The following is a 144,179-nucleotide window of genomic DNA, read 5'->3' as shown; positions in this document are numbered from 1 at the left end:
ACGTATTTTTGCAGAATCTGGAATTACAGTTAACTTGGAAAAGTCTGAATTCGGTAGGACAAAGGTGAAGTTTTTGGGACATATTATTTCTTCTGAAGGGATTCAGCCGGATCCTGAAAAGTTAGAAGCAATCAGAGCCATTCCAGTTCCATCCACAAAAAGACAAGTCCGCAGTTTTCTAGGTCTCGTAAACTTTTACCGTCGTTTTCTGAATATGCAAATTCTTGTTACACCAAAACTTTGTTCTCTCACTGGAAAAAATACTATTTGGAACTGGGACGAACAAGCACAGTTGGAATTCAATTCTTTGAAAGAAGTGTTACTTCACGCGCCAATCTTAGCTCATCCAGATCTGTCACAAGATTTCTGCCTTAGCACGGATTCTTCTAAAGTCGGTCTTGGTGCCCATTTATTTCAAGAAGCCATAGAAAATGGCACTACCATTCAGAAAACCATTGCTTTTGCTAGCCGAGTGCTAACAAAATCTGAAAAAAATTATTCCGTTACTGAATTAGAAGCTTTAGCTATCGTTTGGGCATTTAACAAATTCCGTTTCTTTCTTTCTGGTAAGCACGTAAAAGTATACAGTGATCATCGTGCATTACAATTTCTTATGTCTTCAAAATTAAATCCTGACAGGTTAAAACGTTGGGCATTGTTTCTGCAAGAATTCCGCTTCACAATAGTCTACATTCCCGGCAAGGAGAACATTGTTGCGGACGCACTGTCACGCGCACCGGCTGGGCTTGAGAAAAGTACCACAGAAGGCAACCTCGAGAAAAATTTCAGTATTCTTTACATTCAGGAAGTCGCCTTTGAAAAATTCATCACCACATCTTTAAAGGACATTGCTCATGAACAAGATAAAGATCCGATTTGGAAAGACATCAAGAGCAAATGGCATGAAAAGACACACACACAGATTCGGCATTATTATCTGGTTAGAAACAACATACTGTTCAAACGCTGCACTGTTGATGACAAGCTATGGGTACTTTGCATTCCTGACGATTTTGTTAATAAGCTCATTTGGTACATTCATTTCAGCTACGCACATTTTGGTCCACGAAAATGTTATCATATTCTTCGAACGACTTGTTATTTTAACAATATGGAAAAGAGAATTCGAAGAGTCTTGTCTATTTGTAAACTTTGTCAAAAGGCGAAACCATCTACTGTCTCACATCGTGCTCCGTTGTTTCCTATCATTCCTTCTAAATTAAAAGAATTTGCTGCTGTTGATCTCTTGGGACCGCTTGTCAGAACATCTAATGGATTTTCGTACATTCTAGTCGCTGTTGAACTTACTTCAAAATTTGTTTCTTTCACACCGTTACGTAAAGCCACTGGACGGTCTGTATCCAACGCCTTTGTTAAAAATTTCTTACGTGAAGTTGGCCACGTTGCTAAAGTCATTTCAGATAACGGACCGCAATTTAGATCTGCTGTTTGGTCATGCATGCTTCGCAACCATAAAATCAAACCTGTTTTTATTTCATTGTACTCACCACATTGTAACCCCTCCGAACGGATTATAAAAGAAATCAATAAGCTTTGCAGGCTTTATTGTCACAGAAAGCATCAGCATTGGGACAGATATTTACACTTATTTCAAAACGTGCTGAATGAAATGCCTCATGATTCCACTGCTTTACCATCTACTCTTGTACTGAAGAATGAAGAACCACCGAACAGAATCAGAGAGCTTGTACCTTTCCCGAATACACGTAAACTTCGACACAAAGACATAATTGATTTGGCTCTTAAAAATATAAAATCTGCAGCAGACAAAAGGAGAAAACTACACGGTAAAGCAAATGCAAAGAAATTGTATATTGGTCAGAAAGCTCATTCATTGTCACATAAGAAGAAACACTTGAGTCACAAATTCTTTCTAGTTTACAATGGACCTTACAGAATCCGACGTATACCACATGATAATTGCGTTGAAGTTGAGACTCTGCGTACTAGGAAGAGTAAAGGTTTACACCATATTTCACATGTAAAACCGTTTATTGAAAGATAATCTGCTTTTTAACTTTGTCTTTGCCATAAAACTTTTCACTTTACATTACTAGTATGCTGTGTCAGACTTAAGAAACTGTTAACATACAATAATGTTTGAAGTTAAATATCCAGTCTAGAACCTAGAGAACATTTTTAAACAGAAATTACGAATGCATTGTTATAGTGAACAGACGACACAGTGTTGTATTTGTACATTCTTGCTTGTTAGTTGCACGATTACGTAACGACTATAAGGCTCACATACTTAGAACATTTACCAGTACTGCTAATGAGATTTTAATGCAACATTTTGGTTTACTTGAAAATATATTCTGGATTTAAAGTACTTTCTGTGAGATACCAGATGACACAGTGGTTAGTTTATGTGACAGCTACACGATTTTATCACGACGCTACTAATGAGTGACAACATACAATGTTGCTTTTGTGGTGTTTGTTTTATATCTGCACAGTTTTTCTGTTTTGTTCTGGAAAGTAAAACATGTTTTAGTAGTAACTTTTGTGGTATAGCTACAATGAGATTGCCTTTTCCGTAGCACAACAATACGTTACAGCACAGTACTTTCTTCATCATGGCAATAAGCATAATAACTAACATATCTATACATAAAGCATTTCACTTTTGTTTATCATGAGGTAAGTACATTGGCTTCTGCAGAACTTAGCTTTCAGAGGACAATAACTACGACACTTCCACAGAGATTATCTTACAGCAAGACGCACATTAGCACTACAGGACACGTATTTTAGTGATTAATTTTGCACTTAAATCATTTATTTTTAAAGATATTTGAAGTACAATGATACAAAGGTTTTCAGTGATACATTTCATTTCATTGCTGTAATCTGTAACACCTGAGGGTATAATTACATTAATCCTCAGGGGGGTACACGCTTACTTTGTGTACCATGTGTGTGGCAACCACAAGGAACCCTAGCTAATATGGTATTTGCTTATACAACTTTACACATCGGTACCATATTTCTCTAACACACAAATTACACAGCTATCTGATCATTTAACTGAGAGATAAACATTTTTTTACTACATCAGTGACACATGTTTACGCAATACACAGTTGGGTAACTTCACACTTATGAAACTGTATTTTGTCTGTACTTTGTAAACTGTTCATATTTTTTTGGAATCATTGTGATACTATGAGAGCTTTGAATGATGTATTTGGTAAGGGAGCATGATTTTAAAGTACGTTTGAGGAAGATGACACTATTGAAATGAGCAGAGAATTTTTTTTAGGTTTTGAAATTATTGCAGAAAGCTACGACGTTTTTGAGATTTGACTGAGGTGTTATGATGTTATTATTACGACGACGATGTGTACTATGCTGTTGAGATATGTTTATGATCAATAAGATGATGCTACCGTATATGAGGAATAAGAAGTATGTTGGAAACCAAGAATCGTACTTTAAGAGTTATGAAATGTGCGTAAATTCGTGACTGTATCACAATGCTGACGAATATTTTATTTGGACACTTATATTTATAGGATTTTCTTTCTACAGATTTGCAACGCTAATTCTTGACCTGTGAAATATTTTTATGTGAGACTGTCACTGTAGCGGAAACTGCTGTCGTAAATATTTCCGTAAGAAAGTTAAGTGACCACCTGCACGTAATGCGTCGCGGGCACCCACCTGGGCGACGGCCGCCCGAAAAAAAAAAGCCATTAGCCTTTCAGAGGCGCAGGGGGAGAAATAAAAAAGGAGAGACCATCAACCTCGCTATTGACATTCCTTTGTGGAAAGCATCGCAAATAAGACACGCTCATTACTTGGAAACATATGATTATATTGTGGAGCGCTTACTTTCTGCTACTTACTGAAATGCTTATAAACTGATGGGAAATATTCTTACATCTGCAAACCTGATTATGACAAGTGTCTTTTTACGAGAGTTGAGAGCTACTGACTTACGAAATGCCACATGACTATTGAATGATATTTTTATGCTTTGGTTTGCGTAATTGCTTATTTCATTTGACATCTGTTTTCCAGCTGTGTTGCACCATTGGTTTCATAAAATAAAATTAAATGCATTTGCTAATGTGAACACTTTCTGTCAACAGATCTATTAAATAATAATTTTGTGATCCACCTTCTTCAAAAAAGGAGCACTCGGAAAGGAAAGAACAATAAGAAGGGACTAGTAACAGTAACTGCATACATAATATTCTTTTCAAGTACATGGTAATATTTCTTTTACAATAAGTTGTTGTGGTGCACCACTTTAATTACTTAGACATTAAGATGTGATTATACATTTCCCTTATCTGCATTGTTATCTTTAGTGTACTATTTTTTCTGCTTGAGCTATGTCATGTTTAGATATAAGCTGCTGTTTGCCAGGCATAGTGCTACTGAACTTTAATTTGTGTTACTCTGCTAAGCCAGATTTATTTTTTTGTTTGCTGCGCATTGCCTCATATTAGTTGTAATGTTGAATTGCTTGGTAATTTAGATTTACTGTAGCTTGCTTTGCGATTTTCCATTTTTTTTATTGCTGTTTATATTAATTGTTTTATGTGCTGCTGCATTGCCCCGTTCCTTAGTTTAGCATCTGAGCTCAGTAGATTTAAGTTAGCTTAAGAGGAGGTAGACTATATAAGAAACTGACTATGGACAATATGAAAAAGATTTGGGCCAAAATGGGTATTGTACACTGAGAAATAATTATATTGAAAGAAATATGAATAGAATACAGAAAGCAGGTATAGATAGGACTTTTTGGGAATAATGATGAATGAAGGGAGATCTCCAAGAAGTAAAGAAAGTTTTGTTTGCAAAATACTGCAGTATAACAAACCCTGTCCTTTCCTTTTGTGTTATCCCACTATATGTTTGTGTACCCTTGTGTATTTGTTTTCTTCCTGTCTCTGTGTAGTTTCATAGAATTTTTTCTTCTTTTAATATTAAGCTACATTCACTATGATGAGGAATACTGTTATCCTCAAATATAATTTGCATTAATAATATGTTATTTACCTTGTAAATATGCTTAGACATTATTTATTCTGGTTTGTTGCTCACATGTGAAGGTGATGTTTCAAAAGTTCTTGTGATCTTTATGTATTTACTTATGTCATAATTCCTGTAACACTGATGTATATGTCTATTTCTATTCTTTTGTAAAGCCTGTACTACAAATGTTATCTGTATTATTATGTTCTTTAATGATGTATTTTGTACCTTTGTAATTGTATTTTCATGTTGTAAATTTATAAAATTGTAATTGACACCAGTTCATCTTATTATTAACTTGTAAGTTACATTTCACTGCACACGTTTCTGTTGGTCATAGTATATGGACAATATGTGAGAAGTAGGGACTGTTAGTGTTTGCAAGTGTGTTAATAATTCAGCAAGGGACTGGATAACAGCATTGCTGGTTCTAAGGACAATTCCAAAAACTTTGTGAGTGCACAAGTGGTGGTTTATGGACTTGCTATATTCTCCACAAGACTCTTCGATGGTGATTGTGCACCTGCACAGTTGCAACGGATGGCTGCTGGCCATCTCTACAAGGACTGAAGTGGGTCTGCATCTATGATGACCCACCAACGCCATTATTTCTACAAGGACTGCAGTGGGTCTGCACCTCTGGTGGCCCACCAATACCGTAATCTCTACCAGGACTACAGTGGGTCTGCTCTGTGATGACCTACCTACCAATACTCTTCAAAATTTCGACTGACTCTGCTGTGGGTTTGCTCTGTTGTGGCCCATTACCTGTATGCATGTCAAGAGTCAGCACTGTCTTTCCGTTGGAAGGACAACACTACTTCTTCAAGACTGCATGGAAATCCACTACTTCTGTGTGCATTTTCTTTTACTGCTCGTGACTTTGAGAAAAACTCTGCATTTTTACTGTGATGAACTATCTGGACTGTCTTTATGGACTGTGAGAAATTTTTAGCTTTTGACCAACATTGTATCAATAAGTGTGTGCATTTGATTTCTTTGTTATTGTAATTATGAAAAAATTTTTCAAATCTGTATTGGCCACTGCCCAAACCAATTTGTAAAATTTTTTGTGGGGAGCATGGGGGCTATGTAAGTAGGCTGTTTCGGTTTTTTTATTGGTAACGCCACCTCTGTATGAAAATCACTGGCTGTGCTGTGTGCAGTCTGTGGCTGCTTTGCATTGTTGTAATACTCGCCATTGTAGTGTTGGGCAGCGGCAGCTGGATGTGAACAGCACGTAGCGTTGCGCAGTTGGAGGTGAGCCGCCAGCAGTGGTGGATGTGGGGAGAGAGATGGCGGAGATTTGTAATTTGTCATGAACTGCTATATTTATATATGATGATATCAAGGTAAATACATTGTTTGTTCTCTATTAATATCTTTCATTTGCTAACTATCCCTATCAGTAGTTAGTGCCTTCCATAGTTTGAATCTTTTACTTAGCTGGCAGTAGTGGCGCTCGCTGTATTGCAGTAGCTTGAGCAGCGAAGATTTTTGTAAGGTAAGTGATTTGTGAAAGGTATAGTTTAATGTTAGTCAGGGCCATTCTTTTGTAGGGATTTTTGAAAGTCAGATTGCGTTGCGCTAAAAAAAATATTGTGTATCAGTTTAAGCACAGTCATGTATAATTGTTCAAAGGGGACGTTTCAAAATAAGCGAAAAATATACCTATTCAAAAAAGGAGATAAAAATTCACTTGACGCCTTCCTGAGAGACAATCTCCACTCATTCCAAATTAATAATATAAGTGTAGACCAGATGTGGCTTAAATTCAAAGAAGTAGTATCGGCAGCAATTGAGAGATTTATACCAAATAAATTAACAAATGATGGATCTGATCCTCCTGAGTACACGAAACGGGTTAAAACACTGTTGCAGAAACAACGAAAAAACATGCCAAATTTAAACAGACGCAAAATACCCAAGATTGGCGATCTTTTACAGAAGCTCGAAATTGAGCGCAGACTTCAATGCGAGATGCCTATAATAGTTTCCACAACGAAACTTTGCCCCGAAACCTGGTAGAAAATCCAGAGATTCTAGTCGTATGTGCAGTATGTTAGCAGCAAGAAACAATCAATGCCTTCTGTGCGCAATAGCAATGGAGATAATATCGAAGAGAGTACTGCCAAAGCAGAGTTACTAAACACAGCCTTCCGAAATGCATTCACAAAAGAAGACGAAGTAAATATTCCAGAATTCGAATCGAGAACAGCTGCCAACATGAGTAACGTAGCAGTAAATATCCTCGGAGTAGTTAAGCAACTTAAATCACTTAATAAAAGCAAGTCTTCTGATCCAGACTGTATACCAATTAGGTTCCTTTCGGAGTATGGTGATGCATTAGCTCCATACTTAACAATCATATACAACCGTTCGCTCGACGACGAAAGATCCGTACCCAAAGACTGGAAAGTTGCACAGGTCACACCAATATTCAAGGAAGGTAGTAGAAGTAATCCACTAAATTACGGGCCCATATCGTTAACGTCGATATGCAGCAGGATTTTAGAACATTAATTGTGTTCGAACATTATGAATTACCTCGAAGAAAACGGTCTATTGACACACAGTCAACATGGGTTCAGAAAGCACCGTTCTTGTGAAACACAACTAGCTCTTTATCCACATGAAGTGCTGATTCCTATTGACAAGGGATTTCAGATCGATTCCGCATTTCTGGATTTCCGGAAGGCTTTTGACACTGTACCACACAATCGGCTCGCAGTGAAATTGCGTGCTTATGGAATACCGTCTCAGTTATGTGACTGGATTTGTGTTTTCCTGTTAGAGAGGTCACAGTTCATAGTAACTGACGGAAACTCATAGAGTTAAACAGAAGTGATTTCTGGCGTTCCCCAAGGTAGTGTTATAGGCCCTTTGCTGTTCCTTATCTATATAAAAGTTTGGGAGACAATCTGCGCAGCCGTCTTCGGTTGTTTGCAGATGACGCTGTCGTTTATCGACTAATAAAGTCATCAGAATATCAAAACAAATTGCAAAACGATTTAGAAAAGTTATCTGAATGATGCGAAAATTGGCATTTGACCCTAAATAACGAAAAGTGTGAGGTCATCCACTTGAGTGCTGAAAGGAACTCGTTAAACTTAGGCTAACGATAAATCTATCTAATATAAAAGCCGTAAATTCAACTAAATACCTAGGTATTACTATTACGAACAACTTAAATTGGAAGGAACACATAGAAAATGTTGTGGGGAAGGCTAACCAAAGACTGCGTTTTATTGGCGGGACACTTAGAAAATGTAACAGAACTACTGCCTACACTACACTTGCCCGTCCTCTTTTAGAATATTGCTGCGCGGTGTGGGATTCTTACCAGAGAGGACTCACTGGGTACATTGAAAAAGTTCAGAGAAAGGCAGCACGTTTTGTATTATCGCGAAATATGGGAGAGAGTGTCACAGAAATGATACAGGATTTGGGCTGGACATCATTAAAAGAAAGGCGTTTTTCGTTGCGATGGAATCTTCTCACGAAATTCCAGTCACCAATTTTCTTCTCCGAATGCGAAAGTACTCGTATTTTGTTGACACCGACCTACATAGGGAGGAACAATCACCACGATAAAATACGGGAAATCAGAGCTCGTAGGGAAAGATATAGGTCTTCATTCTTACCGTGCGCTATACGAGATTTTAATAATAGAGAATTGTGAAGGTGGTTCGATGAACCCTCTGCCAGGCACTTAAATGTAATTTGCGGAGTGTCCATGTAGATGTAGATGTAGATATGACTTGGAATCTTCACGGTCCAGACTGTTTCATATTCCGCCTTGTGCTTAGTTCTCAGGCATTTATATTAAGAAATTCCACCAATACCTACATTTTCACTTACTTCCGTTAAGAAACCTAATTACCGCCTGAGATAGAATGCTGCGAAATTCGTTATCTTCCTCGATGTCACGACGAAATCTGACGCGGAAACGCATACAACTAAACAGTTTGGTGATACTGCGTTGATTAAGTGCCAGTTCTCGCACCAGCTACATTCAGGAGACGGATCGGACAAACATGTTGTATTAATCGCTTCAAGCATAAACATAGTCTGACAGTGTTCTCCGCAAGACATTTAAGATATTGTCTTGAAGCAGAAAATTAATTTATGAAAGAGGGATTTGCTAAGTAACCAAACAAAACAGATTCTCCCACGGCGAAATCTACAGGCTTCAAATCAGATAACATTAATTAATTTCTTTTCGTATTTCTAATAAACCAATAAATATAATAAACTAAACTAACGAACATAGTATATGTTTATCTTACTGTTATGAGTATTACGATCAAAAGTATCCGATGACATACAAGTATTAACGCTTTAAAATACCTGTGGACACCAGTGAACAGCAGACGACACCTTCCTATCATGCTGAGACGGACAAGGTTACGACTCACAACATAAGTGGCATAGCATCTCAGCATCACAAGCAATTTGTTTCGTCTGGGAAACATAACTATTCTTTGACGAGTTCTGTATGGGTAACTCTCATTACCATGCTCATTTCACAAGACTTCCGGCACACATGACGTCATTTTGATGCCACACACGGTAACGAATATTTGTAAAAAGAAAACGTCGTTCTCGGTACAATTTATTACAATTATTATTATAATTAAACATCACATAATGGTTAATCAGCGGCTAAAGCTTTTATGAGGTCTAAGTTACAGCATAGAGTCTAAACCAACGTAATTTCATCGTGGTGCAGAATAAAGAGTGTGGAATTGTATAGTGGAAAGTTGCTGGTTCGCATCTCCCTGTCTCCAATTTTTTCCCCTTTCTAAATGATTCTGTGACTTCGTTATTAAATAAATGGAGGCAGGAGTTGTAATATTCGATCTTATAGCGAGGAGCGAGTTGTCATTGGCAGTAATTTACAAATTAAGCATGAAACAGATGCGAGTAAATTTTAAAAACACGTCTGTCATCTGATAAAACAAACTGCCACTCAGAACAAAAAGCATAGAAAAGTCTGACATTTTCGCAGAAGAATTAAAAGGTAATTTAGTTTCAACGAACGACAACATTTTAAAAGAAAATTTGCGAGCTAGTTCTTTTAGGTCGCTTCTCTGTCAAACGAGAATAAGAACCATCTTTAACCACCAATATGATGCTTTTCGTTATTTTATTATAATAAATTGTATCAAAACCGCCTCGTTTTCGAGAGATCCTCAACGTGCTGTTGTTTTGAAACAGCATTTATTCATAGAACGTAAGTTAAATGGGCTGCCGCTTTAATTCGTCTGCTAGAATGGGTACCAACCCTTTTTAATTACAGACCAACTTCTGAAACTAGTATTCTGAAATTTGGAAATTTGTGGTAAGCTCCTATGGGACCAAACTGCTGAGGTCATCGGTCCCTAAGCTTACACAATCAAAGTTAAACTAACTTACGCTAAGGACAATGGCCGGCCGGGGTGGTCGAGTGGTTCCAGGCGCTACAGTCTGGATCCGCGCTCCCGCTACGGTCGCAGGTTCGAATCCTGCCTCGGGCATGGATGTGTGAGATTGCCTTAGGTTAGTTAGGTTCCAGTAATTCTAAGTTCTAGACGACTGATGTTCTCAGACGTTAAGTCTCATAGTGCTCAGAGCCATTTCAGCTAAGGACAACACACACACACACACATGTCCGAGGGAGGACTCGAACGTCCGACGGGGCGATCCGTAGCTCGTGATCCCGCGGTCGCGTTCTCGTTTCCCGAGCACGGGTCCCGGGTTCGATTCCTGGCGGGGTCAGGGATTTTCATCTGCCTCGAGATGACTGGATGACTGGGTATTTGTGTTGTCCTCATCATTTCATCATCATTCATGAAAGTGGCGAGATTGGACTGAGCAAAGCTTGGGAATTTGTACGTGCGCTGATAACCACGCAGTTAGGCGCCCCACAAACCAAACATCATCATCATCATCCGACGGGGGAAGCCGTGGCAACCGTGACAAGACTCCCTAGACCGCGCGGCTACTCAGCACCAATAGTTTCCTGAGTTTCTACCAATACACTTATGTTATTGAGAAAATTTAAAAAACTGTGTTGAATATCTGTGTTGAATGTTTTCAGTACTGGATGGCTTCAGCTTGTTTTTTTGCTTCTAAATCAAATCGTCTCACATGGGAGATTCATGAAGACATGTTAAGGAAAATAGAACAACTTTTCAGTAAGTTTCGGAATTAATCCTTGCAAACACTTTAATTGCTCCCTTATGCACAGTTCAGTCCATATGAGTGCAGAACTTTACATATGTATCCGGTAAACACCTTAACTTGGAGATTAAAGTACCCTGCAGTAAAGAAAAAGCGTAATCTCGAGTTCTCTTTAACTGGGGCGAATATTATTGTTTTGAACGTCATGTCCACTTCACGTGTTGTGAAATGTACGACAACGAAAGTCGATAGACAGCTCTTTCCGTCTTCGATATTGCGTGTGACGTCAAAATGACGTCAAGTTTGCAGGAAGTCTTGTGAGATGAATGTTACCCAGTTCTGCGTCAGGGGATGAGAAGAGTCGTATCTTTATATTATGTTCATAGCATTTCGAGCACAAGGAAGTAAAAAAGGGTGAGAAGAGATATAGCAATCGTAATACTAAGCAACCATCGCAACTATGTGAAACTATGTAGGTGAAGAGGGGCAATAACGTAGCGACATCAGATTCAACAATCCTTCACTGCTGGAAAATTCACAGTTTAAGTTTACGAATACACGATCTCAAATAGGCATATGGTGGTTCTAGGTAAATTGTGCCATCTTTTGCAACTGGCACCCCAAACTCTCGCACTAGAAGATTACTGTAATTGCCTTTCCATATGGGTTTTCAACGGTTTACAATCAGCTTGTGACGCAAGTGTATCTAAACTCGAATAGAGGCTATCAGATTCTAGGCGCTACAGTCCGGAACCAAACGACCGCTACGGTCGCAGGTTCGAATCCTGCCTCGGGCATGGATGTGTGTGATGTCCTTAGGTTAGTTAGGTGTAAGTAGTTGTAAGTTCCAGGGGACTAATGACCTCAGAAGTTAAGTCCCATAGTGCTCAGAGCCAGAGGCTATCAGAAATGTCTGTCATCCCCCAGGGAGTATATTCGAAACCCGTTTCACTGGATGCTCCGGCGTGTTGTTGTGGCTGTATTTATGTTTTGGTTCTGTGTAGGTTTCAGTGTTTCGTTGTATTGTTTCATCCCAATAGATCGTACAGCAATTGAATTCCTTTTATTCTTGTGGCATCCTCACGATACCACAGTTTTAAGAGACAGCAGTTTATAATCATAGATACAACTACATGAGACGATGAATAAAATGTTCTCGGGTTTCCAACCGCGTCAATTGCTTATAATTACACGAGCTTTCGGCCAAGCACTCCTTGGCCAATGTCAAGTGGTATGACTGCCTGTGGGCTGTTGTTGCGCCCTTATATACGCTAGCTGCCGGCTGTGACGTCACTGGTGCCCGTGACAGTGACGTCACTGGTGCCCGTGACATTGCCATATATGGGCATGTTTTGAGTCGGCGTTCGATGTGCCCTCTTCAACTGCGCGATCGCTGGATCCCACGCAGCGCTGAGCTGCAAGCCACCGTCTCTATTCAAGGTGTTTACGGTAATTTTTATTTCAATAGCTTCCTTTATTAAACTGTCCCAGAAGCCGTTAGTGCGAGCCACGACAGAGGTATCGTCAAATTTTATGTGGTGACCGTTTCCTAATGCAGGCTCAGCTAACGCGGATTTCTCTGGATAGTGTAGGCGATAATACCTCTCATGTTCTTTCCTGTGTTGTTCCACAGTGCGCACAGTTTGTCCGATGTACTTCTGGCCACACTCACAAGGTATTTCGTAGACTCAAGGTGTTCTGAGACCTACTGCGTCTCTAACTGGTCTCAGTAATTGACGGATTTTCGTTGGAGGCCTGAAGATTGATTTGATCTTGTCTCTTTTCAACAGGCGGCTTATCTAGCCCGACACAGAGCCACAGAATGGCAGCAAAGCAAGTTTCTTTTCCTGCTCTTCGTCGGTGGCCTTAGTCTGATATTTCCCAGAAATCACTCCTTTCACTTGATGGGCGCTGTAGCCGTTATTCCTGAAAACATTGCTTAGGTGGCTCAGTTCATGGGGCAGGTTATCGTCGTCTGATATTACTCTTGCACGATGCACCGATGTTTGTAATACTGTGCGCTTCTGTGCTGGATGATGATGGCTGGTAGCGTGCAGGTACAGGTCTGTGTGGGTGGGCCGAAAGCTCGTGTAGTTTTAAGCAATTGACGCGGTTGGAAACCCGAGAACGTTTTATTCAATGTTATTGCCGCGAGACTCTGCATTCATACATTACATGAGACGATGTTTTCTGATAATAGTCGCTACTTTTCTGTCATATTCAGTCACATAACATTTGTTTATACATATACAGAATTTCTTTATACATAACTATATTCTATATCAAATAGCAAGCTTTTGCTCTATAGCACCACACTAAAATTGAAAATTCATTATCAACGATGTTCATATTACAGTAACGAGATACTGTAGTAATGGGCTTTAGAATGCATATATTAAGAGCTATGAGCACTTGTTCATCTTCGCTAACGTGAAGCACATCTCTTCTACTGAACAAGTGTTCATAGCTCTTAAGGTATGCATTTTAAAGCCCATGTTTAGAAGACAATTTTTTTTCTTCTTTTGTGCCGTACTACCTCCTCCTAAACTGTGAAAAGCAAAGAACTTGCTGTAGAATATATCTGTATCACATAATCGAAAATGAAGAAGTGCTCATTGCTCTTAAAGTACGCATTTTAGAGTCCACGATTACAAGACTGTCTTGATTCGAATGATCGTTCCTGTCATAGCCCTGAGTACTGACCGTTTCTCCTGGGCCATATTTTATATTATTATTTATATGGACGCTTCGCGACTTTGATTAAGTTTTTTTCTTCAGAAAAACACTACTATTAGCCAGTCTGTCAATGACTTTTTTATTGTAATGTATGTTAAATGATATAGGTTTTAGAAAGTAAGTACACAATGATGGAAATGGAAAGTTTTACACTATGAAGCACCAGTCCGATATTTATGAAACTATTGTGGAGATTTTCATCACCTAATGGATATTAAATAACTAAACTTTCATTCCATTCGGAAATGCTGTCTACCATCAACAGCAGTACGAGGTGGGGCCCCCACCACGAATACACTTTTGTATTCGTTGCGATACGGAAGCCTCTAAATGCTATCTTGAGGAATTTCTTCCAATGCCTGAAACACATGCTGAGGCCAATTAAGGATCCGGATATTCCTCAAGGCACCTGTGCAAACTGCAGCATGGAATATGGCATTATCCTGCTGGAATATTTCTTTTGTTACTCTGGTCATGAAAAGTATGTCAACATAGTTTACCATTCTTGCCACTTAACGGCGATCATTCCTCATTCTTTCAAAAATTAGCAGATCGGTCATGTTGCCAAGTCCAGTAGCTCCCTACAGCATAATTCCAGGAGTTGGACGGGTATGGTTCTTGACAACTGCTGCCTCCTGTAACTTTTCACGTATTCTACGGCCACGTTGGTGCCAATCTGACCGCCACAAATAGAAGCAAGGTTCATCGCTGAATATCACAGAATGCCATTTAATATTTTAGTTGACACTGGCACTAAAACATGCAAGTCACTGTTGTCTGTGCAGCAAATCACCATTTGTGGTTAATTTCATTGAGTACCAACGCAAATGAACGTGCGTTTTTGAGAATTTTCGGAAGCTACAATTGTCCTTGCATAATCTAACAGGAGAACCTCCCCATCGCACCCCCCTCAGATTTAGTTATAAGTTGGCACAGTGGATAGGCCTTGAAAAACTGAACACAGATCAATCGAGAAAACAGGAAGAAGTTGTGTGGAACTATGAAAAAATAAGCAAAATATACTAACTGAGTAGTCCATGTGCAAGATAAGCAACATCAAGGACAATGTGAGCTCAGGAGGGCAGTGGTCCCGTGGTTAGCGTGAGCAGCTGCGAAACGAGAGATCCTCGGTTCAAGTGTTCCCTCGAGTGAAAAGTTTTCTTTCTTTATTTTCGCAAAGTTATGATCTGTCCGTTCGTTTATTGACGTCTGTGTTCACTGTGATGAGTTTAGTGGCTGTGTTTTGCGACCTCACCGCAAAACCTTGCGATTAGTAGACGAAAGGACGTGCCTCTCCAATGGGAACCGAAAACATTTGATCGCAAGGTCATAGGTCAACCGATTCCTCCACAGGAAAACACGACTGATATATTCTATACGACACTGGTGATGGCATGCGCGTCACATGACAGGAATATGTTGTCGACCCATCTAACTTGTACACTTGGCGAATGGGTAAAAAGATTCTTCTACCTTGCCCGATTTAGGTTTTCTTGTAGATGTGATAATCACTCCCAAAAAAGTGATGAAAAGATAAGAGTTTGTCACATAAACTGAAAATAAAAAATTAAACTTTTCACACGAGGGAAGACTCGAACCAAGGACCTCTCGTTCCGCAGCTGCTCACGCTAACCACGGGACCACGGCGCTCCTGAGCTCACATTGTCCTTCATGTTGCCTGTCTTTCACGTGGACTACTCAGTTTGTATTTTCTGCTTATTTTTTCATGGTTCCACACAACTTCTTCCCGTTTTCTCGATTGATCTGTGTTCAGTTTTTCAAGGCCTATCCACTGTGCCAACTTATATCTAAATCTGAGGGGGGTGCGATGGGGAGGTTCCCTTGTAAGAGCAATTTGTAGTGAATTGGCGTTTGTGATTTAGTTACTGCAGCGGGTATTCTAACATATTGTGTTACCTCTAGTTTTCCACTACAGAGGAGCAACTCCATACTGCCTGCATTTATCGTAAATTAACGCAGTTGTTGAGTTTGCTAACAACTGTAATTAATCTCAAAACGTTTTGGGAAGCTAGTAGCCTAATTTTTACCGGAGGTTTTTGTGTTGCCTTGATAGATATCTCACGTCGTGCATTTGTTTTAATTCTTATAGGAAATTAACAGCTTTTTAACTCAATAGATTACAAGATAATCAGCAGGCCTAATTTAAAGTTGTTTTTGCACTGCCTTGCAATACATTGCACCAGCCAAAATGCAACCCCACTATGAATGCTGTTCTCGAACACGGGACGAGTTGGAGGAGGATATTAGTGTTTAACGTCCCGTCGACAACGAGGTCATTAGAGACGGAGCGCAAGCTCGGGTGAGGGAAGGATGGGGAAGGAAATCGGCCGTGCCCTTTCAAAGGAACCATCCCGGCATTTGCCTGAAGCGATTTAGGGAAATCACGGAAAACCTAAATCAGGATGGCCGGAGACGGGATTGAACCGTCGTCCTCCCGAATGCGAGTCCAGCGTGCTAACCACTGCGCCACCTCGCTCGGTGGGACGAGTTGGTTGACGTCCGTAAGTAGCTGGAAATCGTCGCGACTACTGTCCAGCGATTGGCAGCTGCTGCGAATCGGTGTGCTGGAAGAGCTTCTGAGAGTTGAGTGCCTGTGGTACCGGTGCCAGGGGTGCCTCAAGCACTATCCTCTCCTGTGGCTCCTGTCTCCTCTGCCTAAAGTACAGGATCTGTCATTACTCGCCCACTTGACTGCGAGTGGCATGCCGATGGTAGATCTGGGCGTTCTGTACGGGTCGAATGGGGATAGCGAGGACTCAGCCTGTTGTACCGATCCCCATAACCAACAAGTTTAAAGTTCTGTTATTCACTGAAACCCAAACTGCACCAGTGGGACCCATTTCTCCTGCTTCAAGTAAACCTGTTTTGTCCGGTATCAAGAGGAAGCAAACGCAAAAGGGTAGGGATCTATTAACTGCTGGTAGTTCAGACAGACGGCGAATGATGATACCCATTAGGGAGGTGAGAGGACGGGATAGGAAAGGTCGCCAGGTGCACTCGGTGTGTGTGCCTGGACCCTCATTCAACATGTTGAAGAGGCTGTTCCAGCAGCCTTTCAAGGAACAGGGTGCAACCAACTACAGATTGTGGCGCCCATTGGAAAAAATGATGCCCGTGGTCTGGTATCTGAGGACATTCTAGGGTCATCCCAGCAACTGGCAGAGAGGGTTGAGACCAGCCTAGCGCATAGACTTCCAACTAATCTCACAATTTGCAGCATTGTCCCTAGATGTGATCACGGCTCTTTTGTTCTGAGTTGAGTGGAAGGACTGAACCAGAGACTTTGAAGGTTCTGTGACAAACTAGGCTGCGACTTCCTGGACTCGCGCCATGAGGTTGAGAACTGTAGGGTCCCCCTAAATAGGTCAGGTGTGCACTACACATTAGAGGCTGCTACTCAGGTAGCTGACCATGTGTGCGGTTTTTTGGATTAGGCGAGTCTCCATCCAATCCATAAAACGATACCTGTAGGAAATCCGAAAGTATCAGTACGAGATCGAAAGAAAGGTCCCCACAAGCGAGAATATTAAAATCCTAAAAGTAAACTGCCGAAGCATTCGCAACAAAGCGCCATAGTTTGAAGCATTCATGAAAAGCAGTGAACATCACATAATACTAGGTACAGTAAGCTGGTTGAAATTGATAGCAATGAGATTTTTGGGGAAAATTTAAGTGTATATCGAAAGGGTATAGGAATGTGAAATGGAGATGGTTTATTTGTCGCAGTAGACAAAAACTGAATCCACCGGGACAGAAATTGAAGCTGCGTGTGAGACTGTTTGGGAAAGACTCAGCATCAGGAGTAGACGTAAAATAATAATGGATCCCTCTATCACTCTCCAGACTCCTCTCCTGACGTAACCGAAAACTTTAGAGAAAACCTCAGTTCACTTGTGCGTAAATTACCCAATCATACTGTAATCATCGGTGGAGAGTTTAATCATCAAACAGCTACTTGACAAAGTTATAGTTTTGTTAGTGGTGGGCGTGATAAGATATCCTGTGAAACATTACTAAATGCCTTCTCTGAAAACTTCTTAGAAGAACCTCACACAAGATGGAAATATATAGGATCTGATAGCAGAAAACAGAACTGACCTCTTTGAGGACATCAAAACTGGTATCAGTGACCATGACGCGTTTGTAGCAGTAATGATGTACAAAGGACAACCAGAACAAGCAGACAGATATATTTGTTCAGTAAACCAGATTAAAAAATTAGTAGTGTAATATCTCAATGAGGAACTTGAAACTTTCAGCACAGGGCAGGAGCATGTAGAGGAACTGTGGCTCAAGTTTTAAAGAATAGTTGACCATGTACTGGATAGATATGAAGGGCTTATTTCAATAGTGGTACAAGTCCATTTTTGTTCATTCTGAGATACAGAGTCCTAAAGTCAAAAGAGCGCAGTTGAGATACCAGAAATATTCAAGCATATATGCTTGAATATTTCTGGTATCTCAACTGCAGATTTTTCAGTGCTCTTTTGACTTTAGGACTCTGTATCTCAGAATGAACAAAAATTGACTTGTACCACTATTGAAATAAGCCCTTCATATCTTTTAACTTTAGGACTCTGTATCTCAGAATGGACAAAAATATACTCGAACTGACACCATAAATCCTGCAGGGCTGTCCATAAATCCGTAAGAATACGAGGAGGTGGAGCACAGCACGTTGCATGGCATCCCAAATACCCTCAGTAATGTTCATGCCTGGGAGTCTGATGATCAGCGGAAGTGTTAAAACTCAGAAGAGTGTTCCTGGAGCCACTCTGCAGCAATTCTGGGCGTGTGGGGTGTCGCATTGCCCTACTGGGATCACCCAAGTCCGTCGGAATGCAGAATGGACAGGAATGGGTGCAGGTGATCAGAGAGGATGCTTACGAACGCGTCACCTGTCAGAGTCGTACCTAGACGTAAAAGGGGTCCCATATCACTCCAACTACACACGCCTCACACCACTGCAGATCCTTCACCAGCTTGAACAGTCCTCTGCTGATATGCAGGGTCCATGGATCCAAGATGTTGTCTCCAGATCCGTACACGTCCATCTGCTCGACACAATTTGAAACGAGACTCGTCCGACCAGGCAACATGTTTCCTGTCATAAACAGTCCAATGCCGGTGTTGAGGAGCCCAGGTAAGGCGTAAAGCTTTGTATCGTGCAGTCATCAAAGGTACACAAGGGGCCTTCGGCTCATATCGATGATGTCTCGTTGAATGGTTGCACGATGACACTTGTTGATGGCCCAGCATTGAAGTATGCAGCAATTTTGGAAGGGTTCGACGCCTGTCAAGTTGAATGATTCTATTCAGTCGTCGTTGGTCTCGTTCTTGCAGGATCTTTTTCTACCGGATTCCTGATATTCACGGTACACTCGTGATATGATTGTACCGGAAAATCCCCACTTCGTCGCTACCTTTAAGATGCTGCGTCCCATAGCTCGTGCGCCGAGTATAACAGCACGTTCAAATACACTTAAATCTTGATAACCTGCCATTGTAACAGCTGCGCCAGACACTTGTTGTCTTATATAGGCGTTACCGACAGCAGTGCCGTATGCTTCCTGTTTGCATATCTCTGTATTTGAATACGTATGCCTATACGATTTTCTTCGGCGTTTTACTGAAGAAGAGAGTAGTGGTTTTAAGGGCAGAAAGGAAAACATGCCATGGCGAGCAGCCGTGGGAAAAAACCACTGCGCTAGTGTGGGTGGGCAATAAGAGCAGTAGCGTTTTTCTTTATGTCTGCAACAGATCACGCAAGGGTGTGGTTATGTTTGTAGCGAGTATCGTGCAATGCTCGATATCAGTGTCACAGTCAATGTTCGTCATATGATTGTCAATCCGGTCCATGAAATGTAGCGATGTAAGTGGGAACCGACGACTTCTTCTGGGCCAGCTTCAGTTTACCTGTGATAAGCTAAGTATCATCTGAATGGTCGATTTGGTCAAGAAAATTGGCCTCTCTGTTTAAACGTTGAGTGGGGTTTGTTCGCGTTTCATGGGTGTTCGGCTTCCCTTCTGTACCGGTTTGTCGGCTGTGTGTACTCAGCTGGCAGTGCCGTTTAGAATTGCTGTATTGCAGGAGCTCGCCGACATTGCGTTGTCTGTGTGTGTTTAAATTGAACTTAGCATAGGTGGTTAATTACCCCTAAGAAGAAATGTGTCTGGGCGATTATGCCTCCAGCTGTGGCTGTGATAGTACTTGCTCAGGATAAGGATGAAGGGATTGTTCGAGTATCTCTAGTTCCTCTACAGTCGTGTGGCGAGGTTTTTGAATACTACCGAGAGGGTTTCAAGGCGGTACTCATTGTGAAGGTCCGTGGTGCGTATTTGTCGTGGAGCATTGACGTAGCAATTTGTTCTGTATGGCTTGCAGGTGGCGCAGATGTTTTGGACCTGCGTATCCCCAGACAGGAGCAGTGTGTGTCATCAGTAGTCTAACCAGCGTAATGTACATGGACCTCGACACACTCCTGTTCAGTGTGCTTTGCCTGTTAAGCGGAGGGTATAGTTGTTTGAGCCTCGTGTATGCTTTGTTGGCGACGTGTTGTATATGGTCCCCCCATGTGAGTTTCCGATCCATCCAGACACCGAGGTATCTGACTTTTTCACTCAAACGTACTGTGCGTGTGTGGGGTGTTACTTGTCTGCAGAGATGGTGTTTATGCAGCTGTCTTTGTCTCGTAAACAAAACAGCTTTTCACTTGTTGGCGTTTACTTTCATACACCATTTCTCCAGCCAAGACTCAACTGTTCTTAGTGCTGTCTGCACACGCAAATTTATGTTCGATAGTTCCCGATCTTGTGCTGGGATGGCAATGTTGCGTAAAAGGCAACCATCGTGTTTCCTGTAGTTGGAATATCGTTAATATACAGATAAAACAAGAGGGGCCCCTTCATGATGCCTTGGGGTACTCCAGTTTGAATAACGTGTCGTGTTGTTTGCCAGTTCTAAAACATCTGTTGGTGATGACGAGTGTATGAGACGTACGAATCTCTCGGGGAAATCAAGGTCGCTAAGTTTGCGGAAGAGGCCTTAGTAGCATACCTGTAGTCAGTGGGGATCACATATCTACATCTGCATCTAGGTGGATACCTCAAATGATTCAAATGGCTCTGAGCACTATGGGGCTTAACATCTGAGGTCATCAGTCCCCTAGAATTTAGAACTACTTAAACCTAACTAACGTAAGGACATCACACACATCCATGCCCGAAGCAGGATTCGAACCTGCGACCGTAGCGGTCGCCCGGTTCCAGACTGAAGCACCTAGAACCGCTTGGCCACACCGGCCGGCAGACGGATACTCAGCAAATCACATTTAAGTGCCTGGCAGAGGGTTCATCGAACCACCTTCGCAATTCTCTATTATTCCAATCTCGTATAGCGCATGGAAAGAACGAACACCTATATCTTTCCGTTCGAGCTCTGATTTCCCTTATTTTATTATGATGAACGCTTTAACCAAAGTAGGTCGGCGTCAATCAAATATTTTCGCATTCGGTGGAGACAGTTGGTGATTGGAATTTCGTGAGAAGGTTCCGCCGCAACGAAAAACGCCTTTGTTTCTATGATGTCTACTCCAAATCCCGTATCATTTCAGTGACACTCTCTCCCCTATTTCGCGATAATACAGAAGGTGGTGCTCTTCTTTGAACTTCCTCGATGAACTCTGTTAATCCTATCTGGGGAGGAACCCAAACGGTGTAGCAGTACTCCAAAAGACGACGGACAAACCTAGTGTAGGCATTCTCTTCAGTAGATTTGTTGCATTTTCTAAGTGTTCTGCCAATAAAATGCAGTCTTTGGTTTGCCTTCCCCACAACATTTTGCTATGTGTTCTTTCGAATTTAAGTTGCTCGTAACTGTTATTCCGAGGTAGTTAGTTAAATTTACGGTCTTTAGATTTGATTGATTTATCATGCACCCGAAGTTTAACGGATTCCTTTTAGTACTCACTTGGTTGATCTCACACTTTTCATTATTTTGGGTCAATTGCCCATTTTCGGGCCATACAGATATCTTTTCTAAATCATTTTGCAATTTGTTTTGATCTTCTGATGGCTTTACTAGACGATAAACGACAGCATCATCCGCAAACAGACAAAGAAAGCTGCTCAGATTGTCTCCTAAATCGTTTATATAGATAAGGAACAGCCAACGGCCTATATCATTACGTTGACGAACGCCAGAAATTACGTTCGTTTTACTCTGTGACTTCCCGTCAGTTACCTCTGACAGAAAATCAAGAATCCAGTCACATAACTGAAACGATATTCCACAAGCACGCAATTTCACTACGAGCCGCTTGTGTAGTACAGTTCAAAATGGTTCAAATAGCTCTGAGCACTATGCGACTTAACTTCTGAGGTCATCAGTCGCCTAGAACTTAGAACTAATTAAACCTAACTAACCTAAGGACATCACACACATCCATGCCCGAGGCAGGATTCGAACCTGCGACCGCAGCGGTCACGCGGTTCCAGACTGAAGCGCCTTTAACCGCACGGCCACACCGGCCGGCTGTAGTACAGTGTCACAACCCTTCTAGACATCCAGAAATACGGAATCGATCTGAAATCCCTTGTCAATAGCACTCAACATTTCATGCGAATAAAGAGATATTTGTATTTCACAAGAACGATGTTTTCTAAACCCATATTGAGCGTGTGTCAATAGACCGTATTCCTCGAGGTAATTCATAATGTTCAAACACAATATATGTTCCAGAATCCTGCAGCATATCGACGTTAATGATATGGGCCTGTAATTAAGTTGGTTACCCCTACTATAATTGGTGTGACCTGTGCAACTTTCCAGTCTTTGGGAACGGATCTTTCGTCGAGCGAACGGTTGTATATGACTGTCAACTATGTAGCTCATGCATCAGCACACTCTGAAAGGAACCTAAATGGTATACAGTCTGGACCAGAAGACTTGCTTTTATTAAGTGATTTAAGTTGCTTCACTAGTTCGAGGATATTTACTTCAACGTTACTCATGTTGGCAGCTGTTCTTGATTCGAATTCTGGAATATTTACTTCGTCTTCTTTTGTGAAGGCATTTCGGAAGGCTGTGTTTAGTAACTCTGCTTTGGCAGCACTGTCTTCGATAGTATCTCCATTGTTATCGCGCAGAGATGGCATCGATTGTTTCTTGCCAGTAACATACTTCACATACGACCAGAATCTCTTTGGATTTTCTACCAGGTTTCGAGACAGTTTCGTTGTGGAAACTGTTATAAGCATCTCGCATTGAAGTCCGCCCTAAATTTCGAGCTTCTGTAAAAGATCGCCAATCTTGGGGAATCTGCTTCTTTTTAAATTCGGCATGTTTTTTCGTTGTTTCTGCAACATTGTTCTGACCCGTTTTGTGTACCAAGGAGGATCAGTTCCGTCATTTGTTTATTTATTTGGTATACATCTCTCAATTGCTGCCGATACTATTTCTCTGAATTCAAGCCACATCTGGACTATCCTTATATCATTAATATGGAAGAATGGGGAGATTGTCTCTCAGGAAGACATCAAGTGAATTTCTATCTGTTTTTTTGAATAGGTATACGTTCGTTCATTTTTGGATGATTTGGGGTTACAATATTCAGTCTCGCTGCGACAACCCTGTGTTCACTAATCCCTGCTCGTTATTATCTCAGGATTATTTGTTAAGTGTGTTTTCACAACCGTTTACTATTCACATGGGCTCATGAACTAACTGCTCGAAATAATTTTCAGAGAACGCGTTTAGCATAATTTCGGATGATGTTTTATACGTACCTCTGGAATATAACATGCATTTTCGCCAACATACCGAGGGTAAATTAAAGTCACCACTAACTATAATCGTATGAGTAGGGTATGTGTTTGAAATCAAACTCAAGTTTTCTTTGAACCTTTCAGCAACTGTATCATTTGAATTGGGAGGTCGGTAAACGGATCCAATTATTATTTTATTCCAGTTGCCAACAATGACCTCTGCCCATACAAACTCACAGGAACTGTCTACTTCAATTTCGTGACAAAATAAACTACTCTATCAGCAACAAACACGCCACCGCCAACCGTGTTCAGCCTATCCTTTCGCAACACCGTTAAGTTCTTCGCAAAAATTTCGGCTGAGCTTATCTCCGGCTTTAGCCAGCTTTCAGTGCGTATAACTATTTGAGCATCAGTGCTTTCTATTAGCACTTGGAGCTGTGGTTCTTTCCCAACACAGCTACGACAATTTACAACTGTTATACCGATGGTTCCTGTATGTATGTTCTTCCTGCGTTCGGCTTGCACCCCTTGTGGCTGAAGCATTTCTTGTGTTTTCTCGGGACACTCTAACCTAAAAAACCGCCAGTTCCACACCACACAGCCCCTGCTACCCGTGTAACCGCCTCCTGCGAATAGCGGACAACTGATCTATTCAGCGGAACCCGAAACCCAACCACCCTTTGGCGCAAGTCGAGGAATCTGCAGCCTACACGGTCGCAGAACCGTCTGAGCCTCTGATTCAGACCCTCCACTCGTCTCCGTACCAGAGGTCCGCAGTAGGTCCTGTCGACTGTGCTGCAATTGGTCAGCTCTGCTTTCATCTTGCAAGCAAGACTGGCAGCCTTTACCACTTCTGTTAGCCGCTCGAAACCAGAGAGAATCTCTTCTGATCCAAAGTGACACACATCATTGGTATCGACGTGAGCAACCACCTGCAGTTGGCTGCACTCTGTGCTCTTCATGGCATCCGGGAGAACCCGTTCCACATGTGGAATGACTCCACCTGGTATGCACACGGAGTGCACATTGGTTTTCTTTCCCTTCTTGGCAGCTATGTCCCTAAAGGGTCCCATAACGCGCCTAACGTTGGACCTCCCAACCATCAATGATCCCACCCTCTGATTGCCCGGATCTTGCAGGCTGAGAGATTTCCTCTGAAACGGGATAGGCGACAGCATCTGACTCAGCGAGAGCGTCAGCCACAGACAACGCCTGGAACCTGTTTGACCTTAAGGTGCGTCCACACTACTCGTGTGGCTCGTGTACTTGTGAGACTTGCGAGCCTTACGAGTGATGTGGACGGAGGTAGGCTCCGAGGGCTCGCCGCGAAACAGGCCTGTGAGCCGCCCGAGCTATGGCTTGTCTGGCTAAGGCTGTTGTCGGTACATCAAAGGGATGCGCGGCGAGCTGTGCGAGTGGTGTGGACGGCAACAAAGCACTAACCAGTTGGCTCGCTGCACTCGTACAGTTTGGTCTCGGTATTTTTCTTTTTCTGTGTTGTGGACATCGGTTTTTCTTTTGAAATGGAGTAGACCGACGATTTTGTCATTAAATTCACAAATACCCTGTGCTGCGAGATGCAACAAACTCCCAATATAAGATAAAATTAAAAAAAAGTGAAGCGTAGGATTCCATCGCGACAGAACTCGGCATGGATGTGGCCGAATTAAAAAAAAATGACCAGCTTATTAGCCACTTACAGGAAAGTCCGCCAGAAGAAGACTGAGCCTGGGAAGTCTGACGCTGGGGTTGAGGGAGTGAACGCTCCAAAGTGGTTCGCTTTCAAAGCGTTTGAATTTCTGAACTGCAAATATCAGCCGCGGGAGACAATCAACACAGATGTAAGTAAAATATATTTATTTTTGGAAATGTATAAACAGACTATTAAGAAACTTAATGGGGTTCAATCCCTTTTTGGTTCTGTCTCCACGGCTACCTAACTTTTTATCTTTCTTAGTTTACATGTCGGTCCTTGCTCATTTGTTGATTTTAAATTTTTTGGTGTTGTTCCCTTATATACCATTAATCATATCATTTCTTAAGATATTTCTTCATATTTATTTTAGCTTACTACAATTTCTATTAGGAATATACCTGGTAATTGCTTATAGTTTTCAAATTTAAAAATTAAATGAAGCTCTAATTATGATAAAATTATAAGGTTTATGGCAAAATGAGTTCTGAACGTCACAGAGGGGAAAGGAGGAAATGGAGTGACAGGATTGCAATACATACTGGGGCAACGCTGGGTACTCAGCTAGAAACAAATGAATAAATAATAATGAATAACATTTATTTTTCTAACACAGTATACTGAAGAACATGTACATTTATACGTATTTTATTTGTATATTATATTATTTGAGGAAATAAAAATAATAAAATAGGAATTAATAAAGGTAAAACTTCACATATATAGGTAGTTGAAATGTGTGCAGTCAGGCAGTCACTAGTACGTACGTAGCTAGCAGCTGCAAATTCTTTAATAAATTATTGGTAATCATCTTGCCATGGCAATATTCCCTCTTCGGAAATGAAATAAGCAGCGAATTCATCGCTAATGTCTTGGGCAGTCTGCGTTGAACGTCGTGGAATGTTCGCTAATCGTGTAAACGTTGTAGCAGGAGTGAGCTCATTTCTCCAAGTTCCTGGCTTTACATGCCCGTTCTCCTCATGATCCACTGCTCCTACGGGGCTACAAATTTGTCTGAAAGCATAACTTTTTCGCAAGAAATTATGAAGGTATATACAAGTCATAACACTTTGGGCTTTCTCAGGCTGTAGTAATATAGACTTTCTTAGCATCCGGAATACGGAAGAAAGTATTCCGAACGCATTTTCCACAATACCCCGTGCTCTTGAAAGTCTGTAGTTAAAAATTCTTTTCATTGACCTCTGTGGTTGTTGTCCACTACACAGCTTCATGATGTGATGAGGGGAAACGCGTCGTCTGCGACAATAACATAGGGTACTTTTTTTTGTCTACCTGGGAGGGTTCGATCGTCTGGAAAAACGATGGTACCATTACTCATATTCTTAAAAGAAAGATGTATTTTGAAAAACACAACCGTCTAAAATTCGACCTTGGCAGCAGACATCAGCATACAAAAAACAGTAGTCAGCATCCACTAGACCAAAAAGAACAATACGGAAAAAAGGCTTATAATTGAAAAAATCGCTTCCAGAATTAACTGGGCTTTGGATTGCGCAATGTTTGCCATTCATCGCACCGAGACAATGAGGAAAGTTCCATTTTCTCTCATATTCCTCTGCCACAAAGTAACCACTCTTCTTGTGTCTGTGGCATCTGCAAAAAAGTAAATAGAAACTAATATCTCCTAATAATATAAATAATTATTAAATGCATAGACAATAATGTACATTCTAATAATAATGAAAATTAAAATCCTTGCGTAATAATAGGTAGTAATCATCATAACAAATATTCTGAATTTCACTTATCAACTTGACATTGTTCCTAATTTTTTTACGATTATTATCGTGTATCTCCCTATTCCTACAACCATTCTTTTATTTTTTATTTTACTTGCTTTGCTATTGTTTGCACCATTCTTTTTCGTCGCTTTGTTTTAGGTGGAATTTAAGGAGGATTTGGAAGAACAGAGGGTTGCGGGCATGGATACAAAGGAAGGTACAGCGAGCACTTGCGAAGCAATTAGTAATCAAGGTGTAGATCATCAAACAAAGAGAGGCAAAAAACTACCACCCACGCCAAACAAACGCACGAAGGTATATGCTTCGCCTATAAAAATCAGAGAAAAGGGGCCGAAGATCCTCGTATAGGAGAGGCATATAATGCACTACAAACTGCTTTATCTAAAACCAGAGACGAGTTTGACGCCTATGGAGAGTACATAGCGAACGTTCTACGGTCCATGTTCAACACAACACGTGCTTTTGTTAAAAAAGAATTTTCCGACGCGATTTTCAGAGCAGAAAGCGGCTGTTTCGAACATTCTAGACCAAGTTCAACCAACAGCGACTACAGTTGCTCGTCACATTTACCGATTCCTTCAACTCAACAAGTTCATGCCCATGAGCAGATGCAATGCAACTTCCAGCAGACATCTACTTCTACTTCTGACAACATTGGACAAGGCTCTCCACATTTTCTGGATCTACTTGATTTATAATAATTAAAAGTAATAATCTTTGCGTTTAATTGTTTCTCATTCTTTAAATCTAAACGTTTTTATTTGTTTTGCTTATTACCTGACGAATAAAAATGCATTAACAACAAAATTTGTATAGTTTATTAACTTACCTTTACAAACTCCTTCAAGCTACCAGTAAGAGCTGCACGTACTTCAGGAACAATGTTAGATATCACTTGCTTGGAGACTTTAAATAAAAAACTAAAGCTGGTGTAGGGATCGCCAGTTGCTAGGTATCTGAACGTAAGTGCCAACTGCTGAGCAACTGGTATAGCTTTCCGAAATTTGCTGTCAGCCTTTGATATTTTCGGTCCTACCAAATTTATCAGATATTCAAAATCTGATGTGGGCATATGGCAAAATGTCTTGAAATGTATGTTTTCAACATCCAAGTCATCCATCAACTCACTCCCACATTATCTTTTTCTGCTTCTGAAAACTGTGGTCATCCACCACCTGCGTTTTCTTGGGACTTTGTAGCGTCTTCTTCTATCCTCTTCCCACTCGACCACAGGTGAGGGGTTACCCTCAGAGCGACCAGTAACTGGGCTGGCCACCGGTGAGGACCGATCGGAGGACTCTGACGTGCTGGACGTCCGTTGGATCCCCCATGGCCGGCCCACAAGAGTGGCGCCCATCCACTGCAGCCTGAAGCTGTGTAACCGATGCCATCACAGCCTGAAGCTGAGAGCGAAGTGTCACCAACTCGGCTCTCATCCGCACACAAAAGTCGCAGTCCCTGTCCATATTAAAGACCGCGGAAAACTAAACAATGCAGATAAACGGACTATAGGCACGTGCTGCGCAACTCTGCTGTAGACCCTGACGATAACGCAGGAACTGTGTCTAATAATACCTAACTACCGAAGCACTCAGGTGAAACTATATAATTCGCCCCTGATTAGGAACTTGTAATACGTCACAAAATCGATTTACTTACCGACGCAACCGAAAACGCGAGAACTGTGGCTGTTAGATGTTAAATAAACACGCAGAAACACAAGAAACTAAACTATTAATGCACACAGATGATGTTATAAAATTCGCTCCTCCTGGTTCGAAACTTGTAAAAGTCACTAAGTCGGTTACTTCCATGTTGCTGCTTGTGTCGCGGCCGGCTACTGATGCCCGACGCATTTTAGTCCAACGATGAAACGTATCATTGTCAGATAATTAGCAGAATTTGACAAAGAAACTTGTCTTGCTAGGCAGGACTGAGTATCGGATTTATTACTAGGCGTCTTATTCTGTCCATTTGCAGGATAGAAATTACTTTGGTACACGAACGATGGGATTCAGTAAGTAACATAAACAGTAATTTGGTGTTAGCACTGAAAATAACTGTATATTTCTAAAAATAGTGTGATCGTACCTAACGGTTACTGCTGCTGAGTACAGCTGCTCTTCCAAACAACAGTCCATACGAGCAAACCAGTTTGTTCTTTACCTATGGCTACATGTACCTTAGGTACTGGGGCTATGCAAGGCTCTGTTTAAAAAGAGTAACTCGATGTAGCCATAGCGTCGAGCCGCGCATTTCGACTTTCATGCCCCGCATCTAATTCGCTGCAAATAATAACTTCTAGCTGTGATCCTGCAGTCAAATAGACTATGCATTGACTATCCATTGGCTAGAATTGCGAATTAATATATTACACAGAAATATAAAGTAAAAGCTAATTGATTAATTTAATTATAAGGGTTTTATTCTAACACTGCAGTTAATTTAGAAGACAGAGAATTAGTTTGAATGATGTTTATTCAAGAAAGAACATCTCAAATAAACAGTAAGTGACCCTGCGATATTCAGTTAAAATGCAGAGAGAAAATACCCTTATCAAATGCAGTGAAATTACGCTGAGGACGATACGAGAATGATAGCAAAATCCCCAAACCAAACTGTCATCAAAGACTCTCGAAAACATCACAGTACACGAAATATTCACCAACTCGAAACAGTTCAGAGTTCAACATGATGGTTAGCTAAGTGACGCACGCGATACAAAGAATAGTAACTCATACTGTGTATCCTTAGTTCCGTAAATCAAGCGGCAAAAGTTAGTTCTACTCTGGAGCACATTCAGACCTCTTGAAATATAAAATCCCTTCAAAAGTTAAAGTATGGTAGCGACCGTTCACCGCCCAGAATCAATCACCTAGACGACCGAATTACGCACTTTACCTCAGGCAGGTCTGCCATATTCAATAGCTCGACATGAAGTCCTCCAGAATCTCCGCTGGACGCCAGTATTGTTCCGCCTCTGTCCAACTCTGAAGGCCATCCTCACCAAAAATACATCGTTCTAAAACTCGACAGACATGATTTGATTCGACGTGAATACTGCCCAGACTAAAGTAACATATTTCAACAACATTTAAATAAAGAAATGTCATAACCATTTTGTCGCACTCAGAGAGTTTAAGCACATATAAATAAAGGTTTGTTTATTGACAAATAAGCCAGCATCCTTGCGCAAGTGCGCTTACGTTAAATGACAACAGACTGTCGCTAAAATTGCTTAAACAGTTATTCATGCCTTCTTGACAGAAGTGTGTTCTTGCACTCTTTTCAGTTATTGTGTCCGCTAACACACACGATTGACCATGTTTAAATTAGCAAAGTTTTTTAATAGCTCTTGCAACCAACATTTAAATAAAGTTGCTGGCACAATAGAAAACTATTCATTAAATAAAAACACAAGTATGACAAAATGTGAAGTATTCATGGTTCAAATGGCTCTGAGCACTACGGGACTTAACATCTTAGGTCATCAGTCCCCTAGAACTTAGAACTACTTAAACCTAACTAACCTAAGGACATCACACACATCCATGCCCGAGGCAGGATTCGAACCTGCGACCGTAGCAGTCCCGCGGTTCCAGACTGCAGCGCCTAGAACCACACGGCCACCACGGTCGGCTGAAGTATTCATGCTGCATTCATTTGCTGTGTAACTGTGGGGAATACGAAGTTGTGACAAATATTTGAAAATAAACAGATATAAAAGACATCGCAATCATATAAGTAAAATACATACAGATCGTAGCATTCAGGCATGATAGCTATAGCGCAATGCTATCATCTGTGGTAACGTGTGTTGAAATCGCATAAAGCGCTTAAAATTTTTAAAGGTACTGAAATATTGTTGTATCATTAAATGTGTCTCATTTTTCTGAGATCATAGATTTATTCATGTTTGCATTAATATTTGATGTGAGTTATTGTCAAATCTCAAAGAGCTGTAACTTGGTCATCTTAAAGATTATCCGACGCTCCGCCATTTTCTGGAGCATATTCTGCATAAAGGCAAAGCGAGCATCAGCCGTCCCAATTTCCAGCTCTGGGTTTTACCTGTTTCCGGCGACGCGCTCATTGCCCCTGCACCAGGATGACCGGAAGGAGGAACTACCCAAGCCGCCCGCGGCGCGCGCTGTGCCCTGAACCCACCAGCATTAAGCCGTGCAACAGATTCATCTTCCGTCGTACCAATTCTAGGCCCCCGATTAGCTCGCCTATGTTCGCGTAAAGCTACAACGGCAGTAAAATATTATTGTGTTATTAACGATTACTTTAAGGATCCCATATTCCTTGTTTAAATTGTTGATAATCATCCTTTTTGAGTCCTAGTTGATAGCCCTAAGAATTTCAACGTTTATGCAATACTTTCACAAAAAATGCCTTGTTCCATTTTGCCTCCTGGGTAGGATGGCACAGGAATTAAGCAAGTATTTCTTTGAAAAATGTAAAAGATATACACTCCTGGAAATTGAAATAAGAACACCGTGAATTCATTGTCCCAGGAAGGGGAAACTTTATTGACACATTCCTGGGGTCAGATACATCACATGATCACACTGACAGAACCACAGGCACATAGACACAGGCAACAGAGCATGCACAATGTCGGCACTAGTACAGTGTATATCCACCTTTCGCAGCAATGCAGGCTGCTATTCTCCCATGGAGACGATCGTAGAGGTGCTGGATGTAGTCCTGTGGAACGGCTTGTCATGCCATTTCCACCTGGCGCCTCAGTTGGACCAGCGTTCGTGCTGGACGTGCAGACCGCGTGAGACGACGCTTCATCCAGTCCCAAACATGCTCAATGGGGGACAGATCCGGAGATCTTGCTGGCCAGGGTAGTTGACTTACACCTTCTAGAGCACGTTGGGTGGCACGGGATACATGCGGACGTGCATTGTCCTGTTGGAACAGCAAGTTCCCTTGCCGGTCTAGGAATGGTAGAACGATGGGTTCGATGACGGTTTGGATGTACCGTGCACTATTCAGTGTCCCCTCGACGATCACCAGTGGTGTACGGCCAGTGTAGGAGATCGCTCCCCACACCATGATGCCGGGTGTTGGCCCTGTGTGCCTCGGTCGTATGCAGTCCTGATTGTGGCGCTCACCTGCACGGCGCCAAACACGCATACGACCATCATTGGCACCAAGGCAGAAGCGACTCTCATCGCTGAAGACGACACGTCTCCATTCGTCCCTCCATTCACGCCTGTCGCGACACCACTGGAGGCGGGCTGCACGATGTTGGGGCGTGAGCGGAAGACGGCCTAACGGTGTGCGGGACCGTAGCCCAGCTTCATGGAGACGGTTGCGAATGGTCCTCGCCGATACCCCAGGAGCAACAGTGTCCCTAATTTGCTGGGAAGTGGCGGTGCGGTCCCCTACGGCACTGCGTAGGATCCTACGGTCTTGGCGTGCATCCGTGCGTCGCTGCGGTCCGGTCCCAGGTCGACGGGCACGTGCACCTTCCGCCGACCACTGGTGACAACATCGATGTACTGTGGAGACCTCACGCCCCACGTGTTGAGCAATTCGGCGGTACGTCCACCCGGCCTCCCGCATGCCCACTATACGCCCTCGCTCAAAGTCCGTCAACTGCACATACGGTTCACGTCCACGCTGTCGCGGCATGCTACCAGTGTTAAAGACTGCGATGGAGCTCCGTATGCCACGGCAAACTGGCTGACACTGACGGCGGCGGTGCACAAATGCTGCGCAGCTAGCGCCATTCGACGGCCAACACCGCGGTTCCTGGTGTGTCCGCTGTGCCGTGCGTGTGATCATTGCTTGTACAGCCCTCTCGCAGTGTCCGGAGCAAGTATGGTGGGTCTGACACACCGGTGTCAATGTGTTCTTTTTTCCATTTCCAGGAGTGTATAACATACGGTTTTGAGTTATTTTCAAGTAATGTATGTTAGCCTATACCACAAGGTGTTTCTTTATACATTTAAGTAGTGTTATCTTCTGCTCCTCTATTTCACATAAACTGTCAAAAAATAAATATCTTGTTACAGCCCGAGTTCCTCTACATCTTGAATAAAAGAAGGAGGCACTTTATTAAATGTAAACTGCTGATCATGTCATTAAGGAGCTCAATACTGACTCGTGTGAGCACATAATATAACTTTAGACATCTGGTTCCTCTGTCATCCACGTTAACCTGGATTCACCGGGCTTCGTTCTGATGTTGCAGTCGTCGGAAGCTAATGTGTAACATATCATTCTAGGGCCTGTTCATACGAGAGTTCAGAGGAATTTTTATGTGATTCGTATTTTAATTGGGGCAACTATTTTAGTCCTTTCGAGCCGGACCTGACAGATCACCGCGCCCTGGTGACATTCTCTTGGCTGTGAGGCATGTGAAATTTCACTCCGAAGTGTTACTGTGTATACTAAAAGCACGGTGCCAGAGACCGTCGTGGAGACATGGTCAAGCATCTGTTTGGATTTTCCAGAGACCTTCAGAAGTCCATGGAAGCTTGGATGCTCCCTATGTCGCAATGATCAGGGGTATTTTTTTCAAATGTGAGTGTAGTATGGCACTCGGGAAAGCTTTAATTTCATTAGTAATCCGAGGGTTTCAGGTCACGTCACGGAAACTTTTGTGGTCAAATACTTTTGGCAAGAGACCGATTCTCTCAGGCGGCAGCACCAACAAGAGCGTGGCTGTTAGCCAGAGACGGAACGAACTAATGAGCATGCTCGTTAGCGAGAAACATGCCAATCACTCAGCAGCCACGCCGCTTACTGGTTGAACAGCCACAATGCTTAACTGGTGTGAGGCTTTGTCTACATGATAATGATTTCGTAATTTTCTTGTTATTTTATATCCTTCTAGGCAAGCGCTCAGATTTGCAGCTACTTTCAAATGATTATGCAGTTAACATGCAGATTCAGCATTAGTACACTATTGCAACATTACGGTTTATCGCACATAGGAAACGTATCTTCTATCGAAACTATACAGGACAAGAACATCATATTCTCAGAAGGTAGTGCCCCACAGCCTGTAAATATCTGAGGAACGCCGTGAGTTACCGCCAAGAGCTGCATCAAACCAGTCTCAGGACTGAAGACCACAACAACAACAACATCAGTTTGTGCTGACCCGTCGGTCAGCAGTATGCACATCTACAGTCAAAGGCTGGTCTGACTATTCCTCTGTATAGCATGATAAGTGATACTCAGCAGACTCCTCGTTTCAACCCAGACGCGCCGCCAAGAATACTGATCACATTTTCATTGTTTTCCATGATATCTTTTAGAAGTCTGTTCCATTTAAATATAGCGTCTGTTGATTATTGCAGGAACTTCGCGTAGCTTTTAGTTTGTATTCACCCCGAATGTGGCTACATTCCCGTCTCCTCGCTAGTCTATCCTGTACCAGCGTCTCCATCTCTGCATAGCTATTCCGACCTATATCCTTTTGAATCTGCTTACGGCGTCAAACCGTGGTCTTAATGTACAACTTTTACTTCGCAGTCTTCCCTCTATTAGAGATTTGACCCTTACTTGTTGCTTCAGGATGTGTCCTGTCAACCAGTCACTTCTTTTACTCACCTTGTGCCGGTTTTTTTTTTTTTTTTTTTTTTTCAAATCGTTTCAGTAGCTTCTCGTTTGTTACTCGATCTACACAACTAATCTTCTATTGACTGTTCTACTCTTGTCTGAAGAGTTCCGGGCTACACACCAGCCAAATACGCTTAAATTCGTATTCTGTTAACAAACTTCTCTTTTCAGAAAGATTGTCCTTACTATTGCCAGCCTACATTTTATGTCTTCTCTACTTTGTCCACAGTACTTATTTTGCTGCCCAGACAGAAAGTCGTCTGCTACCGTTGTTGTTGTTGTTGTTGTGGTCTTCAGTCCGAGGACTGGTTCGATGCAGCTCTCGATGGTACTCTATCCTGTGCGAGTCACGTCATCTCTGAACAACTACTGGAACCGACAACCTTCTGAATCTGCTTACTGCATTCATCTCTTGGTCTCCCTGTACGATTTTTATCCCCCACACTTCCCTCCAGTACTAAATTAACGATCCCTTGATGTTTGCCGGCTGAAGTGGCCGTGCGGTTAAAGGCGCTGCAGTCTGGAACCGCAAGACCGCTACGGTCGCAGGTTCGAATCCTGCCTCGGGCATGGATGTTTGTGATGTCCTTAGGTTAGTTAGGTTTAACTAGTTCTAAGTTCTAGGGGACTAATGACCTCAGCAGTTGAGTCCCATAGTGCTCAGAGCCATTTGAACCTTGATGTTTCAGAATGTGCCCTATCAACTGATCCCTTCTTTCGGTCAAGTTGTGCCACAAATTTCTTGTGTCCCCATTCGGTGAGCCGACTATATCACATACAGGTACCACAAGGTCTTACACAGGTAGTGGTGGCCGCCGAACAATGGCCTCTGCCCTTTCCTGACCACAGTGGCCGCATACGAACGATACATGTGCACCCTCAGCAAATTTGGCATAGTAACAGCCTCTGGAAGATGAATGTAGCACACATCCAGGACGCCGTCGGCAAGTCGCCGCAATTTGGGCTAACTGTGAATGACGTCACTCCCGATACCACTCGACTTTGACACGGTGGCTCCACTGTGCCAAATAGACAATCTGCAAGACACTTACGCAGTTCAGCAAGAACACAGCTGCCAGGCACCGGCAGACCCTGGACCTCAACTATGCAGCGCTCAGAGACCTCGACGCTCCACCTCCATCGTTGGACAGAGTATGAGAACGACACTGAATCAAACTCACATATTATCGTTGATGGAGCGCCGCTTGGAAGGCGCCATAATCCACTTGCGACGACACGATCGAACAGCTGCAGAGGTCCCCACCATGTACCACAATTTGGCGGACATGCACCGACACCGCCGATAGTTTATTACATTCCTTACGACACAAGAAGGTCGCTCCCGTACGAACCAAGCAACTGTAGTGAAAGCCACGGAAGATCACTTTCGTCCTCTTTACCAAGAAAGAACCGTAGACGATAGGTGACACACACTATCGACAGGGTAACGTTGATGGCACTAATGAAGGAAGTCTTGTCTGAGGAGTTGGGGAACTCATTGGACAAGGATACTGACAATAAGTCTCCAGGGCCCGATGGACTACCAGTCGAGTTTTGTCGGATCTTCCGTGACATCATGGTGGCCCCTTGGGTTACGGTGCTCCGAGAACTCATGTCCCTAAACTGTACGATACTATCCTTCTTCGTCAAAGAACTTCTCATGAATGAAAATGAGACAGACGGAAAAAGTTAAGTAAATTGTTTATTATTTCAAAACATACCGTCGTAACTGTAATACACTACTCGTCATTAAAATTGCTACACCACGAAGATGAAGTGCTACAGACGCGAAATTTAACCGGCAGGAAGAAGATGCTGTGATATGCAAATGATTAGCTTTTCAGAGCATTCACACAAGGTTGGGGCCGGTGGTGACACCTACAACGTGCTGACATGAGGAAAGTTTCCAACCGAATTCTCATACAAAAACAACAGTTGACGGGCGTTGCCCGGTGAAACGTTGTTGTGATGCCGCGTGTAAGGAGGAGAAATGCGTACCATCACGTTTCCGACTTTGATAAAGGTCGGATTGTAGCCTATCGCGATTGCGGTTTATCGTATCGCGACATTGCTGCTCGCGTTGGCTCAAATGACTGTTAGCAGAATACGGAATCGGTGGGTTCAGGAGGGTAATACGGAACGCCGTGCTGGATCCCAACGGTCTAGTATCACTAGCAGTCGAGATGACAATCATCTTATCCGCATGGCTGTAACGGATCGTTCAGCCACGTCTTTCCTGAGTCAACAGATGGGGACGCGTGCAAGACCACAACCATCTGCACGAACAGTTCGACAACGTTTGCAACAGCGTGGACTATCAGCTCGGAGACCATGGCTGCGGTTACCCTTGACGCTGCATCACAGACAGGAGCGCCTGCGATGGTGTGCTCAACGACGAACCTGGGTGCACGGATAGCAACATGTCATTTTTTCGGATGAATCCAGGTTCTGTTTACAGCATCATGATGGTCGCATCCGTGTTTGGCGACATCGCGGTGAACGCACATTGGAAGCGTGTATTCGTCATCGCCATACTGGCGTATCACCTGGCGTGATGGTATGGGGTGCCATTGGTTACACGTCTCTGTCACCACTTGTTCGCATTGACGGCACTTTGAACAGTGGCAGTTACATTTCAGATGTGTTACGACCCGTGGCTCTACCCTTCATTCGATCTCTGCGAAACCCTACGTTTCAGCAGGATAATGCACGACCGCATGTTGCAGGTCCTGTACGGTCCTTTCTGGATACAGAAAATGTTCGACTGCTGCCCTGGCCAGCACATTCTCCAGATCTCTCACCAATTGAAAAATTCCGGTCAATGGTAGCCGAGCAACTGGCTCGTCACAAGACGCCAGTCACTAATCTTGATGAACTGTGGTATCGTGTTGAAGCTGCATGGGCAGCTGTACCTGTACACGCCACTCAAGTTCTGTTTGACTCAATGCCCAGGCGTATGAAGGCCGTTATTACGGCCAGAGGTGGTTGTTCTGGGTACTGATTTCTCAGGATCTATGCACCAAAATTGCGTGAAAATGTAATCACATGTCAGTTCTAGTATAATATATTTGTCCAATGAATACCCGTTTATCATCTGAATTTCTGCTTGATGTAGCAATTTTAATGGCCAGTAGTGTATATTTATTCCGCAGTGAGACAAGACGGTCAGTGCCTTCATGGAAAAAGTTTGCAGTTGCCTGAGGAATCATGATCTACCTACGTGTGCAACTCATCGTCCAAATCAAATCGACGTCCGCGAACGTTTTTCATCAGAGCTCCAAAAACATGGAAATCGAATGAGGAGACATCGGGACTGTAAGGAGGATGTGTAAGGGCTTCACAATGAACTTCCGCAGCGTAGTCGAAATAACTTTGGCAACGTGTGGCCACGTCCACATATGTCGACTACGCTGCACAAGTTCGCTGGGAAGCCCTTACACATCCTCCTTACAGTCACGATGTCTCCTCATGCGATTTCCATGTTTTTGGAGCTTTCATGAAAGACGTTCGCGGACGTCGATTTGATTCGCACGATGAGGTGCAAGCCTGGGTTCTATCATGATTCCTCAGGTAACCGCAATCATTTTTCCGTGAAGACATTGACCGCCTTGTCTCACAGTGGGATAAATGTATTAACAATTATGGCGATGCGTTTTGAAACAGATTAGTTACTTTTTTCCGTCTGTCCCTTTTTCAGTTGACTGTCCTTCATATCTTCGAGGATTAAGACATAGGGTCAGTGGCGCTGCTTCGCTGTATTCGCGTAATAATGAGTGTGCACTGGAAGTGAAGTCGCCCGGCAACAGCAGAGCTCGTTGGCAGCGGCGGGCGTGGGGCAGGCATGATGACGTCGAGGCGGTGCCCGGGGGCGACGAGCCTGACGGTGACGGAGGACCGGTTCGGCGTGCTGGAGGACGAGAGGACCGGCGAGCGGCACGCCGTGCGCCGCTTCGCGCTGGACAGCGGCCGCGGCCTCTCCTTCCAGGTGGTCACGCTCGGCGCCGCCGTGACCGCGCTCTCGCTGCCCGACCGCCGAGGCGCCGTCGAGGACATCGTGCTCGGCTTTGACAGCCTGCAAGGTCTCACCGCCACTGCTCTCCTCCGTTTTTACTCCACTGCCTCGGTAATTTCCAAGAATGATTGCCTATCGAAGTCGTGGAGTTCAAACGATATATATCGAAAGTGCGATTGTAAATCGATCCTGCGGCTCTTGTGGCGGGCGGTATGAGTATGTTTACGGTGGTCACTACAGCAACGACAAAAGAAGAACGTTACAAAAATACTTGTAATTACAAAGGAGACGACTTACCTTACTCGTCGTCGGTGTTGTCGTCATGTGGAAGTCCATGTGATGTGTACGCTACGGGAACAATTCCCCGTTTGCCATAGCCTGGGTAAAGTCTGCCAATATCATGCAAACGCAATTTGTGGAAATAGAGGTACTGAAACAAGTGTAGTCCGTCTCTTTGTCCTGAACGCCCTTCTCTTTTAATGGAAGACTTCACGGATTTCCATAGCCGCTCGATGTTCTGCGCGTGCACACTGGCGTCATCCGAAGACACGAACTCTACAGAGTGGTTGACGAACTCGTGGTCGAATCCTTCTGCTTTGTGTGTCTTGCAGGACTAAAACCCGTCTCTAATGACTTTACTACCAGGCAGTATGAAGTCCTTCACCAGACGCCCTAAAGTGATCTTGTCTCTGCACGATACTGTGACAACGAAACACTTCCGGCACTGTCGTTCTATTACACGGAATAGCGTAATATGTTCGAATTCACTCACTGAAGGTCGTCCTCTATGGTTCTTCCTTCTTGCTATGTGAGATTCGTCCACTTCAAGAACTTTACTCGGTCCACCAATAGGTACACTGTCGTTCGCCACTACCACATAACACACTTCTCTGCAAAACCCGGAATAGTCGCACACGGCAGTAGCAGGTAACTCAGTTTCCGATACTGTTCCTTGCAAGGTGTAATCTCGAATCCAGCAAGATAGAAGAATTACGCTGGTCTGCATCAATAATTTGGAAGATTCTAACCATGTATTCTTGCTGGTACTCAGTTTTCCGCACTGTCCGCAATGAAATTTTAACGGTATTTCAGCAACGAAACGCTTCTTAATGAAGTTTTACACACTTCGCACCACCACAGTCTTCACAGTACCTTCTTTCCTCGTCCAGTAGTACTCCATATTTCCGACAAAAAGTGAAACAATTTTCTACGCTGGATACGAATTGAATTAGATTTTTCCATGTGAGAGAATCCGCCGAAGAAACGTCAAGAACACCAGACATCCCACTCACTACCGACATAAATCGTCTGGGTTTCCCTAGCGACTCACAAATAATTCGCGGAGGTATGTAACTTAGAGCAACTAAGGGGACGACGGAAAAAAGATAACAATGACGATCATAAACGCCCGCCACCAGAGTCGCATGATCGTTTTACAATCGCACGTTCGACACGTATCGATTAGATTCCGCGACTTCGATGGGCAATCATTCTATTAAATTACCGCCGGTAATTTCTATCCTACACAATTACAACAGCGGTTTGTTATAGAGCAAACAACACTGTCTACCATATTACGATAAACAGCAAAATGCGATACTACCCGTCGGCATTGAACAAGTGACAGACTGAACGTGTGACAAACGAGGTAAACAACTTGGCTGCTATTAAGTCAAACCACTGCCGATATTCTGAAACGCAACAGAGAAAGTTTTCGTACGAGGATTTACTGCACTGGGAAAACAGATAGTTCGAATTACAGCTATTACGATCAGTCATTTATGAAAAAGAGAAATATTGCTTGGAAAGCTGGTGCATAAGTTCGTAGCGTTTTTCTGTAAGTTTAATAAACACCACAGGTACGCATAACACAGACTTTAGTCATCAATTATATATTCTCCTTCACTGTTTACAGCAGTCTGCCAACCCTTCGATAATTTTTATATTCCGCTACTGTAGAAATCACGTGGCTTTGAAGAGAAAAACACGTCGAGCCATGTTCGGAGAGCATTTTATTCCGAAAACGAAGTTATTTTAAGATTGTTCGATAGAGAGCGGGAAGGGTAAAAATCTGAGGGCGTAAAGTCAGGTGAATAAGGTCGATGTGGAACGACCTCCTAACCGAACTCCGCCATAGTGCTTTTTGTCAGTCTAGCAGAAGTGTGTGGAGTAGCTCAAATGGTTCAAATGGCTCTAAGCACTATGGGACTTAACATCTAAGGTCATCAGTGCCCTAGACTTAGAACTACTTAAACCTAACTAACTTAAGGACATCACACACAACCATGCCCGAGGCAGGATTCGAACCTGCGACCGCAGAAGCAGCGCGGTTCCGGACTGAAACGCCTAGAACCGCTCAGCCACAGCGGCCGGCCGTGGAGTAGCATCTCTTCACGCAGTCCTCCTGGTCATTGTGTTTGGACTGCGTCTGCAAGACGTCTCAGTTGTTGACAGTCAGTGACAGCAGTGATGGGTACAGTTCGGGCAAGCAGTCAGTACAACATCAAATGGCTCTGAGTACTATGGGACTTAACATCTGTGGTCATCAGTCCCCTAGAACTTAGAACTACTTAAACCTAACTAACCTAAGGACATCACACACATCCGTGCCCGAGGCAGGATTCGAACCTGCGACCGTAGCGGTCACGCAGTCCCAGACTGTGGCGCCTAGAACCGCTCGGCCACACCGGCCGGCAGTACAACATCACACCGTCGCTGTTCCACTCGGTGCATAACATGATCTTTTGTGCACGTGCGCACATCTTTGTATGGGAAATTTCTGCTTTGCTTAGGCTCAACCTGTTTCCCTTATGTCAGTATGAACACACCATTTCTTGTCATCAATAACAAAACAGGATAGGAATGGTCGGTGTTGTTCACAAGCCAACTGATGACTATAAAACAGAGATGTCCATATGGCCACTCGCTGATCTTCGTCATTTTGGCTTAGGGCGTGCGGCACCCGTATACCCAATTTTTGACCTTCCACATTGCATGCAAATGGCCCATGATAGTGGAATGATCACAGTTCGTCACTTTTCCCAGTTCTCAAATATACTGACATGGATCATTGTGGATTAAAGCATTTAAACCAGGGGCGAGTCAAAATTTCGGCTCACAGGCTGTGCCCGGGCACCAGTGCTATACGATCAGTCTCGCTTCACGTTTCCTCCACCACCACGCCACGCTGTCTCAGCGTGACGAGAGATAAGAGGGGAAAGCTGCGAACTCGGCGCATTTAAATTTCCTTGGAATTGCACTGTATAAGACCTTGTTTTATATTTCACATTTCTCAACAATATGGATCATGAAGGGAAAAAAATGGTTCAAATGGCTCTGAGCACTATGCGACTTAACTTCTGAGGTCATCAGTCGCCTAGAACTTAGAAATAATTAAACCTAACTAACCTAAGGACATCACACACATCCATGCCCGAGGCAGGATTCGAACCTGCGACCGTAGCGGTCGCGCGGTTCCAGACTGACGCACCTAGAACCGCACAGCCACTCCGTCCGGCTCATGAAGGAAACTTTCAGTGTTATTTAATTATTTTTGGCGCTATGCAAACATAATATAATTTTTATCTGCCACAGACTGTCGGAGTACTGACAGACGCAGACGATTTCACAGAGTTTCGCACTCAAGTTGCCATGTAATAGTGCCTTACTTAGTTTCATACTCGAAAAAAGGTCTTTCACATAAATATGTCCATCAAAATATAGTAGCTCTTTTGCAACCTCGTTATGGAGACTTGGAAACTCTACCTAAAGAAAGTAATGTAGACGTCCTGAACAGTTTGAACGCAAAAATATTTGTCATTAAAACTGGAATTACCTTGCAGGTCAGTCAGTTACATCTTCACATGCACAGGGGTGCTTTCAGCTGAAACGGCGAACTGTCTCGAAAACAGCTGGAAAATAGATGTAAGACTGACAGTGTCCTCAAAACCTTCATACGTACAACTACCCTTGTAATTCTATCAAGACCACAATTAATTCTTCAGACCTCGCGCTTTCTTTAGTGCCAGTAAGCTTAGGGAACACGACTGCCTTTGTCTAAATGTGTCCCTCCTACAATGCGATTTTCTTTTTAAATGCATTCCCATCAATTCAGAAAATACTTACTTTGCAATGTCATGCTGTGGGCAGTGTGCACTGAAGTCTGCAATCCATTCCGGATGTTCTAATTTTCTTTTCTGCACTCCTTTTTCCTTCATAAATTCAACAATAGCTACTTTTAAGTCTAAAAATCGTTCGAGGCATGCTCCCTGACTTAACCAACGTACTTTGCCGTACTATGCAGTGATATATAAAGTCTGCGTACCCTCACTCAGTTCCTTTGGAAACTGTTGCAAATGCAATGGGATAATGTGTGCGATTTCAGAAATTTTACTATTCGTAACACGAATTTCATCACGTGTTCAATGCCTCTGAATTTGGCACGTGGTGCTTCTTGATGTACAGAATAATGGAACCTGGCAATTTTTTGCTCTTTCATTGTCAACTAAATCTTTAATTTCTTTCTGCATGGTACTGTAAAGTTGTTTCGTAGAAAATATATAGTACCTGTCGCTTATGCTATTTTAGAATTCTCCTCCCTGTTCTGCCATTCCCATTCATTTCAATTGATTGTGAAGATAGATTTCCAGACTGTCTCTTTTTCTGCAAGCAGCTGCTGGACCTGTGGACGTCGTTCATATCACGAACAAATAGCGAACTGCAAACAGCGCTGAAACTACGATTCTCAGAGAGTTTTGGCGACCGAAAAATTCCGCTCTGCAATGCTAAATGAAATGTCGCACTGTTCCGAGTACTTCCGAGTGGCAGGCCGTGCCTTCGCCCCCACACGGTCAGCACACGCTGCACTCGTGAAGTTTGGTACGCCGTGGCTTGCTCTGGTTCCAACAATCTTCATCAAACTCCGAAGGTCTTCATGAACTTTGAGAGTCGCTAATGCCAAAACGATACTCCCTTTCATACCCCTCGACTCTTATAACTGCCATCTGGTTTCTGTACAAACTGTAAATAGCCTATCGCTCCCTGTATTTTACCCCTGCCACCTTCGGAATTTGGAAGAGAGTATTCCAGTCAACATTGTCAAAAGCTTTCTTCAAGTCTACTGATGCTATAAACGTACGTTTGCCATTCCTTAATCTATCTTCTAAGATAAGTCGTAGGGTCAGTATTGCCTCACGTGATCCAATCCAAACTGGTCTTCCCCGAGGTCGGCTTCTACCAGTTTTTCCATTCGTCTGTAAAGAATTCGCGTTAGTATTTTGCAGCCGTGACTTATTAAATTGATAGTTCGGTAATTTTCACATCTGTCAACACCTGCTTTCTTTGGGATTGGAATTATTATATTCTTCTTGAAGTCTGAGGTTATTCCGCCTGTCTCATACATCTTGCTCACCATATGGTAGAGTTTTGTCAGTGCTGGCTCTCCCAAGGCTGTCAGTAGTTCTGATGGAATGTGGTCTACTCCCGGGGCTCTGTCAAACTTTTCACGCAGTATCATATCTCCCATTTCATCTTCATCTACACCCTCTTCCACTTCCATAATATTGTCCTCAAGTACACCACCCTTGTACAGACCCTCTATACACTCCTTCCACCTTTCTGCTTTCCCTTCTTTGCTTAGAAATGGGTTTCCATCAGAGCTCTTGATATTTATACAAGTGGCTCTCTTTTCTCCAAAGGTCCTGTAGGCAGTATCTATCTTGCACCTGGTGATACATAGCTCTCCATCCTTACATTTGTCCTCTAGCCATCCCTGCTTAGCCATTTTGCACTTCCTGTCGATCTCATTTTTGAGACGTTTGTATTCCTTTTTGCCTGCTTCATTTACTGCATTTTTATATTTTCTCCTTTCATCAATTAAATTCAATATCCCTTCTGTTACTCAAGGATTTCTACTAGCTCTCGTCTTTTTACCTACTTGATCCTCTGCTGCCTTCACTACTTCATCCCTCAAAGCTACCAATTCTTCTTCTACTGTATTTCTTTCCCCCACTCCTGTCAATCGTTCCCTTATGTTCTCCCTGAAACTCTCTACAGCTCCTTGTTCTGTCAGTTTATCCAGCTCCCATGTCCCTAAATTCCTGCCTTTTTGCAGTTTCTTCAGTTTTAATCTACAGTTCATAACTAATATATTGTGGTCAGAGTCCACATCTGCCCCTGGAAATGTCTTACAATTTAAAACCTGGTTCCTAAATCTCTGTCTTACCATTATATAATCTATCTGAAACCTTCCAGTTCAAAAATGGTTCAAATGGCTCTGAGCACTATGCGACTTAACTTCTGAGGTCACCAGTCACCTAGAACTTAGAACTAATTAAACCTAACTAACCTAAGGACATCACACACATCCATGCCCGAGGCAGGATTCGAACCCGCGACCGTAGCGGTCGCTCGGTTCCAGATAGTAGCGCCTAGAACCGCACGGCCACTTCGGCCGGCAAACCTTCGAGTACCTCCAGGCCTCTTCCAGGTATACAACCTGCTTTCATGATTTTTGAACCAAGTGTTAGCTATGATTAAGTTATGCTCTTGGCAGAATTCTACCAGGCGGCTTCCTCTTTCATCCCTTACCCCCCCCCCCCCCCCATTCCATGTCCACCTACTACGTTTCCTTCTCTTCGTTTTCCTACTATCGAATTACAGTCACCCATGACTATTAAATTTTCGTCTCCCTTCACTACCTGAATACTTTCTTTTATCTCATCATACATTTCATCAAATTGTTCGTCATCTGCAGAGCTAGTTGGCATATAAACTTGAACTACTGTGGTAGGCGTGGGCTTCGCGTCTATCTTGGCCACAATAATGCATTCACTATGCTGTTTGTAGTAACTTACCCGCACTCCTATTTTTTATTAACTATTAAACCTACTCCAGCATTACGCGTATTTGATTTTGTATTTATAGTTCTATAACACCTGACCAAAAGTCTTGTTCCTCCTGCCACCGAACTTCACTAATTCCCACTATATCTAACTTTAACCTATCCATTTCCATTTTTAAATTTTCTGACGTACCAGCCCGATTAAGGGATCTGACATTCCACGCTCCGATCCGTAAACACCCGTTTTCTTTCTCCTGATAACGACGTCCTCCTGAGTAGTCCCCGCCCGGAAATCCGAATGGGGGACTATTTTACCTCCGGAATATTTTACCCAAGAGGACGCCATCATCATTTAATCATACATTAAAGCTGCATGCCCTCGGGAAAAATTACGGCTGTAGTTTCCCCTTGCTTTCAGCTGTTCGCAGTACCAGCACAGCAAGGCCGTTATGCTTAGTGTTACAAGGCCAGATTAGTCAATCATCCAGACTGTTACCCCTGCAACTACTGAAAAGGCCCCTCTTCAGGAACCACAAGTTTGTCTGGCCTCTCAACAGATACCCCTCCGTTGTGGTTGCACCTACGGTACGGCTATCTGTATCGATGAGGCACGCAAGACTCCCCACCAACGGCAGGGTCCATGGTTCATGGGGGGAGATATAAGTAAATAACAAAAATAAAATATAAGTGATTAAATAACAGGGAATTAAGGTAATAATCCCTCAGGATAATAACGTACGATGACAACATGCTTGAATTTTAGTGCCGATTTATTCACAAAAGACAAATTTTCTTTGAATGATGCCTCCGCACAGGGTAATACTATTCACAGTAGTATAGATGAAATCAGAAATAATTGTTCTAGTAGAGCGAGTAGAGCACTTGAAGGCAATGCCTACCATAAACCAAAAGCGTTGTTAAATTCAGTTAAAACCACAAATTTCCTAGCACTTTACCAATTCAATCAAAGCTCCTTGCAATAAACGATTCATCACTTGAATGTTGGTCATTTAACTTTCTTAACGTTCGCAGTTTCTAAGTCTCAAAATCACCAACCGATGTAAGGAAAATGACTAACTAAACGTTTATAGGATCATGCATGACTCAGACCACCATCGAACACGAGCTCCGCATTCGCTACTCAGTCGATCTTAACCCAGCAACTATCAACAGCAAAAGACCAATTGACGAAGATACCAGCCCTACACGCTGTCACACGACATACCACATTGCTCAAATGAATATCTATATGCCTGACCATCATTCGTTTACACAGTCATTTCGAGAGTTCTAAATATTTCATGTATATATAGCATATAATTTTGTACACATGTATTTAAATTTACACATTGTCATATGACTCATTTTCTAATTACACTTTTAACGTTGCAGAAATCAGAACCGCCATCACCAGTCAAAAGTGCTCCTTTATTCTTTCTCGCCGGTTCCGCTCTACGTTAATCAAATGCTTTCTTACAAATACTAACACGCAGATTTAGCATTAAATAAACACGGACAAATATTGGTATAAACCCTCCCTGCGGAGGCTGACTATTTGGTGTATATGTGGAGAACTTTGTTTTGGGCGCACAGCAGTAGTAATCGAAGAATTCTGTTTATAATAAACAGGTAGTTTAACTTACCCTTATGGCGAACATATTCATTTGTTAACGGGTTTCATGCACAGGCAACATATTGGTATCTATTGTTATAACTGAACGATTTACGTACAATTGTTAATAATTTATTTTGTAGAAGTGGTACAAAGACGGTAATAATTTTCAAGGAACTGTCCGTGTCTAGCAATTTTAAAACCGTTCTCAGATTTATTGTAGTTCCTGTGGACGCGATTTTAGTATTTTTGGTGGGTCTATATTTTACTCTCAAATAGAACCACAAACTCACTATTTTGGCGTACTTTGGCTGGCGGTTTCTCAGTTCCTCTCCTCTCCCCTCGTTGGGAATTACAGGCAGCATTCACTCTGTTCGCGCTTATCTGTGTGGCCCGACAATCACCTCGCAACTTACCTCCTATGTTTACGACTCAACAGCAGACGACATAGCGCCGTCACTGTCAAAACTGTCATATTAGGCGACATTGTGACCTGGTATCTTGCAAGCATCCGTACAGAAAGATACGAGAATGATTTTATTCCTGGGGAGTATGCGACGTGAGTGCAGCTCCAAGAATGTACTGCAGGTGGGTGTTAAATGACTGTGGGCAACGGAAAATAATAAACGCTAAAATGAAGATTTGACCCTGTCTGTCTACCCCCGGAAGCTGATCTTAGGATCTCTTAATGCTCTTTAACATATAAATTCCAACCTAAACAGAAATTAATGATTAAGGGAACTAATTATACTAAATGATAAACGTTGTTGCTGCTTATACACTTATTTTATATTAAAAACAATCTTTATTATAAATATTTATATTTCCTAACTAAAATTACTGATCCATTGAACAAATCTGCTCTTTTATTATGACTGCGCGATCTAATATAAATAACGCTAAATGACTGACATCATCTATGTACCAAACACAAGAAGACACTACTTTTAAAGATGATCTAAAATGGAGTGCAACGTTAGTGGAAATAAATCCTACGTGATCACAGCTGTTTAGCCATATAGCCCCTAATAAGCCAAAGCAATTAGCAATATCACCGTATGTACTGCGTCTGGTGCGTCGGAGTGATGGTTCTCGTACACGTCTGCGATGGTGGAAGAACTCTAGCGACAAAATAAACTCTTTCAAAGAGTAGGACGGCTGAAGGCGGTCCTCTGACTATTATACTCTAATACTGTCTTCTCCTCTTGTGTTCTACAGACGAGAAACGCGAACTCCCAGCCACAAGGACGGAGTTCGGATAACGTCTCAACGTAAGTATAGGCAGAAGACGTGCTCTCAATCGCTGAACGCTGCGTACTCAACGACGACTTCCAACCCGGAGGCGAAGTCCAGAATCGTGTAAGCTCACAGTACAGTGCCTAAAAGTTCTAACAAAATAATCTCGTGAGAACAGAGACATCAAGTTCCTCCGTACCAACAAGAAGCTGATACTGAGCGACCGTCACATCCGGGAGCTCAAAAATGGAAGACAACGTCTCTCCAGCGCTGGCTTCCCAGCAAGGCTTGGCTCCCCACCATCGTCATTCCGAAAACGAATCATATTTCCGAAATCACGGAATATTCTCCCTCTCTTCAGATTCTTCCGAACGCCGACCAACCAGACTCTAGTCTTTTGACATCCAGCACGGAAAGTTTGCGAGGAAAAACCTATACTCGTACAATGGTACGCTTCTGAGTAGAAATCCTTGGAAATAATCCAGCCTGCGTGGTTTCCGAGGTGCCGCTTCTTCGTTCCTCTCACCTGCGTCCAAGATTTCCGTAGTTTCCGAAGTATAATCCTTCTGGTTCGGCTACAAAACCGGCCGGTCGCGACTCTATTGTGCTCCAGCGCTTAGGTGCTACGACATCCGTCTTGCTGTTTCTTGTGTTTAAGCAGGACCAACACACCTGTGTGGGCCTTCCACCCAGGGCTTGAGTTCCGCCTGCCATTTCATTTCCAGGAGGAGGAGGGAGGAAATTAGTGTTTAACGTCCCGTCGACAACGAGGTCATTAGAGACGGAGCACAAGCTCGGATTAGGGAAGGATGGGGAAGGAAATCGGCCGTGCCCTTTCGAAGGAACCATCCCGGCATTTGCCTGAAGTGATCTAGGGAAATCACGGAAAACCTAAATCAGGATGGCCGGACGCGGGATTGAACCGTCGTCCTCCCGAATGCGAGTCCAGTGTGCTAACCACTGCGCCACCTCGCTCGGTATTTCATTTCCACTGGTGTTCCAACCTCTACTAGTATGGTAGTAAAGACACTCTGTCACCTTTCATGCAATAGGCGTTAACAGTTATTTACAAGGTGTACGTGACAATGTCAGTCTCCCTTAAATATTCATATATACGATGTACTACCTGTCAAATAATACCTAATGTTGTTGTAGATCGCGGCAGAGTATGTGGAAGAGTGCTTTTAAGGTGCGAAATTACAGCCACTTTACACAGTAACTATGATCGGAGATACAAATTTGACCAATCAGTTGTGTGGAGACACTGTTAAGTGGTGGTCGCGTGACCATAGTGTGTCAACGTTTTTGTATCACAAATCGCAGTGGGGAATCGTCTCTAAATTAAATTTACAAGACGTTCTCTAGAAACTTTTTAGGAGAAGAAAAGTGTGTGCCAAGTTTGTTCCACACACCTTGACTCCTGAACAAAAACACTGATATGTAGACGCCTAGCGCGACTTGATTGCAAAACGCGGAAGACACTTTTCCGATAAAAGATCATCGCTGGTGACGACACTTGTTGTCATCAAAACGAAACTACCACAGAACGGTAAAGTGCCGGAATTCACATGAAGGATCAATAGTTTGAAGTCACAACCGACGTTCAAGACAATGTGACACGTGAGCTGAACAAGATCCCAAAGAAAGTATCATCTGACATGGTTGTATGAACTTTCTGTATGTCGTATTCAAGTGGGGGGCGGGTGCAATATAGAACACTTGAAGCATTAAAACGACCATCTTAACTTTCATATATTTTTTATTAATCCATTCTCGAAACTTTTTGGACTAAAGGGACGGAGCGCGCACAAAAAAATATTTCCTCTACATAAATCGTGGCTAGTATCGGGAATTACTCTTCACTTATTTAAGGCAAATGGAGAATTCTATACGCAGGTCGAAGATACAGAATTTTCAGTAGCATGTCGAAAAGAGTTTGACGGGAAGAGCTTTAACTACGTATTTGTCGAAGTTAATACAGAAAAATAGACCTTAGCCATACATCTCAAGTGGCGATTGTGATACTCAGTTCCGAATATATGTACTCATGAGAAATAAACTACTTATCGAAAAAGAAATAAACAGAGTAGATATCTGAAAAAGTGACTACAGTTCTAGTAGGAAGGAGACCACGGTAAACAATATGAATTTGTAACATATCACAATGAAAGGAAGACTGATAAATCGACTAAATATTGCAATTCGCGCCGAAATACAAGAGACAGTTTTTGTTTCCCATGCACAGCAGACTTTAGAAATACAATTTCGCAACCAACTAAAATATAACAACAAACAATGATATATGAAGAAATCCAATTCAAAATGAGGACCAAGAAGTCGTGTCACAGCATCCGTGACCATTACATCACTGGTCAAAGCCGACAGCTAGAATCGCAAATTCTTCTTGACCCCTATATTACGTATATAATCGTGATGCTGCAGAGCCTACCATAGGTGGCCTCCAACAAGAGTGGAGTGTAGACAAGTGGAGGTGCGGTGGTGAGGTCCTGTGGAGCACCAGGGCGCCAATGAGACATCATTCACTTAACAGGCATATATTTTCCTGAGTTTTACAATAACTATGTCTTCTTCCCAGTACTGCCTAGCAGCAGCCCGTGTTGAGCCACTGGTCCACGAAGGCGCAAGGCAGCACATCAGCATCCGACAAGGAATTTGCAGGCATTGACTCTGGCATTGTCTGAGTCAGTACCACGCCTCGTCGTTGGAGATCCGGGAACAAGCGCGTTGTTACAGCCTGACGTGGCTGTAGACGTCTTCTGGGGCCTCAGTGCTGACGTTGAATGAGGGTGCACTTAAGCTCAGCCCCAAAAATCAGCAAATCATTGCGAGATGTCAAGATGGCGTGGCAACGGAAAACCTATCAGTCATATGAAGGACAGCCCGAGAGGCGGTTCTAGCATACAGCAGGTAAGGGGGTCCTTGTACTGCCGAAATATGGCAGCAAAGGCGCCCTGCTCCCAAGGTGAACAGCTCGCAGATGGACAGATCGGTTCTTCATTCACGGAAAATTGGTCAAATCCCACATCGTCATTTATATCCCGTTATGATCAGCAGGAGTGCAACTCATAGAGTTGAAGTTCCTTCCACAGTCAGACGGCTGAGGATTCATAGCAGTGGATTCCAAGACGGTGTTGGCTGTAGACTCTCGGTTGTATTCACCAGGGAAATCTGCAACTAATAGAGCTCACCTACCATCGGTATGAGTGATGCAGATGGAATGACCTAAATCTGAGTGTGAGTGTAAGGAAAGCGAGGGTTTTACAGCACTCAATGACGTGATTCCCCCTGTAATGGTGACCGAATGTGCCCCCGTTTTCTAAACCCATCAGCGTTCTTGGCTGACCTAATGTTGAACTTCAGGGCCAAGGTTTGCAGCCTGAAAGACATTCTTGTGTCAACCCTTGGTGAAGTTACTACATGCACCCTCATTACAGAAGAGCATTGTGTCCGCTCTGCACTGTCATCTAAGTGCTGAATCATGTGTTCCTGATCTTCTCTCGCGCAAACTACGAGATAATAAGCCTTCTGCCTGTTTGTACTTTAATTCTTGCTAGTGTTGACATTAGTTACGCCGCCGTTGCATACCCGGCGGACGTGTTCCACATATCGTCATTCCAGTCGGCTCTAACAAAATTAAATTTTATTACTATTCTGCTGTGCAATAAAGCACTGGAAAAGTAAAATTATGTAACTTCACAATTTGTCTAAAACGTAATGACTCCTGCTGTCTTCTGCTCCAGCTTTATGTGGCAAGAACTCAGGCAATGGAGGGGGAAGTCACTTTCAAAAAACACTTGGCATCATTCGCTTACAAGCTTCGACCTTCGGTGTGGTTCATATCGTCGTTTTAATTTATCCCTGTCGCTAGGCTCGCCGGCCGGGGTGGCCGCATGGTTCTAGGCGCTACAGTCTGGAACCGCGCGACCGCTACGGTCGCAGGTTCGAATCCTGCCTCGGGCATGGGTGTGTGTCATGTCCTTAGGTTAGTTAAGTTTAAGTAGTTCTAAGTTCTAGGGGACTGATGACCTCAGAAGTTAAGTCCCATAGTGCTCAGAGCCATTTGAACCATTTTTTGTCTGTATGCTCAGTCAAAGCTCCAGATGCATTGTCCCATCCAACAGTGATGCGCTATCATATTCTGTGTGAAATCTCCGATAATCGTCTATGGCGACACTGGCCATGATCCAGCATGTGCTTGAAAGTGAAAGCCCATAGAAAACTGCTGTTTTGAGAGGGCACAACTGCTTCAAATGCGGTTGAGAGCGTATGGAAGACGAACCCCGCACAGGGCAATGTGCAGTGTGTACGTGAAGTGTTGAACTCACACTGGCAGTTAAGCATTCACATGAAACTTCCTGGCAGATTAAAACTGTGTGCCAGACCGAGACTCGAACTCGGGACCTTTGCATTTCGCGGGCAAGTGCTCTACCATTGAGATACCAAAGCACGACTCACGATCCGTCCTCACAGCTTTACTTCCGCCAGTACCTCGTCTCCTACCTTCCAAACTTAACAGAAGCACTTGCCCGCGAAAGGCAAAAGTCCCGAGTTCGAGTCTCGGTCCGGCACACAGTTTTAATCTGCCAGGAAGTTTCATATTAGTGTACACTCCGCTACAGAGTGAAAATTTCATTCTGGAAGTATTCAAATGATAAAATAATTGAAGGGGACAATCAAGAGATTCACGCAGGGCGTTATGCCCAATTGGAAGTTGCATCATGGTGACGCACCGAGCTGGAGCAGCTTTCTCTGTCTCCCTACAGTACCTGTGTGGCGCAGCGTACGATTTCCCGTTGCCCGAGTGTAGAACTTCATGAGCCAGAAGCAGAGGTCAAAGCAGCATCCAAGATATGACGGAAGACATTCCGGAAAAGGACCTCCAGGGCGCCTTCCAAGTGTGTCGCCAACCAAGACTGATATTTTAATGAACTTTAATTGTTCCTTCCTAAATCTTCAATACGTTTTTCCCACATCTCGACTGTTTACGTTTCATACAAACGCAGTAATTTACTGCAGTACAGTGTCCGAGACAGTGAGTTGACACTCCAGCAGCATTCAGTTATGAACGAACTCGCAAACTGCGATTATGGTTCCGCAGCTGTAGAATATTTCAGAACCAATGACACTTTGTGCTGGAGTGAGACTCGAAAACGGATTTCCCACTTGTCGCGAGTGGTCGTCTTAACCCGCCGGCCGCGGTGGTCTAGCGGTTCTAGGCACTCAGTCCGGAACCGCGTGACTGCTACGGTCGCAGGTTCGAATCCTGCCTCGGGCATGGATGTGTGTGATGTCCTTAGGTTAGTTAGGTTTAAATAGGTCTAAGTTCTAGGGGACTGATGACCACAGATGTTAAGTCCCATAGTGCTCAGAGCCATTTTTTTTTCGTCTTAACCACTGTGATTACAGGTTGTTAGCGGAGTTGGTGAAGACGGAAAGCCTCGCTCGCGGGGTGGAATCTGAGTTAACTATCTGTAGTGTCGTTATGACAAAATGGTAGATATCGAAATAGATGACAGAGGGATAGAAAAACAATTAAAAGCACTCAAAAGAGGAAAGGCCGCTGGACCTGATGAGACACCACTTCGATTTTACACAGAGTACGCGAAGGAACTTGCCCCCTTCTTGCAGCGGTGTACCGTAAGTCTCTAGAAGAGCGTAGCGTTCCAAAAGATTGGAAAAGGGCACAGGTCATCCCCGTTTTCGAGAAGGGTCGTCGAACAGATGTGCAGAGTTATAGAACTATATCTCTAACGTCGACCAGTTGTAGAACTATGGAACACGTTTTATGTTCGAATATAATTACTTTTCTGGAGACTGAAATATACTCTGTAGGAATCAGTATGGGTTTCGAAAAAGAGGATCGTGTGAAACCCAGCTCGCGCTATTCGCCCACGACACGGGTTCCCAGGTAGATGCCGTGGTTCTTGAATTCCGCAAGGCGTTTGATACAGTTCCCCACAGTCGTTTAATGAGCAAAGTTAGAGCATCTGGACTATCAGACCAGTTGTGTGATTGGATTGAAGAGTTCTTAGATAACAGAACGCAGCATGTCATTCTCAATGGAGAGAAGGCTTCCGAAGTGAGAGTGTTTTCAGGTGTGCCGCAGGGGAGTATCGTAGGACCGTTGCTATTCACAATATACATAAATGACCTTGTGGATAACATCGGAAGTTCACTGAGGCTTCTTGCGGATGATGCTGTAGTATATAGAGAGGTTGTAACGATGGAAAATTGCACTGAAATGCAGGAGGATCTGCAACGAATTGACGCATGGTGCAGGGAATGACAATCGAATGTCAATGTAGACAAGTGTAATGTGCTGAGAATACGTAGAAAGAAAGATCCCTTATCATTTAGCTACAATATATCAGGTCAGCAACTGGAAGCATTTAATTCCATAAATTATATGGGAGTAGGTATTAGGAGTGATTAAAATGGGATAATCATATGAAGTTGATAATCGGTAAAGCAGATGCCCGACTGAGATTCACTGGAAGAATCCTAAGGAAATGCAGTCCGAAAACAAAGGAAGTAGGTTACGGTACACTTGTTCGCCCACTGCCTGAATTCTGCTCACCGGTGTGGGATCCGTACCAGATACGGTTGATAGAAGAGATAGAGAAGATCCATCGCTTCGGTACAGTATCATTTAGTAATCGCGAAAGCGTTATGGAGATGACAGATAAATTCCAGTGGAAGACTCTGCAGGAGAGACGCTCAGTAGCTCGGTACGGGCTTTTTTTGAAGTTTCGAGAACATACCTTCACCGAAGAGTCAAGCAGTATATTGCTCCCTCCTACGTATATCTCGCGAAGAGACCATGAGGATAAAATCAGAGGGATTAGAGCCCACACAGAGGCATACCGACAATCTTTCTTTCCACGAACAATACGAGACTGGAATAGAAGGGAGAACCGATAGAGGTACTCAGGGTACCCTCCACCACACACCGTCAGGTGGCTTGCAGAGTATGGATGTAGATGTAGATGTAGAATTGGGAAATCCGGTTTCGAATCCCACTCCAGCACATATTGTCATTTGTTCTGAAACATTCTACAGCTGAAGTGACCACGGTTCGTGGTGGTACCCTGGACATTACGAGAGGTGGGAAATTGTTCGTAAAAGGAAGCGTGATCACTGCCGACAGTCGTGCTGGACAATGTTCCAGGGTGCATTGCATGTTTCGGCCTCCCGTCATGTGGGAGCACGCCCAGTACTGTCGAACGTGATCGTTTTAGTGGTCCTCCTCTTTGAACACTCATCAAAATGGTTCAAGCGGCTCTAAGCACTATGGGACCTAACATCTGAGGTCATCAGTCCCCTAGAACTTAGAACTACTTAAACCTAACTAACCTAAGGACATCACACACATCCACTACCGAGGCAGGATTCGAACCTGCGACCGTAGCGGTCGCGCGGTTCCAGACAGTAGCGCCTAGAACCGCTCGACCACACCGGCCGGCGAAACTTTTTGGGCGCCACTTACTATTATTGTCTTAGAATGAAAGTGGCATTTTCGTTCGTCTCGTTGTATATTTCAGTTACCTCCTGTATTATACTGTAGCTGCTCTTTCTGCGTATTACAGATTTCTACTTGGCCGTGACACGTCATGCGAAAGTTAGCTTCATACTTCAGTATTTGTCAATTGGCTCTGATGCATAATTTATGATGCCAAAGTTTTGGGAGATCCTTTAGGGCACGCTAAGAGGCATGACCACAGAGTTCTTGGCCATATAGCACATAATTTATTTATTCGTTTCTCTCTCAGAGCTGCAAGGATATGAAGTGGTAGCAGATTAACGCCAATGAACTTCCCAGTGATTTGCCTTGCAGTCCCAATCGCTATGAGACGCGGGTGGTGGAGGTGTTGTTGTGGTGACGCAGACTATGTGGAGCACTCGGCGCTGTCGCTGAGCGGCGTGATGGGCCGCGTGTCGGGGCGCGTGGGCTGCGCCAGCTTCCGCCTCGGGGAGAACATCCACTTCGTCACCGAGAACGACGGCCACCACCACCGCAACGGCGGGGTCGCCGCCTTCCACAAGGTGCCCCGTAACCGCTTCTTCTTAGGATGAACTCTTTAAGGATGCCTGTTAAAACTGGTACTTTCAATTTTTTTTTTATATCGGGGAGAAGTATTTGCAAATGCTTTCCAGATATTTTTCTATAGCCATCATCGACAACAGGCAATCATGATCTTAGTGGTGTGTCTCTTAGTGTTAGTAGGGGAACCGTTGGTCACGTGTTTTGGGGGGAGCCGACCAATCGGCACTCGGGCAATTGGAACGAACGCTGCCTAATTGCATTCAAATAATCTTGTTCCAGGAGCTTCCTGGATGATGGTGATGATGATGATGATAGTGGTGGTGATGATGGTGATGGTGGTTTTTGAAATAGGACGTTAAACAGTGAGGTCATCGACGCCCTAGTTTCGTAGAGACAGCTAGTTGGTGTTAATTGCAGTTGCCGCGAACTTGCAGTTTCTTCATGAGGTTGTTCGACTTATTACGGTTTATGAAGAGACTGTTCGTGTGCAAAGACGCACTGTTAAATTATTCGTGAGGTGCTTCATGCTACGGCTAGATTTACATTGGTTTCGTCCTGCTAAACTCGATACGAATCGCGAAGCGAATATGTATTCATCGCGCGATGCAGCTAACGATGTGTGACGTCACTAGATTCGAACCTGGTTACAGAAATGGACTTCTGTCACTAAATCCTAAAAATTGTACAAGAATTTCAAACGTTCTTTTCATCAGTTTAGTTCGCTGAATGATTTACTGTGAGTAGTCTATGGTATTGATTTCATGTGAAGGTGTCACGTTCGATGCAGCTGATCACGTGTCTTTGTGACGCCAAGGGGACATGTGTTTCAATATTATGATCGTTTTAGGTCAACAGTACAGTTTCAGTTTAACTACTATTTGTCGTTTCTACTTTCCCGCCTCATTTATTCAGTATTTAAGTGTGAATCGGGACAAACTTTTGACCTGCACCATTTCGTGATCGCGAGTTATGAGACGCAACCTTCCACACAAGTCACTATCGCATTAGATGAATCCCAGTAAATATTTCACTTCTCAAATGGTACCTCATACTTTCACCGATAAATATTCCGTTCTCATGCACGCAGTTTCAGATACAAATGTAGGTTCTGACGACGAATGCTGGTTGGAGTGAATCTGAGGCTGGTTCCACAAAAGTGTTTTTGTTCGTGTCTCACAAACTACTTCAAGTAGAGTACAGGGGTTGGACAAAAATATGAAAACATTGCGAGAAATGGCTCTTCGAAAATGCATGCAGAAGCTAGCCAAGTCTGCAGTTTGAACTGTTATACAGCGGAAGTGAAGAGCCAAAGAAACTGGTACACCTGCCTAATATCCTGCAGGGCCCCCGGGAGCATGCTGAAGTGCCGCAACACAATATGGCATGGACTCGACTAACGTCCGAAGTAGTGTTAGAGGGAACTGACACCATGAATCCTACAGGGCTGACCAGAAATCCCTACGAGTACGAGGGGTTGAACATCTCTTCTGAGCAGCACGTTGTAAGGCATCCAAAATATGCTCAATAATGTTCATATCTCGGGAATTTGGTGGCCAGCGGAAGTGTTTAAACTCGGAAGAGTGTTCCTGGAGCCACTGTGCAGCAATTCTGGACGTGTGAGGTGTTCCATTGTCCTGCTGGAATGTCAATCGGAATGCACAATTCACAATAGACATCAATGGACCCAGGTGATCAGACAGGATACTTATGTAAGTGTCACCTATCAGAGTCGTATCGAGACGTATAAGGAGTCCCATACCATTCCTACTGCACGCGCCCCACACCATTACAGAGCCTCCAACAGCATGAACTGTCCCCTGCTGTCACGCACGTTCCATGGATTAGTGAGGTTGTCTCCATACCCGTAGACGACCATCCCCTCGATAGAATTTGAAACGAGACTCGTGCGACCAGGCAACATGTTTCCATCCATCAACAGTCCAATGTCAATGTTGATGCGCCCAGGCGAAGCGTAAAGCTTTGTGTCGTGCAGTCATCAAGAGTGCACGTGAGGGCTTTCGGCTTCGGAAGCCCATATCGATGATGTTTCGTTGAATGGTTCGCACGCTGACACTTGTTGATGACCCAGCATTGAAATCTGCAGCAGTTCTGGGGAAGGGCTGCACTTCCGTCACGTTGAACGGTTGTCTTCAGTCGTCGTTGGTCCCGTTCTTGCAGGATCTTTTTCCGGCGGCAGCGATGTCCGAGATTTGTTTTTTTACTGGCTTCCTGATATTCACGGTACACTCGTGAAATGGTCGTACGGGAAAATCCCAACTATATCCTTACCTCGGAAAAGCTTTATTCCATCGCTCGTGCGCCGACTATAGCACCACGTTCAAACTCACTTAAATTTTGATAACCTGCCATTGTAGCAGCAGTAGCCGATCTAATAACTGCACCTGAGACATGTCTTATATAGGCGTTGCCGATCGCAGCGCCCTATTCTGTCTGTTACGCATCTCAGTATTTCAATACGCATGCCTATACCAGTTCCTTTGGCGCTTCAGTGTATTTGACAGCGAACGGCACCTCTGCAATGTCCTCAATATATCGCAAGTGTCAGTCTTGATCAGCACCATGTTACATATATTTGTGAGTCCATTAACTCAGAGCTATGTGAATTCGAACGTGGGTAAGTGGTTGGCACTTGTATGGTGAATGCTTCCGTAACCAAGTTAGCCGAGGTGTTTGCGTATCAAGCTGTAGCGTACCGAAGACTCATATCGCATAAAGTGAAAGCGGAAAACATCATCCGCTAACTCACAATGAGGACGAATATGTATTTTGAGTGATCGTGGGCGACGGCCATTGACGAGAATTGTGACTATAAATAAGAGGATGACAGATGCAAAAGTCACTGCAGAATTGAATATCGCCCTCGCGAGAGGTACTCAGCACCAAAATAACACCATGGGTGCCACATAAACAGAGAATTGCAGGGCCAGCTGAAGTTCCAAAACCATTCATCAGTGATACAACCGCCCGTAACAGGAAAACGCTGTGCAAAGCTAGAAAACCTGGACAATGGAGCAATGGAAGAAAGTCATTTGGTTGGTGAGCCTTGTTGCACACTGTTTCCAACTTATGGCCGAGCTTGCGTCCCAATAGTGAAACATGGCTGGGGTTCGGTGGTGCTTTGCGCAGCCATATCGCAGTGTTCCATGCACCCCATGGGTACCCAGCAAGGTCGCACTACTGCCAAAGGAATGTGGCCAATGTGGCTGATCAGGTCCATCTCATGGTACAATGTTAAATGGTGAGGCTGTGTTCCAGGAGGATGGGGTTCCTGTTCACACAGCTGGCATCGTACAGCTGTGGCTTTGTGAGTACGAGGCTAAATTGTCACGTCTCGCCTGACGATCACCGTCACAAGATCACAATATTATTGAGCCTTGGTGGTACACTTTGGAGAGATGGGTGTATGACCAATATCCACTTCAATCATCATTACACGAATTTACCCTTATTTTGCAGTAAGAATCGTATAAGATTCCCTTAAAAACAATACAGGACCTGCATGTATCCGTCCTAAGACGACTGGTAGCCGTTTTGAATGCCGACGATTTTTGCTACACAGTATTAGTCATGGTGATGTTCTGTGTTTTTGGTGTTTCCATATTTTTGTCCACCCTCTATATCTTGAGGTGTTTAGTACGACCCGACAAACAATGCTTATTCAAGTCTTTGGAGCTATGTCGTCTTTCAACGGATTTTAATTCATACTGCCAGTGTTATTCTGTGTTTCATATCTGACTGTTGTAACTATCGCATCTGATACCTTTCCATAACGAATTTAACTCTCATGTAAATATCTTTTCTCTTATCGAAATCAGACTGCATTAATAGGTGTGTTATTTGAGTTATTACTATGTTATAAGGCATAGTTTCTTTACACAGGGCAAGATAGTTTTATTTGGGTTAAGTTAAACTGTTTGCTTAAGACAGCACACCGCTTACAACCACACCAGAGCGTCTTGTACCTTCAGAAAGCCTTACATTAATTGCCGTTTGACAGCAGACGGACTGGGCTGCTTCTAGCGGCAATACGCCAGTGGGAACCCGGCAATGTCAGCACCCACTGCGTTGGCACTTCTGTTTCGCAAAGCACTGCACATGACAGTGCTGAGGTCGGAAATTTTACCGGACACAAAAGTTTCGCCTGTTTCAAGCAAAATCGTAACCCTATTAAAACTAAGAACAGGTTTTAGGCGTGATTAGAGACTATACAGATTGAAACGTTTCTTTCGTCCGTGGCTCGCAGCTTCCGTGCCCCCGTGCGAAGCCATACTGACTCCATGCCCTATCTGTGATGAGCGGCGTCAGAGGCAAATTACGAGACTTACGCCTCCGCAGATTTAATACGAAACGTTTATTGGCGGTCCCGGATTAATTCCCTGCTCTGTTACGCGTGTAAGTTAGTCTAATTAATGATCGCCAGTCTGAAAATGGCCTACGAGACACAAAAAACACCTCTCAACACTCCAAAGTCAATAAATAACAGCTATGTAGGTGCTTACTTTCTAGCAAGATTCCAAGAGCTAACCACTGGATTGGAATGTGTTCACTGTTAACAGTTCTATACACCGCTTCTAACTGGTTACTAGCATCTCTCGCCGATAATCACCACCACAACAAAACAGGAATACATGTTAAATCAATAGGGAAAAAGTCACACAAAAATTTCACTCTCAAAATTGCAAGGCAACAAATGAAATAAATTGGTGTTTACCCTTTCAGTTCCATTTCTTTTATTTAAAACCACCTCCAGCTAACTAAGGATTCGCATCTATTCTCTGGAGCCTCTTTTCACCGAACAATAGCTCCCTCACTAATCCGCAATACCCAATCAGAAAAACAGGGAAATGTCTTAGCAGAGTTCAACGCCCGCGCAAGAGATCGCACTTCCGAATGGTATGTAGGTTGTGCTTACCGGATAAGACACATGGTTAATCACGAAGGATCAGTAACTTCAGACTGCCGAAATGGTAACAGTTTTAAAACAGCACCTCCGTCCCACATGGCCACGACTTGGCTCCTCAACCCGACGAGGGCTGCCGACGGACTCCTAGATTTTGCGCGTTCCAAACCACTCCACTGTATTGTTTAACTCTAGCTGAGTACTCGACGTTGCTCGGGTAGGCATTTATTTTAGTCTTCTATCAGTGCATCTCCTCCTTACACCTCTCTCTGTCTACCTCGTCCTGTCCCCTCTCGCTTTCCATCTCTTCCTCCTCCCTGTCTCTATCCGTCTCCTCCTCTTCTCTTTCTGTCTCTATCTCCTCCTCTCCCCTCTCTGTCCATCTCTCTTTTCTCTGCCCATTTCTTCCTCCCCCTCTCCCTCTCCATCCGTTTCTCCACCTTCTCTCTAACCATGTACTCCTCTTTCCTGTCTCCTCTAATACCCTTTTCTTCCTTTTCTATCCATTTTCCTCTCCCCCTCTCTCTAAGCATCTCCTAGTCCTCCCTATCGGTATCCATCTCATCTTTCACCCACTCTGTCTGTCCATCTTAATCTGCTCCTTCTGTCTCAACGTTATCACATCCAACCGAATAAGAGTTAGCTGGTCCTTACCTCCACAATATTTCTTTCCAGATAGGAAGTGAAATGTGCACCAAGTTTGGTGGTTTAAGAGGAGCTTCTTATTCATGGGTTTGTCCACGTACGATAAATTTTGAATTTTTACAAAACATCACCAGTCTTGGAGATATTGTATTGTTTTAAATTTCACGTGGCTTTCTTTCGTTTCTTTTTCAACAGTGACCTGTTTTGTGCGCCATCGGATAGCAGTTCTGTGTGTTACTCATCTGTTGTTATGAATCGCTCGATTGCTGTCGATACTAATTTTTTTAATTGAATTGACATCTGGTCTAAGCTTACATAGTTTGGAAAGATTATGTATTATGAAGTCGTGAAGCGAACTGTTGTCTCCTTTTTTAAAACAGGCATTTTTTTCTATGATTCGCAGTGAATTTGGGTGTTAGGTTATTCAATCTCGCTACAAAAATCCTTGTAATCGTCATGATGCTCCCAATTTGCTCAGAATTAGTTGTCACAAATGGTCACTAAATGGTTTCGCAAGCGTTGGCTCCTGAACCAATTCCTTGAAATAAAATTCGGTAAAAGCATTTAGTGGAATTTCGGACGAAATTTTTTTTATCATCAGTCTTCCGATCTGCTTGATGCTACAAATCGCTCTTCTGTGCCAATATCTTCATCTCAGAATGGCACTTGCAACCTACGTCCTCAGTTGTTTGTTGGATGTATTCCAATATCTCTCTTCTTCAACAGTTTTTACCTCTACAGCCTCCTCTAATACTATCGAAGTTGTTCCGTGATGCCTTAACAGATGCCCTATCGACCTGTCCCTTCTTCTTGTCAATGTTTTCCACATATTGCTTCCCTCGCCGATTCTACGGAGAAATCCTCATTGCATACCGCATCAAACCACCAAATTTTCAACATTCGTCTGTAGCATCACATCTCAAATGCTCTGATTCTCTTCTGCTCCGGTTTTCCCACAGTCCATGCTTCACTACCATTGTATGTTAACCGGGGACCTAGAAACGACGGAGAGGCTCCGTCCCCGCCGCAGCCGCACTGGTCCACAACCCCATGACGACTACCGCAGTCCACTTCACCCCTCCGCCACCCCACACCGAACCCAGGGTTATTGTGCAATTCGGCCCCCGGTGGACCCCCCCCCCCCCCCCGCCCCCCCAGGGAACATCTCACACCAGACGAGTGTAACCCCTCTGTTTGTGTGGTAGAGTAATGGTGGTGTACGCGTACGTGGAGAACTTGTTTGTGCAGCAATCTCCGACATAGTGTAACTGAGGCGGAATAAGGGGAACCAGCCGGCATTCGCCGAGGCAGATGGGAAACCGCCTAAAACCATCCACAGACTGGTTGGTTCACCAGACCTCGACACTAATCCGCCGGGCGGATTCGTGCCGGGGACCAGGCGCTCCTTCCCGCCCGGAAAGCCGTGCGTTAGACCGCACGGCCAATCGGGCGGGCTTCACTACCATACAATGCTGTGCTCTAAACGAACATTCTCTGAAATATCTTCCTCAAGTCGAGGCCCATATTTGGCATCAGTAGATTTCTCTTGGCCAGGAATGCGCTTTTTGACAGTGCTAATCCGCTTTTTATGTGCTCCTCGCCCCGTCCGTCATGGGTTATTTTGCTGCCTAGGTAGCAGATTTCCTTAACTTCATCTACTTGACACATATTTAACATATTTCAGACATATTTGTATACATATTTCACATGATCTGTAGCGAATTTCGGCCTACTGTTTCGTTTTCACGCAGCCCGATGTTTATAACATCATATCACCTGAACTATGTGTCGTACAATGATATATTTCAGTAACTACATTCAATGGTATATGTAAATATTATCTGTTAAATGTGTTGCAAACAGAGTGGCAGTAAATAAGTAATAATTTAAAAGTCATGCCTGATTCGGCAGTTTCACCGCTTGAACAGCGAAAATATACTAAGCGATAACCTTTTCCCTTTCAAAATTTTGTGGGTGGGTGGGGGGGGGGGGGCGCTATTTGCGCATCGTGAGCTACGCTTCGTCTTCGCCCTCACCCCTTTCATAGATATGTGGTTCTTACCACCACAGTGGTTTCCTGCATACAGTAAGTGATATGTGTGTCAAGTTTCGTCGGAATCGAAAAAAAAAGGTTCAAATGGCTCTGAGCACTATGGTACTTAACATATGAGGTCATCACCCCCTAGAACTTACAACTACTTAAATCTAACTAACCTAAGGACATCACACACATCCATGCCCAAGGCAGGATTAGAACCTGCGACCGTAGCAGTCGCGCGGTTCCAGACTGAAGCGCCTAGAACCGCTCGGCCACCACGGCCGGCCGTTGAAATCGATCCGGAGGTTTAGGAAGAGATGTGGAACATACATACGCACGTAAATGTATCCAATTTGTAATATGTATGGATTCAGGCCTTTCTATTCTGATTCTTCTTGCTTACTTTCGGCTAGTTAAAGCCTGGAACATTTTAATCACTGTGTTCCAGTGACACATTCATGGATTCCGTCTGCACCCATATGATACACGATTATCCCCTCCAAAAATTCTAGCACAGAATATGCAATATCCTGTTTTATGGTTGGTTGGTTGGTTTTGGGGAAGGAGACCAGACAGCGTGGTCATCGGTCTCATCGGATTAGGGAAGGACGGGGAAGGAAGTCGGCCGTGCCCTTTCAGAGGAACCATCCCGGCATTTGCCTGGAGTGATTTAGGGAAATCACGGAAAACCTAAATCAGGATGGGCGGACGCGGGATTGAACCGTCGTCCTTCCGAATGCGAGTCCAGTGTTCCTGTTTTATGGAGACACAATTTACTATTGCACCGTCATTGTTGTTGTTACTATTTTTCTCGTGGCTAAGCAGTTCTCTGTCTGCTCGTAACTCGTTAGAGTGAAAGTTCTGCCTGCATTCTCGAAGTCGATCTGTCTATTTTACGTGAAATTTTTAAAACTGAAGTTATTAACTTTCACATTAATAAATTACATCCCGTTTACAAACAGTCGGAACGTGCTACTCTCCCACTTTATGCTTAAATACACTCTAAGATAAGAAACAAGCGACGCATCACGAAGGAATTATCCAAATTACACGGAAATCGGTAAATGTAATGCATATGTGCAGACAAACAAATCACTACAATTTCAGAAACATTGGATGACTTATTCAAGAGAAAGAGCTTCGCATGCTTATCAAGTCAATTAATCCTCCTCTGGCCCTTAGGCAAGCAGTTATTCGACTTCGCATTGATTGACAGAGTTGTTGGATGTCCTCCTGAGTGATATCGCATCAAATTCTGTCTAACTGGCGCGTTAGAATGTTAAAATCCCAAGCTGGTCGGAATGTCCTGCCAATGATACATAATACACCGAGCCTTCTCAATAGGGTGAAGATCCGGCGACCTGCTACGAAAAGAAACGGCACTCCAGGCCACCACTCCTCGTTATCTGGCCATATGGCGGGCGAAGGTCACGTTGGCATTCTACCACTGCCCACGGCGTCTCCAGACACGTTTTCGGCCTGGAATCTCATTGGGTGTGGTAGAACTGTCTTCAGTGATGAGTCCCGCTTCGAACTGAGCTCCGATGACCAGCTAAGATGTGTCTGGGGATACCCCAGACAGCAGTGGCATAACAACCTGTCTTGTGTCCCACCATACGACCTGACAGACAGGAATTATAGCCTGGGGTGTTATTTTTTTTCATAGCCGAAACCCTTTGGAGTCATCCGCGGCCCCTTAAATCACAGCGATACGTCGAGGATATTCTACGCTCCGCTTTGTTGCCCTTGATAGCATGTAATGTTGTTGCATTAATTTGAGGTGTAAGCGGTGCTGATATTCAAGACCATAAAAGTGGGTTAAAAGCTGTGAGCTATCTGAGGAAGTTAAGCTTGCATTACTGCGCAACTGTTTCACCAGGTATCCAGTCCAGCTTACCAAATTCCCAACCAGACTAACATTAATTATAATCTTTTAGTACTCATCTTACAATAACCGGTGATATATATATAAAGACAATTTAAATAAAACGAAATAAATCAGTTTATATTTGGACATTTATTTTAACATTGATCATTGTTCTGTTAAGATTTCAGCATATCAAACTTGATTCATAACTAAACTGGTGCCTTATTTAGGATTGTGGAAATGTGAGTTTGTAATCTTACGGAACACATCAAATAGGGAGCCAAGATTGGGAGACTACATACAACACTGCATTCATAAAATAACACATGAAGAACGTTGAAACATATGCAAGAGGAAATTAACAACAACCAACCGATTCAATTTTCACCCAAAGAAGTTACGTTCGTAGCGCAATCCTGTCCGTCATGAAATTACCACACACTGGTATACTAAATTCATATCAACTCTCTGTGAAATCTTCCCGAAAAGAATAGCTGAGGGCTACTTTGATGCTTACACCACAAGCTTCACTTGGTCAACTTGGTTTACACAAAGAGTGTAATTCCACAATAATTTTGATAATTAAAATAAATTACATCGAAACGCAATTTACAAAAGAAAAACCACGAACTGGTTACTATCGTCTTACTATTAACCTGATGGGTCAAACTATTGTATAAGCACGTGGTACTGGTCTCACAAAGTACACTGCACGTGGGTTGAACATAAAGAAAAGTTGCTATATTGAAAAATATTGTCAAGACGAGACGTTATAATCTCACGCACATTCGCATTTAAGATTGATGATCTTAGTTAGAGTTACTGATCAATACATGGTTCCATTTTACTCACAAAGTAGTGACAAAGCAACTAACGGAAGATACTCTGAACTTCACACTCGACTTACACTGCGTTGCTCAAATGGCTCTGAGCGCTATGGGACTTAACATCTATGGTCATCAGTCCCCTAGAACTTAGAACTACTTAAACCTAACTAACCTAAGGACAGCACACAACACCCAGCCATCACGAGGCAGAGAAAATCCCTGACCCCGCCGGGAATCGAACCCGGGAGCCCGGGCGTGGGAAGCGAGAACACTGCGTTGCAATTTTAAGATAACATTAGATATTTTAGAGCTGAACTTAAGAAATCCATTAGCAGACACGGGCTTAGCCGGAGATCTTACCACTTCAGACGCTCACCGCGGACAGACTGACCTGGGCTCCTACCAAGGGTGCTTCCCTACACAAAACGGAAGTGACCGGAGAGGCAGCTTCCCATACCAACATTACAAGGGATGGACAGGACCATACTAAGGATAGAAACCTCTCTGCTTTTAGAAAGCGTAGCTACCTGTTCCGACGTTGGTCCTACTGTTCTCTAGCAGACAGGCTTGTCTGCTACCCTCAAGCATGCAACTAGAAATACATTTGCTCATTCATCCTCTCACACAGAAGGGAAGGGGGATGACAGTATCTTATCAAATACAGTATATAAAAGAAAGCGGATGTAGGTTCCGTATGAGACTGTGTGACATGAATTACATATAAACTGTGTTTTGAAGTGTAGTAGTGTGACAGATCGTTCTTGTTTATGTGTAAAAGTAACACGTTCCACTACTCAGTCTCCTCAAAGATAGTCAGAAACGCCACAGTAAATTTAGAAGAGGAATTTATGCCGTAAATGACAACAGATTTAAGAAATTAACATGAAAGGAATCCAGCAGTGACCTTTCAAGCAAGCCATCCTGGGCTTACATTTCAGCAAGATAACGGCCACCCACACACGCGAGAGTTTCTTCTGCTTGTTTTCGTGCTTGTCAAACTCTTCATTGGTGAACAGAGTCGTCGGATCTCTACCCAAAAGAGAACGTTAGCAGCCATTATGGGTAGGGTCTTGAAACCAGCTCATCATTTTGACGACCTAAACGCGTCAATTGGACAGAATGTGGTGCGATATCGCTCAGGAGGACATCCAAAACCTCTATCAATCAGTGCCAAGCCAAATGACTACTTGCTTAAGGGCAGAGGTGGACTAACGCATTGTTGACTTGCTCAGTATGTGAAGCTCTTTCTTTTGAATAAACCATCCAGTTTTATTTCTGAAATTGTAATCAGTTGTTTGTCTGTACATGTACATCACATATACCGATTTTCGTTCCATTCGGATAACTCCTCCGTGATGAACCACCTTTTTCTTGTCTTAGAGTGTATTTTTCTCGTGATACATGTACCTCATAAATCAACAAGACACAAATTCCGTGGAATTCTAAGCTAAATGATAAGTTCAAGTGCGGAAATAATCACCAGAGCGACAATTTATTACAGTTTCTTAACAAAGATTTAACAAAAGAAATCTCAGATTAAATTCAGTTTTGATTGATTAGCTGGGAGCATGGTTGATTAATATTCGTATTTCAGTGAAATACTAAAGAGCACTAAAGAGTACGTCCTAAAGCGAAGAGACTGCTTTTAAGACAGTTAGTTGTTATTAGAACTGGGGTCTCACCAGAATCATTTATTCTCGTACTGCTGACTTCAGACACTATTCGTGCACAACCAAATTTTGTATTTAAGGGGTCGTAAAATTTAGTTTTGAATATAGTTTTGAAATATAGTTTTGAATTTCTTACTATGGTGATTAACAGAGTAATAAATGAATCTGTAACTACTGTATGCAACACGGCAATAATGATGCTGTGCACATCGTCGTAAGTCTTACTGTGACAAACTCCAATAGATAAATCTTTCTAAATTCCTAAATATCATTCTTAACATTCATTTATTGAAATATGCCTTCAAATAAGCATTAAAACACTGTTTCGTCACTGGAATTCGGCAGCCAAAACATCGATTCAAATAACCTACGCACAAAAATCAATCGGTATCATAAAATAAGAAACAGATTACTGTTATTTGCCAGATTATCCTCTTTTCAACAGTTCTTGCAAACATCAACTTCAAAACAATAACTGCTATGTTCAAATTTAGATGAATGAGTTAATAGGAACTATCTGAACTTTAAAGCTGAGTAAAAGTTTAGTTCTATTTTCTGGCAACATTGATAACTTTGATAATCTTAAAATAATCATCGTTCATAGCATGACGACCCGCGTACAGGATAGTAGTACATGAGTCCTGTTCCTGTTTGTACAAAAAAAGAATACACTTCTACATGGCGTGGCGCACCAAACGGCGGGAATGACAATGGCTGCAAGTTGTGCGAGAGTAAATTCTAAACCACGCGTAATTCAATTTATTAACAAGTATGAACAGCCCAAAGCGTATACAGAATAAGAAGCAACCATAGAACTCAGAGCTCAAATTAACAAAATATCACTTAAGACCTAATACAAGGTAATATACCTTGAAGTGACTTACCGCACTGGAATAAATCGACATTACAATAAAGGGAACACAGATTAATTTACCAAGCCAACAACACCATAATACAAAATACAACAGAACAGAGTATCAGTAAATCAGCCCCTCTGAATTTATTCAACCTTACAATAAAAGTAGCAGGAATTACACAAATAACAGACAGTGAAAGGAGGATACGAGAATAGCCTATTAAAGATTTGACCTTAGAACCAAATCCTAGTATGCATCCAACCAAAGCCGACACCTTACTTAATACTAGACAGGCAATACAAGAGAGACAAAATCCACAGTGAAAGTAACCCCACGTACACTCTGCTACCCACAGAAGATACGAACACTAAAACATTTAAATCCAACAGCAATGTAAAATGAAATCTGACTATACATACTTCGATCAGATCTAACATTTTCAACTGAACACACTAGGCCCACACTGAATACACTGTATTTCACAAACGTAATTAAAGACGACTTAAGCAGGTCAGCCCTGAATCAGTCATATGCAACCTAGCACTAGTCACACCAAACACACATCCTCTGGCTGGCGTATCCGAAAACACACAACAGCGCCCATCTCATCTCTCGCAGAATTCTGCATTCCCTGGTTCTGTGGGGCCAAGCATCATCCGCTGCTCCAGCTGGAACGAAGCCTCGTGTTGAAAGCAAGCTACCACCAGCATTAGCTGTCCATTCACCAGGCTACCTCGCTTCTCTGCCCCATGCTTCCTGCTTTGTCTCTCCAGGTGGTTGTTTTCGTACTCCAAATTGCTAGTAGTGTTCTCCTTCTGTGGCCATTTCGAAGTGCCTTCTACTCTGCCACAGCAGCCATCTGATGGCGACGGCAGCTGACCCTTCCTCCGTCTACATGGTCACCAGTAACAACATGTGCGAGCGGCACCGATACACAGAAAGCTCGGCCGGCGCGCCATGCATGGCGCTGGTGCGACACTGACGACTTTTCCACTGTTGTCCACCGCCCTTCGGCTCCAAGAAGTTGTTGTCACTGCAGTTCGGATGACCAGACTGCCTTCCATTGTACCACATGGTCACACCTCACCTCGGCGCGGTGCTGTAGCTACAAACCAACTGATAGGCATGCTCCCAGCGGTGTCAGGAACACAAGAGCCATGGTGATACACTAGATGTGGAGGAAAAACAAATGTACCATGACCTGCTCTGTCAAGGCACAATTGGCTCCTTTTTTAACCCGTAAAACGTATAGACGGTACTCTTCCTCAACCTAAGTGTGCACAAACGTGCCTGGCGTGATGATGGCTATTGCATCCACGATTCTTCTGTGGAGATCGCCAAGTTCATGTACGGGGGAGAGACACACAGTGTCTTTTGCACAATCCCATGGCAAGAAATTCTGAGCAGCTACGTCCGGAGGTCACAGTGGCCACTTAATTGGTCGTTTATGTCTTATCCATCGCTATGGAGAGGTTTGGTCTAGGAAATCGCGAACATGTAAACCCCATTGAGAGGTTTATTCTAGGAAATTTTAGAAACTTGTGGTAAGTTCTATGGGACCAAACTGCAGAGGTCATCGGTCCTTAGGCTTACACACAACTTTTTTTTTAAATCTTTATTTCCACAACAATACTAGTTATACATATTAACCCACCTCCTAACATGATTAGTGGGCCATTAATTGCTACATAAAATTGGGTTATAATGCAGCTTAATGTTACAGGTATGTTAGTGAACTACAGTTTAAACTACTACAGTGTGGTAAATTTCTACAACAATGGGCAGTTTAATTAACCTACTTGTTAAGTATCTAACCTAGAATAACTACTAACTGCAGTGTCACAGGTGTGCCAGTAAAGTACAAAACTACTTAAAATAGCCAGGCTCCACGAGCTAACCCCGTGGAGCATGCCCCTGGGACTGGGCTGGCCAAAGTTGGTATTCGCTGCAGTTTCCTACCCTCAGGTATTCTGTTAACACTTTCCGTGATACCTCATCTGCCAGAGCATTTAAATTATGAAAAGTGTCTTCTTGTCTAAGTAGATGGCATGTGTCAGTGTTCGGAAGTCTGTCTCGGAGTGTTGTCGCGACATCATTGAAGAGAGGGCACTCGAAAACCATATGGTCGGGAGTTCCCTCTGCCGCACCACAGTCACACTCGGGGGTTGCCCTTTTCCCAAACCGACATAGATATGTCGGATACGGTTCATGACCAGTGAGAAAGTGAATAAGTCCTCGTGTAGGTTCAAAATATTTCATGCCCCCACGCTCTTTTACGTCAGGTAGGAACTGGAAGGTTCTTCTCCCCGTTTCTTCTTCCTCCCAAGCCCTCTGCCAAAGTTCCTCCCCTCTATTTCGTATTTCTCTCTTATCCTCCACGCTCACATCCATGATCTCAATTATTTTCTCCCTGTTTCCCTTTTTGGTCCAGTACCATGCCGCTTGCTGACGTATCTTGATATCTAGCGGGCAGAGCCCCATTATGACTAACAGAGCTCCCCCCGGTGATGTTCTGTAGGCCCCCACAGATCTTAAAATCATGCTTCTTTGGACTCTTCTCACGGTCATGGCGGGCACGACCCGCGTGAGCCTGTGCGCCCAGACACCCGAGCCGTAACCCACTACTGAGGTTAGAATGCTATTGTGATAAATTTTTATGAGATGAGGAGGGAGATGAAATCTTTTATATCCAATGGAAATGAGATTGTTTAGTAGTTGGAGAGCTCTCTGGGTTACGGTTTTTATGTGTTTCCCGAAGTTCCATCTCTTGTCAATTATGACCCCCAAGTATCGCATCTCCTGTCGCCGAAGAATTGGTGAGCCATCTATTCTAACAGTGGGATTCCTGATTAGCTGACCTTTTAGCAGTAAGTATGTAGATTTACTTGGAGATATTTTCATCTTTGTATTTTGGCACCATTGGTGCAGTTTCTCTATGGCCCTTTCGATCTTTGGTTCGATGTCTTCTCGGCTGCGACTGCCGACCAGCAGGAGGAGGTCATCTGCGTAGGCTATCACCTCTAGCACTTCTTCACTTTGCTGTAGTCTGTCTGGCAATGGTTCCAAATGGATGTCCCAGAAAAGGGGTCCCAGAACAGAGCCTTGGGGACACCCTTTGGTAGTTACTTCCCCAATTCTCCCGCTAGGGGATGATAGCCATGCCTCCCGATCCTTACAATAGCTCCGCAGACACCCATATAGCGGCCCTGGACACTCTTTCTCCCACAGACAGGAGAAGAGCGAAGGCCACCACAGGTTGTCGAAGGTGCCACTGATATCCACCATGATGCCAACGACGTACTTGTGTGTGGTTGAGCCACAGACCTCAGCTGCCAGAGAGATAGCATCAGATGCCGACCGCCCCGGCCTGAAGCCGAACTGCCTGTCGCTCATCCCGCACAGCACCCGGTGAGCCGTCAATCTGTCAGCCAGCAGTTTGTCCAAAAGCTTCCCGAACAGGTCCAATAGGCAAATACGGCCTGTATGATTTGACTTCGGCCTGGTCTTTTTCTGGTCCCTTTTTTATTATGACCACGTTCGCGGTTTTCCACCTCTTGGGGAACTTCCTTTGTCTGAGGCACTCGTTAAAGAGGTGAGTTAGCGGCGCGATTAGCTGGGGTACCAGAAATTGCACCACCTCAGCCACAATTCCGTCTGGTCCTGGAGCTTTCCCTCTTTTTAGGGATCTTATTTGTGCAGCCACCTCGTCTTCCGAGAAGGGATAGACTGCTGTGTCGTTGTTGTATTCTTCTGGGTCTGCATCTCGCAGTTGCTGCTGGCTTACAGTTTCTCCATCCACATTGTCGTCAGGCAGCAGGGACCGGAGGAGGACCGGAGGAGGCAGTCTCCTGCCAAGATTCCGTCATCCTGTCCCCCTGCCTGACTGTTGATAGCTCCAGGGGAGAGCGGATTTTTTCCCTCACTAATTTATAGGGGAGACCCCAAGAGTCTAAAACCAACTGGTTCAACGCATAGCTCTCCCAGCTATGCAGTCTTACTTCGCGTGGTTCCTTCTGAAATCTCTGCTTGGCCTCCCTACATTGCAACTGCCATATTTGCCTTTCCAGCCAGACGACACTGCGCTGGTAGTTCCTCCTTAGCCTCCTGACAGACTGACGTAATTCCTCTAATTCGGCCGACCATGGTGACGGTGAGGCCGCCATGGCCTTCCTCCTGGTTGGTACAGCGGCCCTCACCGCTCTATGTACTGTGCCTACCAGTTCCTCAACTCTTTCGTCCACGTCTATGTCTTGATGTACGTCACCTTCTGGTAAGGCAGGAATGTCGCACTCCCTTGCTAGGCGTTCCCAATCCGCTTTGTTATAATTGAATTGTACTTCTCATCCCATGGTCCAGCGGCACTCCCTTTCACCTAAAGTGAAAGTTATTAAATTATGGTCAGTCGTGATGGCATTGCTCACGACTTTCCAACTTTGTGTAAGGTTTGCTGCGTTAGGAGATGTTAGGGTAACGTCTATGTTCGTGCCCTGTCCTCCTCCTGCTGCGTAGGGTTACGTCTATGTTCGTGCCCTGTCCTCCTCCTGCTGCGTAGGTGGGAGGATTGCCCGGCTTGTTGGCCACCACGAGCTGTGATGCCATGATAAACTCTTCCACTTTGTCCCCGTTTGCATCTCTGGTGCCGCTGTACCACAAGGGGGATTTTGCATTTACGTCAGCTGTTATCACTATCTTCCGTCCCCGCAACGCCGTGGTAACTCTTGCCAGATGTTCTAAATGCTGCTCAATCTCGTCTCCGTATTGGAAGTACGTGTTTATAAGAATAATTACTCCCACTGGTGACTGAAGCTCCACGACGTTGCAGTGACTAGTTGTAAATTGTGAGAGCATGGTGACCCTCAGAAGTTTATTTGTAACTGCTATCGCCGCTCTTGGATCCTCCCCTCTGCTGACAATTTGCCATGTTGCGGCAGCGAAAGCTATTTTTCCAGCTTGGGAGTACGGCTCCTGTAGGCAGAGCACATCCAGTCTCCTCTCCTCCACCTCTTTACGGAACTCCTGCATCACAAGTCGGCTATTGTGCGTGTTTAATTGTCCAATTGTTATTTCAATCGTCATGGGAAGTATGTGTGCATGTGGTCGTCTGGCCAGGTCTTACTCCAGTCGAAAGCAATTCGTCCATTTGCCAGTACAGCCTGTTCGTAAATGTCCTGGAGGTCTAACTTCTCACCATGTCTCTCAAAGACTTTCTTTAGCAGGTCCCACAGGGCTCCGAATTCAGAGGGGAGATTCACTGACTTTAGCTGAATTCTGTCCACAGCCTCCATTACCGAGAAGGTTACCTTCCTACCCTCTTCATGTCCTACACGGACCACATGTCGTACGGCAGTGGCCAGGGTAATCGGCCCTTCCAGCCTAGCCAGTTGCATCGTGTACTCGATATTGGGGTACACCCTTACCGGGTCCACAGGTGGCAATCTGACCACTGGAATGCTCTGTGTTGTGGACTTCAGACTTGTGACTGCATTGTCTTGAATAGGTTGAGTTTCTTTAGATTGATTTCCTGTTGGGATTGTTACAGTCATAGGATGCCCTTGCCGCTTCAGACGGACTGTCGGCTTTGTTCGCCGGCGTTGAGGGGCGGGATCTATGCCCATTGCGGGGAGATCTGTCTGTATACTGCTGTCAATCATGTAAGGCTCTGTTTGGATGGCCTTGTCTATTACTTCTGTCTTAGTGGCGCCCGAGAGCGCCATCAAGAAGTTCTTAAATCTGGTTGCCCTCATAGCGTCCCGCCTCCTCTTTCTCAGAGATTTGCGCTTTGGCATCCTGTTTTGTGGGCTGTGATCAGCCATAATCGATTCTAGAGATCAATCGATGCTCTAGCATTCGATATGTTGGGCAATTACGTCCCGTTGCTCCACATGACTTTTTTCCGCGGCTTTTGCAGGGAATGCAGAGCACTGCTGCTTTGCAGTCTTTGCGGTTATGTCCGTTTGTTCCACACTTCGTACAAGCCGACTCCCTGGTACAAAGCCTTAGAATGTGGTCCAGGTCACCACAGTTGTGGCAGCGAGGTACCACGATGTAATCCCTGACGTCGACCGAATGGAAGCCAACGTATAATCTGCCCATTGCCGTGATCTTTCTCCACACTGGTGCCGTGACCTTGGCAACGTGATGAATAACATCACGCCCCGAGGCCCCGTCTTGAATCTTAATTTGAAACTGTTTTTAAATTCTTCCCCATTTATGTTATCAAAGTTTTGCTCTCTTAATGTGTCTGTAAGTTCTTCGTCAGTCATTATGGTGGGCACGTTGTAGTGGATTACTAGGGGATTTCTCTTCTTTGGAGGTTCACACTTGACTACTGAATTTAGTTTTTGGTTGTTTAGTAACTTGTCTTTGTCCTCCACCGAAGCTACCTCCACAATTACCGAATTTTTGCTTGGTTTAATTCTCTTTATTCTGATTTTGTCTTTTGCTGGGTTGATTGTTTTCGTGAATAGCTCCTGAATTTTCTTCACACTGGTGTCTTGCCCAGGCAGAGTCCTGAGAAAGACCGCAGTGTCTGTTCTCTTGGCTACTTTGTCTATTGTCTCTTTAGTTGTGTTTGGCTTGATTGGCGCTTGCGCAGCCACTGCTGCCCAGGTCTTGACCGGTTGGTTCCGCAATCTGCTGTTTTCCTTCTCTAACTCTTCCACCCGTCCTTCAAGTTTTGCATGAGCAATCGCCCATGCTGTAAGTTCATTTTTGATGATAGACAGAGCCTCCTGGCTTATCTTACCATTTTTCACATTTTGCTCTAAGAGCAGTGAAATTCTGCCGTGCCTCTGTGTCACTGTCTCACTCTCTGCCTGTCCCAGCTCGTCGTGGGGAGAGGGATCAGGTGCAGTAGAAGCGCGTTTCGACGCACACGAATCACCCGTTTCAATTGTCGCCATCATGAATAAATGAGTGATAAAAGATGGGAGCCCGTCTCTTACCCCAGACCGGCTCCTCTGGCATGGGGGGGGGGGGGGGGGGAGGGGACAAAAAGGCAGCTCACCCACCGGCCTCGCCCCAAGGCCAAGGGCAAAGGGCACTCTTCGAACTACAGGGTTCAGCGCGCCGTTGCCAGCGCACTGGTCCCCGTTGGTGGCTCCGTCATCGTCGATTTCACCCGACGCTCCTCGGCAAGTGCACCCCGCACTCCGGAGAGGCGGATGCACCTCTCGCCCTTCGCCACTTACTAGCCCGAGCTTCCTCCTCTGGGCCAAGAACCCACTCCTACTCAGGTGGTGGGTCGGTCATCCAGTCGTTCAGTGGTCTGGACTCATCTAACCTAGCCCAGGCGATGTCACCACCTCCTGGGTTTGGCAGAACACGCCCCGGTTACTCAGGGCCGCGGCGAAGCACCCTTGCCGAATCGCGCCGCGATCCCACGCCGCCAAACGAGGTCTCCGGCATGCAGAGCACCTGCTGGTCTGTGCCCTGCGAACAGAGAGGGACTGGTGTTCGGTCCCTTGACACAGCTCCCCCTGTGCCACCCACCCTTAGCTTTCGCATCGGGTTGGGTCGCAGCTTTCCCTTTTGTCGCAAGGCAGAATGCCGAGCTTAACATCTGGCACCACGGGAAGGCGGAAAGAGCCACTTGGGAAGGAGAGGCTATAAGAGACGCATCACTTCCCTGTGTGGGGACTGCCGCGGCACGTCCGACTGGAAGCGATACTCCCTAGTGCGAGCCTCCGTGCCTTACGGCGCGCCGGCAACGGGCAGGGCCGCGCCGAACCTAGTAGATAGTGTCGGAAGTCCCATGCGGCTTTTCGCGGATGATGCTGTAGTATACAGAGAAGTTGCAGCATTAGAAAATTGTAGCGAAATGCAGGAAGATCTGCAGCGGATAGGCACTTGGTGCAGGGAGTGGCAACTGACCCTTAACATAGACAAATGTAATGTATTGCGAATACATAGAAAGAAGGATCCTTTATTGTATGATTATATGACAGCGGATAAAACACTGGTAGCAGTTGCTTCTGTAAAATATCTGGGAGTATGTGTGCGGAACGATTTGAAGTGGAACGATCATATAAAATTAATTGTTGGTAAGGCGGGTACCAGGTTGAGATTCATTAGGAGAGTCCTTAGAAAATGTAGTCCATCAACAAAGGAGGTGGCTTACAAAACACTCGTTCGACCTATACTTGAGTATTGCTCATCAGTGTGGGATCCGTACCAGATCGGGTTGACGGAGGAGATAGAGAAGATCCAAAGAAGAGCGGCGCGTTTCGTCACAGGGTTATTTGGTAACCGTGATAGCGTTACGGAGATGTTTAACAAACTCAAGTGGCAGACTCTGCAAGAGAGGCGCTCTGCATCGCGGTGTGGCTTGCTCGCCAGGTTTCGAGAGGGTGGGTTTCTGGATGAGGTATCGAATATATTTATTCCCCCTACTTATACCTCCCGAGGAGATCACGAATGTAAAATTAGAGAGATTCGAGCGCGCACGGAGGCTTTCAGACAGTCGTTCTTCCCGCGAACCATACGCGATTGGAACAGGAAAGGGAGGTAATGACAGTGGCACGTAAAGTGCCCTCCGCCACACACCGTTGGGTGGCTTGCGGAGTATAAATGTAGATGTAGATGTAGAACGCGCCGTCAAGCGACCGACCTCACGCCAGACACTACTACACTTACACACTACTTAATCTAATTTAAACTAACTTATGCTAAGGATAGCACAAACACCCATCCCCAAGGGAGGACTCGAACCTCCGACGGAGGTAGCCTCGCGAACCGTGGCAAGGGGCCCCAGACCGCACGTCTACCCCGCGTGGCTTTGGTCTAGGAAGTCACGAACATATAAACCCCAGTGCGGTGGTACACCGTTTGGCTGAAAGGGAACACGCTGAGGGACTACTAATTCCTCAAGAACATCCAGATAAAGGATTCCTGTTACTGCTTGCTCGATGAAGAAAAATGGACAAACTGCGCTCTCTTTTATCATCGCACACCACACATTCACCTTTTCACTGTATATGATATGTTCCCAAAATCAGCGAGGGTTGTCTGAAGCTCGAGTGCGAAAGTTGTGCCGATTAACGTTCGTCTGCAGCTCGTGGTCGTGCGGTAGCGTCCTCGCTTCACACGCCCAGGTTCCCGGGTTCGATTCCCAGCGGGGTCAGGGATTTTCTCTGCCTCGTGATGACTGGGTGTTGTGTGATGTCCTTAGGGTAGTTAGGTTTAAGTAGTTCTAGGGGACTGATGACCATAGATGTTAAGTCCCATAGTGCTCAGAGCCATTTGAACCAGCCATTTTTGATTAACGTTCCACAAATATGTGGGTGGTTGCTTTGTCAGAGAAAAAAACATTTACTAAATAGCTGAGGTTTTTCCCAGTCCAGTACAACATCTCAATAGCAAATTCGTGGTGGAGCTGCAAGTCGTTTCATTTCAGTGTTCGGCCCCGCGGGATTAGCCAAGGGGTCTTGGGCGCTGCAGGCATGGACTGTGCGGCTGGTCCCAGCGGAGGTTCGACTCCTCCCTCGGGCATGGGTGTGTGTGTTTGTCCTTAGGATAATTTAGGTTAAGTAGTATGTAAGTTTAGGGACTGATGACCTTAGCAGTGAAGTCCCATAAGATTTCACACACATTTGAACATTTAAACATTTCAGTGTTTGCACAATTTGGAGTTTATGAGCGTGCCAAGTCGTTTATGCTGCTCCTTATGAGCTGTTGTGCGAAGATGTTTCGTTCAGGTTATGACATTTTTGGAAGTTCCCTCTGATCTCCTCTATCATTTCATTAGATGTGCTATTTCTGCCAGAACCTGACTGTGTATTTACACTTCCAGAGGTCAGGAATTTGTCATATCAAGCCTTCAAGCCTTAATCGTCTTAACGTCTGGTGACCCCATTTGAGACTAACGTCAAAAATTTCTTTGGACAGCAATGAGTGATACCGTTTTCGCATACTTAACCACATAACCAGCTCTCTCTTGAGTTGTACTGATTTCTGGTAAATCTTTTGCAATTCAAACAAAACAAAAGGAATCATGTAGAAAAAAATCTATATAAAAGCTTTTCGAGTTGCTTTACACGATACACAAATCGCAAGTATCTATGTCTGACAGTTTTTTTTAATCTTAATTGATCTTGGAAATCAGGGAGGTTTCATGTCGACGACCTGTATAACGACAAAGTTTCTGCTTTATGCTGGCACCCAGGCTGTTTCATGATTTATACAACACAAAGTTCACAACATTGCCTTTGTGTCTACTAGATTGTTATACAAACTAGTTCTCATTTTTAACATAATATTGCGGTTACAATATATACATAGTCCATAATTATTTCACAATATTCACACAGTATTCGATTTTATCTGTCACAGTGAGTAATGAACATAATTGCATATGTAAAAAGAAGAGAAAAAATTATTGTTTCATAGCAATCAAGGGTGACATTCGTTTTTACGCGTTCATCAATTGAAACAACCTGTTGACTTACAATATAAACTATTGAAAAAAGATAACACCGTGCTCATCACTCACACAGTTTTTTTTTTTTTTTTTTTTGTCGGAAGTCTTTTTTAGCACCCCTATAACCACAGGAAATCGTTATCTGTAGACAACTGCTTAACATTGATAAAAGCAAAGCTGCCCTCTCAATGGGTTTAGTGGAGGGTGCGGCGTCTCTAGTCGTAAACGTGAGAAGGCAGCTTTTGTACACCACAGACTCTGACAGCGTCCTGTGAAGGGTTATCTCAAGTTTTGAATGTGCCCGCATTGATACTATATGGCAAGAAGGATTTTCAGGACAAGAAGTTCCTCTCCAGTTAGGCGTACATCAGAGTGACGTCATTTGAATATTCGTCCGCTGCTGTGAAATATTAAACACTGAAGATTGTTTTGTAGTGCTCGGCTGTTGCCAAGGACACCAGCTGTTGACAGCTATTGTGGGAGTACAGCTGAGCTTTCGACACACCCAAACTATCCGCATCCGTTGGCCTGGCCGATAGATCACTCCCCGTGGGCTTATATGCATTTAATTAAAGGTTCCCCGCAACGAATAACTAATAGGACAGGGGTAAACCTAGCAAACGTGAGACGTGGTTGTTGTACCTCACAAAATATTAGAAACAAGTTGATCATGTAACAATGAAATGAAACAGTGATCCACATTAATCCCTGTTTATCAGGTAGTTCCCTGCTGGCATGCGTGAACAACAAATGATTACAGGGTAAGTTCGATCACAAGAAAAGCAGAGAATAAGGAAACCAAGAATTGTTGACAAGGGACAGTACAAATATATCACTTGAATATCTTGGCAGATATTGTATAGTTAAGGCGAATAAGACAAGATCATAATCTGTACGCGAAATATGAGAAGAGAAATCTGCGATGGTCAGTCAGTGATTGCCTAAATCCGCCAAAGGAATGAAAAAATGCAAATGCAGCTAATGTTATTGACTGACAATGGAACATTCCCAAGTGTCAATAAACGATCTTCATAAAGCTTGGCAGGTGTATAGAGCGGGCTCAAGAATGCAATAGGTATTCAATATGTATTTTTGTTTGTTTGTTTGTGTTCAGTTTCCCTTTTAAAGGATAAAACGTACACCAAAAGGTAATTCGGCATATAGGGATTAGAAGGAATATCTTCGAAACGATGATATATAAAAAATGTTTCTTACATAAATGTTGATATGTAATTAACGCTCATGAAAACTGTATAATCAAATTTTATAATAACTTGAAATTTTGTAAATCCCCTCTCCACCATTAATTAATATTGAAAAACGAAAACTTCTGTTACAAAATAAATTAAAATATCTTTCAAGCTACATACATCCATGTGTAATAAATTTGGTTTCTGAAATACCATATTTCGGAAAACAATCTGTACACAATGTGCTATCAGAGTATTTTCAACACGCCTAAACTAAAATATCTAAACAATTATGATTAGTCTAGCTATTTATTTCACTTATATTTGTTTTGTATTTTAAATAGTTATTTTACGTTTTACGTTTATTTTGTTTTTTTGTTTACTATTCACATCTATGAATTTTGCTTATTGAAAATAATAAGTAAGTCATTCTTATGATACAAAATCATTACAATAATGATAACCTGTGAATAAATGCTTAAAACATAACGTTTACTTACACAACGCACATAAAGTGGACGAAATTTCTTCACATTATACACATGACACAGAGCAAAGTATACAACAATATTCAACAGGACTTCAAATTGTCCCGGATGATCCTCTAAATATCGTGATTTGTATCAGGCATATATCAGTACATTGATAAGCCTTTGCGAAAAGGATTACTAATGACTTTAGCTTAATTATATTTTTTCTCAAATGGAGGTTGACATCAAAATCATTCAACTAAACTAGATCTGAAAAGCTTCTCACAAAGTTCTTCCAAGTTCAGAAGCAGTATATGTACTACATATGTACCTGTGACATCGAGTCCTTTGGGATCACCAGATGTACAAATTTCTTGTCCTCAGGTACAATGGTCAAAGCGGTTTTTTCACTATGACTACCCGCCTATTCATAGTTTAAAAAAACGAATAGTGAGCTTGAACCGAGAATTCGAAGCCTCAAATGTCCTTGTGACAGCAATGAAATCTGGCAAACATATGTCTGACTGGGTCAGAAGATATTTGAAACATGTTTTCTTTCCCAGTGAGGGAGAAAAATCGGTATTATAGTCAGATTCTTAGGGCTGTTAGAACGACAGAACCGTATAGAACATCGTACCTGAAGGCAAGGAACTTTTTCATCTTGTGACCCACAGGGCTCAACGGCACAGATTCCGTTGTGAAATGTATATGGCTTTCGATGTTGGAAGGAGAACTGTATGAGAAGATTATGAGATATAGTTCTGTTGAATGCTTTTGATATCAATCTCCACTCAAGAAAAAATATAATTGAGGTGCAGTCGCTAGTACATAATCAATCGTTTTCGCCAGGACTTAGCAATGTACTGATATATGCCTGGTACAAATCAGGGTATTTAGAGATCACCTACGACAATTTGACATCCTGCTGAACTCTGTTGTACATTGTGTTCTCCGTCATGTATATCACCTGAAAAAATTTCGTTCATTCTTTCTGCATTGTGTGAGAAAAAGTTACGTTTTAAACATTTATTTACAGATTATCATTATTTTAATGATTTTGTATGGTAATATTGAGTTGCTAATTATTTTCAATTAACAAAAAACAAAAAAGAAAGGGAATGCCGAACGTAAAATAACAATTTAAAAATAAAACATATAAGTAAAATAAATAAATAGACTAATGATGATTGCTTGGATATTTTAATTATATATGCCGAAAATACTCTAACAGCGCATTGGGTACAGATTATTTTTCCAAAAACGGTATTTCACAAATCAGCTTTATTACACATGGATGCTTGAAAGCTTCATTAATTTGTCTTTCGCTTTTCAAAATTACTTAATGGCTATAGGGTATTTTGAAAATATTTCAGATTATTAAAAAAATCGATTATACAGTTTTCAAGATTACATATCAACTTTAATATTACAAACATTTTTATATATCATCGTTTCGAAGATGTTCCCTACGAACCTAAAACGTGCGGTAGCGTTCTCGCTTCCCACGACCGGGTTCCCGGGTTCGATTCCCGGCGGGGTCAGGGATTTTCTCTACCTAGTGATGACTGGGTGTTGTGTGATGTCCTTAGGTTAGTTAGGTTTAAGTAGTTCTAAGTTATAGGGGACTGATCACCATAGATGTTAAGTCCCATAGTGCTCAGAGCCATTTGAACCATTTTTGAACCTAAAATTCGAAATTACCCTTTTGGGTGTGTTTTGCTCCTTAAAAATGAAATTGGGCACAAACAAAAAAATACGTATTGCATTATTTTGTCCCCTCTACACACCCGCCAAACTTTACCAAAATCATTTATTGACACTTCGAGATGTTCCCCTGTGAGTTATAAATGAGCCTTCAGTCACTCGAGAAACGTACTGGATTTGATAAACGTGGCAAACCTAACAATGTGCTTATAAACGCATGGTAATTGTCATATCCTGCTCGCCCACGCTATTGTTTTTCACCACATTCAGCACTCAACTGTGTGAAACCTAGGGAGAGAAGCGTGATCTGCCACAGACTGCGACGAATCACTCTCCATCGAATCTCCAGACGAAATCTCTAGACAAGTGTTCTCATCACAGTCCTCAGACGGAGTCTCCTTCATCGTGTCCCGAGCCAAAGAGCACTCTCCACTAAACAGAGTTCTTTCTCCTTTCTGCAAATCTACTCAGTTCTTGTTCGCCAATAAAAAAGGTTCTGCAAAATGCTGGCTAGTGATTTTTTTAACGAGACAACTCTCTCGCTCCTAGCAAAACACTACCCAATCATTACACACAACCGCATACAGTTCTTAAACAATTCACAGTTACGCTCCCACTCCCCAGATAAATTTGCTACTTCAGCGAATACATCCAAATTCTTGGAAATGTGACTTCTCTTACTATATTTTTTAGATTAGCCAACGAGAAGCCTTCTCACTACTTTTTATGCCAGGAAATAGACAGCCTGAAAAAAACGGCCCCAGGAAATCAGCTAATCGAGAAAAGAATTCTTGACCACAATGCAGATCTGTTACCTCACACGGAATGCCGAGATTTTCATCTGTCATCGACTTCCCTTCGTTCTCCATTCTCGGAAGGCGACTCGTCAGCACAAACAAGGTCCCTTTTCAGTGTATTCTGGCCAGACCTCTGCTTGCAAAAACTAAGACTCTTCGCGAGTGCAGGCGTTCATCATTTCAGGATATATGACTTCTGTGAATGTAGCCTTGAACCCTATATTGCACAGAACACATTATGTGAAAAACCATAGAAATGCGTCTCATAGACACAAGCTGTGGTGTCACCGCCAGCCACCACACTTGCTAGGTGGTAGCTTTAAATCGGCCGCGGTCCATTAGTACATGTCGGACCCGCGTGTCGCCACTGTTAGTGATCGCACACCGAGCGCCACCACACGGCAGGTCTCGAGAGACGGACTAGCACTCGCCCCAGTTGTACGGACGACGTAGCTAGCGATGCACACTGACGAAGCCTCGCTCATTTGCAGAGCAGATAGTTAGAATAGCCTTCAGCTAAGTCAATGGCTACGACCTAGCAAGGCGCCATTAGTAGTTTATTGCCTGAATCTACAGAGTCTCACTTGTATCGTCAATAGCGATGTACAACAAGGATGGATTAAAGTTAAGTATTCCAAAAGCTACATACTTTTCTTTATAGCATTCATTACGTATCCTATTTCAGACCTCACGCCATCCTACGTGTGTTTATAGCGTGCATTGCGATCCCCTCAAATCACACTGTGTCGGCACTTCTGTCGACACATCACAAGCACTGACAGTGGCTGGCATGCTGGCCTCTACTTGCCCTGAGCGGCCAGTTCGTATCATCCCCTTTTGGTTTCCTCTGAAAGGTGGGCGGCAACTCCCGGAGGGTCGGCCCGAACGCCAAGTCACTCACCTGTGTCATTGCGCCCAGCCTGGCTCATCACATACCTAGTTAAACTACAGAGAGAATTACGTGCACAAGAGCCACCAGGAAAGAGAAGGAATTAATGTTTAAGCCGATGGTTTGATCCTCGCAATCATTTATGTTATTAATTACAAGTGTTAATTATTTTATTAATGTTGGAGTGGAATTCATATAGTAATGATTTTAAATCAATTATGAATAACCCATGAGACACTCAGTCTGGCAATGGACTGATGCGTACCACTGCCTACAAATTACACCTCTTAGCTACCCCGGGAGAATGCAAGACAAATGCGCACAGTCTTTTTGGAGGCAGTTGAGAGGAATACGTCGATACAGACAGTGTGCAACAATCTTTGTATGATGAATTTGGCATCCACAGTTAAGAAGAACAGTACAAACCCCTCAGGAGAAGGTGTGTAAGGCACCACCTTGAACGGAACCTGAATATATGACAATGGGTCCTCTTCTCCGACGAGTGAAAAAATTATATGACAGCTGATGGTGGTCGAAGAACGCAGAGACAGTGCAGTTATTATGCAGTTATCAGGTGCGTAGTACCACATGCTCAGATGGAACGAGAGTCAGATGTGTTTTATGCCTGTACCGTGTATGAATGTCGGACACCTTTCTTCACTACTCGAGGGTGATTTGAGGGCTGTGTGTTGTTGAGACAGGATCCCCCGCCCTATTTTCAGCTCTGCAGCCAACATTTCGGTGATAGGTTCGTTATTCGAGACGATAATGTAAGAGAAGAATGCACCCGCCTCATGAACACCATTCTCCAGGATTCTGGAATAAACTGAAAGGAATGGCTCACAGTGTATTGTAATGGAACGGGGCACATATCGAAGGAGACAACAATTTTAATGTTAGGTGCTGTGGTTACGCTCAGAAATTACAGTGTGAGTGCTGGTTCAGAGCCGGCCGTTGTGGCCGTGCGGTTCTAGGCGCGTCAGTCTGGAACCGCGCCACCGCTATGGTCGCAGGTTCGAATCCTGCCTCGGGCATGGATATGTGTGATGTCCTTGGGTTAGTTAGGTTTAAGTCGCTCTAAGTTCTAGGGAACTGATGACCTCAGGTGTTAAGTCCCATAGTGCTCAGATCCACTTGCAGAAGTGGAAAGTAGCTCGCCGGCAGGTAAGCGCAGAGAAATGATTTGGAGGTTGAGAACAGCTCTTTGTATGTGACCCAGCCGGTCTCATACTGATGCCAGGCAAAGCTTTTGATCGCACTGGAGTGGAAGCCATCGTTTTAATCGGTCTTGCACATCTACAGAATGCACCAAAAACTGAGTCAACGACTCATAACCCTTCATTTAAACTATATATGTACATTTAACAAACAGCTGCTTCCTAATTTCACGAAACATAGACATATACAGTCGGTCTCCCACAGTCATCTGGAAGCATTAATCACTCTTTCAGAGTTACAGTTAATATAAAATAACATTGGCAGTTGAAGTAGCGTGGAAGAGTTTACTGTCCCCTGATTAGCTTGTACGCATATTCGTTTTACGAGCTGGTAACAAGACGATACCGAACACGAAAGCACATCGTCTTGGGCATTCTGGGGCAGAGGTCGCGCAAGACTTCTGCCTCGACACTCGCGGATGGTGGATATATTTCATTACAGTGGTACACAACATTGGTGACATGTTGTATATCGTTTACTTTGCTCCACCGACGTTGCGTTTTCTCTCTCCGGGAACAGTTCGTGGCCTAGCCAATTTAGTGCTAACAATTAACGTAAGATATAAGTAATGCTTCCGAAACGTCAATAAAAACGTATCATCTGGGGTGCATTAGAACTGTAATAAGTAACAATCTATAGTCTGGGAGACGAGTCTTTGGTATTGACAGCTCGGTAGCGTCTTTCCGTTGCCTAGCGACCGCAGGCAGGCAGCCAATGACGGCCTGACTTTGAGCGGGTAGCAAGGGCCACGTTGCCGCTCTGAAACCCGGTCGCGCGCGCTAATGAAACTTACCAGTGTCTCGCGTGCAGGCGGTGCGGTCGTTCGTCGTTTGTCTGAAGTTGAATTCGCAGTTTATTTCGTTTTCGTTGTTTTTAGTGTTTCTTTGTTTATGTTTCGTTGTAAACAATGTCTAGCGCGGCGGGTAGTACCAGCCCAACACAAGAAGTGAAACGGAGGAAGAAAAGTGTGCTACACACCCAAGCCCTTGAATTCGTGTGCTCTGTGAGGGATTACTTTGAGAAAGAAAAGGACAAAGGTGGGCCCTTAATTCCTGTTGTTCAGGTTGTGAAGAGAACTGCAGCAGCATTGAAAATAAGTAAGAACACTTGTAAACATAGGGAAATAACAGTATAGTGTAGATTGTGACGAGAGTGGCACAACAAAGCTGCACACACCAGGAAAGAAGCGACCGAGAAATAAGCAGGTGACAGCTTTGGACGATTTTCAGAAAGACGTTATTCGTCATCATATATACAGCTATTATAAGAGAAGGGAACATCCCACTCTATCTAAATTACAGGTGTCGCTTCAGAAAGACGATCTTTTTAAAGGGAGCAAATTTTCATTGCGTACAGTGTTGAAAGACATAGGCTTCAGCTATTCACTGTTTAACGGACACAAAATATTAATGGAAAGGACAGATGTAGTTGCATGGCGCTGCAGATTTCTGCGCAGGATCATGGATGTGGAATTCGAAAGTATAGTGTGGTTAGATGAAACTTGAGTCAATGCCAGCCATTCTTTACGTAGAGGCTGGAATGATGGAACGCCCGAGGGGACAATGGCAGTGCCTGTTGGCAAAGGAGGGCGTATTATTGTCTTACATGCAGGAACATCGAAAGGTTTTGTGCCAAACTGCTTGAAAATGTTTCGGTCAAAAAAGACGGGAGATTACCATGAAGAAACAAACAGTGTAATATTTCAAGAATGGTTCGAGACATCGCTTATGACGAATCTGACAAGTCCATCAGTGATTGTTATGGACAATGCGCCTTATCATTCCGTTGTTCACGATAAGGCACCACCCTTGGCAACAAAAAAAGACGATATCATTCAGTGGTTGAAACGGCGAAGAGTAGATTTCAGAGAAGATTTAAGGAAGGCGGAACTGCTCGAAATTGTGGCACAAAAGAAACCCCAATTTCCAACATATGTAATTGACGAGATTGCTCAAAGGCACGGGCATGAAATCGTTCGGCTTCCTCCATACCACTGTCACTTCAATGCAATTGAAGGAGTGTGGGCGCAGATAAAAAATTACATTGCTGCAAACAATAAAAAATTCATGATCTCTGAAGTGGAAATTCTCCTTCCAGCAGCTATCAATAAAGTAACAAGCGAGACGTGGACTCAAATTGTAGACAGCACTGCAAGTGCCATCAGAGAGGCGGCCAAAACCGAAGGGGTTGTGGAAGAATGCATCGAAAATTTAATTATACATCTGGGAGAGAGCAGTGATAGTTCGAGTAGTGCTGAGGAAGACAATGTCAAATCAGATTCTGACAGTGATGTGAGTGGTGTTTTTCCATTACAGTAACTACAACGTATTCAGGAATGTAAGGAGGGAGTTTGCTATCGATCTACAACCAGATCATCATATTGTGAGTACTTTCTTCAGATTATAACTCTTAATACACTGACCAATTATTCTGTAGCTTGTAGTAGAACAAATTAATAATGCTAATACTTAACAATGGAAACCAAAACTGCTAATGTTCAACAACTTGCGAAAATAGTTTTCATTTCAGTTGTGAAGTTTAACAAATAACTTTATTAGGTTTCAGCATCTTAGATACTTGTACTAAATAGCTCTTATCAGTTTTCGAGTTAATATATTTCAAGCATCAACTTTAAATAAATTCACGCGTACCAATACGACTTGTATTTTGTCTCGCTTTTATTTCTGCTGCTAGAGAATGCGTGTAGCAGACAGGGCGCCGCGTGCTGTGAGCCACGTTCGGCAACAGCGCCGTCTGCCCGCCGGAACTGTCACTACCAATCACTCGTCTTACGGTCTATAATCCTGGTTTAGTTCTGTTTATTTCGGGTTGCGAACCCGGCGGCGGCTTCGGCATTTCTCTTAGTTCCTACTGATGTTGTCCCACATGCTGTAGGCAGAGTGTTGGGCGTATCCGTTATGCTACAGGTACAGACGTGGGGGTATAGGTAGGCATCGATTGCGTTTGAGCAGCCTTTTAAATCCGTTATATTCATACTCACCGCAATATACTGACATGAACCCGACCGAGCATGTCTGGAGCTAACTGAAGCATCCAGTCCCTCGTTGCAGGAAAGCTCCTGGCACACTGGATGATTTCAGTGGACGACATTCCAAAGAGGATCCAACTATGTTGACCAATACGGTAATCAGTGCTACTCACTTGAGTATTTGATTTTACAGGTGTGCACTTTGGGAAAGCATGACCTTATTTTGGTTATTGTCTTTCTTTATTTGTTAGTAATGTTTTTTCATAAGTTTGTTACTGCATTCCCCCTACACCTTCAATCTAAGCCTACAGTCAATATAAAGAAATTTCTAAAGGAACAGAGATTACTGCATAAATCATAGGGATAGAGACAGGAATATGCTGGGTGGAACACGTTTGGCTGTCAATACGGCAACGCGTGAACGACCTTTCATAAAACATGAAGAAATTCTAGTCACATAATTACAAAGACTATAAATGTTGCCCAAGTTATTATCAAGACACTCGCCGGCCGGTGTGGCCGTGCGGTTCTAGGCGCTTCAGTCTGGGTCCGCGTGACCGCTACGGTCGCAGGTTCGAATCCTGCCTCGGGCATGGATGTGTGTGATGTCCGTAGGTTAGTCAGGTGTAAGTAGTTCTAAGTTCTAGGCGACTGATGACCTTAGAAGTTAAGTCGCATAGTGCTCAGAGCCATTTGAATATCAAGACACTCATGGACGAGACAGGGACTGAAACTGAGGTTAGCAAAGAAAAAGCAAGAACGGTGGTCGCAATTTTCAAATGTTTCTTTAGAAATGAAAATGCAAAGGTACTGCCCCAATTTAATTCCGCAGCACTGCAAAGATGAACGGTATGGATATTCGTGCTGCGGCGTGGCTGGGCTTTTGAGTATTGCCGTGTGCAGGCTGCAAATTTGAATTCACCTACCTCAGAACGGCGTCTGCTCGATGTTCCTCCACTCGGCAACGTAGATACTTACAAAATGATGTAAAAGCAGCGTTAATAAAAAAAAACGCCGTGTAATACCTACAATTACTGAGACCGCGCAACTCTAGTAATAAAATAAAGTCCTGTAGAAAAACTGTCATTAAAAAAATTTATGGGGCTGTAAGAACATGGATCAACTTCTGGAAAATAATGTCCGAAATTTCCACACAAAAAGGTTAATTTTGTCCATCTAGCCAAAGAAACGGTACTATTCAGACCACATTTAAACTATTGGCTATTTTTTTCACATTCACAATTCGTACACTCGTTTCACATGCACAGCAGCCAGAAATCTGTACAAACCTGACTTGAATTAAACAACGTTCTCACAGTCATTAATTTCACTACTAACACGAGTTATTACTTTCGGTCCTCCTTGTGGATTTCTCGAAAAAGAAACTACTTGCCAAAAAATGCTCAGTGGTTGAATACTCCACCATTGCCACGAGGATACTATGAAGGCCACACGCGAATATCTGTCCAACTAAAAGTTCTTGAACTTCCTAATTTCACAAAACTGTCCGTAACAACATAAGTGTTAGTCACGCCACGTATCACACGCGAGGAACTCAATATTCCTTCATTTAGCACATTACTTTGACTCGCACTCCCAGTATAACTATAAGGTAACGAGCGGGAACCGTCTCAATTCTGATTGGCTAACCATACTCGCTGCCAATCAGAATGCTCGCTCATCATCACACTCGCGCCAAAACTGGCCTGCACCAGTCCTTGCATAAAGACGCATCTACGTCATTCTGATATACAAATATTAAAGTAATGTTTAAAAAACGAAAACGAAAAGGCAGTAAATCTGATAATATTCTTTAGATACAGATATGTCTCCAGTTGACTTTCTGACCGCTCTGTTACAATAGCAACCACACCTAGACATACGTCATCAGCAAAGTGGGTAAATTCCCGATGAACATTTTCCCACGACAGGCTTGCGTAACTCTTGCAGGTTACTTAAGACGGTATATAATGCAACATTAAAATTTGACGAATGTCCCACGTACACACTCTCATTCGCTCACATTTACTCCCACAAGAATCTTAGACACCAATAATAATTTTGTCTGATTTTTATATTGCGAAAACGAAAAATAATTGAAGTTTCAATACGAAAATCTTAGTTAATTAATTCTGCACACTGAGAGTTACGTTTAGGTTTTCCAATTATACCAAAAGATAAACTATTATATTTCCTAACTGAATTTTGCTTCGTAAGTGGCGGTTTTTGACTTTTTTAGCAATTTTTTCTATCTTGAAACTATGATAGTTGTAACGCTGAAATTTGGATACAATCTTCTCCTGAATGTCAAAAGGTAGTTTACCGATTTTGAAAAAGATTAAATAATATTCAATACCATTTATTTAGGTTCTTATAGGTTGTGAATGTACGCCTCCAGTAAGAGACATTGGATAGCTTTCCTACGGCAGGTAGTGACAGACGCGCGTGTGTCTCCCGGTTAGGCTGGCAGAAGTCAGCCCCGAAGTTACATGAAGCTAGCTATCCTAAAACAAACGTTCGCTCGGAAAAAACTTGCGACGCTACAGTGTCAGTGGTGTACAGAAAGAGATGAAACAGCTACAACCGAACAAAGCTCCAGGGAGCGATGAATCACTATCAAATTCTATAGCGAATTTGCAGCAGTGTTAGCTCGTCTTTGAAGTACAATCTACTATACGTCTCTTAAACTAAAAATCGTTTCTAGTAGTTGGGAGAACGCACAGCTCACATCCGACTACAAGGAGGGTGGCAGAAGTGATCCACAAAACTAATGTCAAATTTCATTGACATGGTTTGTTGCAGAATCTTAGAACTCATTCTGAGCTCAAACGTAAATATGTATCTCGAACAGAATGACCTCCTCCAAACCAATCAGCAAGTATTCCGAAAATAGCGATCATGGGTGACTCATGTCACACTCACACGACATACTGAAAGCCATGGATCAAGGCAGTCCAAATTTACGCTCATTATTAAATATACGATCGTACAGGTTATAAAGCAGAATTTGTGATTGGACTGAGGATTTTTTGACAGGTAGGATGCAGCAAGTTATCTTGGACGTAGTCACCGGCAAATGTAACTTGTGGTGTGCACCAAGAAAGTATGCCGAGACCCTTGCTACTCATGTTGTATATTAATGATCTTGCACACAACTTTAATAGTAACCTCAGACTTTTCACAGATGATACACTTATATATCATAAGACACTGTCTGAAAAAAAGTGCAGAAATATTCAGTCAGGTCTTGATAGGATTTCGAAATGGTGAAAAGATCGAGAACTTGCTTTAAATGCTCTTAAATGCTCAAAAATGTAAAATTTTGCATTTAATAAAATGAAAAAACGTAGTATTCTATGACTACATTGTTAATGAGTCGGAACCAGAATCGGCCAGTTCGTAGAAATACCTTTGTAGGAATAGGAAATGGGATGATCACATAAGGTCTGTCGTAGGTAAAGCAGATGACAGACTTCGTTTAATTGGTAGAATATTAGGGAATTGCAGTCAGTCTACAAAGGAGATTGCTTGCCACTCATACAGCAATATTGCTCAAGTGTGTGGTATATGTACCAAATAGGACCAGCAGGGAATGTTAAACGTACACGACCGCCAAAAAGTTGGTACAACTGGAAAGATACGATTTTGATCCGATGACGCATATGCCACCTGGGAAGATTAGATTGTATTTACTTTTATTCCAATTCATCCATAGTGAGGAGGTCCTCCAGGATGTAGAACATGTCAGATAAATAACAATACATGACAAATATTTACAACTCAAACAAATAAGCTAATGTACCATCCCACAGGTAACAAGTGGAAAGATCGTCATTTTTTAATGTACACTATAGGAAAGAATCATTTTACAAATACTAATACACTGAATTTAAAATAAAAAAGTTTATTTATTTATTTATAAGGTAATAAACGTGTAATACAACTACTGTAATACTTATTTACAATGAACACATTACTGCCCTGAAATGGTGCAGAAGTTAGTTTGTACTTACACACACACACACACACACACACACACACACACAAACACACACTTATTTACAATGAACGTATTACTGCACTGAAATTGTGCAGAAGTTATATTGTACTTATATATATATACACACACACAAATCAGTTGGTACTACTGAGAAATTCATTAATGGAGTAGAAGGAGTTGGCCACCAATAGATCCTTTACGCTTCTCTTAAACTGAATTTCATTGGTTGTTAAGCTTTTTATGGCTGCTGGCAAGTTATTGAAAATGTGTGTTCCTGAATAATTCACATCTTTTTGTACAAGACTAAATGACTTTAAATCCTTGTGAAGATTATTCTTATTTCTAGTATTGATTCCATGAATTGAGCTGTTGGTTTGAGAAAGTGATATATTTTCAATGACAAATTTCATCAAAGAATAAATATATTGGGAAGCAGTAGTTCGTATCCGTATTTCTCTAAACAGGCTTCTGCAGGATGTTCTTGAGTTCACACCACATATAACTCTTACTGCTCGTTTTTGTACCCGGAAAACTTCAGCTTGGCTTGTTGAATTACCCCAAAAAATGATCCCACATGACATTATGAAATGAAAGTAAGCATAGTATGCCAGCTTTTTCATTTTTATATCCCCTGTGTTTGACACAATTCGCATTGCACATATAGATTTGTTAAGACGCTTCAGCAGTTCTGTAATGTGCTTTTCCCAGCTGAATTTATTATCAAGCTGTAATCTCAATAATTTAACACTGTCCCCTTCTTCTAGCTGCTTGTCATCATACGTTAGGCATATACTCGTGGGACACCCCTTACAAGTTCTGAACTGCATGTAGTGTGTTTTTTTCAAAGTTTAGTGACAAGGAATTGGCTAGTACTGATAATGTACTGATAATGGTTTCGACGTCGTCCGCTAACAAGTAGCGTAATGGCATAGCGCCCAGAGCGTCATATGTTTCTACCCTTTAATATGGAATGCTCACAGCCGGAAGGTTAAGTGTGGTGTAGAAGTGTGAAGTAAGGAGGCAACCATGCCACGGAGACGTACTCGCGCTTCCTTACAGCCAACTGAACGAGTTTTAAAGGGGTCAGACTGTGACTTTCCGAGTGGCGCAATGGTCCTTTCGGAGAATTGCCAAACAAGTCGGATGTGCTGCGTTAGTTGTGCAACGAAGCTGGTATCAGTGGTCATGAACATTCTCACACCAGTAGACGAGGTTTTGGACGTCCACACAGCACAGACACCCGCCAAGATCGTAGTATTGTAAGGGCAGCAGTGGCAAAAAATGGTTCAAATGGCTCTAAGCACTATGGGACTTAACATCTGAGGTCATCAATCCCCTAGGACTTAGAACTACTTAAACCTAACTAACCTAAGGACATCACACACATCCATGCCCGAGGCAGGATTCGAACCTACGACCGTAGCGGTCGCGCAGTTCCAGACTGAAGCGCCAACAACCGCTCGGCCACACAGGCCGGCTCTGTTTAGTGTATTCATCTGTTGGTCTCCCTCTAGGATTTTTACTCTCCACGCTGCCCTCCAATACTAAATTGCTGATCCCTTCATGCCTCAGAACATGTCCTATCAACCGATCCCTTCTTCTAGTCAAGTTGTGCCACAAATTTCTCTTCTCCCCAATTCTATTCAATACCTCCTCATTAGTTATGTGATCTACCCATCTAATCTTCAGCATCCTTCTGTAGCACCACATTTCGAAAGCTTCTATTCTCTTTTTGTCCAAACTATTTATCGTCCACGTTTCACTTCCATACATGGCTACACTCCATATAAATACTTTCAGAAACGACTTCCTGACACTTAAAATCTATACTCGATGTTAACAAATTTCTCTTCTTCTGAAACGCTTTCCTCGCCATTGCCAGTTTACATTTTATATCCTCTCTACTTCGACCATCATCAGTTATTTTGCTCCCCAAATAGCAAAACTCCTTTACTACTTTAAGTGTCTCATTTACTAATCTAATTCCCTCTGAATCACCCGACTTAAGTCGACTACATTCCATTATCTTCGTTTTGCTTTTGTTGATGTTCATCTTATATCCTCCTTTCAAGACACTGTCCATTCCATTCAACTGCTCTTCCAAGTCCTTTGCTGTCTCTGTCAGAATTACAATGTCATCGTCGAACCTGAAAGTTTTAATTTCTTCTCAACGGATTTTAATTCCTACTCCGAATTTTTCTTTTGTTTCCTTTACTGCTTGCTCAATATACAGATTGAATAACATGTAGGATAGGCTACAACCCTGTCTCACTCCCTTCCCAACCACTGCTTCCCTTTCAAGTCCCTCGACTCTTATAACTGCCATCTGGTTTCTGTACAACTTGTAAATAGCCTTTCGCACCCTCTATTTTACCCCTGCCACCTCCAGAATTTGAAAGAGAGTATTCCAGTTAACGTTGTCAAAAGCTTTCTCTAAGTCTACAAATGCTAGAAACGTAGGCTTGCCTTTCCTTAATCTATTTTCTAAGATAAGTCGTAGGGTCAGTATTGCCTCGCGTGTTGCAACATTTCTACGGAATCCAAACTGATCTTCCCCAAGGTCGGCTTCTACCAGTTTTTCCATTCGTCTGTAAGTAATTCGTGTTAGTATTTTGCAGTTTTGGAGAGTATGGGTGCGGATGTGGGTGTAAATTCACACACGTTCGCTGACATGTAAGTGGTGCAAAATCTGTTTTGAGGCGTTTAGGTGTGCTGATGAGTTCGTGCACGTGGCGTGTTTTGCGCAGGCGCTGTGGGAGGCGAAGATGCTGGAGGACGGCGTGCTGCTGAGCCACGTGAGCGGGGACGGCGCGGGCGGTTTCCCCGGCGCCGTGCTGGCCGAGGTCTCCTACCGGCTGCCGCGCGACTCGGTGCTGCCGGAGCTGTGGGTCGACATGACGGCCGTCGCCACCGCGCCCACGCCGCTAGACATGAGCCTCGCGCTGCCCTTCAATCTGGCGGGCCACGTGAGTCTCCCGCTGCCGCACTTGCGGTCACGGTGCCCAAACAGAAGTATCGATAGTTCCCTCATGAGTCGTGTCATAAGGAAAGTATCGTACCCATAACAGTATCGATTATACAGTATCGATTCCTCGCGGTATTGATACTCACGCCGATAGAAAATGTTGCCAAACTAGAAGTATCGATAGTTCCCTCATGAGTGGTGTTATAAGGATAGTATCGTACCCATAATTGTATCGAGTATACAGTATCGATTCCTTGATGTATCGAGACTTTCCCAAACAGAAAATTGCGCCAGACTAGATGTATCGATAGTTCCCACAAGAACGGTATCATAAGAAAATATCGTACCCAGAAGGGTATCGAATATAAAGTATCGATTCCCCGATGTATCGTGACTTAAACGAGAGAACATGGTGCCCAAACAGAAGTATCGACAGTTCCATCATGTCTGGATTTATAAGGAAAGTATCGTACACAGAAGGGTATCGAATATACAGTATCGATTCCACGACATATCGAGACTAAGGCCGATAGAACACGGTGCCCAACAAGAAGTAGCGATAGCCCCCTCATGAGTGGTATCATAAGGAAAGTGTCTTACCCATAAGGGTATCGAATATACAGTATCGATTCCTCGAGGCATTGAGACTTATCCCGATAGAAAGTTTAGGGTGGGTGCTATCAGAAATTTCTCATAATTAGAGACTAGTTGCAGCGATCTGTAGTTGCTTTGAAGAAACTTTTAATAGCCAAGGTCGCATTCAACACTGTTTATTCGGGATGACCAATTTCAACAGTTACTAGTCTCATCTTCTGATCTGCCTAAAGTGATGCATTTACATAAAGTACACGTATAGTCATTATTTATATCTGCCATTACAAATGGAGAAATGGAAATTCTACATTTTCACACCTTCATAAAACTTGTTGTAGTACGTCCTGTTCCGTTATGACTGTAACGCGTATGTCATGTTGACATTACAGTGGATAGTATATTCCACACTCCACACAAGTTTGTTAAAAATAGTAACAGGTGTAGCACCCATAGAAACAATACAGTTGAAAACCACCTGTGCAACTAGGGATGTCCACACACTTAACATTCCACTTACGCTTGTTACATGTTGAAATGCGTAACTGTGCACCTTTGTCCACATGTTTACGTGCACATGACGTGTTAAATGCATCAGGGATTCACATTCTTTAAAGTACACAGTTCAACTGATTGACTTTAAGCCACAAATTAGGAGTACAAATAATTACAGCACTATAGGCCTCTTACGTAGGTATCTGAAAACCAATCGTACATGTGTTTTACATTTTATTTAAAATTACAAATTTCATTGAGAGCAGTTCTTTAACATTTGAAAACTAAATTGTTTTTTATGTAAAAAGTGTTCACACACTTCGAAGTGAAGTTCTTACTTACAATATGTTTTATTGAGAGGACTTTAGTATTTATTTTATTATACACTACTGGCCATTAAAATTGCTACACCACGAAGATGACGTGCTACAGACGCGAAATTTAACCGACAGGAAGAAGATGCTGTGATATGCAAATGATTAGCTTTTCAGAGCATTCACACAAGGTTGGCGCCGGTGGCGACACCTACAACGTGCTGACATGAGGAAAGTTTCCAACCGATTTCTCATACACAAACAGCGGTTGACCGGCGTTGCCTGATGAAACGTTGTTGTGATGCCTCGTGTAAGGAGGAGAAATGCGCACCATCACGTTTCCGACTTTCATAAAGGTCGGATTGTAGTCTATCGCGAGTGCGGTTTATCGTATCGCGAAATTGCTGCTCGCGTTGATCGAGATCCAATGACTGTTAGCAGAATATGGAATTGGTGCGTTCAGGAGGGTAATACGGAACGCCGTCCTGGATCCCAACGGTCTCGTATCACTATCAGTCGAGATGACAGGCATATTATCCGCATGGCTGTAACGGATCGTTCAGCCACGTCTCGGTCCCTGAGTCAACAGATGGGGACGTTTGTAAGACAACAACCATCTGCACGAACAGTTCGACGACGTTTGCAACAGCATGGACTATCAGCTCGGAGACCATGGCTGCGGTAACCCTTGACGCTGCATCACAGACAGGAGGGCCTCCGATGGTGTTCTCAACGACTAACCTGGGTGCACGAATGGCAAAACGTCATTTTTTCGGATGAATCCAGGTTCTGTTTACAGCATCATGATGGTCGCATCTGTGTTTGGCGACATCGCGGTGAACGCACATTGGAAGCGTGTATTCGTCATCGCCATACTGGAGTATCACCCGACGTGATGGTATGGGGTGCCATTGGTTACACGTCTCGGTCACCTCTTGTTCGCATTGACGGCTCTTTGAACAGTGGGCGTTACATTTCAGATGTGTTACGACCCGTTGCTCTACCCTTCATTCGATCCCTGCGAAACCCTACATTTCAGCAGGATAATGCACGACCGCATGTTGCAGGTCCTCTGCGGGCCTTTCTGGATACAGAAAATGTTCGACTGCTGCCCTGGCCAGCACATTCTCCAAATCTCTCACCAATTGAAAACGTCTGGTCAATGGTGGGCGAGCAACTGGCTCGTCACAATACGCCAGTCACTACTCCTGATGAATTGTGGTATCGTGTTGAAGCTGCATTGTGCGGCTGATCCCGGCGGAGGTTCGAGTCCTCCTTCGGGCATGGGTGTATGTGTTTGTCCTTAGGATAATTTAGCTTAAGTAGTGTGTAAGCTTAGTGACTGATGACCTTAGCAGTTAAGTCCCATAAGATTTCACACACATTTGAACATTTTTTGAAGCTGCCTGGGCAGCTGTACCTGTACACGCCATCCAAGCTCTGTGTGACTCAATGCCCAAGCGTACCAAGGCCGTTATTAATGCCACAAGTTCTTGTTCTGGGCACTGATTTCTCAGGATCTATGCACCCAAATTGCGTGAAAATGTAATCACATGTCAGTTCTAGTATAATATATTCGTCCAATGAATACCCGTTTATCATCTGCATTTCTTCTTGGTGTAGCAATTTTAATGGCCAGTAGTGTATGTTATATTACTGTATGGTAATGTTCTGTGGTGTCATGCTTACCCTTAAACTCACGTGCAAATTTTGTACAAATGCTAGATATATATATGTGTTAAATATTGTATACTTGATAAATTTTATATTTAAATGAAGTACATATTCGACCTGAAAGGAAAAAAAGAAAAAAATAATAATAATGTCCAAAGCAAGACTCGAACCAGCGATCGTGAGATTAACAGTCTTACGCAAACCGATAGAGACACACCGACCGTCAAACACTGCGTTACGTTGAGTGAATTAGTCACTCGAAGAAACTCAAATTCACTTTGCTGGAGAATTTTTGAGAGTCACATTGAACTGCTGTGTGACATTATCACCTGAGTGCTGAACTTCACGTACCATAAATATAAAAAAATTACAAAAATCCGATTCAGTGCAATTTATTGCTATGAATTTTAGATCTGTTATCTGGAACCTCTGAAAAGGTCGTCCATGTTCAATAATCATGGTGACATACAATGTTTTATATTATGCATGTAGCAGCAACTCATGATAACAGCAACCATTAGTAATATTAATGTCGAAATAAAACGGAACATTTGAAAAAAAAGTAAAATAAAAAGAATTAACTCAAGTTTCAAGAGAATAAGTTCCATCTCAAGTTAATAAATATGTTACTGGCAGCCTCGGAAGAACTCGAGGTTTGCCGACTAAACAAAACTGTATCTACTTCTAAACCTAATTCGCTACACTATTCTACATCACCCACACTGATATGTGCCTACCTTCGCAATCCTCTCGTCTCCAGATACTCGTGGGGGGTGGCCACTGCATTCTGTCTTTTCTTTTTATTTTCTTTTTCTTTTTTATCTTATTTATATACGTGTCTATTTGAAGTTCATCTTAATTAAATTTATAAAACCTTATCGTTATCTATAACTGAGGAAATGCTTGTTGCGACGTATTGACACTATTCTGATATTCGGAGCATCCACTTGATATTATAGACTGAAAGTTAAGCATTTGCCTTTCAGATATTCGATGTGCTATCATGTTGACTGGCCAAAGTCGAGGACCTTGTGTTCTGTGATCGGTTGCAGACGCACCCGGAGCTCTTGGGTCTAAACCAGTGACAAAATGGATTCAGGAAAGGGATTATGCTGTTAATAGATCTCTTAAGATTGTAGAAAATTCAACAACGAAGTATGCAGACGCACCCATGATTGACGTAGAAGGCGCATGCGCTGTTCGCACGCCTTCGAGATCTCAGGGTCCCCAGATATCTGTATAAGAGCTTTTCAGATTATTGTAGTTAACGTAGCGTCTAGTGGCTTGCGGGGCAAGGTAATCAAAAAGGTTACTAAGTCTTCAGCTAGTGGTATAGTGGCTAGCGTTGCTGCCTCTAGATCACGGGGTCCCGGATTAGATTCCCGGCCGGGTTGGGAATTTTCTCTGTCCGGGAACTGGGTGTTTGTGTTGTCCCTATAATTTCATCATCATCATTATCATTCGTGAATGTGGCTAAAATTGGACTGTGTAAAGACAGGGACATTGAACGGGTGCTGATGACCGCGCAGTTAAGCGCCCCACAAACTAGACATCATCATCATCAAAAAGGTTACTAAGGGCTGTCCTCAAGGTTCCATAAGTGGTCCACTGTTCTGGAGATCTTGTTAGTATTGAACCCCTATTATATGTGTTAGATGGGGCAGACGCTACAGAAGGTATAGTTGCATACGCAGATCACAACCCAACAGTTGTGTCTGCAGACTCCATGGCGAGACTTGAAGAAAAGCATGCGATTGCACAAATGCAGAATTGGTGCAAGAGCAACAGACGGATTATAGCCGTTCATAAAACCACATACATACTTCTGAAACGAAGACTTTCTGCTACCATTAATCCTTCAATGACGCTTGACGGAATACCTGTAAAACGCAGCACTGTTTGTAGACATTTAGGCATTCTTTTAGACGAGAAAAGAAGCTTTCTAGAACACGTAAAATCTGTTATTCAGAAAGCGGCGAAAATTATACATAAGACTGCCCGTGCTGGCACTGCTGATTATAAATTGCCGTTGCATGTGGTGCCGTCGCATCACGAAGCTATTGACAACGCCATTGTGGGTTCGCTGCCAGAGTCTGGGCGCATCGCCCTAGGTTAAGCAGGTACAAAACAATACTGTGACAAATTCAGCGGAGCGTACCTCTGAGACTCACCGGTGCCTCTCGCACAACATGTTTAGAGGGTTTACTAGTAATCGTCGGGATATGTCCGATAGATATCGAGATACGTTGCAGGGCAGCGCTGTATTGGCTGGGGCATGAACAATATGACCGCGTTTACGAACTATCAGGATCGTATATTGCTGATAAAAGACATTTACGAGCCTGGAAGTTAGACGAATGGCAGTCTGATTGGGCACTAGGAGCCCTGCAAAGCGTGTTTACAGCATATTCCCAAGCATTTGGAGCAGACTCAATCTGCGCGACATTATCGTTACTCGAGGTATGCTCACGGTCCATATCCCAAGCATTTGCATCAAGTGGCTGGTAGTAACACACCAGTTTCTGAATATGGGAGGAAGGTTCCGCTGATCATGTTGTTCTCAGATGCCCCCTTTTTCAGGTAGAGAGAGACTGCTAACAATTAGACTGCTATCTGAAAACAATTGTAAATGCCCAAAAACCCGATTGACATGTGGTCCCCTTGTTGGCTTGTCATCACTGGGATTGAATTAACTTGGAAAATATTGTAATTATGAGAGCGCACAACATACAACCAACGTCATTAAGCTTTAAAACTGATACTGGTTACAATAAAGTATGTAATCATACGGTGGTCGTCATGAATTTTTCCACGTATTTAATAGCTATCGCCTAATTAAAACGTTATATTGTGCAAATAATCTCTATATTAAGTGTTTTAACATTAGTTGCAATACCTGCTTTTGAATAAAAGCACTTACTCCATGTTTGTTTGAAATGCATTTTTATTATTTTTTATTGTACTGTATTTTACCACCATAGTAATATAGTAAAAATTTTCCCGGCATGCGCCCTATCGTAGGGAATCAAGAATAGAAAAAGAAAGAAAAAACAGTCGGCAGTTCAGCAACGATTCGAATGGTGCACGGCGAAAATTATTCAGGCGAGGCTTTATAAGGCCGAATCAGCAAACAGACACAGACTAGAACGACATTCAGCTTTGGCTGGCTGTTTTTGGTATTCGGACACCGATCTAGCAGTAGCGGAACTCTGATTACATATTTTGCTGTAATGCTCAGTCTCTTTATTTACTATGCAAACCAACAACGATTCATCTTTGGTCACATCGACTTTCACTGCCCTGCTTCTGTGTTACACTTTCCAAAAATTATAACAAACTGGAGCAGCATAGGTGAGCCCCCTTTCCCTTCCACGTGAGTTCGTTCCGTTGGTTTAACCTGACTATTGCACTGCAGAGTCAAAGCCGCAAAACATCTTGTTGCAGGATGCTGGAGAGCCTGCGCTGAAGGACCACTTGCTCACGCTGGATGCAGACCAGTACTTGGCAACCACTCGTGACTTCATACCCACAGGTGAGCACTCGCAAGGGCTACCTCTTGATACGGGAGCAGCCGGTTCGAAAACTCCGGCAGTGAAGGTAGTTTTGTCGGGGAAACTATGACTGAAATGTAGTGAAGAGATGACAGCGTACAACTTCGATTCTCCAGAGTGTGTGTCAATGCTCTCCGTTACATATCAAATACTCGCGGCGTATCTCATGGAATGAGCACATAAACACTGGCCATTCATCTTTTTCTAGTGCCTGTGCCGCACGTCGGTGCTGGATCAGCTTGGTTATTAACAGATTTATCATTGTTAATTTTAAGAAATGGCCAGATGCCCTTCCTGCTGCCACTCCGTTAGACCCCCTCCTCCCCCTCCCCCGCCACCACCGCCACCACCGCCACTACACCACCACTCCACGCCCCCCCCCCCCCCCCCAATCCCCCGGGATGGAATATGCGTACCCCAGCTGTCTGTGTGTAGTGTTATTGACATGAAGTGAGCGATAGTTTCTGGAGTATTTGCGAATCGTGTAACTGAGGCAGGACTTGGGTACCAGACCAGTATTCACCTATTCGGATGTAGGAAACGACCTAAAAACCACAACCATGCTGGCCGACACACCTGTTCTCGTCGTTAATTCGCTGGTCGGATGCGATCCGGAGCCGGTGCACCTCCCCCGTCCAGAAGCGGCGCTTTATACGCACAGCTATCGGGACGGGTACATAAACATTTGTGATTGTTACTTGGGTATAAAATTTGGGTATTTTCGTGGGTTAGAGAGCAATGATGTGCTGAGGCTTTCAGGAGAAATACTGGGATTTTTATTATTACCCTTAACCCTCTTTGATGTGACGCCCAGTAATGATGTAATACTAGAGAAAAGAACAAAGATGTCAGCTTAGTTGTGAGGTGTTTGTAGTATTCCTCTTAACTTACCTCAGCCTGCCACTTGAAAGTGCCTGTAGCAAAGATGGTGGCTCCAAACAGACAGACTTTTGTGTTTTGCTGATTGTTTCGTGTTTCATATTACGTTCGATAGTGACTACGGCCTCCCCCCATGAACCATGGACCTTGCCATGGACCTTACACGTGATATGCAGAGATAATCTTTGTCAGAGATAAAGTTAAGTTTTATCTCTGACAAAGATTATCTCTGCATATCACGTGTAACTCTGGCCACGCCCACTTTCTACGATATATAAGTCGCTCTTAGACGTCCGACCCGTCAGTCGGCAAGACTCACCGGAGGAGAAACACCCCTCTGAAGATGTCCAGCGCAGCTCTCGACGAAACGTTAGGAGCTGAAGAGTTTCATGGACCACGACCTTACATCCCGGAAGGTTTACCAGAAGAAAATATGTTTTACTGGCTTCAGTTACAATTCACCACGTGCGCTCCGTTCACAGATCAACTCATGCAGTCGTCTCAGCGCTCATCTATCGTTTGAGGTCTCTTCATACTGACTGTATGCAATCATTAAACACAATACTCGCTTAGAAAACTGGAAGATTACGAGCAGTGCCACGACTGTGAGTGGGAAACATACTCTTGCGCTCTTTTAAAGCTTTACACAATGGGTGAAAAACTTTATTGATCCTTGAGGGCCACTCCGCATTTCAATTGGCTGTTACCTGCTCACACTAACGGTATGATTCTGTAAAGTACTGTTTCCTTCCAGCACTCACAGAAATTTCTTTCTCATTGGTGCTGGAGAACACCTAGCATCTCGGGAAAGACGGTCTAGTAGGCCTTGACTGCAGCTCATTTACAAAGATTAAGGGACGACGGAGGGCAGGAGAGAAGGTGCGGATGAGTCAGATTTTAAATTGTTTGAAAATGTTGCTGCACTGTGCACAATTGGTTAACTAATTCCATTACCCGTTTTCCTCATTCTTTTTTTGTTTTCAAACGATTGTTCGCTAAAAATGCCATTTCACCAGCATGGTACACCGCACCATAATAACCTGTGCACATTTGCATAGAAAGCACTTAGCACTGTTTCTTGATGCAGTAGTTTATAAGCGTTTGAAGACATAACAACATTTACACATTTTTATCTTCAGGAGTTTAACATGTTTTCCCACCTTTGCATCCAACGATACTTTAATGACCTCTTTCTAAAGATTTAACACCGGGGCGGGGGGGGGGGGGGGGGAGGAGGGGGGTTACAACGCTGTCTCTTGTCTTTGTTACACCTGAAGGAAATGCATCAGTCCAAAATAAATAAATAATGGCATGAAATAACGAGAAAAATCCACAACTCGTGGAATTTATAAGCACCATCAGACAAGAAGTTAGCCCCCTCAAGAGACAACACTCTAGGACTACTGTATGTAACTCCGACTCCAGCCGTGACAATGGCCTCATTTAGGCGAGGATGGGAGATCACAAGTCTCTTCAGGTGTGCCATATCCGGCTGTAGCTATTTATTGTTGATTAGATGAAACTGCAATAATGCTGATGGCTAAGTTTCAGCCCCTGTTCCAAACAGTCCTAGACACTTTCTATTAAACTGAAATCGGGTGATGTAACAGGCCAGTCGAGATGCGATAGGGTGCCTGAGTCTTTATCTATCCAGAAGCATATCCGCAGAGCCTAGTGAAGCATTGCTACCTTCGGATAACGGGGTCTAGGGGGTGATTACCGGGCTGGACGTGGATTTTCTCCACCCAGGAACTGGGTGTTTCTATTGTCTTAGTCATTTCGTCATCATTCGGGGAAGTGGAGAGACTGGATAGTGCAAAGATTCGGAATTTAGACGGGCGCTGGTAACTATGAAGTTGAGCGCCCCACATCATCATCATTATCTCACCAGAGCCGGGAGAAACCACAGCACACTCGTTAATGAAGATGTCAAAGATAGGCCAACACTTGGTCACCGAGAAATATAACAGGTGGTTATAATCAAACAGACGGTGTACTGAGTGCTGCAGTGCGGGTTTCAAACATTGAGGCATGGTGAAACGTCGTAAGTATGTTCTTTCATCGGTGCGTTCACGGAGTATGCTGATCTGCAGTATAGCGTACGACGGCATATCGCTCTTCAGCAGGGTATACTGAAAAAATAATAGTTCCACTTTCTGTCACCATGCGAAAATATGGCGCTGTTAGCAGTCAGAATATGAAATGCTTCCTGTTTTGACGTTGGTATGGTGTGGTGATTTCTTTTGTGACTTGACTGTTGGTGTAAAGTGTTAAGAATGTTGAAGTTTTCCGTACGAAACACAGCGGCTATTGAGAAGAAAGACAGTGCACTGTTAGTAAAGTTGTTTTATCAGAACGACAGCACTAACAGTGCTGCATTCCGAGAATATCACCGACAGAAACAGCTGCGAAGAGACCCCATGTCGATAAATAGGTTGAAGAATATGATCGCGAAGTTTTGACAAATGGGTGGATTAGGTGGTACAGTGGGGAAAGTGAGCAGGCCCATTCCCGTGGCAGTTGTTGATAAGGTTGCTGCTGCTATAGCCGACCGTGCAGCATCCGTCTTATATTGCACAGCCAGTACTCGAAGTATGTCACGGGAATTGCCTCATCTCTGGTCGACATTTCAAAAGATTTTGCGGTGCATTTTACAATGTAACCGCTACAAGTTTCAGAATGTACACCAAATGGACCCACAAGTTGGGCACAAAGCCCTGACCATTGCCCTTCCTTTTTGACATTGTTGAAAATGGGTGACATGTGACCAGAAAATATTCCTTGTGTGGACCAGGCACATTTTACTCTCCACGGTCCGTTGAATTCACAGGACTGTCGCCTATGGGGTTCTGCTCCACCACATGTTGTGGATGAACATCCACTGCACTGAACTTGGGTAAATGTGAAGTGTGGTTTCACAAGCTTCCTCACTCTGAGATGCCAACCCACGTGCCTGTTAAATGTAGAGTCGTATCTGCAATTTATAAGGACCTCCTTGTGCAACACATTCCAACTTTGCTTCACAACACTATTTTATGGAAGATGGGGTGACACCACATGTGACTTACGTGCTGAAGGATTTGCTTTGAGAAATCTTTGACAACGACTGCATCATTTGTAGGCAATTTCAAGATGTGTGGCCTTTCAGATCTCCCGATCAAAATCCTTGTGACATCTGGTTGCGTGGATATCTCAAAGACCTTGTCTTTCAGTCACCGATAACGTTCAGATCTACAGGGTGGTTATAATTAAACAGTGTTCCGAATGCTGCAATCCTGGCTCCAAAAACCGCGGGATGCTGAAACGTCGTTATGTTCATTAATAGGAGCGCTCGCGGAGTATGCTGATCTAAAGCATAGCTTATGATGGCATATCACTCTGATTACGCCGGATATTCTGCGAGCAACTGTAGACCATGCCGTGTTATGGATGCAGCATGTTGCTGAATCGGGAGACCATCCCGAACACATGCTGTACCTTGTAACCATATCCTAATAAACGTGTCACACCCACGGTGGTTATATGTCTGATCTTTACCCACACCATGTCCTGACTGCTTACAACGCCATATTTTCACCTGCTGGTAGAAAGTGAAACTATTATTTTTTTTCTGCATACTCTGCTAGAGCACTGATTTATGAACTGATGAAAAATATTATTTAAAGGCAAGAAAACATTTTATAAGCTTTGTAATTACACCCTGGATACGAAAAAAAACACATTTACTGTAAGAAAAAAACAGTAGTTACACACAAGCCAAGAATAAAGATATTGACAGCAGAGTCATGGAGCAGCACATAAATATAGACGTCAAGGAATTTTTTTCTTTTCTTTTAACACTTCCTCCAAAAGAAAAAATCATGAAATTATTGCTTTGTCTCTTGCATGCCAATTTCTGAACATAGAAAATTAAATCGAACTCGTTCAAGAGGTTTCGTCAAAATATCTGCCAACTGGTTGTGTCCATCAATGTGTTCCAAAAAAATCTCACCGTTCAGATATCTTTCACGAACATAGAAATGTCGGACCTCTATATGTTTAGAACGTCGATGATATTCTGGATTTTTTGCCAACTTCAATGCACTAGCATTGTCAATGTAAAGAACTGGAGCTGCCCCGACATTTCCACTAATTCTGACAGCAGACGACGTAACCAAACTAACTCTTTTGCTCCTTCACTAGCTGCAATTATTTCCGCCTCGGTTGTGGATGTGGCCACTACTTTCTGCAACTGACTTGTCCATGACACTGCACCACCTGAGCACTTTGCAAGAATTCCAGTTGTTGAGCGCCTTGTCCGGTTATCACCTGCGAAATCTGCATCAGCGTAAATCTTTAACTCTTATTTTTTATTATATACAATTCCAAAATTTAAGGTCTCTTTCAAATACCGGAAAATGCGCTTTACTCTATTCCAGTCTTCAGTGGTTGGTTTCTCCATAGCTCGAGCAGCTTTATTGACTGCAAAAGTGATGTCTGGACGAGTTACTGTTGAAAGGTACATGAGACAACCAATTGCTTCACGGTAGGGTACAGATGACGAAACTTCTTCGTTTTGATTATTGTCCTCACGTCCAATAGGAGTTGAGATTGTATTGCATTCTGCCATTCGAAATCTTTGCAGAATTTCTTCTGTGTATTTCTCTTGACTTATCATTATTGCTCCATCTTCATATTGCTTTATTTTTACGCCAAGAAAATTGTCAAGACTGCCAGTTGTTATTTCGAATTCATGTTGTAAAACATCCATAAAAACAGCAATTTCTTTCTTGTTACTGTCGACAATCAGGCCATCATCAACGTAGATTGCCACATAAAGGCTATTTCCATTTTGTCTACGATAAAATAGGCATGGGTCTGCACCATCATCATCATCTTGGACAGTTTCCAGCCACTGGCTGGGTCTGTCGGGAACACAAGCCTCTCCATCGTGTTCTGTCTTGCCACCATTCCCCCTCTTCCACCTTCGTCCAGTTCTCTCCTCTTCTCGTCACACATTACTTAACTCCCTTCACCCATCTATCTCTTGGTCTTCCTCTGGGCCTCTTCCCCTCCAGTTGCAGATCAAACATCCTCTTTGGAATTCTTCCCTCATCCATTCTCTTCGTGTGTCCATACCACTGCAGTCTTGATTTTTCTATCCTGTCCTGTACTGGTTCCTCCTTTAATCTTTCCCTCACATACACATTTCGCAATCTGTCTCGTCTTGTTACACTCAACCTGCTCCTCTGGAATTTCATTTCACTAGCCTGTATTCTACTTTTGTCGTTTTTGTGCATTACCCATGTCTCACTTCCGTATGCCAATATGGGGACAAAGTAGGTTCGGTATATAATTCCCTTGGATTTCTGTGGCACCTCCTTGCTCCAAATAATCCCCCTAATGCATTTGTAGAACTGTCCTGCTTTTCTGCACCTTTCATTTATTTCCATTGCGTTTCCCCCCTTACTTTCAATCGTGCTTCCAGGTACTTGAAGTTCTCTACCACTTTCAGTTTTTTCCCTCCACAAGTTATATCCACATTTGGCCTATTCTTCTTCTTTGTTGTGACAATTATTTCACTTTTCTTTGCAGAGAAATGCATTCCATATTGTGCTGCCGTTGCCTCCCATACATCTAACTGCTCTTGCACCTCCTTCTCACAATTTCCCCATAACATCAGGTCATCGGCAAAAAGCACTGCTTTCATTTTATGATCTCCAATTGCATCTGATACTTGCTGTAGGATTTCATCCATAACAATAATAAACAATAAAGGCGAAAGTGCACTTCCCTGTCGCAGCCCATTTTCCAGCTTGAACCATGCAGTACGTTCCCTCCCCACTTTCACACAACTCCCACTTCCCTCATACATTTTTCTGACTTTTCGTGTTATCTCTTCATCTATCCCTTTTGCGTTCAGCACATCCCAGAGCTTGTCCCTACAGATACTGTCATACGCCTTCTCAATATCTAAAAAGGCCATGATTAAGTCCTTCCCGTACTCATAGTGCCTTTTCTGCAGTTGCCTTACCGCAAATATGAGGTCCGTTGTTGATCTTCCCGGTCTGAAACCGTACTGCTCCTCTTGCAGTCTACTTTCAATACTGCTTCTTATTCTCTTCTTCAGGATCTTTTCCTAGATTTTTCCACAGTGGCATAGCAGGGTGATTCCTCTGTAGTTCTCACATATCCTTTTATCCCCTTTCTTGAAGATCGGGACTATAATTCCTTTCTTCCAATCCTCAGGAATTCTGTTCTCCTTCCACACCACCCTCAGCACTCTGTATAGCCACTGGGTTCCTACTTCTCCTGCTGCCCGTATCATATCCACTGTTACTTCGTCCCAACCTGGTGCCTTGCCCCCTTTCATCCTCTTTATGGCTTCTTCCACTTCATTCCAAGTTAGATCATCAATTTCCCCACTATTATAATCGTCTGCTGCCTTAGGCTCTCCATCGCTGTTAGTTACCCGCTTGGCGGCATTCAACAGATCTTCAAAGTACTCCTTCCAAATCTTTTTGAGCTCATGCATTTCCTCCACAACTCTTCCATTATTATCCATGATCCTCAGGCACTCGCTTCTGTCGTTCCTCTTATTTCTTACCATGGTGTAAAGTACTTTTTTGTTCCCTTCACTGTCCTCTTCTAACATTCTTGTCCATTTTTCCATCAACTTCTTCTTCTCCGCCCTTACTATGGTCTGTGCCGCTTTCTTGCTTTCCTTATATTTTACCCTAGCTTCCTCTGTTCGGGTCTGGAACCATTCTCTGAAGGCTTTGTTCTTTCGAAGTACTGCCTCTTTACATATATTGTTCCACCATGGGGTTTCCTTACTTCTCCTCTTTGTGCTAGTTCTTCCGCACACAGTCTCAGCTGCCTCAACTAGAGCCCTCTTAAAATCTCCCCATTCTTCTTCCATTGTTCTCTGATCTTCCTTTGGCAGCTTCTTCCTGATCAGTGTCTGGCACTGGGTGCTCCGTTCATCCTCTTTCAGCATCCATGTCTTCAACCTTTTCTCCTGTATATCTGTTGCCCTCCTATCTTTTTTCTCTCTCAGGGTGGCTACCAACAGCCGATGGTCACTGTCTAAGGCCTCAGATGGAATGACCTTAACATCTGTGAGGCTGCTCATCATCTGCCTATCCACTAGTACATAGTCTACTACTGAAGTTTGGGACCAGTCTCCACTGTACCAAGTTATTTTGTGGCTACTTCTCTTCTTGTACCAGGAATTTGCGATCGCCAGCCCATTCCTCTTGCAGAATTCCAGCAACAATTTTCCTTCTCTATTTCGGTTCCCCCAGCCCTCTGGTCCCATTATCTCCTCGAATCCTTTCCTGTCTGTGCCAACATGTGCATTGAGGTCCCCTATTGTAATCTGATTACCTCCATTTAGCTGCTTTTGCATGTCATCTTCAAATTCCTCCTTCTCCTTTTTTGTACACCCCACCTGTGGGGCATATGCTTGGATGATTTCAATGCTTTTTCCTTTCACTCGTACCCTGGCTTTTATCATTCGATCATTGATACCTTCCACCTCCTCCTGCAGACCCTCTCTGACCACTATTGCCACTCCATTTCTTCCCCTCTCATTCCCTATCCAGTACAGTTTACATCCTTTACTTAGTGGTTTTTCACCAACTCCTCTCCACCTAGTCTCAGCAAGTCCCAAGATGTCCAATTTCCTCCTTTACATCATTTCTACAATTTCTTCTAACTTCCCAGTTAGAGTCCTTACGTTTAAGGTGCCCAGTCGTAAACCATCTCGTAATCCTTTTCCATTTTTCTGCATCACTGTTTGAAAAACCAGCTTTCTTCATGAACTCAACAAAACGTTTGTTCCAGCAACGTGGCGCTTGCTTCAACCCATAAAGACCTTTTTTTAAGAAACATACTCGGCCTGTACCATCTTCGGAACCTTCTGGTTGTTTCATATATACTTCATCTTCAAGTATTCCATTCAAAAAAGCTGTCTTTACATCGAATTGTTCTAGCAGCATTTTCTTTGAAGCAGCTACAGCCAACAGAGTTCGTATGGTGTCATAACGTGCCACAGGGCTAAAGGCGTCGTCATAATCAATTCCTGCTTTCTGAATACAGCCTTTTGCAACCAATCTAGCTTTAAAGCGAGTACCTCCATTGACTGCGACCTTTCGCCGTAGAACCCAGTGGTTTTGCAATACTTTGGCATTCTTCGGACGGACAACCAGCACCCAGGTATTGTTTTCCTTAAGTGATTGAAGTTCTTCACTAATAGCTTGCATCCATTCTTCCTTCTCGTTTGACTGCAATATTTCTGAAAAACAGTTTGGATCTTTGTATCCAAGTGCATCAACTTTTGTTGCCATACAAAATTCACCACTTTCCATCCAGGTTGGTTTTCTTCGTTGTCTTTTATTCTTCTGTTTCTCTTCATTAGAAGATTCAGCAGCTTCTGCTTTTAGAAATTCTGTTAATTCTTTATTTTCTTCAGATTCACTCGACTCTTGACTTTCTCTAGAATCGAGAGTGCCAATTTTTTCTTGAGTTTGGCTTCCTCCAGAAGTGTACAGCCTAGGAGATTTACATTGGTCATCTTTAGATGAATTCGGATCATTAAATTCTTCCCGAGGGACTTCAAATTCAACATGATCACTATGTAAACCACAAACAATTTCTGGCTTAAATTTTACATCGTGACTCAACACCACTTTTCTTTTAGATGGAATCCAAACTCTGAACCCATCTTTGTCATTAACATATCCAACAAGTCGTCCAAAAACTGCCTTATCATCAAACTTGGAACGGAATTGTTTGTTAATGTGAACATAGCAGCCTGTACCAAAAATTCTGAGATGATCAAGTCGTCCTACTGGTCGATTAAACCATAGTTCATAAGGGGTTTTATTTTCAACTGAAGATTTTCCAGTACGATTTATTAGGTAGACTGCTGTGTTACATGCCTCTGCCCACAACCCTTTAGGTAATTTACTCGGATTTAGCATTGACCGGGCAGCTTCAACAATGGTCCTATTTTCCCGTTCAGCCACACCATTTTGTTCAGGAGTGTAAGGAGGAGGAATAAGTAGCTCTCTTCCCCTGTCTGCAAGCAGTTCACTGACATTCTTATTGTTAAAATCTTTGCCACCATCACATCTAAATTGTTTGACAACGTGTCCATTAGTTCGTGCTTCATTTAAAAATTGCTTAAGCACAGTACACACTTCACTTTTGTGTCTTAAAAAGAAAATTCGACGAAATTTACTAAAATCGTCTTTGAAACATACATAATAATGCTTGCCTCCAAAAAATTTCGTGCTCATTGGTCCATTTACATCCGCGTGGATTAATTCACCAGTACTGGTAGCGCGTATTGTTCGTGTTTTGAATGGCAGCCTATGCATCTTTCCAACCGCACAGCCGTCACAAAATTCACTCTTGGTATCTTCCACATTAATGTTCATTCCTTTTAAAATATCCTTCACATGTTGTTTATTCTGATGATCAAACCTTTCATGGTACACTTGCAATGTTTCGGATGAAGTCATCAAGCTCATACGATTCATTTTTGCATTTCTAACAACACGCATGTTCAACACATAAAGTCCATTTTTCACATAACCTGTCATAACAATATTGCCACTGACTTGTTTTCGAACACAGACATTAATATAACAAAAATTAGTACTGTAGCCTCTGCAGGCAATGGCTCTCACAGAGAACAGATTAGCACTTGCATCAGGTACGTATAAAACATTGTCCATTCTAGCATTGTACCATTTATTGTTTCGTCGGATTTGGATGTAAACTGTTCCTTGACCGTACGCACACATTTTCACATCTTGTTTTCCCAATGAAATTACTTGAGGAACATCAAATTCACTATACGAAACAAAATACTGTTTGTTGGGAGTGATATGATTTGTAGCGCCACTGTCGCAATACCATTTATTTGGGTCACTGTGATTACTGGTACACACACCCATAGCGTATGAAGTAAATGCAGCGTGTTCACTGTCTCGCTTCTTCTCTTTTCTTTTATTGCTGTCACGAGTGTTCTGTGGACACACTGCTGCCCAGTGACCTAATTGTTTGCATTTATTACACGGAAACTTCTGTTTTAATTGTGACTCCGTCATCTTTACTTGCTGATTACTTGTTTGCCGTTTTCTTGTTTTAGAAACGACAAAAGCTGCACTTCCATTAACGTCTTGTGCACGCAGTTCAATAGTACAGAGTTTTTCAATCAATAAATTCAAGCTTTGCTTTTCTGTCGGTATCGTATCCCAGTGATCCTTAAAATTGTCGTAGTCTTTTCCCAGTGTAGACAAAATTCGACCATTTAAGATTCTTTCAGATAGCGTATTTTCTTCATGTTTTGATAATTCATCGTTCAGGTCCACAAATAACTTTTGCAGTTTGGCCACATGTGCACTAATATCTTCCGATTCATCACGTTTAACACGGAAAAATGTTTCAATCAACATATTCAAACGCTGAGTACTGCTACGTTCAAATCGGGCGCGTAATTTGTCCCAGATTTCTTAAGCATTCTTGCACGTTAAGACGAGTTCTGCAACAGGTTTACTTAGCGCACTTGCTATAAGACTTGCTGCCTTTGCGTCGTCCTTGAGCCATTCCACATACGCTTCTTTTTGTTCACTTGTCGCATCTTGCGGCAACTCTACACGTTCATGCGTACCGTTAATAATATCTTCTAGTCCATATGAACGTAGCACCATAGAAATATGCCATTTCTATTTGGCCCAGTCGTCAGGTCCTTCTAGCTTATCAATGCTGACCTTATAATCGCCGCTAGCAGTCATGTTTCTTTACATTTCAAATATTGTTTTAATTAAACTGTGTTGTTTGCCTTTACACGTGTACTGGGCCCATAACCTCATGAAAAATATTATTTAAAGGCAAGAAAACATTTTATTAGCTTTGTAATTACACCCTGGATACGAAAAAAACACATTTACTGTAAGAAAAAAAACAGATGTTACACACAATCCAAGAATAAAGATATTGACAGCAGAGTCATGGAGCAGCACATAAATATAGACGTCAAGGAAACTATTTTTTTTTCTGCATACTCTGCTAGAGCACTGATTTATGAACATAATGGTTCAGCGTCCTGCGATGTTTATAGCCTGTAGTACAGCAGTCGGAACACCATCAGTTTAGTTATACCCACCCATTACATCCTGGTTCATGTTCACAGTAACATAAATGAGTAATAACAGATCATGGTACAAAAAAAAGTACAGAACAGCCTGTGGCATGCCGAGAACCCTGGACACACTGTGGATAAAACATCTATTGAGAATTCGGTGTACTCGGCACCTTGCATCATCAAAAAAGTCCCAAAATCGCGACTTTCCGGACCACACTAAACACCACGTCCAGTCAGTTACTGTCCAGTTTCTGAGTTGTTTGGCTCACTAAGGACACGCAGATTCTCTGCCATTATGAGAAACGTTCGTTTGCAAGGAACCCGACTCAAAAGTCTAAAAAGTCTACTGCATGCAGTTCCCTGTGCATTGTTCGGTCTCAAACTCGTTGAGATTGACCTACATTCACTGACAGCAGCAGTACTTGTTGGGTTGTAAAACTGCATTCACTGACAGCAGCAATTCTTGTTGGGTTGGAAACCGATTGTTATCGACAAGGCGTGTCAGTTGGCTCCAGTCTCTGTTGATAAGGATCTTTTTACGACCAGCGTTCTTGCGCAATGTAACATGACTGAGAGTTGTGCACCACTCCTTGTACGTACGCTGCACAGTCCCAGTCCATTCACCATTAAAGCCGTCAACTTCATTCGTTGGTAAGCCTAAACACGATAGCTCCCTTCCGAAATTCTGTCGCACTTTCATGCCGGCCATTCTTGTCCCACTGATTTCATGCAACCGACTATGACGGTCGCGGTACTAGTGGTACCAGTTCTACACTATCTACAGCGCTGCAAAGCGACCAGCATCCTCTTTAAGGAAGTAACTAATATTTTGTCCTGTGAGCTGCTTTGGACATGCTTTTACACTCTTCGACAGAAGAAAGGGCGTACCACAAAGAAATTATCCGAATGGGATGGAAATCTGTAGAAGTGATGTATATGTACAGACAAACAAATGATCGCAATTTTTTTTAAAAAATTGGATGATTTATTCAAGAGAAAGAGCTTCATAAGCTGCGCTAGACAGTAACGTGTTGGTCCACATCTGACCCTTATCCAGGCAGCTATTCGGCTTGGCACTGATTGATCGAGTTGCTGGGTGTCCTCTGGAGGGATATCGAGCCAAATTCTGTCTAACTGGAGCGTTAGATCGACAAAATCCCGAGCTGGTCGGAGGGCCCTGCCCATAACGCTCCAAACATTCTCGAATGGGAAGAGATCTGGGACCTGGTTGGCCAAGGCAAGGTTTGGCAAGCACGAAGACAAGCGGTAGAAAGCCTCATCGCGTGCGGACGCGCATTATCTTGCTAATATGTAAGCGTAAGATGACTTGACATGAGGGCAACAAAGCAGGGCGTAGAATATTGTCGACACATCATTGTGTAAGGGTGCCCCGAAATACAACGAAACGGGTTCTGCTGTGGAAAAAAAAGAAAAAAACAGTTGGCAGCCACATCATCATTCCTGGTGGTGTCCGCCCCGATAACTGAGTGGTCAGCGTGATGGATTGCCGTCCTACGGGCTCGGGTTCGATTCCCGGCTGGGTCGGAGATTCTCTCCACTCAGGGACTGGTTGTTGTGTTGTCTTCATCATCATTTCATCCACATCAGGCGCGCAGGTCGCCCAATGTGGTGTCGAATGTAAGAAGACCTGCACCAAGGCGGCCGGACCTGCCCCACAAGGGGCCTCTTGGCCAATGACGCCAAACGCTCATTTCCAGTTTTCCATTCCTGGTGGTTGGGCCATATGGTAGCTGACAGTCAAGCTGGCATCCCGCCTCTGTGTGTGGCGTCTCCAGACAGTCTTTGGCCTGGAATCTCATTACATTGACTGAAGGAGAATTGTCTTCAGTAATGAATTCTGCTTCGTACTGAGCCTCGATGACCAGTGAAGACATGTCTGGAGATGCCCCGGAAAACTGTGGGATTCCAGACATAGCGTCGCCCGTCACGCGGCCCGACAACCAGGTCTAGGGCGCCATTTCTTTTCAGATCACGACCTCTTTGGTTGTCATCCGCGGCACCCTTACAGCACAGCGATACGTCGACGATATTCTACGCCGTTTTGTTGGCCTTCCTGGCAATTAATCTGAGGCTTACATTTCAGCAAGATAATGACCATCCGCACCCGGTGAGAGTTTCTACCGCTTGTCTTCGTGCTTGCTGTACCTTACCTTGGCCAGTAAGATCCCAGGATCTCTCACCATATGAAAACGTTTGGAGCATTATGGGCTGGGCCCTCCTCGGGCATTGACGATCTAATGCGCCGATTGTACACAATTTGGCACAATATCTCTCAGGAGGACATCCGACAACTCTGTCGATCGGTGCAACGTCGAATTACTGCTTAGATAAGGGCCACAGGTGGACCAGCCCGTTTCTGGCTTGCTCAATTTGTGAAGCTCGTTCTTTTCAATAAATCATCCATATTTTCGGATATTATAGTCATTTGTTTGTCTGCATATGTACATCACATCTATCGATTTCCGCCCCATTTGGATAATTCTTTCGTAAAACGTCTTTTGTTATTTTATTTTATTTTTCTAGAGTATATACTACCGATAATCATAGTATTTTACGATTTTGTGATGACTCCTTAATATTTGCGAGCAAAATTATGAAACATTGGGTTGTTCGGTTCAGAGTATCGTGTTATTTAATTGATCCATTGTTAACACGTGTATAGTCTGTTCAAAATTACCTCAGGATTGCCAGTTCGGGTGTAGCGCTTGGAGGCCACGTCCGGTACAGAAGAGTCACGTAATTTAACGTTTCATTCGACTCACTCAAACAAACAATTATTCGCTGTACAGATATGAAACTGGCACCAGTGTGTTCTGGAAGAGCTGCACAATGCTTCCATTTTAGTTTTATTTGCGCCAGTAGATTATTAAGACGGTACACGAAAATTCATTTTCCATCGCGTTACCGAATTTTCCAGATGCAGGAAATTTTTTGTTACTGAAGTTGGGCGAACACTCGAATTAAATCTAAAGAATACACCAAATTTTTGGCCGAGCGGTTCTAGGCGCTTCAGTCCGGAACCGCGTTGCTGCTACGGTCGCAGGTTCGAATCCTGCCTTGGATGTGTGTGATGTCCTTGGATTAGTTAGGTTTAAGTAGTTCTAAGTCTAGGGGACTGATGACCTAAGATGTCAAGTCCCATTGTGCTTAGAGCCATTTGGACCTTTTTTGAACACCATATTTTATCTACTCCAAACCTGAACTCTTTCAGAGATTGTTAAATGTGACGCACTACGGTCCGCTCGCGCGTCAGGTACTAAGCAGTCACCTGTATGGTATTGTTACGAGAAACGGATCGTTATGATCATAACTAACCTGTCATTAATTTTTCTGAACCATCTACTTACTACTAACAAAACAAACTGTAAAATTTACAGGTGTTTATCGCGGTGAGGAAACGTGCCTTAAATACGCCAAACAGTATCTGGAGGAAGAACAGAAACGATACAAAAATCATTGCTTCAATGCTGAAGCAATTATATTGTACACAGTAACATTTATTTTGTGTGACATTGACTGAATTCTGGAGACGAACTTCACTTGGACTTAGCTGCTGATAAGACCTTCTAATTAAAATGTCAAAAGTTACGACAACATAATTTGTTATGTAGGTACTTGCCATTATAAATTGTGCACTTAAAACATGCAGATGAATCCGACTATACTCCATTTCTGTAGCGATAACAGAAAAAATGTACTGACATCACCATCTTCGCTATGACAGATCCTTCAAGTGTCACTAGAACCGTCCCTGTTGTTATTTAATGAAATGAAGAAAAAACTGTGCAACTGCCCAGAAAAAAACCCTGTTGGTTAAGGATGATCGGGACCTTGCCGACTGTCGGATTTTTCTTTCTGCGATAATAACCGTAAATATGATGAGGAATCGCATCCACAGCAAATGGATCTACACTGACCAGCCAGAACATTATGACCACCGATCTCCTCGATATAAATCCATCCAGGCGATAGCAGCGTCATCTGACGAGGAATGACTGCTACTCAGACACACGCACGGTGCACGTAGTATCAATGAGCGTGTTGTCCATGTGTGGAATGGGGAAGGTGTGCGATCTATCTGAGTTTCAAAAAATGGCTCTGAGCACTATGGGACTTAACATCTGAGGTCATCTGTCCCCTAGACTTAGAACTAATTAAACCTAACTAACCTAAGGATATCACACACAATCATGGCCAAAGCAGGATTCGAACCTGCGACCGTATCAGCAGCACGGCTCGAGACTGAAGAGCCTAGAACCCCTCGGCCACAGCGGCCGGCCTATCTGAGTTTGGCCGAAGGCAGATTGTGATGGCCCGGAGGCTCAGCACGAGTATTTCGGTAACTGAACGACTTGTCGGCTGTTCGAGGAGTGCTGTGGTGATCTTCCTCAACACGGGGCGAAACCAAGGCGAAACCACGTCCGGACGTCGTGGGGTTAGGCGGCCTCCCCTCATTACAGATGTCGGACGTCATAGGCTGGGCGGACTGGTAAAACAGGACAGACGGCGAACTATGCGGAACTAACAGCAGACTTTAATGGTGGGCAGAGTACAAGTTTGAACACACAGCGCACCGAACGCTTCTAAGGATGCGCGTATACAACTGTTAACACCACTTTGTTTTTTCTTTTTTACATCGGCAACTACGACTGAGATGGGCAACTGGCCATCGGCATTCGACGTTGGTGCCATGGCTGAGCGTTACATGGTCTGATGATTCCCAATACCTTTTTCATCCTGCCAATGGGAGGGTGCGAATCCGTCGTCTTTCATGGGAACACCACCTTCACACCTGGACTGCGGGACAGAGACAAGCTAGCGGCGCCTCCATTCATTTCTGGGGAACATTCCATGGGTCCAGTGGAGCTCGCGCAAGGCACCATGACGACCAAGGAGTATCGACCACTGGTTGTAGACCACGTACAACCCTTCAAGACAATCATGTTTCCCTACGGCAGTACCATTTTTCAACAAGATAATGCGCCATGTCACAAGGCCAGGAGTGTGATGGAGTGGTTCTAGGAACACAGTGGCGAATTCAAATTGATATACTGACTCACTAACTCACAATATCTTAACCCGATTGAACACATCTGGGATGTGATTGCGCGTTGGGGTCAGAGCTCATCGCCCTCGTGCCAGGAATTTACATTTGGTGACTTCTGTGTGCAGATGTGGTGCAAACTTTCTCCAGCGACCTTCCAAGGCCTCATTGCTTCCATGCCACGACGCGCCGCCGCTGTTATCGTGTCAAAGGTGGACCCACCGCTATTAAGTAGGTGGTCAAAATGATCTGGCTGAGCAGTGTTTATTGGCAATACTCTTATCCACATGAAGTTTTTTTCCCCAGAAGACTCAACCCTCGAAGTGTTTCCAGCTTCTTTTTATTTCTCGAACTTTTCTTTGTTGATATTCACGGTATTGTTTTTGTTTATGTTCAGAACAACAGCAGAGCTATCGATTACCTTGTCAACGGAGAGAAAGGGGCCGTCATTAAGTTTTTCAGTCTTAAAGTAGACACGTAACTCGCAAATTATTTCTCTCGACTGCCCTCGTACGGCAATTCACTGATCGAGTAAGCGGCACAGAACTTTTGCACTCATAACTTCCAACTAACATCTTTTTGACATTGTTCAGCACCATACGACACATAACAGTAACAACACATATGACAACAAATCCTGCAGCACTAAAATCGACAACGAAAATCACGGGGTGCAACAATCACAGAGGACAGCAAGCTGTCTGAAACTCAAACAAGCATGAAATGTTGTGGTAATTGCTGCGGCTACGGGTGAGTGGCATTGGCGGAATGCAGTTCACGTTTTCCGTGTGAGCTCTCCCACTACTGCTTCGGTCGTAGCTATCAATCTCACAGTAATTTTGAACAGACTATAGTTAATTTGTCTCTCTGATGCACAGGGTGTTTCACAATTCCTGTTACACACCTCTAGAGGTTGTAGAGGGGATTAAGTGGATCCAGTTTTACATACGAATCCATGTCCAGAACGGTTCGTTTCCATGATACAAGGAAAATAAGATGTACATATTTCTCTCCTGTTCACTGTCATATTACAACAGCTGGTCTGTATGACGACAACAGAATTTGGTGCACGCAGTATATCTGAGCAGTGAGTTCGCATAAACTCTGTCCAACTCTGGTGTATGATTAAACACATCTGCCGCAGTCATGATCTATTCAACAAGACTCTTCATTGGCCCCAGAAGAAAAAAGTCCAAAGGGGTTAAATCTGAGGAGTTTGGTGGCCAAGCATGTCCAAATGTGTGTGAGATCTTATGGGACTTAAATGCTAAGGTCATCAGTCCCAAAGCTTACACACTACTTAACCTATATTATCCTAGGGACAAACACACACACCCATGCCCAAGGGAGGACTCGAACCTCCGCCGGGACCAGCCGCACAGTCCATGACTGCATCGCCCTAGACCGCTCGGCTAATCCCGCGCGGCGGCCAAGCATGTCGTCCACCTCGACATATCCTTCTGTCCCCCTAGAACACGTTCAGATGTGTGTGGGGGGGGGGGGGCGCCAACTGCAAAATATACCGCCATGCCACCATTCAAGCCAAACGTCCAATGGCACGTCTCCAAAACTCCGCCAGCACTTGTTGCAGGAATATACGGTACTGGCACCCGTTAGGTGGGGAGGAAGTTTATACGGCCCAATCACATGAACATCGCAGGTACCTCCCGAAATATTGATGCCGCAGGTGTGCGGAAACCATCGTGTACACGTGGCTTTGGGGTTTTCTTGATACCAAATGTGTTTATTTAAAGCGTTCAAAACACCTTCCCTGTCGAAATGCGCTTCGTCAGTGAACAAAATTCGTCTTTAAAATTGAGGAAAATGTATACAACGGTGTAAGAGTCAAGTACAGAAATTGACACGTGGCACAAAATCCGCGGGAGCATGGCCTGTACGTTCTGAGGGTGATATGGGTGGAGTTGCTGTTCATGCAGAACACGCCAGACAGACGAATGAGACAGATGCAAGTCAGGTGCAGTGGCTCGAGTTCTCGTCGATGGGTTCTCTTCAACTTGATGAAGCACTTCCTCTCCCAATGCACCAGTGCACCGCCTTTTTGGAGCACCGCAGTTTACTCTATTGCTTGTGAATTCAACACTTTCTCGCAGCTGTTGTTCTACCCTGGCAAACATCGAATGAGACTGGGTCACACGATTTGGAAAGTACTCGTAGTACAGACGTTGAGCTTCTCTTCCATTAACGCGACCTGCACCGTAAATGACCAACATATCGGTGTGCCCTGTGAATGTACACTCAGGCATCCTGTTACCGCAGTACTAGTCACCGTAATGTCAACTGACGTAACACCAGGAAGCATGAAAACACGGTAGATGGAAACAGAGGACGTGACATCGCATCATCATACCATTCGTGAATGTGGGTAGTCTACCACAACAGGCGAAAACTACTAGCGCGCGATTGAGTAGCTCTTGTTTTCCTTGTAACATGGAAAAAGATCATTTCTGGACATGGGTTCCTACGTAAAACTTGATCTATGAAGTCACCTATACAACCTCTGGAAGTGTGAAACTCACTATTTATCTAAGAAATGAGCGCAGTAGATTACACGAAGCGAAGGCAGCAATTGTTGGTAAGTGGAACGTGGCACATGGTTCACAGGGCAGCTCTGGTACGTGGGTGGCACTTGCCTGGACTTCCGGAAGCCCGTGTGGCTGGGTCTGGCAATGGAGCGGCCACCAATCGGCGGGTTGGAGCACACATTCTGCCTAACCCCAATGCCGCCGCAAGAGCGACCACGCTTTGTTGCCAGGTTAGTGACTGTGTATAAAAACGCAAACCATGCTGACTGGTTTTCAGATTAGAACTTGACTGGTCAAAGACGACCTTATCGTCAACAGATTTAAACTGCGAAGTCTTCTTGTGGAGATACCTAAGGAGAGGCCCGAGAAAGCCTTCTAACAAAGTTTGAAGAATAAACTTCAAACGATGACTCTTAGGAAATATAAAGGACAGTTAAATGAAAACTCAACACCCGCCACAACGGGACCATGGAATGGTCCCATTCAAAAATTATTGCCAAAAGCTTTAAGACATTTATTCCACAGGGAGACGAGACTATGAGTTTCTGTTTCCCAGAAACCAATCGGCCGCTGACGGATCCATAACCGCACCCATTCATGCACATCCTCGTCCGACAAAAACCGACGTTCACACATATCTGCCTTTGGGTCACCATCTATATGAAAATCACACGGTGAAGTATCCGCGCTGTACGGAGGATATTGTAGTGTTTCTCAACAAAATCGTTGAAGCGCAGCCTTCGTCCAGTTGGTAGTGTGGGGTCAGGAATTATCGTGCAACAGGATGATTCGGTCTGACAGTATTGCTGGGCGTTCTGGCTTTATGTTGCGTTACAGTTTCCGCAAGATGTCCTCATAATGCAACGCCTTTTTTGTGGTTCCAAGCTCGAGGAACTCCACGAGCAGAGGGCCCCTGAAGTTGAAGAAGAAAATCATCATGACCTTACGGGAATTTGTGTGAACAGCTTTGGATTTCTTTGGCGGGGGAGATGTGGAATGTTTCTACTGCTGACTTTGCCGATTGTCCTCGGGCTGTTGGAATGCTGTCAGATGGAATCACCCTGTTGCACGATAACGTCCGCACTCACAATGCCAATGGGGTGAAGGCTACACATCAGCGATTTGTTTGGGAAACACTGCAACATCGTCTATATAGCTCAGATCTCTTACTGTGTGCTTTTCACATCCTTAGCAACCTGAAGAAAGATATGAGTGGGCGTCGGTTTCAGTCGGTTGAAGAAGTGCTAGAGTTGGTGCGGTTGTGGGTCCTCCAACGGCCGACTGCCTTCGAAGAAACATGAATTCATCGTCTCGTCTGCCAGTGAGACAAATGTCTTATCGCATTTCGTGATTACTTTTTAATGGAACCAATCCATGGTCCCGTCGTGGCGGCAGTTCAGTTTTCATTTGTCTGACCCTGATATTAAAACCCCGTTCATATCGCTCCCACAGATATCGCGAAGACAAAATTAGGTTAACTATAGCGCGTACAGAGGCATTTATACAATCATTCTATCCGCGCTGCATACGTGAATGGAATGGGAAAAAGCCCTAATAACTGGTCCAATGGTACGTACCGCTGCCATGCATTTCACAGTGGCTCACAGAATACAGATGTAGATGTAAATGCTCAGGAATTTATAGAATAACAAACCGTCATCACGATTAATTACATTATCTACTTCTTGTTTTCGGCAGCTTCCTTAATAATTGGCTTCCAGAAACGCAACATTTTGATTTTAATGTAATCCATGGACTGGCCACTAGCGGTTGTAGCAACTCGCTCGCCTACCCATCTCCCTACAGTAATCAGAAGCTGTTGTAAACAATTTATGATACCTGCAGACGCTCTGTGGACCGAAACTGGTTGTAGAATAAAGAAATTTTTATCAGTAGCCCTTGGTGGTGAATAGTGACTTTTTTCAAATATTCGCGAGATGTGTGACACCATGTTCTTAAAACATAAAGGGTTTTCAAATGACACACGGTCACTAGTGTAAAGTAACGGTAACGATTTTAGTAACTAAAAAATGTAGTTATACACAGTACACATACTCAAAAATAGTCGCCAAAACTGTTGGCACGTTTATCCCATTGCGACACTAGCCAGTCGATTCCGTCCTTGAAGAAGCTAATGGGTGGCTGTCGGATCCAGGCCTGGACCCAGTCACACACTTCGTCGTCCGTTGCGAATCGATGCCCGCTAATAGCTTGTTTTAGAGGTCAAAACACATGAAAATCACAAGGTGAACGGTCAGGAGTGTACGGTGGATGTTCCAGCGTTCGCCACCAAAACTGCTGCAACGTTGTCTTCACCGGATTGGCCGTGTGTGGGCAGGCATTATCATGCAGGAGGATAACGCCCTTAGACAACATGCCTTGGCGTTTCGACTTGATGGGTCGTCTGAGGTTCTATAAAGTGGTTTGATATCGCTGGGCAATGATGGTGGTTCCCCGTTCCAGGAGCTCGAGAAACATTGGGCCTTTGTGATCAAAAAAGGACATCATGACCTTACCAGAACGGGTGTTCACGGCCTCTGCTTTCTTTGGAGGTGGTGAAGTCGCATGTTTCCACTGCTTGCACTGACGCTTGCTTTCCGGTTCAAAATGGTGACACAATGTTTCGTCACCTCACCTGTGACAGTACGCGGCAGAAAGCCGTATTTCTCCTGATGATAACGCTACAGATGACTCAAAGACAGCATCATTCAAGTATTGCGCATTCGGGAGGACGACGGTTCAATCCTGTCTCCGGCCATCCTGATTTAGGTTTTCCGTGATTTCCCTAAATCGTTTCAGGCAAATGCCGGGATGGTTCCTTTGCAAGGGCACGGCCGATTTCCTTCCCAATCCTTCCCTAACCCGAGCTTGCGCTCCGTCTCTAATGACCTCGTTGTCGACGGGACGTTAAACACTAACCATTCAAGTATTGCGCTATTCGGCTGTCAGTTGGTGGGGAACCCACTGCGCACAGATTTTTCAAAAGTGCAAGTGTTGATGCATTATGGTGTGAGCGGTGCCCACGCTATTACCCAGTAACCGATAGATCTCGTCCACGGTGATCCTGCGGTTGTGCAAGACTAAAACATTCACTTCCGCAACCAGTTCCGGTGCGATGACACGATGAGCCTATCGAGAACGAGCATCGTCTTCCAGTGACTCGCGCCCCTCAAGGAATCGTTTGCGCCGTTCCACAACACTAGAACGACTCAGACTGTACTCACCGTACACAGCCTTCATCCGTCGATACATTTCACGGCTTCCAACTCTCTCCGCAGCCAAAACTCGAATCACTCCTCGTTGTTCCTGTTTACTCGCCTGCAAGTTCGGTAGTGGACGATAACTTGTGTAACCACCTTCTCTTCGGCGTTTCGACGTGAAACCACACTGGCACTACGCAACATCAAACGGTGCGCACGCATCGGTCTCTCTACCAATAGATGGTGCCACCACACCCGCAGTTATGTGGTGCCACCTTATGGGCAAGGCAAAGGTAGACGCACTGACCAGGTTTCATTTGAATGAACCTCATACTTTAGAAGAGGTTCAGGGAAATCGCCTATGTAACAGACTGCATAGCTGTAGAGAACTGGATGGGCGTAATGAATACCAGTTTGGTTTTAGGAAGTGTAAGACCATAGGTGGTGCGATTAATTGTGCCATGACTGTTACTGACAACATACAAATAAAATATGTGGTTGGGATCATAACAGATATAGCCAGAGAATCGATAATATATGGTGGCCTGCTCTGCTCGCTCGGCTTAGGGAAACAATTGTTCCTAGATGTTTTTGCAGTAGTTTCATAGACTACTATCAAGGCAGGGTAGTGCAATGAGAAAGAAAAACAGACAAAATAGTAGGGAGAATTATAGAACTGTGCCCAGAGAGCCCACTGCGTGGCCCCAATTTTTGAATATCATAATCGAACTGCTGTTAAGGACACTACTAGAGAGTTTATTCACAGACAGTTTCACAGCATAGGTTGATGATATTATGGTGATTGTATACCACGATTCGAGAGAAAAGCCGTAGAATAGAATCTCTGACGCAATCCATTTGATTCAAACTTGGTGTTCATAGCGAAAACATGTAGTATCTGCCTTTAAGACTTCATGAATTCTACTAGAAGATAAGGTAAATGAGATATTCCATTTTAAAGCTCGACGTTGTGTCCATTCGAAGAAATAAAACATGCAAATATTTGGGTGTCTTTCTTGACAAAAATAGAATTTCTTAACTCATATTACGGATTTCATTCAGTGAACAATAAAACTTATGCAGAAGGTTGTGACATTATTTATAAACGAATATAGGTTATCAGCAGTATGCGCGTTTACAGTACATCGCTCTACTATTTTGACACAAATGATGAAACTGGCTGCATGTGTATGGGACTGGAAACTACGAAGTGAATATGCCGCCGTCAAACTGCGTCACGTCCAGAGAAGAATACTGCTTAGGGTGACAGGCGCTTTTAGTAACAAATGGAAACCCATGTCGAAATCGTCAACCATCAGGACAACAGAGCATCGCTTTCATAGGGCATGGGGCCTTTCTATGCAGCAGCTAATTCCATCTTTTCCACTGGCGATCGTGGCGAATAGATGCGATCACTAAATAACAAACAACATTGCGAGACGTTTTGCCTACCGCCTGTCAGAGTGCAAATTCACGTTTGCTGCAAAAGGGGTTGCCTAGCGCCAGGCGCCGGCGTCTACAAACTTTACGCTCAGTAGCGTTATTGGATGACGTTTTCGAACACGGGGTCCTGTCCTCGATTTGTTCCTCAAGTCACCCTCCACAACACTTCGATGTCTGTCGCAACATTCCTGGAACATCCTGTATAGTTATAGGGATTAGTTATACAGGGTGGCACAAAGAAAAGTGGCCCTGACGAGTGGATACGACTGGACGTGAAAATATGCATATAACCACACCCCATGACCAACAGTTACTTCCAGCTGGATGGAACAACTACTCATACAGCCGGACGAACCTTGGAGCACATTTACACAACCTTCACACCTGACGGAGTTCTTGGCGGAGATCAGTCTGGTCGCAGCCCTAGCAGGCCACCCAGGTTATCTGATTTGTCAGTGTGCGATTATTTTGTATGGGGAGCCCCCAAGTCTAAGGTGTATCGCAACAACCCTCATAGTCTTCAAGAAAATTAAATGAGTGTATGGCATCGTTTGCCAGGAGGCCCCATCCGGGGAAATTTGGCTGCCAAGCGCAAAGCTTATTTCAGTCGAAGCCACATGGGGCGACTTGTGCGCCGGTGATGAGGATGAAATGATGAGGACAACACAATACCCAGTCCCGCTTGCATCGGAGGCGAGCACGTTACCACCCAGCTAAGCAGGCAGATAGTCTTCAAGAGGTGCAGCAGAGCATTTCGGATGAGACTACACGAATTCCGGCAGTCTAAGCCTTCAGCAGCTTGTTGACCAAGGTCCAAGAGTGCCAAGAGATGTATGGTAATCACTTTCAGCTTCTGATATAGTGAGGTTAGTATTGTACTTCCTTGCTCTGCTCTGTTTCTTTGCGCCCTGGAACACTTTTCTCCAGGCCACTTTTGTTTGAGTCACCTGTACTTAGTTTTTCTTTAATAGCTGAACATAGATTCTGACTGCCGGATGACCAGTTGCCCCAGCGATACCAAGTCACAGTTCCAATACAAAATGGCATATGTACTCAAAGTAACATAATACTGACTTTTAGTTTTAAGTGGTTATTCGACTTGCACTGGGGGACGAGACTGTAGGCATTGCTTAACAGTAATAAATGAATAAATATCCGGTGTACTTCAACTGCAATTTAAATTTGGATGCTGGTGCCACTGCTCTCCCAGGCAATTTAAGTCTCCCACTATGCACGAATGCACTTGAAAATTCACAAGAAGTTGGGCATGTTGTACTTTTCCTGTTTGTATACCTCAGTCGATAGAACATTTGCGTAAGAAAGACAAAGGTTCTAGGCTCGAGGCTCGGTTTGGCAAACTATATTAATCTGCCAGGAAGTTTTGTACTTTCATGTTCGTCCCTGCACTGAAAGCCGATGGAGCTTAGCTGTTAAGACACATCTTGACTAGAGGAGATTGCTGTACACTCCTTGGGTTAATATTAAGAGAGGTGTTGGTAAGGACGGAGAGAGAGCCTTCTGTAGAAAAGAGATGTCGATGTCTGTATCTCACAGGTGTTCAGATTATATTCATGGCTGAATTATTCTACTTACGTCATCTGTGGTTGAGACATTAGTCGGAATGTTGGGTGGCGATATAATTCAAATCAGGGCATATTTGGGCCAAATTGTAGTTCTTGTGAGTTGACTGAGCCAGTTAAATGTGGTATTAGCGTAGTATAGTCGACACTGTTGTTCTCCTCCGGGACATATCTATCAACTGCTTTACAAGGATCAGTGGCTGATTTTTTATTCGACTTTTCTTACTTTGGTTTGACTTGTTTTGTTTTACTTCAGACAGATGAATTTATGTTGGGGTCACAGTGACGCTTTGGAAAGAGGTTGACCTTGTAGTGTTACGTTTTGAGAGATATGTATGAATTCTGGCAAATTGTCTAGTGACTTTATTTGATGTGAATTTGGTTCCGTTTAGCTATCGTTTGCTGTTATTGGGTACCTGATTACTCAAGTGATAGTGTTTCGTCCCCGTTTGGTTATACTAATTATGTGCGCTGCCTTAATAGTCCTAAGTCTTTATACTTTTCGCTCCTGCCGTACACCTGTTGAAAATCTGTTGAAGAGGTCCTTGATAATATGATGGGTGACAAGTGCTTTTGGATAGGAGGGAGATTTAATTCCCGTATGTTGTTAACTAAGTTTTTTGATTGAATATAATGTGAACATACAACCTCGTAAGCTGGTTTCCTCATAGTATCTGGGAAAAGATCGTTCTTAGTCCCATCAAGTAGTATTTGAAAGCTCCCCATAAACGATGGAGCAAGCTTACACAGATCTATCCGTACCAAACTCTCGCCTTAGAAAACAGTTAAGTGAGTGTTGACAGCTCACTGTTTGTGCTTAACTTGTAAAATATTTACGTATCCCGCTACAGATAGTTGCAGTTGTCTATCCGGCATCTTAAGAGGCACGTTTTGCGCTCTGTTTCCAAATTCAGTGCGGCGGGTGTGACAGCAACATTTATTATTTCACCCATGAAGGTCACGAATTCTGTTTCACGCATTAATCGTATACGAAACACAGAACTGGTAACGTTTGTCCGCATCCAGAACTCACGTAACCCCAAAGATTCATGCGACACTAATTTTCTCACGTTCCGCAATGTGTCGCATCTAGTTTCAACACTCTGCGTCGTCAATAGGTGAAGTTAGCCTTTGTTTCCCTGAGGTCCGCAGTGGAAGAACAATAAAGTGATGTCGAATTTATTCATTTAGTCACATCCTATCTCTCTTGAAACAGTTCTATTTTATTTTCAACAGATTATTAAAGAAATATTAGTCCATTGCAGCACTAATATGGTACTTTCCACTATTTTGTAGTATAAGTTTTATATGTGTCATACACGGCACTTAGAATTTGTATCTCATTAAATAATTTGTTCAGTTGCAAATATTCAGCACTAACTTGCTATGGGTGTTAGCACATTTCGCTATTACTGAACGATGGTAAAGGAAGCAGCTATAATAATAAAATATTTATTATAATGACGACAGTAATAATAAAAAATAATTATTTGATTTAATTCAAAATAAGTAAAACTTTTACCTATTACCAGAAGATGAGATACGTCATGAACTGGAGAAGCCATTCGACTTTGATATGAATCTGTCATAATTTGATGAAATGTCAAGCTTGTATTTCTTTATGTACGAGGAAAAAGGTGACACAATACTAGGAAGCTACGAATGTTTAAATAATGGAGACAAAGTTGTGATGATATTAGAAAAACATTATCTGCAGATTATATTGTGACTATCTTTTGCAGGTCGTGTTATTTACATCGACAGATAATTTGGATCCACTGAGCTGTTGGACTGTCTTCATTCTGAGCGAAGTTAGGAGGCAACTGGAAACATGCAGCCAAGCAGAATTCCAATTGAGAATAAGCTCCATCCTGACAATGAAATGAGAAAGACAGGCCATGATGTTACCGACTAGTCCATTTGAGGAGATGAACAGATTTCTGTTGTCAAAGAGGAATAGCCGCTACTTCGTCTGCAGAAGGCAAAATATCTGTGGGACAATGCAAGTAGTGATCAAAAAAAGAAAGCATATCAGCATTAAAAGACCACAAATAATTGACAGTTGCAATGAAAATATGGAATGTGTCAATTCATTTGACTGCATCATTGTAGCATACACGCAAGCTGCAAGAACTAGAAAGTGGACAGTTAACCCAATATTATTTCTTTATTTTGGCTGTGCGGGACTACAGTGCTCTGAAAATGAAGAGCCAAGAAATAACGGGTTATCTTAAATTCAAGATTCGGATATCAGAGTGGTTGGACCATACTGAAAAAGGGACCTGTGACAACACAAGTGAATACAGTGAAGATGATGTAGATGCAATAATCAGCCCTCCACCAAAAAAGAAATTCCCTGTGCCACAACCAAGCCAACAAAAGAGGAAGACAAAGAGTATTGCAGTGAGGTGACAAAAGTTATGGGCCAGCGACACGCACTTATACAGATGGCGGTACTACCGCGTACACGACGTATAAAAGGGCAGTGCATTCGCGGAACTGTCATTTGTACTCAGGCGATTAAAATGAAAAGGTTTCCGACGTGATTATGCCCGCACGACTGGAATCAAGAGAACTTGTACGCGGAATGATAGTTGGAGCTAGGCGTATGGGACATTCAATTTCGGAAATCGTTAGGGAATTCAGTATTTCGAGATCAATAGTGTCAAGAGTGTGTCGATAGTACCACATTTCAGCCATTACCTCTCACTACGGATAACGCAGTGGCCGACGGCCTTCACTTAACGACCATGAGCAGCGGTGTTTGCGTAGAACTGTCAGTCCTAACAGACAAGCAGTACTGTGTGAAAATAATCACAGAACTCAATGTGGGACATACTATGAACGCGCCGGCCGAAGTGGCCGTGCGGTTAAAGGTGCTGCAGTCTGGAACCGCAAGACCGCTACGGTCGCAGGTTCGAATCCTGCCTCGAGCATGGATGTTTGTGATGTCCTTAGGTTAGTTAGGTTTAAGTAGTTCTAAGTTCTAGGGGACTAATGACCTCAGCAGTTGAGTCCCATAGTGCTCAGAGCCATTTTTACATACTATGAACGCACCCGTTACAACAGTGCGGTGAAATTTGGCGTTAATTGGCAATGGAAGCAAACGACTGACGCCAGTGCCTGTGCTAACAGCACGACAACGCCTGCAACACCTCTCGTGGTCTCGTGACCATATCGGTTGGACCCTAGACGACTGGAAAACCGTGGAGTAATCAAATGAGTTCCGATTTTAGTTGGTAAGAACTGATGGTAGTGTTCGAGTGCAGCGCGTGCCTCACTAAGCCACGACTCAAGATGTCAACAAGGCACTGTGCAAGCTGGTGGAGGCGCCATAATGGTGTGGGCTGTGTTTACATGTAATGGACTGAATCCTCTGGTCCAACTAAATCGATCATTGATTGGAAATGGAATTCTTATGGATGACAATGCCCCTTGTAATCGGGCCTCGATTGTTGCCGATTGGTTTGAAGAACATTCTGAACAATTCGAGCGAATGATATGGCCACCCACATCGCCTGACATAAATCCAATCGAATATTTGTAGGTCATAATCGAAAGGTCAGTTCGTGCACAAAATCCTGCAGCAGCTACACAAGCCCAGTTGTGGACGCGATGTGATATTAGGAGGTATCCCATGACTTTTGTCACGTCAGTGTGTATGAATGACCTTGCAGACAATGGTAATACAAAACCTCAAACTTTTAGCAATTTATGCAGTTATCTATAACGAAGAACTGTCTGATACAAGCTGCACCAATATTCACTCACTTTTTGATAAGCTTTCGAAGAGGTTCAAAAATTGGCAGCTTGCTTTAACTGTTCACAAATGTAAAATTTTGTGCTTCACTAAACGAAACAAACGTAGTATTCTATGACTCGGGGAGTATAACAGTTTGTTGAGATATGAAATGGAACGAGCTCGGATACGGCAGGATACAGACTTCGGTTCATTGGCAGGATATTGGGAAGGGCTCTCGTGAAGACAAAGTTAAACTAATTACGGCATGCACATAGGCACAGAAGCAGTACTGTTTTCCAGCGCTCCATACGCAACTGGAACGGGAAATAAACCGAACATGTAGTACCATGCTACGTTCCCTCTGCCATACATTTCACAGTGGTTTGCAGAGCATGTATGTAGAGGTAGAAGATGATCCATGCGAAGAATATCCTAAAACTGCAACAAGAGACTAAGACAGCAAGAAAGTGTACAATATCGTAAATAACGGTGCATGAAATAGCTGTTGCCATTTAAGTACCAAATGAAAAAAATGCAGAGAAAAAGTTGAAGAAACTATGGTCACGGTGGACGTTACCTTCGTTAAATACTGACAAAAAAGAATTCAACCGGTTTTTAATTTCATAGTATCAATGAGTCGTGGATCCATCACTTCACGGCAGAGACGAAGCAACAGTTTAAGTAATGGGCGTCACATCAGTAAATAAAATAAAATGATTACATCTACCTGCTAGGGTATCACCAGTGTTTTCTTGGGCGGAGAACGGACTGTTCTAAATGACATGTCTTGCAAATGGCAAAACGGTAACTATCGATCACTTCCCCAGTCTTCTGGATCTGCTACATCAAAAATTACGTGCCCGGTCACAAAGGAACACTGCAAGGAGCTTTGGCAGTCAGAAAAATGGGATATACGAATTGTTGGAATAAGGATATTTTACGTCAAATTTGGAACCTTCCAACTGCCATTGTGAAGTAACGGGCGAATTGTGGCGCCCTGAAAATTTCTAAGTTTGGACAGGCTGCTCGGCAAGCTGGGGCTCGTCAGCAACTGCGTGGTGCCGAACGTTGGCCGAAGTAGCCCCAGCGCGTGGTCCAGGCCAATCACGTGGCTGGGTTCAAAAATGGTTCAAATGGCTCTCAGCACTATGGACTTAACATCCATGGTCATCAGTCCCCGAGAACTTAGAACTACTTAAACCTAACTACATCACACAACACCCAGCCATCACGAGGCAGAGAAAATCCCTGACCCCGCCGGGAATCGAACCGGGGAACCCGGGCGTGGGAAGCGAGAACGCTACCGCACGACCACGAGATGCGGGCCACGTGGCTGGGAATTCCATGTTGATGCTGTGTCGAGGACTGTGCTTTGTGTCGATGAAGGAGATTTGTATGCCGGGCGTGGCAAAGAGGGCGTACTTAGTGAAACCATAATGGCAGACATTTCACAGTTCATGTAAAAATTAATAATAGCCAGAGGAATCATGATACCTTAAAAAGAAACATATACATTATCATTATTTGCACGACAATTCTGATGGTGTAATCATATTTTCAATATCTTTATTAGTTTAAAGTTAAGTCTCTGACTGTAAATTATACAAGTAACATCCAGCAACGAATTTCCAAAATCTAAACGGTTCATCCGATTTAGTCGATCGATGTGTCTTTAGAAAGCTATTAATGTAAACCTAAATTGGCATGAATTTCAGGCATGCAACTTGAATATTACACGAGTTATTGGAGGTTAAAGTGGCCGATTACTTTTGATCGCATCAGGGCATAAGTACTTCGCAGTTACACGAAAAAACGGTAGCAGCATGCTTATAAATACATTTATTCGTCTATGTCTTTGTTTATATCCGATGTGTGCTATTCATGAAGAAATTGGTCAAATATTGACTGTGTTGTAGAACGGACAGACACATTAGGCTACTGGCCTACTTTTGTTTCTATTCCTTTGATGTATGTTTATTTAATTTGTTTATGTATTTAATATTGTGTGTTAGAATCAATATGTTTGTGAGTGTGCGTTAGCTTGGAGACATGGTGGGAGCGCTTTAGCCAATCACAGCGCTCGATACTATGGTAGGCGACTACCGAAATCAATGGAGAGACTGTATGGAGGTGGGGGAGTAGCATCAGGTGGCACAGGACGGGGGAGTTCTGGACGGGAAGGCGCGACGGAGGGTCTCATGGAATACTTGAAGAGTGTTGAGAAGTTTGCGCGTGGTCGCGGGAGATAGAAATACTTCGGAGTGCCGACTTGTACACTTGTGAGATTTCCGTGGCTTCTGCAGTGAAGACGTAGTATGCGTTTAGAAGTGAATATCTCGAGAGTTATATTGTTGCTCATAACTAATTACGTGAAGTAGGAATCTATTGTTTCCCTGTTACTCAACTTACATTTTATTTAATTGCCGGACCATCGACACCAATAAGTGTTTTGCAGAAATAAACGGCATTCTTAAAAGTAATTCTGCCATCGCACTAATCATTTAAAGTCGTTAAAATAGGACCTGCAGATTTTATTTAATTGCAGTCTTTCATTTATGAATTTTTGTGTTACATTCAAAATTCTCTATTGCTGAGTGATAGGAACCTTCGACCATTCCATTCAGGTGTGTATTCATATTGTATACTGTAGACTCAGCAGTATTCGGGATGAAATGCGGCAACTACGAATCCCACCCCCTAGACAACGAAACCAGCCAAAACTTTTAATAATTCAACGCTGGGTCTTAGGGTACGTAGTTGAGGGCCACATTTTTTCACTTGAAAGCCCGCACAATCTACAGATGCTTCTAAATAAATCTGTGATTAGAAAACGTTTTACGGTTGCATTATGCGTGCGAGGCCGCAGCCGCTTGCTGATAAGTGTCTGAGACCTCGCCGGCAGTAGCGCTGGCCTCCGGGATAAGACAGCGGGCAAGTCATTAGCGCACAGCGAGCGCCAGTTAACGGATAAACACTACACGCGGTCGCCGAGTGATTCTTAACGCGTGTTGATGACTCTGCGAGTCCAGAGCTGGCGTCGAAGCAACTCTGTGACCGTGTTTCCATGAAGCGTTTGTTTTGTAAATGCTGCCGCGTTAACATAACAGCTGTAAGAGTGCAAGTGTCTTATGCACAGTAAAACACGGCTTCTTATCGTCGTGATGTCAGTGCTACGCAGTGATTCCAGTCTAACAAAACCCTTTATTTACAATCATAGAGCTCATTGTAATATGAGTTTACAACAAGTTAGATCACACATATCAACGTTACGTCAAGTAAAAGATGTAAGCGTCTTTTTGTATATCAATCATGGAAGTATAATAAGGGGAGGTGGCGCTAGAGACTTCGGCTGCATTGCTTTGAAGCCGGCGCCGTCGTGTTAGTAACCGCTGCACATGAGGTGGTTACTGATCACAGTTGCTGCTCGTTCTTAATTTCTGTTGTGTCCGCGCAACAGTTGTTTAACTAGTAAATATTACAGTGCTTTGTGAATAACATAGCGTGAGGAAGGCATTTTTAGACGTTTTAAAGGCGTATTTGATCCAGTAATACGATGAATTTGACCTCGTTAATGTAACTTTCATTCTGTTACACGTTTCGAATTACGAGAACGTGAAGTATGTGATGTAAAAAGGGCTGCCTTCATAATCCAGCAGTTTCCTTAGTATAAATGACTATACTGATGTTATGTCTATCACCTCTTTGCTAAAATACTGAGAACATACCTTGCTATGTTTGGACGGTTTGCAGTATTTCCTTCTCATAGCGTTCAACCCGAGTGCTCTTCGAGCTGTACTGACGGCAAATCTAATGTCAAATTACAGAAATAAAACCACTACACTAAAAGTAATTAGCACAACTAAAATTTATGTATAGAAAAGAAAATATCGCTTGAACGAGTCCACCTACGAATGAAATGTGGTTCCTCCACACTTTAGGCTACAATCAGAACGCCTAGTACACCTGTTAATAACGCAAGCTGGTAGTTTTTATCAAAAAACTTCCACTGGAAGCGAATATTTGGGACTACTAACATAGCAGACGTCGGCTTCAAGTTTGTGGCGTCGTGACAATTCTCCATATTATACATTCATGGTATCAATACCCAAGGCTTATTGTCCTTTCACACGATAAGTATATAGATACTAATCAAAATCAAGAAGTGAGAACTCTCATTCTGAACAAAACTTTGGGAGTTTTACGAAACCAGAAGAAGCTAAACCACAAGACATTCCTTTCCTCTTACAGCCACCACTACTACATACGCTGACGAGCCAAAACATTACGACCACGTGCATCATAACTTGTTGGTCCATCTTTGGAACGCAATACGTCACCGGTTCTGCGTATCACGGATTCGAAGTTTGTTGGTAGATTTGTGGAGGTATGTCGCACCAGACGTCCACTCACAACTCGTGTAATTTCCCTAAACAACTGGCAGCTGATCTTTCTACGCGGCGATGGTGCCTGACAGCCACCCCAGCGAGTTCCATTGGATTCAAATCAAGCGAATTTCGTGGGCAAGACATCAACGTGAGCACGCTATCATGCTTCTCAAACCACTGTAGCACGGTTCTCGCTTTGAGATACGGACAATTATCCTACTGGAATACGACATCGCCGGAGGGGAAGACATCGAGCATAAGGGGGTGCATACGGTTCACATCTGTCAGCGTGTCTTCCATTGCTACCACAGGTCCCATGATGCGAGCGTCTCCCATAGCATAATACTGTCCCCATCAGCCTACGTCCTTGGCGCGGTGCACGTATCGCATCGCCGTTTACGTGGATGACAACATTTGTGGAGACAACCATTGACCTGATGTAGCATAAACGTGATTTCTCCGACGAGTCGACACGTATACATTGATCCACGGTCCAATCTCTACGATCCCGAATGGCTCTGAGCACTGTGGTCATAAGTCCCCTAGAACTTAGAACTACTTAAACCTAACTAACCTAAGGACAGCACACAACACCCAGCCATCACGAGGCAGAGAAAATCCCTGACCCCGCCGGGAATCGAACCCGGGAACCCGGGCGTGGGAAGCGAGAACGCTACCGCACGACCACGAGATGCGGGCTACGATCCCGAAGCCACTGAAATGTCGTGGGGCAAACACGTGAGCACGTAGGTGACATCTGCTGCGGAGGCCCACGTTCAACAATGTACGATGAAATGTGTGCTCCGAAACATTTATACGTACACCAGCCTTGTGCTCTTTCGGCAGAGATGCCACAGATTGCCACCTATACTGCTTTACAGAGCAGACGAGCCTCCAAATCCCACTTTCCGTGAAGAGTCGTGGACGTCCAACCACTTACCGACCAGTGGTAGTTTCACTGTCATTCTACCACTTTCCATAAATGCTCACTACAGTAGTGCGTGAACATTTGACTAACTACGCAGAATTCGAGATATCCGTTCACAGGCCCTGAGTAATAATAATCTGCACTTTGTCATAGTAGTTTATGTCAGTAGATTTCCCCATTTGCGGCCCGCGTTGTCGCTGGAATGACTCCCTATCCGTCTTTGATCCACTTATTAACTTTCCTTACCGTGTCACGTTGCCGCAACGCCACCAGGGCGATATCTAAACTCGCGGAGGGCAGTGGTCATTATGTTTTGGCTTATCAGTGATAGGTAACTAATGATTCAATGCAGTTAATTTGTGGATCTAGTACTGGCTTCGGAGGTAAATATTTTTTTTAAAAAAATCTGAAATGATGCAGAGAAGATTAGTTGGCTCCTGCGCAGGATGAGACGTAGAACCGTAAAGGATCCCCCTCGAAGAAAAATATGTATTAAAAAAAAATACGTCAAATCCACAGATCTGTGTTTCAATCCTTCTTCGGTCCTATGTTTTCTTTATAATTTATGACTTCCTTCACCTCTGAGAGTCATTTGGTAGTGAGATTGCAGGTGCCCTTGCAACTGACTGTCTAGGACAGATCTATGACACATGGAAGGTCGGAGGAAACTCACCTCCAATACGAGTATGCCTTGTAAAGCACTGCTGTGCTCAAACCAACCTTAGCGTAGCCAATAGTTTTACTTCTTTTTAGTTGCAATCACATCGACAGCTAACAACTAATAAGGAACTTCAACTAGCATTTAACCGATCCAGTATAATAGATTACGCTCATAAGAGGCACACTGTGGCAGGAGGATACAGGAGTACACTACCGAAATCTACCGGTGCCAGTGCAGGAGGTTGCCAAGACGAAGCGTAGCGGAGAGCTGTCCAGGGTAGTGTTTACGCTCCTTGACCACGCCCCAGTGTCCTCCTGCTATGGCACCCACTGACTTCTTCCACTTTCCTCGTATGCACAAATCATCCTGTGGCAGGCACTTCCAGAATGACGACGAGGTGATTTTTGAGGTGGTCCGTTTCCTGTACAGCGAAAATACGGACTTCTACAACTGCTACCTCCACTAAGTCATCCATCGTTGGGGAAAATGTAACGCATTGAAAGATGAATATGGCGAGAAGCACCCATATCCTCACCACGTTTCATTGTTAGGGCCTCACTTTTTCGGTGTGATAATTAAAAATTTATGACTACTCTTCGTATTTAACGATAGTTATGCCGCCCGGAAAAATACGGTAGCCACAGATAGAATGATAGAGACCGGGTCCTCTACCAAATCCATTTCTTCAGTGACGTTATTCTAAAAAACCTCGCTAGAGAACCTCTGGTTATAGTTGTAACATATCACTTCCAAGCTGCCCAGGTGCTGTAGCTCTATTTCGGTGTGGTAATCACTTCAGTCAGTTTCCTACGGCTGGGGGAAGGAGGTTTTCTCATCTTGAAGAGAATGGGATGGATTTTCCCTAATCTTTCTAAGCGGTTGGTTTCACGTGGATCGAAGTTTCTCCATGACGGCCGATACAGAAGGGGTTGTTAACATCCTGTTGGATGGCAGTGACTTTCAGAAGCGCTGTAAGCAGGAGCAGGTAAATGGACAATGTCGGTGTCTAGTTGCGCTCCCGTTTCCTGGCGGCTGCAAAACTGACATTTTAAACAATTTCGTGAAGAAGTGGAGAGACCAGCCCTCGCGTGGTTGAGGCGGCGAGTCAAGGGCTCTCTGGGGCGTAGTTTGTGTTTTAATGTAGTTATTATTTCGGAGTTCTTGAGTGAGGAGTACATCTGCGATCAACGGAGTTGAGTTTCTGGTACAGAAAGTATTCAAAAGTGCGTTCCCGTGCGTGGGCGTCGATTGCTGCTTAGACTTTTCTTGTTGTTCTGAATGAGAGCTGTGGAGTAATGCGTGTGGACGTTTTCGATGAGTGAAGAGCTCAGCTATCTGGGCGGTACGAGTTTAGGAATCTTAGCTGAAGATAATGAAGTAGGAAGAGCGTTTTTAATTATTAAGCAAAGTGAGGCTGACGACCCTTATTTCATGTGACTAGACAATGTGGTACAGTAGACAATTAATCCGGGTCAGCCAAAGATGATTCAGATTAAAACCACGGAGCAGTAAGCCGCGTCATCGGTTTCGTACATTACACATCATCAACAAGCTGTGAATTCACGCAAAGGCCGCGAGTGTGATTTCGCGTAATGCCACGGAAGGTTCTAGAATGAGAAAAAGGAACGTTTCTTACACCCAAACCTCCAGATGTCAAACACTGAGATCGGTACCAAACGTCGTACGTCGAAAGAGTATCAACCAAAACACCGATTTAGTTCGTGCCATGTGCTGTCGTCCACTAGAAAATGCGCAAACGGTAATTAAAAGTAATACTAGGACTACTGAGCACAGGAGAAGTGTATCTGTGAGCAATTGTTTTGTAGATCAAGTATGGCTGAGTTGGTAGAGTGTGAGGTCATCGTATCTAAGGTCCCGCCTTCACACTCCACTGATGACAATTTCTTTTCCCTGTTTACTCGTGAAACTGTTTGTGCGAGAACATTTTCCAGACATTTAAAAGGGATTTTGGGAGTTTGTAGCAATGTCAGTCTGCGTCCGCTTCGGTAGATGAAAGTAGCAGACACACGTGCCACATAACACCACACCTATCCATATGAATGTACTCCATAGGTTTACTGCTTTCAACTGACGAAGCGAAAGTAGATTGCCAAAAGAACATCGCCAAAAACTCCAAAAAGTCCTTTTACATGTCAGGAAAATGTACTCCCATATAACATTTTCACGCGTAAACAGTTAAAAACAAATAATTATCAGCAGTGGGGCTTGGACGTGGGACCTTCGGTACGACAGTCTCACGCTCAACCAACTCACCGACGCGAAGTCTGCAAATTAATCGCTCACAGATACTTTTTTCTGTGCTCCGTAGCACAAACTAAATCGGTATTTTGGTCGATAATCTATCGACATACAACGTTTGGTACAGATCTGAGTGTCTGACATCTAGAGGATTGGGTGTAAGTATTCGAAAATTCGAGAGGAACTTCTTTGACGTTGATGGCTTGCATGAAGCCTAGAGATGGTCATGGGTGGTCAAAGTGATTTAGCTTATGATTGGTAGGACATTCTGATTCACATTCAGAGGTGGCACAGATTTTCAGTTGACACGAAAGGTGAACAATTTACTTTTCCCGGATTTAATTGCGTAGTTCTTTTATAAATATGAGAACAATTAGCAAGTACACGAAGCTCTTTTTCCATCACTCTTTTGGTATATATAGTGGAAATTGTTCTCGCAATCTAATAATCATTTGACCACGCCATGACTAAGACATTAAGCAGTATTTTCTGGAGAAGGCGTCATCTCCCAGAACAACGTACCACTGTGAAGATTCTAGACACCCACATTCTATGTGTGTGTGTGTGTGTGTGTGTGTGTGTGTGTGTGTGTGGTCTTCAGTCCAGAGACTGGTTTGATGCAGCTTTCCATGCTACTCTATCCTGTGCAAGCTTTTTCATCTCCCCGTACCTACTGCAACCTACATCCTTCTGAATTTGTTTAGTGTATTCATCTCTTGGTATTCCTCTACAATTTTTACCCTCCACGCTGCCCTCCAATACTAAATTGGTTATCCCTTGATGCCTCAGAATATGCCCTACCAACCGATCCCTTCTTCTCGTCAAGTTGTGCCACAAATTTCTTTTCTCTCCAATTCTTTTCCATACCTCCTCGTTAGTTATGTGATCTACCCATCTAATCTTCAGCATTCTTTTGTAGCACCACATTTCGAAAGATTCTATTCTCTTCTTGTCTAAACTATTTATCGTCCACGTTTCACTTCCACACATGGCTACACTCCATACAAATACTTCCAGAAACGACTTCCTGACACTTAAATCAATACTCCATGTTAACAAATTTCTCTTCTTCAGAAACGCTTCCCTTGCCATTACTAGTATACATTTTATATCCTCTCTACTTCAACCATCATCAGTTATTTTGCTCCCCAAATAGCAAAACTCATTTACTACTTTAAGTATCTCATTTCCTAATATAATTCCCGCAGCATCACCCGATTTAATTCGACTACATTCCATTTTCCTCGTTTTGCTTTTGTTGATGTCCATCTTATATCCTCCTTTCACGACACTGTCCATTCCGTTCAGCTGCTCTTGCACGTCCTGATATTCTATACTGAGTTTTAATGCCCCCATCATTTGTAGATAGCGTCACCATTTGCCCATTCATTATCACCTATATTCTACATTCTGCTTTCTTCTCTTTTTACTCTTCAAAATTCTCAACCTTCGTATCAGCAGTCCCCTAATTAATTGCGCAGGCTGGAGCACCCGATGTCGGGCCGCGCTGTAGAGGTCCGGTCAGACCACTGTGCTGCGCGCGTGTACTCCTTCTGGGACCTGTCGCCTCCGTGGGTGATGGACCAGGCTGCGGGTACAGGGGACGATGTCGGCCGGACGGAGCCCGCGCCCGAGGGACACTTCTACAAGGAGGCAAGTGGAACAATGTTCGTAACACATATATGAAAATAGCACCCGGTGAAATTTGTGCTCGTACGAAAATCTGCGACTTTTGCATCCAGTACTCCCGGAGACTACCTGCTCACTAAAGGCCGCCATACACCGGTCCGCCGACCCGCACGCACATGGTTGAATTCGTGGTTCAGGTTTGTCGTTTCTACCGGTGAGCCCTCTACTTGCACTGCGAATGCTTTCTGCCAGACCACACTACGTCAGTACGGCCAGGCATCGCACGCCAAGTGGTCGGCGGCGTCTACACACACGATGTCGAATGGGTTGCGGCTATGGTTGGCAAGGGGGTCACCCGACCCGTCGGACTATAAATGGGTAATTTTCGTCTCGACCTACCTGCTCTCGGCCCTCGTCCACGTACATTCGCCCTTAATGTGACTGTAATTTTCGTAACGTTCAGCTGGTGCGCCTTGTGTATTTGTGTGCTTATAGGTTCAATATAAAAATGTCAAGGACCATCCGTAATAACCCATGTTGCCACTGTAAAAGTTATTTGCATATCATGAACAGAACCAAAGTAGATGGGACTGGAATGATTCCACCTGGTATGCACATGGAGTGCACATTGGCTTTCTTCCCCTCCTTGGCAGCCATGTCCCTAAGGAGCCCCATAACAGGTCTAACAGTGGAACTCCCAAATACCAATAACAACATCTTCTGAGACTGTGCAGACCTTGGGCGCTGAAAGGTTTCCTCTGAAATGAGACAAGCGACAGCATCTGGCTGAGGGACAGTGTCAGCCATAGAAAGCAACTGGAACCTGTTTGTCAGACTAACCGGGTACACCTTAAGTTCAGCCCTCTGGGAAGTCTTCGCCACCTGCGATGCCCTGAGGCGACCTGCCATTCTACCACGGGTGATGTGTCAGCCTCAGTACGAGCAGTAACTGGGTTGGCCACCGATGTGGACCAATCAGCGAACTTTTGGGTCGTGCTGGACATCCACTGAATCCCTATGGCCGGCACACATCAGTAATGCCCATCCACTGTGCCCTCAACCCGTGTAAGCGAAGCCATCACAGCCTGGAGCTGAGAGCGAAGTGTCACGAACTCAGCTTGCATATGTGCACAGCAATCACAGACACTCTCCATACTAAAGACTATGGGGAAGTACATTACACAGACAAACAAAGGACTATCGACAGGTGCTTTGCTATAGTCACTGACGAAGAGACAAGAACTGTGCCTAATAAATTAGATTAACACACATAGATTCAAAAACTAATCTACAAAAGTACTCAGGCGAGACTAAATTATTCGCTTCTGAATAGGAACATGTATTACGTCACAAAATCGGATTACTTTCCGACACAAACGAAAACATGAGAATGTACGTATTAAATAGTAATTTAACATGCAGAAATTCAAGAAACTAAACTACAAAGCACACAGATGAAATTGTATAGGTCAGGAACTCGTAAAATGTCACAAAATCGATTGCTTCTGTGTTGCTGCTTGTGTCTTGGCCAGCTGCTGCTGACTGACTGACGCCAACATGCAATGATTACTCACAGACAGCAGGTGGCAGCACTAGCAGTGGACAGTATATAAAGCACTTTGGGGGGGAGCTATTTACCTGACGTCCAAAAGAGCAAGATCAATGGATTTCAGGCCAAGGGCTAAGTATGTAAACTGTTTGTATGCGTTGTGGTTAAGGTATATCGTGGATGGCCAAATGGTGAAATCCAAAATCTGGCAGCTATGGTGTACTACAGACAATAGATGACAGGGTAAACGATGGCTGTGGAAATGTGTATGAGCGAATAGACATGCAATGATCGAGAAACCGACTGCCCAGATGAACCAAGGAGTTACCAAACGTGTCTCTTCAATGACCGTACAACAAACGTTGCTGCACATCGACATCCACAGCTGGTACCTTGTTCAAACAGCCATGCTGACGGCTGTTCGTCGGCGATACTGCAATTGGACATCCACTGCTTGGCAGCTGGTGGTCTTTTCAGATAAACCATGTTTTATGCTCCATCAGAAAGATGGCTTTTGGGGTGTACGGCGTGAAACATGTCAAAGCATACATCTTGTAACAATGGTCGAAATGGTCTAC

General features: G+C 43.5%; 1 protein-coding gene and 1 pseudogene across 1 annotated transcript; both read left to right on the top strand.

Annotated features, from left to right (window-relative positions):
- Window positions 1-25,261: 25,261 nt before the first annotated feature.
- LOC126456241 (uncharacterized) lies at window positions 25,262-27,854 on the top strand (annotated as a pseudogene).
- A 10,736-nt stretch (window positions 27,855-38,590) lies between these two features.
- LOC126456240 (galactose mutarotase-like) lies at window positions 38,591-130,860 on the top strand. The gene is made up of 6 exons (XM_050091993.1): window positions 38,591-38,825; window positions 56,354-56,511; window positions 95,759-95,977; window positions 102,495-102,582; window positions 122,305-122,455; window positions 130,641-130,860. Exons 1-6 carry the CDS (start codon window positions 38,591-38,593, stop codon window positions 130,858-130,860), a joined length of 1,071 nt encoding a protein of 356 aa, XP_049947950.1.
- The last annotated feature ends 13,319 nt before the right edge of the window (window positions 130,861-144,179 follow it).

The sequence above is a fragment of the Schistocerca serialis genome, chromosome 2, assembly GCF_023864345.2.
Source record: "Schistocerca serialis cubense isolate TAMUIC-IGC-003099 chromosome 2, iqSchSeri2.2, whole genome shotgun sequence".
Lineage (NCBI taxonomy): Eukaryota > Metazoa > Arthropoda > Insecta > Orthoptera > Acrididae > Schistocerca > Schistocerca serialis.
This window is presented reverse-complemented; position numbering and strand designations above follow the sequence as displayed.

Coding starts and splice junctions, on each gene's coding strand:
- LOC126456240 (XM_050091993.1), top strand. CDS start 38,591: ATGACGTCGAGGCGGTGCCCGGGGGCGACGAGCCTGACGGTGACGGAG. Junction 38,826..56,353: donor CGGCTTTGACAGCCTGCAAG/GTCTCACCGCCA, acceptor GTGGTGACGCAG/ACTATGTGGAGCACTCGGCG. Junction 56,512..95,758: donor GGGTCGCCGCCTTCCACAAG/GTGCCCCGTAAC, acceptor TGTTTTGCGCAG/GCGCTGTGGGAGGCGAAGAT.